Here is a 144,179-nt window from a genome sequence, read left to right on the forward strand (position 1 = left end):
ACAGGGAGATCGTTCCAGGTTTTGGCTGCGATGTAGAAGGCTCTCCCACCTGTTCTGTGTCTAGGGATACGGGGAACCTCTGCCAGGGCGAGGTCGGCGGAGCGGAGGGGCCTCTTGGGTACGTGGAAGGATACTCTCTCGTTGAGGTAGTTGGGTCCGATGTTGTGGAGGAATTTGTAGGCGTGGGTGAGGAGTTTTAAAGTGACTTTCTTCTCGACGGGAAGCCAGTGGAGGCCTCGTAAGTGTTGTGCCATGTGTTCATGGCGCGGTGTCCCGAGGACGAGTTTGGCTGTGGTGTTCTGGATGGTCTGAAGTCTATGCAGGAGAATTTTGTTGATTCCGGCGTAGAGGGCGTTGCTGTAATCCAGGCTGCTGGAAATGAGTGCGTGGGTGGCGGTCCGTCTGCTGTCGGAGGGGATCCACTTGAAGGTCTTACGGAGCATGAAAAGGCAGTTGAAACTAGTGGAGGCGACAGCATTGATCTGGACGTTCATGGAGAAGGAGTCGTCGTGGATGATACCCAGGTTCCAAGCATGGTCTGTAGGGGTGGGTGGGCTCCCCAGGGCTGAGGGCCACCAAGTGGTGTCCCAGGCAGAGGTGCAGGGACCGAGGAGGAGGACCTCAGTCTTATCTGAATTTAGCTTCAGGCAGCTGTCCCTCAGTCTGGCTGCCACGTTCCTCATGCCTTCCTGGTGTCTTCGGGATTCTTCGAGAGGGAGAGGATGAGCTGTGTGTCATTGGCTTAGGATACGACGCGGAGCCCGTGCTATCCGACGATGGCAGCGAGGGGGGGCCACGTAGATGTTGTAGAGCGTGGGGCTGAGTGAGGATCCCTGGGGTACTCCGCAGTTGATTTTCATGGGTTCGGAGAGGGAGGGAGGGAGTCGGACCCTTTGGGTTCTGCCGGAGAGGAAGGTTTGGATCCAGTCGCGGGCGGCTTCTTGGATTCCTGCGTCATGCAGTCTGGCTGCGAGAGTGCGATGTGAAACGGTGTCGAAGGCTGCGGAGAGGTCTAGAAGGATGAGGGCTGCGGTGTGTTCCGGGTCAAGTAGCATGCGGATGTCGTCAGTGGCGGCCAGGAGGGCGGTCTCGGTGCTGTGGTTGCTGCGGAATCCCAACTGGGAGGCATTCAGGATGGAGTTCTCTTCTATGAAAGTGGTCATCTGAGTGTTTACGAGTCTCTCAGTGACTTTGGCCGCAAAAGGGAGGAGAGCGAAGGGCCGGTAGTTTTTCAGGTCGGTTGTGTCGGCTGAAGGTTTCTCGAGGAGGGGTTTTACTTCCGCCCGTTTCCAGTCGTCTGGGTAGATGCTGGATCTGAGGGAGACGTTGATGGTGCGCCCTAGTTCGGGTGCAATGACAGTGGCGACCCTGTGGAAGATGTGCTGTGGGCAGGGGTCCGTCGGGGCTCCAGAGTAGGTTTTCTTCATGGTCTCTGTGATGTGCTAGACGGTCGTGGAGTCCCAGGACGTGATGGTCGGCTTATCGGCAGTAGGGGGTGGTGCTCGTTGTTGGTTCACTGAAGTTGTCGTAGAGGGCCTTTATCTTCAGATGGAAGTAGGTGCTGAGCTTGTCGCAGAGTACCTAGGAAGGTGTGATGCCCGTGGCTTTGCAGGTGGGTTTTGCGAGCTGCTGTATGACGTTCAACAGTTCCTTGGCATTGGTCTGGACCTTGTCTCTTATGAAGGTCTGTTTGGTGTCTCTTATGAACTGGTGGTATTCCTTCAGGACGCGGGCTTCCGTGGTTTTCAGGTTTCATCAGGTTTTCTCTAGGCACCTGCAGGAGCGTCTTGAAGTTCTGGGGTAAACCAGGCGGCTTTCGGCGGGCATTGTTTGGCAGGGTGGCACAGGGGCGCAAGCTTGTCGTCACAGCAAGCGATCCAGCGGTGAAATTCCTTGGCACCGGAGTTGGCGTCAGTGTTGGTGCTGGAGGGGTCTTGGAGGCGGGTGGTGTTTAGGAGTTCCTGGGTGACCGTGCTCCAGTTCCTTTGTGGCGGGCGTAGGGCAGGTTTGGGTGCTGTGGTGGTGTTGAAGGCAAAGTGGACGCATTGGTGGTCGGTCCAGAGGAGCCCGGTGGTGTGGCAGAAGCAGATGTTAGTTCCTCCCGCGAAGATGGGTCGAGGGTGAGGCCCACTCTGTGGGTGGGCGTGTTGACGATCTGTTTCAACCCTAGGTTGTAGAGGATGCCGAGGAGAGCAATGGAGTCGGGTCGTTGCAGAGGTGGAAGTTCAAGTCACCGAGTAGAATGTAGTCATGGTGTGGGGTGCGGTGAGCTCGGTGATGGTAGTCACGTGGTGAGTGTGCAGTCCTGGCGGTCCGTAAATGAGGGTGCCGCGCAACGTGGTCCTGGGGCTTGTCTAGAACTGGAAGTGGAGGTGTTCCGTGTTTGAGTGGGGGTCAGTCGTGCTGTATGTGGATAGATGGAGTGGGGTCTTGTGTGCGATGGCCAGTCCTCCTCCCAGGCGGTCCTTTCTCTGGATTTTGTAGCCGTTAGGGATGGCGGTGGCAATGTCGGGACCAGAGGTGGCGTTGGTCCAGGTTTCCGTGAAGGAGACGTCGAGCACGAGGGTGTCGAGCAGGTCCCAGATCTCGATGGCATGTCGGTGCAGGGAGCACACGTTGAGTAGAATGCAGGTCAGGGTTTCGGTGGTGCGTGCATCGGGCGTTCCTTCAGAGGTCACGGGGGCTCTGTCAATGGTGAAGGATTTGCGGCAGAGTCTGCACGAGAACTGCCCGTGGGTGTTGTTCGGCAAGGACCCTGCGCAATCGGTGTGTCTTCCGGAGTTGAGTGCGTGGAGGGTGGTCAAGTCGTAGCGGTGAGGCCTGGGAGAACCAGGGGTCCTGGCGCTGGTCAGGGACGGGCGCAGACAGGTTTGCCTTAAGCCTGACCATGCAGCGGCCGCCATTATGTAGGGAGGGACGAGTGGCTGAGAGGCTGACTGCGGATTCTTTTCTCCTTCAAGAGTTTTGAATAGAAGGTGTCTGGTATGTTACTCAGAATAAAGTACTGTGTATAGAAGATACACTAAATATTCAACAGACTGCAAACAGTTCCCTGAAGATGAGCAGTCCTAGAGATTGCAAATGACGATCCCTGGAGACAAGAGAATCCCAGCTACTGTGGTAAGAGAACTCTGGAGAAAAGAGGTGGCCTCAGAACAGGAAAGGAGTCTTGAAAAAGGGAAATTTTAATAACTTTTTTTAGGTGGAGCCTCTTCAAGGGCACAAGCTTTCTGGTTGCAAAAGACCTATTGTTAGCTTACCAAGATATTTCAATTGGCTTTTATCCCACCAATTGGGTGACTGTCACTCATTTGCTTGCTTTTCATTTTATGGCTTGCCTTGTCAATCTTGTGTTTGTTCCTTCCGTGGAACATAATCTCTTTCTGGGTTTCCTTCTACTGCTTACTTTTAGGTAACTGCTGGTTTCTTCCTGATTAAACATGCCATGCGTTTCCCAGCCGTCTCCCTCATGTGCTGCTCGCCACTATGTTGCTCTCACTAGTCTGTCTGCAATTTTTATCCCTGCACTGCTCTAGCTTGTATCTTTGTGCTTAAGAACTCCATGCAAGCATGTGTTTATCCAGCTGTCTCCTGTGTGCACTTCTCTACCCTCTACAGTTGAGTGTGGCTCTCTCAGGTAGATGTCCTATCTTCGCACCCCATATACTAAGTGTTGCTCTCTCACGATTTGCTTCTGTGGTGTTCTCTGCCTGGTCCTCCATTACACCCCAACCTCCACAGTTCTTTTTGTTCCATTTGTATTTCGCCCGTTTAAACAAATCAAAAAATCTTTTTTTTCTTTATTTACCAACTCAAGTGGCACCCCCCCACCTTGGATCGTTCAGTAAAATATCAAAGCGAATGGCATCCGAATCAGTCTGCTAGCGCAAGGATGTAAACATGTTAGACCTTGGATCTTTTGGCACGTTTCCCCTGGCTTTTTTTCCTTTCTGATCTTCCGGTTTTTACTCTGTTTTGATGGTTTAGTGTCTCTATGCACTTTTTCACTGCTGTTCAGTGATAAAGTGCAAGTGTTCCTATCGTAAATTGTGTTATGGGTTGGCGTTTCCATGATTGGTATATTTGATTTACTAGTAAGTCCCTAGTAATGTGCACTGAGGGTGCTAGGGCTTGTAAATCAAACTCTGCTAATGGGCCTGCAGCACTGGTTGTGCCACCCACACAAGCAGCCCTGTAAAGGGTTCTCAGACCTGCCACTGAAGTGTTTGCATGCAGTTTGTAACTGCCATGTCGACCTGGCAAGTGCACCAGGTCCTAAGATTTCCGTTTCTTATCTATAATTCACTCCTAGGGTAGGCCCAAGGTACCCCTGTGGGCAGGATGCTGTGTAAGATAAAGGTAGGACATATAATGTTGTGTGAGACACGTTCTGGTAGTGAATTACAGGAGTGCCGTGCGCCCGCACAAACTGATCGGAACTGCACATACTGCCAACAATGTGGCATTGTTGCGAAAGACCTTCAAGAAATCTGTATGGGAGACCAAGAGACTAAAAGAACACTCTTGAGTGGCTAAAAATATTCACCCTGCTCAAGGACAACAGCCAGTCCCAGTTTTGGAGTTATATGAATAAACTCCGTTCCACGAACAAGATGAGAGGAAACGCGGTTCGTGAAAAAGATTGGGCCTTGCACGTGTCCCAACTATATCGCAGTGACACCCCGGACCCCGTGGTGATCAAATTACGAGATCGTGTTGAATCCATCCAAACAGAAACTCATGAGTTGACCACTGCAGTCGAGGTCACCATGCACCTGTGAAGTATGAAAAATTACGCCGCTCCAGGGCCCAACGGTCTTCCGGCTGGGGTATTTAAATGTACCCTGGAAGAGTGGGCGGACCTCTTGACTCCCCTATATAACAACGTGTTCACGACATTCCAGCTACCACACTCATGGTTAGGTTCGATTCTATGCCCCATATTCAAGAAAGGAGACCCCCACACTCCTGGCAAATTACCGACTTATTGCACTACTAGATCTTGAGGCAAAGGCATATGCCCGGTGTCTTCTTAGGGTGCTTGAAAAATGTGTTGCGGACAATAATATAATACCATACTACCAAACTGGGTTTCGGGCATCGGCCTCCACAATAGACAATATCACCACTCTAGCCATTCTAAGTCAACAAGCAGCCCAAAAAAACCATCTCCCACTTTATTGACTACAGTGCGGCTTTCGATAAAGTGTCTCGGAATATCTTGTGGAGGAAACTGAACAAGTGGGGGATTCCGCAGAGCCTCCTAGGAGCACTCATCTCCCTGCACAAGAACACATGGGTGCAAATTAAAACCGGCCCAAAGACAGTTTCTTCAAGAATCACTGTTGAAGACGGGCTAAAGCAAGGCTGCGTTCTTGCCCCTCTCTTGTTCAATCTTTATAGAGCCGATCTCGGATCATTCCTAGAGAACAGCAATCTTCTCCCGCCAAAACTGGGCCCTGCTAAAAAGCCTTTGCACACATTACAATATGCGGATGACATTGTAATAATGGACCAAGCAAAATCGGGTCTCCAACGAGATTTAAGTACGCTCCATACATATAACATCGGCAATGCTCTGAAAATCAATCAGGCAAAGACCAAGGTACTGATATTTGGCAGATGTAAGAATAAGAAAAGTTTAAGGTGGAACATTGGGCCTGCCAGGATCAATACAACCGTAAAATATAATTATCTGGGTGTTAACGAGAAGTCTAGACCTGCAGCTCACCTAGCCGCCTTGCAAAAGAGAGCAGGAGCAATTACATACTCCCTGACCCGGTTGAACCAGTCCCTCAGCAGTCCCTCTGCTGAAGCCATTCTGAAGGTGATCAAAGCTACTCTTCTCCTGCCTTAACCTTCAGGCATCAGGCCTTCCCCGGCGCATGCTCTGCCAGTCCCGATCTCGCCCAAATCTCTACCTATAAAAAAATCTTTTATCTTCCAAGTTTCATTCAGCGGGCAAGACTACGTTTGGAGCTGGGCCTACAAAGAATCAATTTATTGCGAGGCTGACACCTTGAAATATTTTATAAGGACACTAAAAGCTGGAGACAACACCTTAAAATCCCAGCTAAAAGAAACTCTTTCCAGTCCTGGCAACCCTTGGAACACTCAGATTGCAAAGGCCATAAGAGTGCTAGAGATGGACAACGCATCTCTTTTTTTTAGACACCATCCCATACTCAGCCTGGAAAAATGCCATTAACAGGCAGGTCAAATTAATCTCCCATCGTACGGATCTGCACTCCGTAAAAACATCTACCATTTTGCTCCCCTTGAAATCTTCGTATCTCCCTGGGAAACCGCAAGCTTACTTCCAGGAAAATACCACTCTGAATCATGGCTGCATCTCCTGTGCTGTTGCCCAGCCCTAGCTGCCCCAAGAAAGTCTCTCTTAAAACCCTTGTATTTAAGACGGGGCATTACTACATGCTGGGAGGCTTCGGCTCTTTGTTTTACGTCTACTGACACAAGTGCTCACAAGGTCTGGAAAATGTGCGAGACTCTTGGACAATCTTCTGTCACCTCCTTCGGCTCCCGCTCTCCTACCCCTTCCCTCTCAAAAACTCATTACAGATTTTTTCACCCCTGTGGTTTAGCACCTTTTGTTTTAATCATCTTTCATTCTGGCCCAACTTAGCAAAATGTTAACATTGGCAACTATAAGACTGTTTTCCTTATAAGCATAATGGTCACTAACCCTGGAGAGCTGTTTCTCAGCTTTGTTTTTTAATATGACAAATGAGCTAATGCTGATTTTTATAAATGTGCTAATGCTGTCTTTTATAGCAATGGTTTTAAGTAACTGCGCTAAATTAATAAAAACTTCAAACTTCAGTGTATTTCGTTTTTCACTATGGAAAGCCTAAATGTCCCATAGGATAGAAGGGGAGTTTGCTTGTAACATCTTATAAGCATAATGTACCATTGGGGAAAGATAGGGAACTAGAGTTTAGTATGCCTAGACTCAGGAAGTAAAAATGCATCTTTTAGTAAAGATGATTTTTGTATTCTGTGTTTGAGAATGTTACTTTTAGGAAGTAGGTATTTTCTTGTTTAGTCATCCTGTGTGCCTCTGCTGGGTTTGTGGATTGACTGTCTATCTTTAGAGTAACAGGATGATGGGCATGTGCATCCTCTTCAGACAGCCAAAGGGGGGGGGGGGTTGAGGTGTGTCCTGCCATTTCTAGATGAGTCAGGGCTGGGCTGAATAGACCTGGGCTGCATTTAGAGTAGTGGGAGGAGATTTCCTGGAACCTGAATGGATCTGGTCTGCCTTGGACAATGCAGTCTCCACCTCCTGCCAGGAAGTTGGGCCAGAGAGGACAGAACAGTTTTTTGCTGAGCACAGACACACTCTGTCACAAGAATAGAATTTTGAGTATAAATATTGGGGGCCAGACCCCAAAACGTTAGATTCGCTGGAATAAAGGAATCTGCCAAGAAGAAGAGCTGCCAGGAGGAGTACTGCCCCTTTGCTGAGTTGTCGCTTTGGTGAGTTGGCCTGCAGTTGCTGCTTCAGCCTTGGGCAGCGAAAGGACAGGACTGGAGTGAATTTTCACCAACTTGTTTCCGAGTATCTCCAAGGGCTTGTAACCGAGCTTGCCTCCTGTTCACGAAGTCTCAGGGAAGCAAAGACTTCACTCACCTCTGGGAACAGTCTCTGGAACCGTGGGTTTGAGTTGCTGCAGACCCGCTCTGTCGCCCGCACTGCGATCTGTCAGAACCGCATCGAGTACCGCCACACTTCGCACTACAGCCCTGGTCTCCCTGACGTTGCTGGACAACCGTCACCGAGCCACTGCCTGCACCATGACCTGAGAATACCGTACAGCGTACTGCTATGCATCGCAACTGCGCCGGTTGCCACATTCGGCCGCAATGAAAAAGGTACTGTTTACAAGTCTGTCGACCCTACTGCTAACCCGCTCCGACGCGGTCTGGGCCAGGGACAGACTAATTTGCATATAGCCAGGTTCTGAGCTGGGATGGGGCAGTGAGCTAAATAACGGTGATGGATCAAGCCCTGATCTTTGGACTGGGTAAGAGTGGTCTGCTTAATTCAGACACTCTGTTCATCACCACCCCCTTTTCTGAATCGTTTTTGGCCACTATAGGTGTGGCAGGGTATGCTCAGACATGAGTCCCTTTCTCACTGCTCCATCAGGATTCAAGCAAGCCGGGCCGAAGAGGCTGAAATGCCAGAAACCGGTCCCCGGTAGCTTGTCTCCTTTCTGGTGAAGAATTGGCTTGGTAGTTTGGTCTGCCCTGTTCCCATGATGCACTGGGCCAGGGACAGACTAATTTGCATATAGCCAGGTTCTGAGCTGGGATGGGGCAGTGAGATAAATAACGGTGATGGATCAAGCCCTGATCTTTGGACTGGGTAAGAGTGGTCTGCTTAATTCAGACACTCTGTTCATCACCACCCCCTTTTCTGAATCGTTTTTGGCCACTATAGGTGTGGCAGGGTATGCTCAGACATGAGTCCCTTTCTCACTGCTCCATCAGGATTCAAGCAAGCCGGGCCGAAGAGGCTGAAATGCCAGAAACCGGTCCCCGGTAGCTTGTCTCCTTTCTGGTGAAGAATTGGCTTGGTAGTTTGGTCTGCCCTGTTCCCATGATGCACTGGGCCAGGGACAGACTAATTTGCATATAGCCAGGTTCTGAGCTGGGATGGGGCAGTGAGATAAATAACGGTGATGGATCAAGCCCTGATCTTTGGACTGGGTAAGAGTGGTCTGCTTAATTCAGACACTCTGTTCATCACCACCCCCTTTTCTGAATCGTTTTTGGCCACTATAGGTGTGGCAGGGTATGCTCAGACATGAGTCCCTTTCTCACTGCTCCATCAGGATTCAAGCAAGCCGGGCCGAAGAGGCTGAAATGCCAGAAACCGGTCCCCGGTAGCTTGTCTCCTTTCTGGTGAAGAATTGGCTTGGTAGTTTGGTCTGCCCTGTTCCCATGATGCACTGGGCCAGGGACAGACTAATTTGCATATAGCCAGGTTCTGAGCTGGGATGGGGCAGTGAGATAAATAACGGTGATGGATCAAGCCCTGATCTTTGGACTGGGTAAGAGTGGTCTGCTTAATTCAGACACTCTGTTCATCACCACCCCCTTTTCTGAACCGACGCGGTCAGCAGGAACTGTTGGATTCTGTCATTTTCAGTATCGCAGTAGAACTGGACTCAGCTACCGACTCAAAGGAACTGCATTTTTAAAGTTATTCTTGCAGAGTGCATATTTTTAAGTACTGTATGTTGGATTTTTGTTGTTTTGGATATATTAAAATATTGGATATTTTTCTAAACTGGTGTGGTGTCCTTTTGTCGTGTTTTCACTGTGTTACTGTTGGTTAGGTGCAAATGCTTTACACACTGCCTCTGAGATGAGCCGGACTGCTCGGACCAAGCTACAAAGGGGGTGAGCAGAGGTTATTTTAGGAGTGTAACTCCCTTACCCAGACTAAGAAAAAGGGTCCCTACTTGGACAAATGTGCAAGCCATTGCCAGTTAGAGACCCCCATTTCTAACAAAGCATCAATAGAATGACGCAACAGACATGCAACTTTTTAAAATCTTTGATGATGCTGTACAACAAAGCAGATAGGTTCCAATGGAAAGCCCTATAAACGTCGTCAATACTTGCTAATACAGACAATACATACAACAATAAATATATCATTGCAAGTTCCACTTTTACGTCCTGAGGAGTCATTTAGGATAGGTGTCCAAATACATAATGTGCTGTAATGCCAAAATAATGGTGGTGTGTGCTCTACTAAAGTAAAATAACAATGAAGATACAAGTCAAGGTCACATAGGAGCTGCAACAAAGAAATGTATTCCAGATGAACACCACAATTTACACAAAAGAAAATCCATGGCACACAGCAAGCACCTCCCCAACAATGTTGCAAGCTCCCAAATCACTTTCCAAACTTGACATTCTCATCTGACATTTCCATTCCATCCATCCATGCTTTGGTGCACGCATATGAAGAAGTTCAGACAGAATACAACTCATAATATTCAAGCACTGGGTTTAGTTTCAGAAATGTATCTCCAAAAATGTAAGGGGAAAAGAAGAATAAGCTGAAAGAAGAGTACAGACATTAAAAAAGACTACATCCCCAGATCAACGTGGGAAAGTACTACCTTTATGAACCTGCGGTCCACAGTTTTTTTGTTTTCCTTTCATACAAAATAAATCTTAGCTCTAAAATGTCACTGCTTCTGCTGGGAATGATTTTTGATTGCATTTTTTCATTAGAAACATTCACTTCTCTGACATCGACATCATAAACCGATGACTACATAAACAGCCTAACCCAGCACTGCTTTGTCAATCACCTCCACTTCTGAAAATCTTTTTTAAATCTGCCAAAAAACAAAGTTTAAAAAGAAAACAACAGCATACAACCAATAATTGTTTTAAAACAAAGATGAATCCACATGCATGGCATAGAATTGTTTAACAAAATTTACATCAACAAGAATGTTTTAAAGTAAAAGTAAGAGGCATGTTTTATTGTATACATTGTGTTACAACGTATGTACTGAAGTATTGGAAGTACACTTTGGATGTAGTAGACATCTTTGAAGTAATTTGTTTGAATCTCAAATGTTGATATTTTTATCAACTTACTTTGGAATACTTCAGTTGATATATATTCACAGGTTTAAAAAGCAGCACAACCCTGTAAACGATTACTCCCCCTTCATGAATGAGGTAATCAAACCATTATTTGGTGCTAGCGAAGCAAGGGGGGTACATTAAGCCACTTCAAACAGGTTAACCGTAGAACAGCATAACATTATATGCCAGGGGCTATTATGGTTGTCAAATGTCCTCTACCAGAGTTATAAGACTCAGCCACAAAAGCGGTCCAATTCCCTAAAAGATGGCCTTAAAAAACCAAGGTAGCCCAAGGCAAGGGTTCTAACACTATTCAAACATTGCACCCACTAAGTGTAGATTGTTCTAAGTCACACTGGGGAAAACAGAGATAAGCATTGGAATGTCTGAGCAGAAGGTATATACCACTCACTATTGGTACTTCAACAACACCACTGTCTATAAAGGAATGTTTGGCATTCCAAGGTTATAATTGACATCAATGCTTCCTTGTCCCACCCACTGTGCGGGCAAATTTGTGCTTTTCCAATCAAGGTTAAAATCCTTTATTCTCAGCCTTAGAATAATTTCCAATTGCTCCCAGTTTACTGTAGCAACAAGTTTGAAAATTCATCACAAAATCAAACCACCTCCCCACCCATAAAACATGTTTGGGGCAGAAAACAGCCCTTCTTCTGGGCTTCAGGATAGAATAGTGACAAACCAAGCCAGCCCCCTCATGAGAATTAATTACACTTTTAACACAAATAGTCGCGAAAGATAATAACTTATTCAATAGTCAAGATCATAACCATTGCGTTGAAAGTAAAGCAGCCATGAGGCTGGCTCTCATTGATCATTCCACCCTTGAATTAGGTCCTCATTTGCAAGACAAATCAATGTAGGTGCTGCTCCATGTTCATTAAAAATGTTCAGCTATGATTTAGGAGACAGTCATGGTACTACTTTGCAGTGTCATCTGTTGAACTTATTATTAAAACAGCCTTAGCATCACTCTTATCTATCCCATATATTCCAGTTAAGGCATCCTAGTACATATGTAAGAAACATTCTGGTGTTGACCAATATTTATATGTCCGAAGCAGTGTTGATATACATTCAAAAGAAAGAAAAGCATGGTCACAAGAAACTCAAAACTTGTAGTCATCTCTGTAACGATCTCTCGAATACCGATATAAAATATTTTGCCAGAGGCAGCACAAGCGAGCCTGTTCCTGAAATGAGCGTAGATTGCTGAAAAGGAAAAATCATTTGGACTACTGTTTGACAATAGTGCACTGTATAACGACTATATAAGATGTAGCTTTAATACACAAAAGCAATCTGGAGAACGACAGAATATTTGATGAGTGCACAATAAACAAAGTCTCAGACCTATTTTTACAACATTTTAAAAGATTTACCACCCGTGTTTGTTTTCGAGGCGCCAAATCTCTCAAGGTGTATACGTAGACACTGCTATACACATATTTGCATCTGCTGCAGACTATTTCACGGGGGTCCGAGTGTTACATGAGCTCAGGAAATGTTAACGATGGTTTAGTAGTTGGTGTGCATTTTAATTTTTTTAAATCACTATCTACATACTGATTTATGTATGGCACTTCTTCACGTTTACCAGAAAGCAGTCTTTGTAATGGCTTCCCAATCAGTAGAACAGAAAGCCAAAAAAAACGGTGTGGAGAGACTGTCTTCCTTTAAAGCTGCAAGCTTTAAAGGAACATTAGAAGAGGGATGGTGTACTTTTAGTTTATAAAAATATACAGTGGCTCTTGCAGCTCGTAAAACAACAAACTGTCCAAACTGCTCAAGGCATAGTTTTCAGGCATAGAGCATCAGAAGTCCATCACACTGTGCCAACTTAACTAGTTTGCTCAGTCTTTTTGGCTTTCTTCGGACTTGTCGCTTCTTCTGCCGACGTCTTTTCGCTTCGTCTTTTCTTAAGGCCTTTTACTTTTCTTGTCTGCAATTTATCCAGGTCTTGTTTCTGCATATGGATTCGTCCATAGGTTGTTCCGAATGTGTCACGAGATATATTTTTCTTCTTCTTGATCTGCAGCAAGAAAAGGAAAATGTATAAGTTGACTCAAGAGAAATTATATTTTCTGAAGAGTTAGCATAGGCTACACGCCTCACAGTGAAGCACATAAAACATGAAGATGTGTATAGCGGTTACGTTAAGGGAAATTTCGAATTGTTTGAAACATGTAACAGCCTAGAGAATGGAGGAATGTCATATGGGAAAATCATGAATGAAGCATGACTGCTAAAACACTTTACTGCCGACTGCTTGTGACACCGAGGAGCACTCTTTACACATTTTACAATTTACCAGCAAATTCCCTTTCAGAAATACACAGCGCCTTTCAGTAACATGCCTACAACTTTACATTACTTGACTGGCACTATCCATCCAGGAGACTTCCATTAATGAGAATTGTGCACCTTTTACTACTTTCGGACCAATTTATTTTTTCATATTGAGCAATGTTCTCTAGCGCTGATTGAGCTAAAGCAAAAAACTACATTCATCTAAATAAACTACGAGCTTGCACCTCCCGCAAGAGACACCAGCAACATTTTAGAACAAGCATTGGGTCAGGGCTTAATGTGCTAACACAGGGGCTTCAGCACATTACTTCGAGGCATACAGGATGAAGAAGGAAAGGGCATAGAGGGCTGCAGCTGTAGAGTAGTACATCATGCAGTTCACTTTCAGTGGAGGTTGCAGGCTACACAGTGAGATGAATACACCACTCGGCTGAACCAAGACGTTAAAGTCTCAAGCAAACAGCGGAAAGGGGCTGATCAAAGAAAACCGAAGAGTCAAAGGACAAAACCTCTACTCTATTTATACTGTTAGCAATAGGTAACCTTGACAACTGCACTAACAGAACCTAGACCCGAAAAAAGCTGCGCTGAAAACAAAAAAGTACATGTTCATTTTAGGTGTAAAAACACGAGTGCGTAATCATGCAATCAAAATGATGGCAGAATGTTTGTGATGGTCTGCAGTTTGTTATAGATGTAACAATTCAGCCTTAGCAAAAAGAGTCGATGTGGAAAAATCAGTAGTTTGAAAAGTAAGAGTGAGAAATGACACTGTTCTGCAGATTTTTTTAAAATATTTATAGTTTTCAATAAACAATTGGCGCGTTTAGTTTTAAGAAAACTTGGTTACCCGGAAGCCACTAGTCATGGTTCCTAATGCTATTCTGATTGCACGATTCTGTGGCTCATGGTGGTGTTATGAAGAGCAAAATCGAGAGGTAGGGCAATGGTTTGCCCTTTAAATAGTTTTAATTTGAACAGTTAATGTTACAGTAATAAATCGCAAAGATTTAGCATAGGTGGCTTTGGATGACGGAACATACTTTAGACAACTATTTGACACCATCTTCTCCCAATTGTTAAATTTGTTTTAAAATGTTAAATCTAGATATAAAAAAAAAAGAACTTTAGACCAGCTGGGTACGCTTCACTTCACAATTTATTTATTTGGAGCATTTGAAAAAGAGGGTTTCATTCCTTGTATATCCAACTGATACCCAAGATCATACAGTAAGCCATCCGTCACGGAGTCTAAAGCAAATTTGGGGTGCACTCAAACGCAGGCTATCCCATTAAGGTAATGCCAGTTTGACTGCCCACAAAATATAAATAAACAAGCTATGGCAGAGCCAATAGGTCCTACTTTGCTATTGGGTGCCAGTCTATTGGGTTTGCCAACGTAATGGAGGTTTTTTGACACACTTACAAGATAGCCGTCAAAATAAATGCAGCTATCTTGTATTGGAGTTTCTAATAAACATAAAAACGACATTACAGGATGGACGGTGTATATGTGCGTGATTGCACTGCAGCTATTTTGGAATGGGTTGTTTTTCCCAATCCTTGTCAACCATAGGAGGTTGGGAGAGGAGTGGGGTGGTGTCCCATTGTGCACTGTGGAGACTGAACAAAGACAGTGAGGATGGAAGGTGGCAGTGCAGAGGTTATCAGAGAGCACCATGTAACAGTCCACAAAATGCCCTGGCTTTAATGACAGCCCACCCAGCCAATGACAACTAAAAAAGAAATGCCAGCAGTCAATGGCGGAAGGGTGCTGACCTACAGTGTACACTTTTGTTTTGTATGTATGTGAAGGTGTACTGAGAACCTGAGGTCCCCAACAAAGAATTACAGTGGTCTGTGGACAAGACTTAGAAAGGGATGGCAGCCATTACTTACACCTTCTGCTAGCATCTTAGAGAGGTCCATGCAAAACTATCACACCTGGAGGAATCTGGTTGGAGCATAAAATTATGCAGGCTACATTTTTTCCTCAAACCAGCTCTTTGTCAGTGTCAGTGTCTTGTATGACATTTGCATTCGAGGTGTGTTTTTCATGAAATTTCGCAAAACAAAAGTTTACATGCAGCACAAAGGGCTAACCCAAGATTACGTATTTTCGCAGGTGAAGCGTACACTTGGCCTACCGGCGGTATCGGAGTACGATTCACCCTACCTTCGAATGGCATATTCCAGGGGAAAGATAGGGTCTGAGGACAGTCAGAGCAAAGGCATTTTTGTTCTACGCAGGTGGTGATGGAGAGGGTGTTCTGAAGTGTAGATGCTTGGACTAAAAGCGGTCATTTTCTACCTAGTCATCCTAAATGATTACACAGCGAGGTAACAGTTAAAGGATCTAACCAAGCTGGTGGCCTGGAATGTTTTACAGAAAGGTGTACCAAGGAACCATAGGCACAGTGCGCTTGATGAGAGGGTCACAATGACTGGTATTTTATGTGACTTTCACCAGGAGTCAGAGAGGAGTAGAAGAGGTGACAGGCAGCTGTATTTTGGACTTTGCTGCAGGTTGGACAGTAACTGAACTGAAGGGCAGAGGTAGACAATTTTGATACAAAAGAGGCCGTTACTGCCTTTATCAAATGGGAAAAACATTAAAGATCTGAAACAGAAAAACACCTTCCTAAACTGGTGCTCTAAGGACAAAAGAAAGTCCAGAAGACTTCCATGTTAATTTACAAAGCTAAAAGTTGTACATTCAGTGTAGCCTTCTTAACCTCCAATGTCACTTCAAAGGTGTGAGAACAGAGCAGTACAGTGCTTGCAATCTATACCTTAAGAGCTTTCGGGCGTTTCATTGCCAGTTTATAAAGATCATCTGAAGCCAAATGTGTTCTCCGCACAGTAAAATCAAAGGAAGGTCCAATTTCTTCAAGTTCAATCCTCGGAGTCTTACAGCCAGATTTCTTCAACAGCACTCTAGGAGAAATGTAGCAAAGAAGTTATAAACACACGAACAATGACTGTTTACAAAAGTAGACTATTGCCTTGTGTGTCCATTTCAGCCGGAGTCGTAAACTTCACTTTGCGATCATACACAAAACATATTGAAAGTTGGGTTGACAATGGTTATTGCAAAAACATACTACGAATCATTGCAACTTTCAGAAAAAGTGGTTGCTTTGTTATCATAGTACGTCGTAGGTGGCAAATAACCCACAGCTGTGGAAGACAACACACCACTTCAAAACACAATATTGGCCTCTTGGTCTAAAGATTCATTGATGGGTATTAAGTGTCCCTTTCTTAGGACAAATACCCTCACCCACCCAAAGGTGGCATGCTTCATCATAGGGGATCTCCGCGCACTACGAACCTAGCAGTAGTGTGGGTTGCAACCCCCTCTCTAAGAGGGAGGAGCTCAGGGATGTTTTGGTGGAGATATTGAGGTGTACTAAACCTCTAGATGAGCTGGATGTGGTGAGAAGGGTGTGAAAGAAATGTGAAAAAGTGATTAAACTGAATCAGTGGTATGCTGGGTAACTTTATTCTGGCATCCATGGTTCAGGATTAAAACAGAAGCTAAAACAGGGAGTGATTCAATCTGTCAAAGCAAAAAGATGGTCGACATATTTCTGTCTAATACTTCCAAAAGGGATGTAGCGGCTCTGGTGGTCTCTAAATTTCCTCTGGTCCTATTTCTGTGTTTATTATATTGAACAGCCACGGCTGTGGACCTTATCAGGCTTGACAACACCGACATATACAGTTGACTTTGCTCTTCTTTTATTTTTTTTCACCTGAGCCCTACCAGTTTACCTTTTATCCCTGTCACTCCAGGATAAGCTGCAGCAACAATGACTGAATTTATCAGTCTAGCTTTTGATGAATCGACCGTTCAAGACATTCTTAATGCTCCAAGACTTCTTACCCAGCATACCACTGATTCAGTTTTAATCACTTTTTCCCATTTATTTCACACCCTTCTCACCACATCCAGCTCATCTAGAGGTTTAGTACACCTCAATATCTCCACTACAACATCCCTGAACTACTTCCTCTTAGAGAGGGGGTTGTCGCCCGCACTATGACTAGGTTCGTAGTGCGAGGAGACCCCCTATGATGAAGTATGCCACCTTTGGGTGGGTGAGGGGATTCAACCTAAGAAAGGAACACTTCAATACCCGTCAATGAATCCTAAGACCAAGAGGCCCTTATTGTGTTTTTTCAGCTATACGAGTAGGGAATCGGCCTCTGGTGGTCTCTAAATTTTCTCTGGTCCTATTTCTATGTTTATTATAATATATTCAACTTACCTTTAGAAACAGATGAAAGATTCAAATGACCTGGAAATTGCACATTTAATGTGAGAAATTCCAATATTAGTATCACCTACACAATGTGAAATCAGAGGTTCTGATGCCTGCAATTCGGTAGACCCGCTTTCTTAAATTCTGACAAAACCAAGGTCATCTGAATACCCCTTCTCCTTTTCCATTTCAACAGTATCCTTAACCTACTGACATCAACTAACGATTAAGACAGAGTAAAGGTATATCATACTTGGCAAAGATGTACATTGAGAATCAATGGTGATAAAGGAGATGTGATCGACTCCTTGAATAAATATAAACAAAAACCCAGCAGAAAAAAAAGCTTCAACAATTATGGCATCCTGAATGTATTTATTAACCCGTTGGCTGCTTCCGCTTTTTTGCGGCAGTGCGGCCGTTTTAAAAAATGGGCGCGGTCGCGTCGGCCATTGGCCGACGGCAGCACCAGCGAGGTAGTGCTGCAGTCGGCCAATGGCCGACGGCAGCAGCCAACGGGTTAAATCTGGAGGACTGATAAATGATATTTACTTGTAGCTCCGCATAAAAATCTTGCCATCCATTGCTGTGAAATGTAGAACATGCTCCAAGCCAGCCAATCGAATATTTGGAACTGTTGGACCTCTGAAGAAATCTGAAAAGAAAATTATGTAACATTGATCTCACAAGTTCCTATGAAGGTCCAACAAAGTTCAACACTCCAAAGCTACGACCATGAATAACGGGTTAGAACTATGGGTTAGAATACTCAGAAAACACAATGTTAAAATCCTTAGGTAGCAGGTGTTCCCTTACAAGAGACAATAGGTGCAAAAGGCCATCAAAACGACAACTATCAAATCTTTCACCCCCCATGCGCACAACCCTTAGGAAAGAGTAAAATTGAAATGAATTCCAAGTTACCACAAAACTCTGAAAAATAGTAAATCACATCTTGTACTGATGGCTGAAAGTGCTGTCTTCTGTGCACAAACGTCAGCTAACTGGTGGCTTACCAATAAGAAGGCTTTTTAACCTTCTGTAGTCTTCTGTTACTTCAAACGTGTCTCCAGCAAATACCAGCATGGGCTTTGTACCTTCTGGACATTTACTGTTCTGGAAGAAAATAAAAAAGTATTGAAGTAAAAACTGATTTATGACCTTGCACCATTTTGTTCCCAAACCAGTCTGCGAAAGGTCATTCTTCTACACTGACCCCCCTTCCCCCAGTGTAGGGGTTCTACACAATATTAAGTTGCCATAAGAAGACACTTGGAAATATCTGGTGAAAAAGTGGCTTCTTGGCTATGCAAACAAAGAGATTGAGTGATAAAACAGGTGTCACTTACTCTTAAATGCCTAGCCTTTATCCAACCCAAGGGAACAGTGATGAAAAGTCATCCAATCGAGTAATTCAGTCACCAATGAGAAATGAACTATTGTATTCTTGGAATCAGTTAAAGCTACCTTTTCGTTTTCCCGATACTATCCAACAACAGTGACTTACTCTTCCAGAATTTGCAGTCTTTCTTGTGACCAATGATTTGATACCCGCTGAGTCTGAGCTGTAACTACACCAAGCTCCCTGATAGAGGCTTCCTAACCAACATCCATAGCTGGACATTTCAATATTGCTTTTGAGCGATAAGACCAAATGAAGGTAACCTGGACAAACAGCTGACGATAAAAAAATACTCAACTTGCTCTTTAACTTCTCAAGTGCATCAGAATTCGACTACCTAGTTAAATCGCTACAGGGGGCATCTTAGATGTAAAACCTAGGTTTGAGTTTCTTAATGTTTGTAAATGAAAACCAAAAAACACAAAGCTGTTGCTTCCTTTGCATGCATTTTATGACAGCAATGCAACTGCTTTGACTCTCCTGTCTCAGCTGCTTCAAAACTTAACATTTGCATTCTTCTGATCTCCAAATTCCTTACAGTGGTAGGAAATTTCAGGACAAGATTTTGATGCTGGCAAATTTCCTCCCCTAAACACAGCTTCACTAGATCACTACTTATCCATGGTCTGGTCACAAAACAGTGTACATGAAAAAAATAACCTTAAATAGCTAATAGAGGCAGTTCCGGCAGAAACAAAAAAGGTACAAGGCGGAAAACGCCATCTACTGTACTAACAATCCCTGCTCACGAATACAACTTTCAAAAGTTACTTCAACTTGCTGATGGAATTCACATAATGCTTAATTCATAACTAAATACTTTTTCTTAGAAGGCTCTTGCCCACTTGCGGTGCAACCACTACTTGCATGGGCATCACCCAAAGTCTTGAGCGCCTTCACTACTCTTGAGGCAACCTGATAGTGTTCAGTTGGTGGCAGGCTTGCGACTAGTCCTAGAGAACATCGGGATCACACAGAGGAAACAGGACATTTAAAATAAAAATCAGGACATTTTCCTCCCTCCTAGAGCCCCAATTGCTGAAACGATTTACACCAAATGTGGTATGAAAGAAGAACTTTATTCAGATAGCGTGCTTTTCTAGTTTTGTTGCATTTCTGTCCTGTAATTTTTTAAATATCAGCGTTTTAAACACTTGCAGAGCAAGCTTTAAAGCTGTAACTTTTTTTATATATATGCCGTTTAGGGCTCGCAAATACTTTGCTAGTCCAGAAATTGAAACAAATCCACACATAAATAAACTGACAAGACGATAGAGACTTTTCTCCTCCTTTTTGGATCCGGGGCATGAAGGATGCGATTGCGGATCCGAGAAATATTAATGGCTGCTGCCACATAAGAGAATTTTGCTTGCAGCAGCCATTACATATTGTGGGGCACAGTCCCCTGTCCAACCCACCCAAAAAGGGCAATCTACGAGGGAATAATAGGCACACAAGGGAATTATGAGTTGAGGTACGATTCAAAACTTAAACCTTGTCTATAATTCAAATTAAATTTAACCCTTTAGTAAAGCTGATGTTTCCTGAGCATAACGAGGCCAAGCCCTGCGCCCATCACCCAGGCGGGGTTGGAAATTAAGTACATTATGAAAGAAATGAAATTAGCTGGAAACAAATATTTAACAACAGAGTCATGGTTCTAGCTCGAATGTAAAAAACCACTGACATTCACCAGTCATGGTTATCAACACAAGCCATAACTTGCAGCGCCCGCCATGCTCAAAACACCAATTTGAAAAAGGCATAAAAACAAGCTATCAAGAAAGAGATGTGGTGGAAGGCATGTGTTATTTAGAACCATAAATGCTGAATTTCCATTTTTTCTTGCATTGGAGCCAGAAACTCACTTTTTAACTGAGGGAGATGAGAGGGGCGAGAGGGGGCACTGCGCACGCGGGATATGTATGTATGTATGTATGTATGTATGTATGTATGTATGTATGTATGTGTATGTATATATATATATATATATATATATATATATATATATATATATATCTCAATCAAAAGGTGTCCTGAGGCGAGAAGACGCACACAGTAGGATAACAAAAGTCATTTATTTGCGAAAACCAACTTGCCAGGTATCTGAGTCAAGGTCCATTCCTAACGCGTTTCAGAGCGGAGAGTGCTCCTTCATCAGATATATATATATATATATATAGTTAGTTTAGGGACCTAATGAGCAAGCATGAAGATACACCGGACGTTCCACAGAGCACAATGAATTCCACACAAGCAAAAACACTAACACGATACTGTTATACCCTATTCACAGAAGGGGACTCTGCATGCAGAAAGGTAAACATTTACTGTGGCGCTGGACAATGCTTTCTGAAATGTTAAAGAAGCAGCCTACAGTCCCGTCATTATGATAGCCAGGGCTGGCTCTGGGGCAGTGCAAATGGTGCAGTCGCACATGGTGCTGACCCAGGGTGCTGTGTTTGGAAATAATATAAATAACGAACGGGTTTAAAAACACCTGCTGCGGAGTCCTTTGTGTGTCCAATAGTTTTCAGGAAACAATACAAATTTCAAGATAATTGTGGGGATTAAGGTTCCCGCTAAAAAGAGATCAGGGTTTTAGCTAGTGGCAGTTCGGACTCGTCATAAAGCAACACAGAGAGTAAAGTGCTTTCTGCAAAGAAAGTGTACCATGCAGATCACAGAACTATATTTTACAAGGATAGCTCAGTGGGTTACTGCTTTTGTCACAGAGATCCTTTTGTTTCCTGCAGTTCATAAGTTACACTCCTGATATAGCATTATGACCTATGAACTGTCAAAGAACTGCAGGTAAACTGAAGAGTATAGGTAGCTGATTAGGATTTAATAGTTCCTATTATCCACCATCCGGTACGTGTCCAGTACATACACAAAACATGTTTGCAGCCCAGCCTTTTTAAAAATAAAGTTAAAACAATTGTTAACTTAATATATTGAACTTTTTTTCCATTTTTTAATCACAAGTTTTGAAAAACGGGCATAGGCCGTGTAGTGGCACCTGCTAAATTTGTTTTTATTAGAGTTAATGAAATTTCATTCAACAATTTATAGCTTTATATGTATGTAAAGTGGTAGCTGCCACTTGAATTCCCATTCAGAGTGTTGTGAATAAGACGGACTAAGTGTACATGTGGAAGAAAAAGGCGAAGGTTATGAAGACATGGAGTCAATTGACACCTGCCTACCCTTTTCTCAACACCGTCGATCTTTTTTAAAAAAAGGGGGGGTGGGGGTTAAGGCTACTTACATTTTTAGGCATTCATTTTGACATTGTAACCACTCGTTACTTGAGGCAGGCTTTAGAAGTCAAATCACATAAATCAAGGCAATAATTGCAAGTTTCAGCTTTTACTTTCAATAGCGTCTGTCCAATTTTCTTCAAGGAAATATTTAAATAATATTTACATTCCCCCCCCTTCCTTGTATCGGTGCAAATGGTAAGCAATATTTTGAAGTTGAATTTTGTTTAGTGACCAAAGACCAACTGAAATGAAAAAAGGTCACTCTGCATTTGTGGCATACATGATCCTTTTAATCTATTTTGCGTCAGTTTCGACCCAACTGCCCTGAACAAATATTTGAGTTATGGCAGGCTTTAATCACATTTTTAGTCTCAACGGACAGCAAATGCTGATGATGTTAAAATACCAAAACGTGGCCGCAACAATATCAACGTACTCAAGTTAACAAGTAGACCGCTGGGTGTCGCACCAACACCATAATTCGGGGAAACATGAACGACTATTCAAAGTATTACCTTAATTTCGCTTAAAGCCACAAACTTCTCAACACCAAGTTCAATCATGTCCAGGACGTGGTGGTCAAACATGCGGCCTGTTGAAGGAAATAACGCACTTTTCTTACTTAACACAAGGAAAGAATGCACTTCTCTTATTTAATACAACCAAATACAGGCAAGCAATTCATAGTTCTTGTTACCAACATGGCTTACCAAAAATGAAGTTGTTTGGCCGTTTTTTGTTGTGCGAACCGAACAAAAACAAGGAACAATCCGATTTCTTTGAAAAGAACTCCTACAGTAAGGGGGAAAAGGTAGAACTTTTTTTAATACAGACTAGAGCAACATTCTTCCCGGTGAAAAGTTTGTGTATTTTAATATGCCTTGCATCTCCTTGTCTTCCACATGGGTGCAAGTACACATTTGAAACACAAGAACTCAGCCCCGGTAAATAACATGTCCTAACAGTCATATTTACCAATACCATCCACAACTGGCAACAACGAGCTATTATGGAGCGGACGCATATAAAATTCAAGAAGGGCCTCAACAACCCAAATAGAATGTCTGACAAAAGATTAAATTCAACCTGGCCACAATCCTGAAAGATAAGAAATGGAGGTTTTTTGCCCGTCTACTTCATCCAGACCAGCACTGATGAGCTCTCAGTAGCTCTCCAAGGGTCATCTTCAGAAAGGAGTAGTTTCTGTCCTGTAACTCCAGTTCTGTAGTAGGGGTATCTCTGTTATAGTCATAATCTAGTGAATAGTCCCGCCCATGTGCGCGGACCCTGGAGCAATCAAAAATAATCTCTTTAAGTTGTCAAAACATGCAGAACTGCACAGACACTTAAGAGAGAATTTAAAGACCGATAATGCAGCCTATATCCACAGGCTACCCTGTCCAGTACTTCGACTAGAAATTCCACCAAAAATCCACAAATAGCACAGCCTGTCCAGGGTTTTCTTACAGAGAAAACCTTGCCTGTAACAACAAAACCCTCTGGAATGATAGAGAGGAAGAAGTGGACAGACAAGCCCCATAGGCAGCCATTATGTGGCTCAAAACAGGATACTGTGCCTTTAAGAGAACTTTCCAGAAGCCTCACAGTATCCCAGAATGCACTGCAGGTCCCCTTCACCTTCAATTCTTTTTGAAGGCGTAACACGCCAGACCTGTAGTATTTCTTACATGAATATCTCTCTCCACCGGGGAGGAGGGCGGGCGATTATGACTGTAACAGAGATACCCCTACTACAGAACTGGAGTTACAGGACAGAAACTACTCCTTCTGTAGTAGGGGATCTCTGTGTATAGTCATAATCTAGTGAATAGAATGGCAAGCCCATCCGCACACCAAAGCGGCGGTGGAGAAAAGAGAAATAACACCACTACTGTGCGAACACATTTCGTAGCGAAGCATGCCCAACCCAAGCATCTGCCCTGGTCTCAGTGTCCAGACAGTAATGCTTAATAAGGTATGGACCGACTTCCAAGTGGCTGCCTTGCAGATTTCTGCAATTGAAACACTACGGAGCAAAGCAGTCGTGGCAGCTTTGCCCCTGGTGGAATGAGCCTTAGGTTTACCCCCTAAGGTCTTACAAGCCTTTTGGTAACACAATTGTATACAGGACACAATCCACCTCGAGATGGACTGTTTAGAGGTAGCAAGACTGGTCCTGAATAATCCATAATTGATAAACAATTGGTCTGACCTACGAATATCTACGGTTTTATCCAGATAAAAGTTCAACACCCTCCTAACATCCAGGGAATGCAAAGACCTTTCCGCTGTAGATGAAGGATTCTCAAAAATCGTAGGCAAAGTTATAGTCTGGTTGCCATGGAAGTCAGATATAACTGTTGGAAGAACTTTAGGGTGAGTACGCATAACAACCTTAGCAGCATGAAAAAAAGTCTAAGGTTCTTGGCAACACAACGCCTGAATTTCCTCACCCTGCGGGCCGGTGTAATGGCCACGAGGAACGCCGTCTTCCAGGACAGGTGCTGCAATGAAGCCTTATGAATAGGTTCAAAAACCACCTTCATCAATCCGGACAGCACCACGTTCAATTCCCATGAAGGCGAAGGAAGCCGGACAGGAGGGAACACTTTCTTCGAGCCTTCCAAAAAAACAAAAACTTTTTAATCACAGGGATCCGAAAGAAGGAAGTCTGTGAAGACCATTTCCTGTAGGCAGTCAGCGCAGCACGATGAACCTTAATGAAATGGACATTAAGGCCAGACTGCTCCAGGTGTAGAAGATACGGAAGGATGACATCTTCCTTACACGTCGTTAGGCCATAGTCCTTGAACTTGCACCAGATGCAAAACCTCTTCCACTTGTAAGCACAAGTAGTCCTAGTGGAAGGTCGCCTAACCTTCTTCAGTATGTCCATACAAACTTCTGGTAGATTCAAATGGCCCTATTGCACTATCTCAGGAGCCATGTCGCCAAACTCAAAGTCGAGAGGTTGGGGTGCAACATCTGCCCCCCGAACTTCGTAAAAAGGTCCGGCCTGCACGGCAGCCGTATGTGAGGAAGGAGAGACCGGTGAAGCAGGTCCGTGAACCACCACTGCCTGGGCCATTCCAGGGCAATCAGGATCATCCGTGCCCTGGGACAGCTTAAAGAGTACCGCCGGAATCAGGGGAATGGATGGAAAGGCGCACAGAAAGCTGTTCGACCAGTTAATCCATAACGCATACCCCAGCGTCCCCTGCTGGTAGTACCTGGAGGAGAAGTCTCAGCATCTGCTGTTTTCGGCGGTGGAGAACAGAGCTACGTCTGGAGTCCCCCACCTTGCGAAGACTTCACCTAGTACTTCGTCGTTTATGACCCATTCGTGGCTTTCATGAATCAGACTGCTCAGTGCGTCTGCTTGAACAATCTGCACACCTAGCAGATGGATAGCCGTGATCGACAGTCCTCTGGCTAGAAGCCAGCGCCAGATCGCCAGCGCCTCCTGAGACAGAGTGCGCGATCTCGAACCCCCTTACTTGTTGAGGCAAGACATCGTGGTCGTATTGTCCGTCTGTACAAGCAGAGAGTTGGTCTGGAAGGACGTAACAAACGCATACAGTGCCAAGTGAACACCTCTGAGGTCCAGGAAATTGAAGCGATACGTGGACTCCATCGGGGACCACGTTCCTTGTATCTGTTAGTCTCCGGAATGCACCCCCCCAGCCGTGGAGAGACATATCCGTCACAATAGTCTGTGCGGGAATGTCCTCGTGAAAGGGAACCCCTCTGAGGAGATACTCCGCCGAACACCACCACTTCAGAGACTGAAGAACATGCAGAGACAGTCGTATCTTGTCGTCCCAAGATCCATTCCTCTGATCCCACTGATCCTCCACGCACTCCTGCAAAGATCTCACGGGCAGCCGTGCGTGTGGCGTGAGGAAGATACAAGAGGCCATCGACCCCAGTAGAGCAGACGCCGTCCCCACTGTTGTAGATGGAGGGATCATAAGAGCCTGAGCCTTCCGAAGGAGCGATAATTATCTCTCCTCCGAAGGAGACACGCTTGCTGACAGCGTATTGACGGAGGCTTCCCAAGTACTGTATGCACTGGACCGGGACAGCCTTGGGCAAGTTGATGTGCAACCCCAGCTCGTTCAAAAGAACGCACGTCTTCTGGAAGTGTGCTTGAGCTTTCGAGAAAGAGGAGGCCTTGATCAACCAATCGTCCAGGTACGGGTAGACAAACACCTCGTTTAACCTCAGGTGTGCAGCTACCACTGCCATGCACTTCAAGAATGTTCTGGGCGCCTACGTCAGCCCGACTGGCAGTACTGTGTACTGATAATGATTGACGTCGACTTGGAATCGCAGGAACTTCCTGTGTATGTGCGCAAAAGGGCACATGGAAGTACTCATCCTGTAGATCTATGGCACAGAGCCAAACTCCCTATTGCAGCTGAGGAAAAAACCTGACGCAACGATTCCTCTCTCTGCGAATCCACTCGTTTGCTTGTCGCAAATCCAGAATGGGCCTGAACTCGTTCTTGTCCTTCTTGCGAACCAGAAAGAACCGGGAGTACAGACCTCTTCACCTTTGAGACAGAGGCACGTCTCCTATCGCCCTTTTCCTTAACCGGGTATCGGCCTCCGCCTGGAGCTCGCGCAGCTGAAACCGCGAGCTGACCGGAGGAATTGCTATGAACCGAAGACTGGCTTAGACCCGGCCGGCCTTTGTTCGCTGAGGACAGAAATACACACTGATTTAGTATTTCAACGTTTCCTTTCTTAAGTCTCGTACCTAACCAGGATATCAAGACAGGTGTACTAATACATTCACAAACAAAACACACTGACCATAAAGAAAAATGAAAGCAAATTTTACTCAAATACTTTCACATGTGAAAGGGGCGGGTCATGTCAGCACGAACGGAAAGTGAAGGACGCGACCCACGGTGTTAGAAATAAAAAGGAGCAAGTTTACAACCATCTGTATAGACTAAATCAATACAGAGGTGCATTGAACGTCTAGCCGTCCTGATTAAGACGGACCGAAAATACGATTCAGGAAGAGACCAGGACTCCATGTGGAGCTAGGTCTGCAAGAGGCTGTCCCATATATATATATATATATATATATATATATATATATATATATATATATATATATATATATATATATATATATATATATATATATATATATATATATATATATATATATATATATATATATATATATAGTCCTGATGAAGACCCGCCTCTGATGCGTGAAAAAAATGCATCGCCCCCCCTAGGGTCGAAACGTCGACGCAATCCTCTACTTTGGCGTGAACAAACTATTCAAAATCCTGTAGGATCCAAGATTGAATTGATGTGTCTACAGGATGATTGTATATGTATAGTTGTTTAACCCAAAAGTATATGAAGTAACACATTTTACTTGTTGTTTTTAGTATTACTCTAGCACAAAGTTTTCGTGCCATATATGTTTTAAATGTTCGTTAGGGACAGTTATTGAAGTAATTTGTTTTCACATGTGAAAGTATTTGAGTAAAATTTGCTTTCATTTTTCTTTATGGTCAGTGTGTTTTGTTTGTGAATGTATTAGTACACCTGTCTTGATATCCTGGTTAGGTACGAGACTTAAGAAAAGAAACGTTGAAATACTAAATCAGTGTGTATTTCTGTCCGACAGAACCATTATTACTTTGTTTATTACCCACCCAGGTTCTGAGGGTTACAGGGTCACCCCATTACATGCATTGATTTGTTCGCTGAGGAGCATCAAGCTCTCCCGCGTACAATATACTTGTGAATTATTAAAGGCGGCCCGGGACCACAGACAAACCCTGGGAGGAAAAACGCCGCTAGAAAGGGAAGAAGGCCTAAAGACGTTCTCCACTCCCTAAACCTACAGCCTTCCAAAAGTCTCCGAGTCAGACTTATGCGGACCACTCACTACCCTCATGGTAACCCAAGGGTTGCCCAATGAACGGAAGAGTAGATGCACACTGCTGAGCCGTAGGCTGCAGGGACGCCCGACGAATACAAGTACGGCAACGTAGGACAAACCCACAATACCTGGGGGTCGGCAGGAGAGAAGAAACTCGGCTCCGACACCGATGCTTAGACCTGCAACCATCAGGTCCCTAGACTATCTCTTGTAAGGCTTCCCTCCTGTCTCTCGGCAGGGGAACCATTAATTCGTGAAGAAAACACCCCCACACAGGGATCCTACCACAACGGCCCAGCAACAGCGGGCCACCGCATGACGCCCACATGCCGCCACCCCTGCAACCAAGGCAGGAGTACGTACGACGCCAGAACCTCCTGGCAGGTGGTAGCGGACCAAAGCTAAGTACCGCCAACCAGTGAAGAGTAGGAGAGAGACTCCCCGTACTCATGGAAGACGCATCCTTGGCAACAAGGCACGGGGAATCGCAGACTGAGGGGCCAGAGACCCCTGGGGTGGTGGATGGGCGAGAGAACCAAGAGAAACTGAAACATCCCCGGTGGTCTCACCAGTAGTGGCAGAGCAGGAGGCAACCTAGCCGATGAGTGGGAATGCGAAAACTCAAAACTAAGCAAAAGGACCAACGTCCCTCGCTTACACGTGGTGAGTAGCCACAGACTCCCCATCAGAAGGGTTCCTCGACGCTGATCAGTTGCTCGGCATCGTGGGTGGACGGTGCTGGGAACACAAAGTCCCCTCCTACACAGAGGGGGCTCACCACGGAGCGAGGCCTGGAACAAGACCCAGGCCGCAAGCGCCGGCAAGTATACTGCGGCTGTAACCCATGACGTCGACCTCAGTACGACGTCACCATCACTAAGACAGTGACTGTCTCTACGACACCAACACTCCGACGTCAAAATGTCACTACGGTGTAAAACACCGAGACACCGAGCCATCCATAAAGGTGGCGTCTGTACCCAAAGGAAGATAGCGGAGCCCAAGCGACCAACGCCCCAAAAGGAGCATCACTGCTCCATGACGTCGAGCCACACCGCTCCATGACGTCGAGCCACACCGCTCCATGACGTCGAGCCACACCGCTCCATGACGTCGAGCATCCCCGCTCCATGACGTCGAGCATCACCGCTCCATGACGTCGAGCATCACCGCTTCATGACAATCTCCTCGACGTCGGGGCAGCTCCTCGACGTCGGGGCAGCTCCTCGACGTCGGGGCAGCTCCTCGACGTCGGGGCAGCTCCTCGACGTCGGGGCAGCTCCTCGACGTCGGGGCAGCTCCTCGACGTCGGGGCAGCTCCTCGACGTCGGGGCAGCTCCTCGACGTCGGGGCAGCTCCTCGACGTCGAGGCAGCTCCTCGACGTCGAGGCAGCTCCTCGACGTCGAGGCAGCTCCACGACGTCGAGGCATCTCCACGACGTCGAGGCATCTCCACGACGTCGAGGCATCTCCACGACGTCGAGGCATCTCCACGACGTCGAGGCATCTCCACGACGTCGAGGCACTCCACGACGTCGAGGCACTCCACGACGTCGAGGCACTCCACGACGTCGAGGCACTCCACGACGTCGAGGCACTCCACGACGTCGAGGCACCCCATGACGTCGAGGCACTCCATGACGTCGAGGCACTCCACGTCCTCGCCGCCGACCGACACCGCGTCATAGCTCAGACGTGCCCTTACCGGGGAGAACCCCAGAGGTAACAGCATGGGATTCGGTAGAGAACCCACCCTCTCCTCACCCAGAAACTGAAGATGCCTTCAAACTCCTCTGTTCTAAACCTGGGAGCCGAAGCTTCCCATCAAAGAAGCTACAGAGAAGACAGGTGTCCAAAGACACAGGCAAACACAGAATACAAACCTGTGAGCTTCAGCTTTGGTCTTTAGTACAGCTGCAGGCAAAGCACTTGTCAGACTAGAAGTAGTATAAGACAAGAATACTGCAGAAATTCTGCCAAAAAAACACAGCATAATGTAGATAAAGGCCAAAGACGTCGAGTGAAGCTGTAAAAATCCAAATTTATCACAAAAATAATATAGAAAAAGCTCAAAAAAGAAGAGCTAATGCTCCAGGGTCCTGCTAGCAGGAGCCAGAAAAAAGAACTGAAGGTGAAGGGGACCTGCAGTGCATTCTGGGATACTGTGAGGCTTCTGGAAAGTTCTCTTAAAGGCACAGTACCCTGTTTTGAGCCACATAATGGCAGCCTATGGGGCTTGTCTGTCCACTTCTTCCTCTCTATCATTCCAGAGGGTTTTGCTGTTACAGGCAAGGTTTTCTCTGTAAGAAAACCCTGGACAGGCTGTGCTGTTTGTGGATTTTTGGTGGAATTTCTAGTCGAAGTACTGGACAGGGTAGACTGTGAATATAGGCTGCATTATCTGTCTTTAAATTCGCTCTTAAGTGTCTGTGCAGTTCTGCATGTTTTGACAACGTAAGAGATTATTTTTTGATTGCTCCGGGGTCCGCGCACATGGGCGGGACTATTCACTAGATTATGACTATACACAGAGATCCCCTACTACAGAACCAGACTATTATTTGATACACCAAATCAAGGTCATTCTGGTTACAGCTTCTAGATTAAACCATGCGATCTTATAATGTTTACAAATTTTAGAGTAGTACGGAAAAACATGATAAACAAGATCATAGAATGATCTTAACTCAATAGCGCGGCGCCTGTAGAATAAACTCTTGGGCTCATAATCTAACCGCAAGACTTATTACAGGTCTGCAGCGCACAATTACACCGGAGAAGAGCTGGAGCACTGAAAGTGGGGGAGAGGACATGTTAGTTCTAGGCAATCTCCAGGTCATAACCCAAACAATAAGCTCCCTCTGGCTGTAAACCCGACCTTGTAGGCTAGTAGCTGATCCACAGCTCGAAACCAAGCATCACTAATTTTCCTAGCTGATGGCCTGCTCTAAACCAGATCTTGCCTAGCTCCTGGTTCTACCCATCAATCCACTGGGCTCCTTCGTTAACCCACACACCACTGAGAGTAAGGGCACGATTAGGATTGCCTGTCGGGAACAGGGATGGCCGACAGGTATTCGGCGGTCCACCAGACAGATTGCGGTCGGAAACATGCCTCGTAGCATGGAGGCTTGTGCTGCGGCCCGAAAAAGGGCTGCAGCACAAGCCTCAAAGCTACGAGGCATGATTCTAAACATCCCTGTACTGTGTGGCAGGCACGTGCCTGCCACTTGGTGCAGGGATCTTTAGGGGAGCACCCCTGGACCATGGCGAGAGGACCCTAAAGTCACTTTCCGCCAGCCTTTTCATGGTGGTTAACCGTCATGAAACGGCCGGCAGAAAGAGACATTATAATCCCTACAGCGGTGCCGGAGTAGGCACCGCCAATGTTGTAAGGACTGAACTCCATCCGACGATCTCCTTGAGCCCATCGGATACATGGCGGACGGTTTCTCCGCCCGCCTGCCCACCATCCGCCTGCCATCCTAATGCGGGGCGGGTCCTGCGTGGGCCGATGGTGGTGGGACCGCCACTGATGGCCGCGGGACTGCCACCATAGCCTGACAGTGGCGGTCTCACCGCCATCGTAATCGGGCCTTAAAATTCAAGCCCCCAATTGCTGAGCTGCGAACTCCAAACCTGAAACTTCAACTCTAATCCCGACATTGCCAGGCTCCCAAGCTCCAAACTAGACAGTGCTGAGAATCCCAGCTGTAAACCAGTGCATGCAAGGCTTGCTGGGACAATCCACACACTGAAGAGGATCCCAGATTCAAATCAGATGCTGAGATTCCAGTCTCCAAATAAGACATTGCCAGGCTCCCAAGCTCAAAACTAGACAGTGCTGAGAATCCCAGCTGTAAACCAGTGCATGCAAGGCTCTTAGCTGCAATCAACACACTGCAGAGCCGTTCAGCTTCTAATCAAACTATGTGGAGATTCCCATCTCCAAATAAGATGCATCTGCAGTTCCAAATCCAAATAAGGCAATGCTGAGATTCTCAGCACCACTCCAGACACTGCTGAGACTCCCACCTCCAAATTCAGACACTGTTAAACTCCCAGTTTCAATCCAGACATATGTTCAACTCTCTGCTTGACACAGCAGACCTTCGAGCTGATAATGCTAGATTATTTCCAGAAATTGTTTTTAAAACATTCCCGACTATTCAGTCGCCCAGTACACCAGGTGTAACAAAATTCCACTGTGGACAAAACACTCACAACTTACCATCGATGTTTGATCTTCAAAAGGTCTTGTGATGTTTTTTCTGATGGAAAAGAGAGAATTAAATGATATCCACCCGTAAGAACACAAAGAAGGCCATTAACAACAATCAGTTGAAAAACTAGTTTTACAAAATTATCTTCACCTAAAGAAAATGGCGCAAGCTACCAAGGAATATGGGGCAAAGACATCAAAATTCCTTAGCAGTAATCTGCTAAGAATCGATGTAATTTTAGAAAAAGAAATTATTGAATTTTTTTTTAGTTCTTTTAATATTCTTTTGTATAACAAAGATTGCGGTCTCTGAAAATATTAGTAAACAATTCAAAGAGTTGCTCATTATACCTAATAGGACACATTTTCTTACTTTTTTTGAGATGCACGACTTTAGAAAGTGTCAAACACAAATCTATCACTAGCAGTGTATATGAGAAGTGCATCACCATCATGATAACTGTTCATAGGTGATGAAAAAATGTAATTAGAAATATTTTAAACGAAGGAGACATCTCTTAAAGCAAGAAAACAACGCACTAAGCTTTATTTATTCAATAAAGACCTTTGAAGTTTAAATCGATTCAAACACCTCCATCAGCCACATATACCACGATATAAACACTATCTTGCGTGCAAAATGTTCTATAACTTGTTATCACTTAAACACTCTAAAGAATTCAAAAAGTATGCAAAATCATGCAAAACCATAATTTTGCACTATATTTCAGTGAGGACAAATTTCACAGTGAAAAAAGACAAGATAAATCTCAAAAGAAACCAGGTGCAACAAAGAGTAGCTGCTCACACTCTGGTTGTTACTGTGCTCCTGAGCTAAAATGGTGTCGCAAACAGAATGTAATTACACCACATGGAGAATTTCAGGAATTTCACAACCAAAAGAAAACCTTAATATCGCTTTTGTCTGGAACCATAAAAAGCAGGCCACATTTAGCTCGGTACAGAATATCTGCTACTGGCTCCATCTAAACAGCATTTCAATGTTTCTAAATAGCATTTCAGCATGTACAGACCAATCTTTCAAAGAATACAGTAATTGCGAATTACATGCAAACTATAAAAAGATTACAAGAGCGGGGACATGGAGTCCCGGATAACCACATGTTGATAGCCATAGTTTACTGCAAACATGTTTTAGATTTCCTCTAGACTTAAGCCACTCGTCCTCCCATTGCTCGCTCAAACGTGTATTTCACACACTTCCCCCAACCATTGAGATACTCGAAAAGGGTCTTGACATTTCCAGTCCTAGCCAGTACTAAGCAGGCGTTCATCATATCCAGAAATAAGCTCCATCTGAAGCTTAAGATTAACACAGTGATGGGGGGCGTGGCCAGCAGCATGGCCGACTAGACGTGCCGGCACTGAGCTCCTGCCGAGCCCACTGATTATCCGACTTTACCAATCCCCCAAGACCCAGAAACGCCACCGAAGCAGGGAGCTGAAGCCCGGGTACCTGTTACGGGCCACTGCGGAGCGGAGACGAAGTCGATTCCTGCCTGGGCACCGTGTGTAACGGTGGCTCTGCTGCCTCACGGTGATCGAGATGGCGGCCTCGGCGCTCGGATAGAGAGAGGCGCACAACGAGGACCGACGGACCCGCACCTCGCTGCCACCGATCCGTGGGGGCCCCGCTGGGTGCTCGGCAGCCGGGCGGACGGCTGCTTACCATCTCCGCCGAACATTGAGAGCGGGACAGCGGCGACCACCGACCGCCTCACCCAATATGGCGGCCGGCGTGGAGGCTCCAGGAGTGTGACGGCGGGGTCCCCCCCACTGCTATCACAGCCGGACAGAGTCTGTGTCCGGACACGGGCTCAGGGACGGAGCGAAACCGGGGCCTGCACCGAGGTGAGGAGCTCCGTATCTGCCCGGCGCGAGGACCAGGGTCAGCCCCTGAAGCGGCGCCCGCCTTTACCAACATGGCGGCCGCGCGCTAGCTGTGTACTCCGGGACGGCGCTTGACTCAAGGACAGACGCGGAGGCCTGCCGGGGGGGAAAGGGTCGGTCCCTGCCACCCTAGAACCCTGCGGCCCGCTCAGGAACAGGAGCGACGGGGCGTCACCACGAGCCCTCTGCCACCAGCGCCGCACCACTGCCCTTCTACCTGGCGCTCTGGGCCCGAGGCGGTGAGGAGCACGGGGAGGGCCCGCACGAGTCACAGGTGGAGATATACTTCCCCCCCCCCCCCCCCCCTTGGGGCCCCCATCATTTAGAGCCTGGCTCGGTCTGCCTGGCGCCGGGAACGGGGACCACCCTACACCAACGCGGAGGCACACAGTTGAAGACACTGGGGTGAAGGCGGTCGAGCCACAGAAGACCACTAGGGCCTGCCGGGGATGTGGTGACCGGGCCCTGTTGCCATTAAGCCCGGTGGCCCGCACGGGAAAGGGGGCGGTTGGACGACGCCGCTGGACCTCCACTTGCGGAGCTGCACCGCCTGTGCCCACGCCCTGAGACCCGCGCTTGAGACGGTAGGATCCTCGGGGAACAAAAACAAATCCACCCCGCGAGCCGCGAGCGGAGGATCGGCCCCCCCCCCCCGGCTATCCACATCAGGCCAGGGAGTGTACGCGGGCCCCGGCCCAGAGACTCTCAGGATCACAATTGGGGGCCGCCCGAGGGCATTGCGTGGTCGAGGAGCTACTTCACTCTGCCTCTGTTCCCGGCGCACGGCCGAGCCCAGCGACACCGCAGAGGGAGGCAGGTTCATCCCAGAAGCCCCTGGCCTCTAGACAACGCAGCTATGGGCAAGAATGCAACGACACCCAAGACCAAGAGGCAGGGCACGATGGACAATTTTGCTGCTCCGCGACCCACGGTGGAACAACGGCCCGTGCAATCAGGCGCACGCAATGACACGGACATGCTGCTGGAGGCCATACAGGCGTCTAGAACGGACATCCAAGCTTCACGAGCGGCCTTGGAAACCAAAATCGGGGAGGTAGGCTCCGAGGTTACGCTGCTACGCCAGGACTTTCGAAACTTGACCGACAGGGTCACGGTGACCGAGTCAAGATTGACGGACACTGAGAAGTCGGTCTCTGAGCTGAGGAAGGATATGGCAGAGCTCCAGGCCTCCCACCGTCAACTTCTGTGGAAGGTGGATGATGCCGAAAACAGGTCAAGGCGGAACAACCTGCGCTTCGTGGGCTTTAGAGAAGGGATTGAGGAAAGGAGTATGACCGCCTTCCTCCTCGACTGGCTCAAAAAGACCTTCCCTACGGCGCGGTTTTCCCCGTGTTTTATCATAGAGAGGGCGCACAGGGCGCTCCTGGCCAAACCACCGGAGGGTGCGAGACCACGACCGGTCATAGCCCGGTTTCTGAACTTTGCCGATCGAGATCTGATATTGCGAGAAGCCAGGACACTGGGTGAGATCCGCTTTGAAAACACCACCATAATGATCTTCCCGGACTACAGTCAGGAAGTTTCTAAACAACGCCGCTCCTTTGACGCCGTGAAAGCAAAGCTGAGGTCCCTCAACATCCAGTATATGCTCCTCTTCCCGGCCAAGTTAAAGGTCATCTATCAGGACAAATCCATCTTCTTTGCACACCCGGACGACGCGTGGCAATGGCTGGAGGAGCGACCTATCCTGAATAGTAGGGAGGCGGCGGGCCGGGCAGAGATGGACCGGTCACTGCGGGAACGACCGACATGGGAGAGGCCGAGGCCGCCAAGACGGAGACTGAGGAGGACACAGCACAAGACGCCGCAAACTCCATACAGGACAAGCACACGGCAGGACGGGAGGCGAGGCAGGTCCGCGTCACCGGGTACCGACTCCGTGGCAGGCTCGAGGGTTGGTAGCCTGAGAAATGGAATCCGCTCTGCAGACGAAGAAATGGAGGAATCGGAGGGCCGCGCATCCGGAGAGGAGGGGGATGATTCAAGGAGTGATTCGTTGCACCCTCTGGCTAAAGAAATCCGGCAGCTGGAGCAAGACTCTACAGGTCGTGAGGGACAGATGGACACACAAGACTCACACTCGTGAACAATGATGCACTGGGAAAGGGAAAAGATGACGGCTCGGCGATACAGAGCAAGCAAGTTGGCACCCCCCCTAGTACTGTTCTTTGTGTTTTTAGCACTGGTTGCGGTTTATTGAGGGTGGGATGTGTGGGAGGGCGACAGGCCTACTCCCGTGGATAGTTGAGACCCGGATGGGGATGCAACTGGAAGGGGAGGGAGGTGGGGTGGGGGGAGTGGGATGGGGTTCTGTTACCATGTTACCCCACGTTGGGGTTGTTGAGAGTGTTGGGGAGGGAGGGGGGAAGTTCGTCAAACCCCAGCAGCAGCGACTTCGGGAAAGTTTACCCTTGCTACCGTCCCGGCCCTGGGGCCCGGTGCTGGATAGTCCTCAGGTGAAACAATGGCGAGTACACTAGCTACACCTCACGGTGAAGGCGCTGGGGTTAAGGCGCTAACCTGGAACGTTAACGGACTGGGTTCCAAAATTAAGAGGAGCCTGGTTACCGCATATATTAAGCGAGTGGCACCTGACGTCATTTTCCTTCAGGAAACACATTTGAGGGGGACCCGCTGTGCATTTTTAGCGCGAGGGCAGTACACAGTTCTGGCACACGCGGGATACACCATGGACTCACGGGGCACGGCAATACTAGTTAGGAAAACGGCACCTTTCACAGTCACACGTACATGGTTGGACCCACAGGGCTCGTTTGCCGGGGTGCAGGGGACATGGAGGAGGCGCAGGTACACTCTACTGTCGGTATATGCCCCACCCAAATTACAAACACGAACAATGCAGGAGATCACGGCCATTCTGCTAGACACAGCGGACACGATACAGATTGTGGGGGGGGATTTCAATGACGTGATGTGCACGACGCGCGATAGATCTGGGAACCCCCTCACGGTGGCTACAGAGACGGCTTTGGCGCGCAGAATGGCCACGATCGGTCTTACTGACGTTTGGCGGTGGCTACATCCTACCCACGTGGCCTACTCATTTTACTCTGGGGCCCACAAGGTCTTCTCTAGGCTAGATTACATTTTCACATCGAGACAGGAGCTTTCGGCGGGAGACGAGGCAGACTATAGGGCGAGGGGTATCTCGGACCATTCTCCGCTGTTCGTACATATAGGTCGGGGTAGGGGGAGAGGTCAGGCACAGTGGCATATGTCGCCATGGGATTTACAGACTCCTGAAATTCTAGGGGGCATAAGAGCGGATATCAAAGTTTTTCTGGCCGAAAATGAGGGATCGGTACAGTCCGGGGTGACACTGTGGGAAGCCATGAAAACGGTGTTGAGGGATCGCTTCCAATCCAGGGTGGGGGAGGCCAGAAGGAAACGCACGGAAGCCATAGCGAAGGAGGAGGCAAACATCTTGACCCGAGAGGCTGAATATCACAGAACAAAGGAGGAGGTAGATCTCAGAATACTGCTAGACACTCAAAGGCGGTATAGAGAGCTAAGCACGGACGAGGCGCGTACACAGGCGCTGGCCACCCTGCACCGCTTATACGATGTTGGCGATAAATCTGGTAAACTCATGGCATGGTTGAGCAGGCGCGAGAGAGCTGCCAGGTGGGTGGATTGGGTTGAGCTCCCTAGTAAGGCGCGGGCGTCCACAGACGGCGCTATAGCAGAGGCCTTTGCGACCTATTTCGAAGACTTCTACAGGGCGAGGGACCTAGGGGACTGCGAGGTGGTGCAATCGTTCCTGGGTAGTGTGGAAGTTCCGCAGTTGACCCCTGAGGATAGCGAGGCCTTGGAAGCCGACCTGTCCCTAGATGAAATTGCAGAGGCGATGGCTGCCCTGAAACCGGGGAAGGCCCCGGGACCAAATGGTTTCCCGGCAGAGTTCTTCAAACGAACGGGGGACCTCCTTTCGCGCCACATGAAGTCGCTGTATGCAGGTGCGTTTGCCTCCGGAGACCTCCCGCCGGACCTGGCCCTAGCTACCATAATCCCGATTCACAAGGAAGGCAAGCCCCGTGGAGACTGTTCCTCCTATCGCCCAATCTCGTTGCTAAATATTGAGACTAAAATCCTGGCCACTATTCTTGCACGGCGCTTACGACAGGTAATTCCGGGCCTGATCCACCCGGACCAGTCCGGGTTCCTGCCGGACAGGGCCACCAAACTCAACCTGCGGCGCACCCACAACTGGCTCCAAGAGGTCTGTGACAGGAGGGAGCCACATTGGTTCCTCTCCTTGGACGCAGAGAAAGCGTTCGATGCGGTCCACTGGCCTTTCCTGATGGGGACCCTTGAACGGTTTGGGTTTGGGCCCAAGTTCCAGCGCTGGGTGAAACTTCTATACTCGAAACCTAGGGCTAGAGTGCGCATAAATGGGCGAATGTCGAGAGAGTTCGCGATAGAGCGGGGGACGCGACAGGGGTGTCCGCTGTCCCCACTCCTTTTTACCCTCACGATCGAGATCCTTGCGATCCGTATCCGGCTCAACCGAGATGTGACTGGCTTCCACTGGGGGGAATCGGCCACTGAACAGGAGAAGATCTCCCTTTACGCCGATGATGTGCTGTTGTACGTGACCGACCCGGCTAAGACGATACCGGCCTTATTCAGGGAACTGGACGACTTTGGGGCGGTAGCCGGACATACTATAAACTGGCATAAGTCGGTCCTATACGACCCACAAGGTGCCCCGCGAGGGGAGGAGTTGCCTGAGCTGCTCATTCACACCACGGCAGGCTTCCGGTACCTGGGGGTCTTTATCACCAGAGATAAGCGGCGCTCCTACACGGACAATGTCGATAGAGTTTTGGTGGCGGCAAAGGCGGAGATGGATAGGTGGAGGCCGCTCCCGCTCACCATTTTGGGCAGGGCTGCCCTGTATAAAATGATCCACACCCAAAGTTTTTATACGCCCTGCAAAATGAGTATTATCCCCTCCCGGCTCTGACATTGCGGAAAATCCACACCGATCTCCGCTCCTTCTTGTGGTTGGGGAAGCAGTCCCGGGTGGCACTCACGACTATGCAGCGCCACCAATATAGTGGGGGTCTCTCATTGCCTAATTTGGAGGCCTATTACTGGGCGGAACACCTCACCCCGATCAACGATTGGATACACGCCCCGGCTGACCACCCCACCTATGCACTAGAGAGATCTAAATGGGGCAATAAGACGGTGCTCCACTTTTTATATGGTGGGAGGGGAGGCCGCCGGCTTCTCCCCGCGACTAGGATTACCCTGACGGCGTGGCGCAGAGCGTCGGTTAGAATGGGTTGGCACGAAAGGCTCACCCGCCAAACCCCCCTGTGGGCATGTAGGTGGCTGACTGAACTGAACAAGTTGCGCGGGTTTCAAAGGTGGGATGACATTGGCATCTCCACAGTTGGGGATGTCATAGCAAAGGGGGAACTTAAAACCTTCCAAGCACTGCAGCAGGAATTTGGACTCCAGAGAACCCAATACTACAAATACATACAGCTGCGACATGCATGGGGAGCCCAACACATATCTCTCACTGACATTCCCCAATTTGCACCACTTGAGGGCCGCCTACTGCAAGAACAGATACAGAGGGGGGCGGTATCCATGACCTACAAAACACTGACAAATAACATGTTGGGTGATCTGCAGGCCCTTAGGGAGAGGTGGGAGGCAGATGTGGGCACGCTGGAGGACCTGGACTGGGAACTCATACTCATGCACCCCAGAGAGGTGGCCATAAAATCGAGGCTTCGCCTCATTCAGTTTAAGGTCCTCCATCGGGCATACTTTGACAGGGTGAGGCTTTTTCGGATGGGGAGGGTTAACAACACCACCTGTCTACGATGCCAGCACCAAACGGGCGACTTCTTCCACATCATCTGGGAATGCACAGTGATACAGGAATATTGGGACGAGGTTTTCAATGAATTGAGTGCGATACTGGAGGTGGAGATACCCAGGGACCCCAAACTGGCGCTCTTGGGAATGTCCACGGAGGTGGATATCACGAGATACTTGCTCATTTTTCTGCTGCTGGCCCTGGTGGTCGCAAAAAGGGACATTGCAAGATTGTGGGGGGCGCCTGGGAAACCAAATCTCGAGGAATGGAGAAGAGGTCTAGATATGTATATGGCTGCTGAACGAGTTACGTATAAAGCTAGGGGCTGCCCCCGAAAATTTAGAAAAATATGGGCCAAGTGGAGGCACTACCATGGACTAGAGTAGGTGGGCGGGACCTGGTGGGGGAAGTGGGCGGGTGGTAGGATGAAGCACGGAGATGGTGCGTATGTTGCTGATTCCAGTATGTGTACCCTTGAAGGCTACGGGCCATGGGGATTGCTTATACTCAATGTCACACGTCTTAGAGGACCGAGAGAGCCATGAGGGTCGGGGGGGGGGGGGGGGGGAGTGGTTGGAAGGGTTCATGCTGCTGGGGAGGGGGGGGAGGGCGGGTAGGGGGGGGGGCTTCGAGGAGAGGTCTCTCAGTTACTACCCTTACTTATAGTTGATGGGGGGGGAGGGGAGTTCGGGGTGAAAATGAAAAATAAGTTCGTCAGGATGAATGCAATGTAAATGACTATTTCAAAAGTTGCGTAAAGGCGGGTAGAGCGGAATGTTGACGCTCCCCCGCGATGTCTTGTTCCTGGTACCTATAATTCGCCTGATGCAACAATAAAAAGAATTAAAAAAAAAAAAAGATTAACACAGTGATGGCTCTGATGGATAAAGTCTGTAATGTAAAAATCCAGTCCGCTCGAAGACTGACTTACATAATTAGGGCATAAAGCAAACAAAGGTATTCAATCAGCTGCTTCTTGATTACTTGTAGGAATCCGTTAACTTTATAACACATTCCTATCCAATGACTGAATGTCTGCTGGAGGAATCTAAAAATCTAACAAAGTACAAGACTACTGTAGCATACACTGTTGCATCCTTCAAATAGTATATTGTTAGAGATGCCTTGCAAATCTCATCATCAACCCACACAATGAGCCATCCAGACCATTTCTCCAGCTACCTTGCATATCATACCTCAAAATCTATCTCAAGAACTCATACATTGTAGAAACACCCAATGTGAACTAACACGAATTCAAATATTTGTAGAATATCAAGCAGCCTTTCAAATCTTTGCAGAATCGAAGCCTGGCTCCTATTTAAATGTTATCCTCCACACAGGAGCTAACACTACATTAAAATTGCCACTAACAAGCATGCTGCACATCAAAAGGGGTACGTGCAAAGAACAACATTAAGGCTAGGTTAACACTAGTTACTATGTTGAAGGCAATTTAATTTAGAAGTTAAGGTCAGAATTGGAACAAGTCTAGCAATTGCATTACTTTACATATATTTGAGAGTGTTCAGATTATAATTGTGGCAAATATTTTTTAATACATTTTAAATTCACTTAAAGTTATGGGTAGCATATGGTTACATTTTGGTTACTCATTTAATTTAAACTAAGAGTTAAGGCTAAGACCGAAAGTATTAGGTAAGCTCCATTTTTATTCAACAAAATGTTAGTGTTAGCCTTGTGGTTAGGTCAATCTTAGTTATCGATTTTAATTCATTAAATTTAAAGCTAGAATTACCTTTAAAGTGTAGTTAAGGTGAATTATATATTTTTAATATATAATTTAATTAGTTCTACTTTAATGAATGGGTTAGTTCAGGGACAATACCTATTGCTACTAATTTAACATTTAATTCAATAATATGTTAGTCCATTTCGGATTAAGATTAGGTGAAGTTACTAATTTAATTGCCTTGTTCCTGCAATCTGAAAACTCAAAATTAAATTTACATTACAAATGTGGTAGTATATAATTGGTGACACTTAGAAATCTCCAGACTGATACAACATATGAAGTGGGAGTAGGAGTGAAACAGATAGTTCTGTGGAACAACCTTATTTTTGGAAGATAAATTCAAAAGCAGAACGAGGACAAACATTGATGAGGGAACAAGTCAGTTATAAATCAATGCTCCATGTTAATCATATGAGGTCTTTCAAACCCACATATTTAAATGAACTACCACAATACGCAGATCGTATTCAAGATGTAGTTCCATAACTAGTCAGAATAGGTGGAAGAAACTATAAAATTTTATTCTCATGGTTTCGTGGTACAAATAAAAACAGATTAAAACACACACACAAAGAAGAATGCAAGTTACTTCTCTTCTCGACTGTATGCCTAGTTGTACAGTCCATTAGTACTGTAATGCCTGAAGAAAGACTTTTTTTGTAAACCTTTTTATTAAAGTTTTCTGATGCAGACAGAGTATAAGAGCATAAAAACAACATTTGCAGTTTTTCATCAATCAGTTGCATTAAATTGCCAGTACGGTGAACAAGTGGGTCTATTAAGTGTTTGGGCATGTTTATTGTCTGCCATATATGGCTTGTGTGTGGTTGAATGTACTTGGTCTCTAGTGATGTGCTTGGTTGTTAGGATCTCGTCAGAGTAACTTCGCCGCAGTTGTGGGTAGTGTGCGAGTGTCGTTTTTAGCACATCAACTGGGGGAGTAACTTGGGGTGGTGGAATCAGGGAAGGGGTGCAGGGCTGTATCTTCGAGTGGCCTTTCTTGGTCTGTGGTTCACCAGTGGTCACTTCCTCAATGCAGCGCGTGTGGGCTGCGTGAGGGTGAGAGGGGGTTGGTTCCTCCCGGGCATTTGTACATTGGGTCCCTTCTAAACCTTTGCCGGATCGATTCCATCCTCCTGAATCAGTCCAAAGGGACAGCAACGCGCTTTTGCCATTATTAAGCTTCCGCCACCTCTGAGTAGTACGGGGGCCGAGACTACTACTCCCAGCATCCTCCTCGTGGCGCCAGTCACTGCGTCACCGAGAAAGCGCAGGAGGCGCTTAAAAACGCTCGAGGGCTCCTGCAGCGCGGGCACTGCCCGGGCCAAGGGCAGGCCCGTACGCGCCAGGAAGAGGCTGGGCCACCCCCCTTTCATTTGGATTTTAACTGCATAGCATACCATAGAGTCTTCTATGGTTTGAAATGCACTGTTGAGAAGCTAACCAGTTACAGCACAAGTTTTTAAATATAGCCTTGAGGAATATTTTATAATTTTGCACAGAAGTGTCTCATTTAACTTTTTCTTTTTACGCATATAGTTTAACACTGTGCTAGTCACTCTGATTGCTTACTTGTATTGTATTAAGGAGTTGACTTTTTGTTTCCTAATTACACACAATTTCCAAAAATAAAATGAGTAGGCAGAAATTAACTGCTGTGAAAGGCGTGGTTGGAACTTTCGACGCCTTTTTAACGAGGGCTGAATCGGTCCTCAATAATTAAATTATACTAACGGAGCTGAGGTTATCTCTGGAGCCTGGCAGGCTTTCTCTTCCCCCTGCTTTTCCTGATGTGTCGTTGGCCCCTAATCAGGAGATGCCGTTAGAACAGCAGAGCCAATCACTAATTATTGACACAACACAATCGAATGACTCAGTCTCCTCTATAATCTTGGAGCATGAGCCCAGCCCAGTTAAATCAAAACTGAGACCAAGAGTGCAGAAAGTGGGGAGGAGCCTAGCTCGCGACCGAGATGGCCGCGTTTTAGCTCGGCTCCGTCCGGCCGCCTGTTTATCTTCATTTATCCTGTATTCCTCTTGCCCCGGGAAGCCCTCCTTGCTGTGTTTCGGTACTCCAGTCACTTAGCGGACACTTACCCGTTGCTCCGGTGATCCTGAGTGCTGTCGATCCTGTGCAGTGATCCCGCTCGGAGCCTCCGGGGCGGTCTGGCCGGGCCTCCTTGCTACGCTGGGCCGTGACGGAACATGTTGGTCGGCCCTTGTTGGCGCTGTGGAGCTGGACGCGGAGGCTGATGTGTGGATTGACCGGCTGTGCCCCTTGACGGACCCGACTGGCCTGGGCCCAGAGGTACGAACGCTGCTCCTCGCGGGAGAGCCTACTCAATTGTCTGGCTGGGTCCCCCTTCTATTCCCCGGCCCGGCCATTTTGAATTTTTCCGCCCGGGCTCGGATAACGGGGCCGGCGGTACGGGGGGACCGACGGACATCCTTCTTCTGGTGGCTCTCCTTTCTGCCTTGGGGCGCCCTGCCGCAGTCTGGCTGACCTCCTTTTGCTCTGGTGTTACCCCGGCCGGGGTTCCCGACGACCGGGGACGTGCTGGGCTCTTAAGATGGCGGCCGGCCCTGGGAGTCTTTGCCGGGCCCGGGCGAGCACTGGGGGCCCGCCGCATGGCCCGGATGTCGGATCTTGTAAGGAGTTTCCTGCGCTTCGATTTGTCCTGGATGCACTGAACTCCTGGCGGACTACCGTGGCTGCGTCTGTCTCCACTGTGGAGGCGGACCCTCATTTTGAACACTGCGGGCCCCCGTCATCGGATTTGGCCTCCTCGTCGATGATCGCGACTGATGTGCTCCTTGACTCTGTGCCCCCGGCGGGGACCGCATCCTTGGCTCGGAGAGTCTCCGACGCCCCCCGTTGTCCTGTCTGGTTGCCTCGGCCACTGGGCTGCGGTCCGCTTGTATCCTGGCCTGGCGTCGACGATCCTTCCAGTCTCTCTTCGCGTCGACTCCCCGACCGAGAAGTATGTTCCGGCCCGGCTGGGCCTGCCTCGTTCGAACTGTCCTTGGAACTCTGTCTGCAATACGATTGTTGTACTGTGTCTTTCCTGGATCTTCAATATTTTCTTTCCAGTTTCTTCTTTGGACTGCCGCGAAATTTTCTCCTGAGCCCTGTGTCCCTCATCGTTTGCTCTTGGTTTGTTCGGATGGTTACAACCTTGGACAAAAGTGGACAGGGCTGAAACGACTTTTACATGCGGTAGTCTGGTTTCTTTGTTATGTGATTGACAAGTGCTGTTTTGATGTTCCTGTAATTTTATGGGACTCCTGAAACTTTTTCTAATATCGTTAACTTCCCGTGGGCTATACCCTTCCCTTGTAGCAGGTGGCGGGATGGAAGCAGATGATACTGATTTTTCGCCCTCCCTCGTGTGCGTTGTTCCTTCCCTTCCCCTGCCCCTTCCCTTTTGTCTTTGTTTCTACCCTGTACCTTTTCTCCTATATTTCGGGTTCTATTTAGGGCGACAGGCACGCTGCCGGGGGGTAGGCCATAGCCCTCTGCAGGGGTGTAGGGAGGGCTTGTGGGGTGGGTGGGAGGGTCTGTTGTTGTTTTTGGAGGGGTCTTTCTCTCCTCCTTTTTTCTCCCTACTTGGTTCTATGGCCCTTGTGTATCCCCTTTTTCGGGGCTCTGTATCGCCGTCTGTCCCCCGGGTGTCTTTCTGGTGTATTTTTCCGGTATTACAAAGATGGTGATTTGTTCTGTTTGTCTTCCTATTTTGTGGTCGATTTTGTACCGGAATTTTGTTTTTCCTGCTTTGTCACCTGGGGGCGGGTGGTTGGGTTGGGGTCCCTTCCTTTTCCTTTTTCCCCCTTTCCCTTCCCTCTCCCCCCCCTTTTTGTGGGGTTTTTTCTACTTGGGGGTACATTTCGTATCGTTTTGGTATTTGGGTCCTTTATTGTGCTGATCGGTGGGACAGGTGGTGGCTGCGGTGGGCGGGCAGTGGATTGTGTGCACAATTGCTTTTCTTTCTACCCGTTGTTTTGCCCGGTACTTACTGGTATACCTCTGTCGTATTTATTTCTCCTGTGTCTTTAAGATCGCTGCGTTGCTGCCTGCCGCGACCCCGCCCCTCTGGCTTGTGTTATGGCCCTAGTAGAAGAAGCTCTCCCGCCTAGGGAGAGAACAACCCAACGCACTACTTTCAAAGGACCAAAGGTCTGATTCATTACTTCAACTGTGAGGATATTCGTACTCAAGATGAAAGAATGTTCAAATGTGTGATTTATTCATATCCATATCAGGATTTCAATATAGATGGTACATGTCAATAATCTGTATTCCACACGTATGTTCGGGTGTGTTATCACATCACACAACCCAATGCATTTCGGGCATGGCCCGTCGTCAGGGGAATTACTCTACAAACAAAAACATACAAGAACCAAATGTAATACGCATGTAACAATATCAGCAAAAACCAAACTAGAATCCAATCCCAGTAAACGTGTGTTTGAAAAATGAGAAGTGCTCGACTACGTGAACGTGACAGAGAAGCGAGAGTATGTGACCCTGTAAATGAAATTATAGCCTTAGAACCAAAAGTCACAACCGAACCATAAACCATAGTGAAACGCTATATATAGTGACTACTTCAATCAAACGGGTGCACAAGATAGAATATATCTTCAGTAATCCAGTAACCACCACCAATCATGCAATAAGAAAACGAGTCCCCGATCGTGGGTACTTACTCGTGTGAATGTAACAGCGGGACTCCGAAGAGTTCCACGAGGTGAACGCGCAGTGAGAAAGCAGGAAGTCAGAATATACACGACAGTGAACATAGAGATAGGACTAAACGTAATGAATAGAGTGTGGGCGCCATCTTGAAAGGTGCAAACCAGTAAGGCAAAAGTAAAGTAGACAGATCATGTGTTATGGCCCGCCAGGTTCCTGACCTCCCAAACCCGTTCTTTAAAAAAAGAAAACTACCTTTCTATTTGTTTGCTCCTGAGATTGCTCTAAGATGCTTGCTCTTTCCCCTGATTTGTTGCCTTAGTATATTGTGACATCTGATATATGTCTCCTGCTGTTTTTGTTATGTGGTGGCCAGCCCTGGTGGGTTGTAGGCCCGTATTTGTGAGCTTTCTCTGTTCAATAAAGGTTTTCAAAAAAAAAAAAAAAAAAAAAAAAAAAAAAGAGTGCAGAAAGTAAAATCAAAATTTGCCCGCCCCAATAACCCTCCCGCTGCAACTAGAAAAAAACGGGGAGCTAGGCAATCAAAGAAACCCGTAATGGGCAGCCCGGGGAGGACTGAGTTCGATGTACCCACTATGGGTGTTATCAGTGAGGGAAACCCAACTACCCTGAATCAGAATAGACAGGGACACCATCTGTCGGTCTACTGGAGGGGGACTTTTGGGGGGGGAGATTAGAAACTATGCTGACTACCCTAATAGACCCCTATAAATCAAAAAATAAGTAAGGTTGAAGATAGGGCAACAGCAAGTTCATACAAGCCCAATACTCAAGTTACCATTGAAAGAGGAAGAGAGGGGTGGGACAGAGATGGGGGAGCCGCCACTGTGAGGGTAACATCTAATAGCAGGACACCAGTCAAGAGTTGTCCAAGTAGTCGCAAGCCCGCAAGTACAGATACTTTAGTCCCCAGACAGGGCACATCTATCAGAACAGGGCCACGTACGCTGCAGAAGGACAAGAGTCTAGAGGTTAGGTCTCCTCAGTCAACTAGCCTTCCTACTATTGCTCTCGCTCCCGAATCTACCCCCTATGTAGCGATCTTGGGGTATGTTCCTGCCCTTCCTCCAGGGAAGAGTGAAAAATATGGGCAGCTAATAAATAAATTAACCCATTGGTTCGCACAGAATACAACAATGGGTGCCAATATATCCAATAACATAATTATGGCACGTAGGGTCAACTGGATTGGGAGCTCCCGCAAACAGCGAATTGGTGACTGCATTATTATTAACTTTCACAACCCCTATACTGCAGGCCGTATTTTTTCCAAGGACTATAGTATTTCTACACTAGTGGGTTTTGTTATTAAAATACTACCTTTGGGCGTTTTCTATAGGCCGCCTAGCAGTAGGGAGACGGCAACAGTTGCCATTGGGGAATACCCTTTGGGGGTGCTCGAACAAGGTCATACCCTATTAATCATCTGTAGCGAGGTGGGGAGGGAGCATACCCAGACTGACTGGTGGGTCGCTGAATCTGCCCCCGCTGACTCTGCCTCCCCTCCTTCCCTTCAGAGAGACTGGGATACCGAGCCACTACTCCACGGCGGCATCGAAAATGAAGAGGGCGCCTTTAACTGGGCGTTTGATGAGTATAGCGAGACCACACCCCCATATGACGTCCATGGATCTGGAGTGGACAAAAAGCAGAAAGTTCTCTATACGGTGTGCAACGTCACCCCGGAGGAGAAAGGCGGAGAGAGAGGTGGTCAAAGAGAGGCGGCCGTGAGAGGAGGCGAAGTGTGTGGAGAGCGAGGAGCGAGGAAAACGAAGAAGTTAAGCCAGGAGGCAAACGTTCCTGCGAAGCGCCGTGCCACACTCCAGAGGGAGGAGTGTGGCTTTCACAGGTACGGCGACGGTTGTCGGCCTGGGTGGGGAGAAGGCGAGAAGGACCTCCTGTGTAAATAGACTGTATATAAATGCCTAGCCCTTCCTCAAACCTTTCCTTGCCTGTATACCTTCCCGGTCTCTCTACCTTTATCCCGTGCCCGACTCCCTTCCCCTGTTTTCCAACCCCGTGTTCCTTTCACCTTTTACCTCACACCCCGAAACTATATATTTTGTAAAGCACTACTCAGCGGTGTCCACTGCACTCCGGGCTTCCCCAAGAGCGTATATTGCTCTGACTGTGCATTGACGGCGTTCCCTTTGTTGGTTCTCTTTTGGGGCTGGACGACGTCGAGAATCCGAGGGAGGAAGCAGGACGTACCGTCGACAGCAGACAAGGGATCCCCGCACCAACATCTTATTTCTGGGCTGCAACCACAGACCAATCACGATTCGCCAGAGAAAGACTAACATCCCGCAGTAGAAGAGCTTTGTCAAAAATAAAACCTGCTTTACCCAAGAAAGGTCTCCAGTCTGTCACTAACCCCACGCTACATCATCCTATTTCCCTGGTGCAACCCCAACAAACTATGGACAGGCATTTTGGTATCGATCAATTTGGCTTTAAACAACAGATTTGATACTCTGACTGGTATGGAGGAATGCGACTGACTGCGGGGCCCTGTACTTGCAGGGTCTGAGCAGGCCGCGCTACCCCAGGATTCTAGGGCGGTTGTGGCAGGGCCTCCAAGGGTGAGTTCCAATAACTTTCTATCTTGGAACATAGCGGGTTTGGCTGTAAAGCTACAGAATCCTAGATGGATAGCCTATGTCAAGCATTTTTTGGTAATTAGCTTACAGGAAACGTGGTCAGTAGAATGTGACCTTTTCCTGGAAGGCTATAAGGCTTTTTTTGTCCCGGCTAGACCCTCTTTGAGGGGGGAGACCAAAGGGTGGCTTGGTTACTTATATATCTGTGGCTATTGCCTGCAAAATGCAGGTAATGCCTACTACACACCCAGGAATCTTAGCCTTAATGGCAGGAAAGGTGGCTATTAGCTGGGGACTTCTTCCCCGAATGAGCCCAGTAATTTAACTGCCCTGTAGCTATAAATCAAACCATGAGTCAAAGTTTACACAGTCTTGTGGTTGCCGGTGATCCTAATATACATCCCTGTGGTGAGCCGCTAACGTCCTGCATCTCTGACTGGGGCTGTCCTTGCATGTATGGTTTCCATTTTGAACATACAGCTCAGGGGGAGTTGTTAAAACGCTCTGACTAACAAATTAGATCTGGTGGCTACGATGGTTTTAACGGACCCGCGCACCAACTGCACGGTGCCCACGTTTAAGGGACACGGGAAAAGGTCATTTATTGAATTAATTTTAATTTCATCTTCTTTACAATCTTTAGTGAATACTTTTAAAATTACAGAGTGAATTTAGTGATCACAACCCCTTAACGCTTCACCCGACAGGTCCACTGGCAGAAAAAATAGGGGTTGCACCAAAGCTGGGCCTACTGCGACCAAATGATGGAATGCGCAGATTAAATGGTCGCAAGTACCCCAGAAATATTCTTTGATGGGATTAAAACAGTATGTGTCTATAAATTATCTCTGCACAATGGACCGGTCCTCGCTAAAAGCGATTTTAGGGGAGCCTTCAAGTCTATTACAGATAAGGTGGGGGGCGGTTATCTGCTCCAGCAAAAGGTCAAGCTTTGTCTGGCCCTAGGTGGTTTGATTCACATTGCTCTAAAGCAGCCAAGAGGCTGAGGGAAGCTTTGTCAATCAAACCTAGAATACAAGCCGATATCTCCACTTGTTGCAGAGAATATAAGATGGCCCTCGCCAAATGTATGGGAGTATTGAAGGATGAAGTATGGAGGGAGTTGCTTCATCCCAGCACTCCTAGAAACAGTTCGAAGTTTTGGAGTGCGCTTAATAAACCTCTGTTGGACCAGGAAGGGGGGGGGCCTTGATTCTCACATAACTGAGGAGAGTGGGAGTCACATTTCAAATCTATGTTTGACTGTTTGCCTGAGCAAAATCATAGGACGCCGCATGGAACTAAGGTGGTATCAATAAGATTTGAGAGAGGTGAGATACTGGAAGGTATAACAGGCTTAACTGCAGGAAAACCACCCGGCCCTGACGGGATTCCTCCAGATCTTTTTAAGTCAGACCTCTCCTTTTGGGCGCCGATATTGTATTGGAGTCCGTTTTTAACGCGGCGGCACAGAATGGCTGTCCTCAGTCTTGGGCAACCTCCACCATAGTTCCAGTTTTTAAAAAGGCGATAGAAGCAGCCCCCATTGCTATAGACCCATCTCGATTATAGACTCAGTGGTAAAAGTGGTGGGCCGGGTCCTCCTTCAGAGATTATCATCCTTGGCAGAGGACAATGATTCTTTCGGAAGTTCAGTATGGATTTCGACTGGGACGGTCTACTGTTGCTCAGTGTCTTAACTTATTTTTGATACTGAGCAAATACACTGTTGCTCGTCCTGGGACCATTCACCTTGCCTTTATGAACTTGTCATCGGCTTTTGATTGTGTCAACAGGAATAAGCTCTGGCAGTCCATGAGGGCAGTGGAGAACAGTGTTGTAAATTTCTTAAAAGACCTACATAAGTCCACCAAAGCCAATGTTAGGTTTTCCCAGGATTTGCCGGTTAAGAGGGATTTTAATATTAAGAAGGGAGTCCGGTAAGGTTGTATTCTGGCTCCCTTTTTATTTCATTTCAATATTAATGATTTGGACCGCTTACTAAGGGCAACAGGGGCTGATTGTCCCAGGGTAGGACGGCAAGGGATCCCTGTCCTGTTATATGCAGACAATGCCGTCCTCATGTCCAGAACTGAAAGAGTATTACAATCACTTTTATCCGCCTTCTCTGATTTTATGTCAGATAGGGATTTGGCAAGTAACAACTCCAAATCTTACGTCATGCAAGTGGGGCATTTTGCAAAGAAGAATTTCCAATTTAGAGTGGGAGATTCAAATATTCCCCATACAAAAACGTTTTCATATTTAGGGGTTCTCTTTGACGATAAGCTCAACTGGGGTTCCCTATTATTGAAAGGAAAAAAAAGGGGGACATTGCCAGGGTGAATGTAGCAACTTTTAACTTTGGTTCCAAATTAGGGAAGAAACCCACCGGAGCTATGTTGCAAGTGTATCAGACTAAAAGCCTGGCTATAGCTTCATATGGCAGCGAAATATGGGGATACAATGCGGGTGAATCCCTTCAAATAGTGGAAAATGACTTTCGGAAACGCCTACTATGTGTCCCACGCGGCACATCAAATCTAGCGGTTCATGAGGAGTTGGGGGTCCTTTACGTAAATGATGGACTTTCTTTGCGTCCATTGATGTGTTGGTTAAAATGTTGGTTGAATCCAAATCTCCCTCTGACCCACGTGATTATAAAAGATTGTATGTCCCTGGATAACTCACCGCGTATTCCATGGCTGAGGTACGTAAAGACAAGTTTTGGTAGGCTAGGGCGGGGGGACCTATTTACTAATCCCGAATGCATCACAAAGAGAGATGTGGAGGAAATTAAAACTACTTTCCTGGCAGAAAGGAATTTGAATAGAGAAGCCAAGTAGGTACTGAAACCAAGTGTGTGGACATACATAATGCTTAAAACAACCCCAAGAGCAGAGCCATATCTTTTGGGGTCATTGTCCATGCACAAGAAATTCATATTAACTAGGTTTGGTCTGAACCTTTTCCACCTTTTGCTTGCCAGACCCAAATGTTTTACTATAAGTAAAGTAGCAGCTCCCTGCGGCTGCGACGGAAAGTCTCCGCAGGATATGCTGCATTTTATGTTTTTATGTCAATTGTATGAATTTCCTCGTAAACGCTATCTGGTACCTCTTTTAAAAAGACTGAATTTTAGGCAGGCCCGTCCTGCATTGGTGTACCTTCAATTACTGAAAGAGGACTGTTTATTTTTTATAGTGGGATTTTTAAAAGCAACTGTTGATTCCAGAAATTACATGGTTTTGGAATGAGTTTTCCCAGGCTTTTTAATTATTTATTTAATTTTTTGGGGCTGTTATGGATATCATTCTAACAATGCACTGTCACTTATACTGTTTTTATGATGTGTAACTTTTACGGTTTGTATTGTAAACTGAATAAATCTATTGATTGATTGACTGACGTTGGGTGCGGGGGGGGTTAAGGGGCGTTGCGATATCTGAGTGGCTAACGGGGATACTGGGTCTTGCGTGTCTGCTTGAACTTGTGTAAGAGGGCTGCCCATTCCTTGGAAATAGGGTTGCGGCGGATTCCCTTTACCTCTTCTAGCCTGATCGTTTCTTCTTCTCCTGCGCCCCATTTTATGGTTGCCTCCCTCCATGCTTCTATTGGGGGACTGCTGGGAGAGTGCCAGTGCATTTTGATGCTGCATTTCGCTCGAAGAAGGGCTAACACTGCGAATCGTGTTTCTACTTTTTGCTTTTTTTGGGCGGTTAAATATTCCCAGGGCACATGCCTCCCATATATTGAGGTTAGTCAGGCCAGTGATTGTCTGTAACATGGTGTGTATTTCAGACCAGTAGTGCTGCATTTCGGGGCATGCCCAGAGCATACGCACGAATGTAGCGCTGGGCTGGCGGCAGAATTCAAATTGCTCTGCAGGATAAAAACTCTGAAGCTGCACAGGGGTGAGATATGCACAGTGTAGAATGTTAAATTGAATATTTTTGAAGCGCTGGTTGCGAGATACTTTCTTATGGTGCTCTAGGGCTGTGAGCCATTGCTTGTCATGAAGTGCATGGCTTGATTCTTCTTCCCATTTCTCTCTGAGTCGCGATAGCGGCGTGGACATGAGCGTTATGATGGATTTGTAAATCCATGTAATTAGGTATTGCCCTGTGCCCATGTTTAACATCGCATGTAGAGTGGGGTATGTCTGTGGCTCTCCATCCGTCAGATTCCATGTTTTCCTACAGTCGGAAATGAGCTGCCTGTGTAGGAGAAATTGCCCCGGGGGGAGCCAGCTTCCCTCTGTTAGACTCTCAAAAGGTGGCCAGTTGGCCCTCCGTAAATAATGACTCCACGTTTGTGATTGTATATTTTGCCCAGAAATGCATGCCTCGGGAGGTGTAATGGTCGTGCCCCTTGGGGAGCCCTGCTAGTGGCAATAGTGGGGAGTAGAGGGGCGTGACGCGGGAGAGGCAGTTAAGTCTGAGCATACAAGACTTCGCTATTTTCACCAGGATGGGATGAGCCGGATTCGGTTTAGTGCCCGGGAGTAGAAGTCTATGCACCGTGAGGATCGTTCGGGGTCCCGCCTGCGAGTCCATCTCTTCCATTTGGCGCCCCGCTGTCCAACGCAATAGCCTATTTCCTTGCAGTGCAATTACAATGGCTTCGAAGGATGAGGCTCCCAAACCACCCTGGTTGAATGGGAGTTGTAGAGTCGCCAGGGCAACCCTACGGCGGCCTCTCCCCCAAATCAATGATACCAGCAGGGAGTTGAACTCCCGGAAAAAAGATTGCAGGGGGGATCACTGGGACATTTGCTAAGTAATAGAGGAGGTGTGTTACCACCACCATCTTTGACAGGGCCACTTTCCCAATGGGGCTAGGGGTAGTGGGCGCCAGAAGTCAACCTGGGTTTTAATACTTCTTAGGGCTCTGTAGTGGTTGCCCTCCAGGAGATCACTCAGGGTGTGATACAGCCTGATGCCTAGGTATCTTGGGCGCCCCTGTTCCACGCCAGCCTGACCGTCCCGGCTCGTATTTCCTGGTGCGGAGCATCCAGGCAGAGGAGGTAGATAGGCGACTTTTCCCAGTTTACGTTCAGTCCCGCTGCCTTCCCGAACTCGTCCAGCGTGGGCCAGAGAGGAGAGAGGTCCATTGTTACGTCCCGGATATAGATAAGGAAGTTATCCGCGTATAGGGATACATTGTGAGTGTGTCCCTGCAGCAGTATCCCAAATGCACCCCTCCCTCTCACAGTCTGATCGCCAGTGGCTCCATCGCAAGAGCGAATAGGAGAGGCTACAATGGCCATTCCCAAAGCGTTCCGCGGGTCACGTGGAAAGAGGGCGACATATACCGGCCTCTGCGAACCCGGGTCGCGATGCCTGAAGGGGGACTAAATCACACTTCCTGAACACAAAGAAAAACATCTTTGAAAGTCAAGGAACAAGCACAGTGTCTATGCCCTTCAGGCCACATGCCCACCGGTTTCGGTTTGTGCAAGTTCATTTTCTCTATCGGCATAACAAGGATAAGGGCTGTTTAGATGAAGAGAGGTTGCAGGCTATATATAGAGAAAGGAGTGCAGATGCCACTTCAGCGAATAATGTGTGCTGAGATATTCCAATCCCACTTTGACTAAGATAAAAGAAAAAAAGTGAAACTTTTAGAAACGCCGATTGCAAAGGCAATGATTCATGACACTCCATGGAGCGTGCTAAAGATAATTTTCATCATAGCTCAACATCTTAAGAAGTAGACGTTTGATGCAGAATTTGCACCGAACACCTGTGCTGGCACTCACATGGCTGGTTTGTCGATCATACGTAGAGAAATGAATGTGGTGCTAAAAGGGCACACACTCTTGGTCAGCAATGCATCAGTATGACCAGCGTTAATTAGGATTCACATGTTACCTGAAGAACAACAAGGACGGCCTAACATTTAAAAAACATGGAGGCCAAACAGTCACAGTTAAGTCAGTCACAAGTAAACTGTACGGGTAAAATATGGCATTTCCATATACTTAGGAAAACCAAAAGAGGATCTTGGGTTTACGAACAAAAAGTAGATTAAGTAAAAAAAAAATTAAAAAAAATACACAAAAGGGAGGCCCTTGAGAAAGAATTTGAGTTGGCGGAACCAGCACACAAAGCCACCCCAAACCGAGCCCTCCAGAGACAACTAACCGCACTTATGGGTAATCTTAGGTCCATATATTCCATTCGGGCAGAATTCACACTGTTAAAGATTCGCCAATCCTCCTTTGCACAGGGAAATAAGGTGGGCTCTCATCTGGCACGCCAACTTAGGGTACAAGGGGAAAGGGACTTCATTGGGGGGGATCCTAGATCGCCAGGGGCAACTCACACACTCTGACTCCGCTAAAGCAAACATTTTTGGGGAATTTTACGGTCAGCTCTATCAAGGCACCATTCCAGGCACGGCAACAACAATTGTTAGATAAGGAGGGAGGCAAGATGGCCGCCGTAGCTCTGTAGAGGAAAGTCGCATTCTCCTCTCCCCTACCCTAGTATGATATTGGACTATTGAATACGGGGATGTGGGGCCCTGTTGCTCTCTTACACCGTATCTCTGCTGAAGCGCTTGAGTCTGGACATCTCAAAAGAATAATTGCTGCAACGAGAAAAGCTTGGTGGAGCTGCTGGAGGAACATAACTACCAGTGATAATATACTTCTCAATATGTAAGAAAACATCAGCAACTGGGTCGATCAAAGGCCCATCAGCGCGAGAAGAAAATCGCACAGGAACTATCCCAAAAGTCCTGGTGGCCGCTAAAAAGCAGACGGAAAATATTAGCCGCTCCTCAAAGGGAGCCCCGCAGAAGAAAACCGACAGACAAGAAAGAAAGGCTGAGACAAAACCAGAGACCAGATTAGCAGCGAGCAAAGGGGTAAAAGAGCCGACACAGCCGACACAGGAGCCTGAAGGGAGATCACACCGATCGCAAACGGCTACTGTAAAGGAGCAGATGCGGCAATCTACGTTACCTGAATCTTTTACATCTAAAGCGCCCCCAATGCTCCAGAAGCGTGCGGATGATGAGCTGCATGCTGGTGTGCCGAGCGAACCCCCGGAGGCATCACAGAATGAGGAAGGTGATCCGCGGCTTCCAGCCGCATTGAATGCGGGGGCCGAGGAAACGGAGGGGGCAGACCGCGAGGACGTAAGCGTTGAAGCTCCAGTTGCCGAGCAACCATCAGACGTTCCAGGAAGCAGCACGCATCGAGCGGAGCAGAGCGCCGGAGCAGAGAAGGTGAGCGAGGGGGCAAAGGAGAATGCTACTGCAGGTCAGAAAGCTCTGGAGGAGCTTGAAAGACACAACAATGTACAAATGCTGGACGCACTGCTAACTGTGGAAGCAGGGTTTAATAAAAAAACCTGGCAACATTCTGAGACGAGCTGGGGGAGCACACAGAGTATTGAAGGGCGACAAGAATTTGAGCAAGATCAGGCCAGTGTTAAGGATGGCAGGGAGGGCAGAGGCAACAGAGGAGGTTCCCCTGAATTTTTTTCAGTTAATGAGGGATCAGACACAACGGATATAAGCGACCCTGAAAATGAGGAGGGGAGTTACTCAGACCATACTACTGGCTCAGATACTAGCAAGGATTCCAGAGATCTAGCAACACAAAAAAGAAGGAAAGGCGGAATGAGAAGAGATGGGCGAGGGTCCAGAAGTAGTATGAACAAAAAACTATTGTGGGACTATTCTGCTACTTCAGAGACTTACCAAGAAAGCGGTCAGCGGGAGGGAGACAATGCCAAGCGACCAATATCACAGAACGTAACCTTGGAAATGCTGTTTGGTACATTGAAGCAGATGCAATCCGAAGCTAGGGCAGAAAGTCGGAGAGCAAAACGCGACACAAAAAAACTACAAGCCTTGCTGAGGAAGGTAAATAGAAAGTATGAAGAGGTGGAGGAAAGGGTAACTCAGGTTGAAGAAAGAACCAGCAGAGTGGAAGATGAAGTAACGGACTGGCAGACCTTCAAAGCTGAGCAAGGAAAGGCAGTGGAAGACCTGCAGTGGAAAGTCGAGGACTTTGAAAATCGCCAAAGGCGGAACAATGTAAGACTCTTGGGACTTGAAGAAGGGCGGGAGGGACAGAATCCGAGGGGATATGTGATCAAATTGTTAAAAGAGGCCTTTCCAGAATCACAATGGCAGTGGGAACTAGAAGTGCAAAGAGCCCACAGATATCCTCTATTTGTAAGGAAAAACCGTGGGGATCAGCAGAATGCACTACCAAGGGCAATGCTGGTCTTTCTAGGGAACTTCCTAGCGAGGCAAGAGATCATGGATAAGGCTAGACCAGAGTCCAGAAAGACAGCTGATGGAAATACATTCTTCGCCAGGCCTGATTTCTGCCATGTTACGGTCGAAAGAAGGTGGAAGCTAAGGCAGATGATAGGGCCCTTCCAGAAACAGGGTGCAGAAGCATACTTACTGTTTCCGGCAAGATTGAAAGTTATCAGTAAGGGGCATACTAGGATGTTCTTCTCTGAGATAAAAGCGGGGGATTTTTTGACGGAGATATCAGAGAAAAATAAGGGAAAGGAGAGCAGAGGAAAAACCCCACCAAAAAGCCCACCAAAAACTCCGTAGAGGAAATGTTATAAAGGAAAATACAGCTGTAACTGACTGATAGGAGAGCAGGGTAGGAGGGAGTAGCAACACTGCAGACTACAGGGGCTACACATAGGTCAAGATTGACCTATTTGCCTGTAGCTTGGGGGAGGTGGGATCCAAAAGGGAGGGGGGTCGGGGGGGAGGGCGGGGAAGGGTGAGGGGGAAAAAAGGATTTACGCTTAGGATATGGTTGTGGACACAGCACACGTGGGGATACAAAGCAAGAAATGCAGTACGCTATGTTAAGAAGAAGAGAAGGAGAGGGGGAAGTGAAGCTTATAGAAGCTAATTGGCACAGGTACAAGCAGGGAAGGGGGGGGGGAAATGAACAGGGATGACATGCAAGATAGCCTCGATAAATATCTGTGGACTAAATGAGTTAAATAAAAGACTTAAAGTGGCTGCCCTGTTAAAGTCATTACAGCTTGATCTAGTGTGTCTTCAGGAAACGCACATTGAAGGCACTAAGGCGTATCTGTTGGAGCAGCTTGGCTTTAAGGTATTAGCAAAGACTAATCAAGACACTAAGACAAGAGGAGTGGCGATCTTAGGTAGGGGGCAGGATGCTGTGGTTAGGAGGAAAAAGGAGGACCAGTGGGGGAGATGGGTTATAGCAGAATTAAGATTTAAGGAGGAAACTTTCACCGTTGTCTCTGTTTACGGTTCCACAGGGGATGACCCGGATATATTTCAATTTCTAGATATAGAATTGGCGCAGTGGCCAGAACCGATTATTTGTTGCGGTGATTTTAACCTCCATGACAGTGACAGCAGCTTTTTAGATCCTGGTAGAAAATATTCGGGAAGGAAGAGGAGGACATATAGGGCACTGGCAGATATGGCATCTCATAATTCTCTGGAAGATCCCTGGATAAAGTATCATCCAAATTTGGATGGGAGCACTTTTTTTTCAGCCCCCCATCAGGTATTGGTCAGGCTGGATTATTTTTGAATCTCAAGAGGGCTGATGGATAGGGTAAGAATAGATAGGGAACCCCGAATCATTTCAGACCATAGCCCGTTAGTTCTAACATTAAGAATTGGGCAAGGGAGGAAAAAAGAGATAAGACAATGGACATTTGAAAGAACACTCCTACAGGATCAGAGCTATATGGAAACTATGACAAATTGGATTAAGGATTTTTGGGAGATAAATAGAGGCACAGCAACCTCAGGGGTAGTGTGGGATGCTTTTAAAGCCGGAGTAAGAGGGGAGACCTTGAGCTATGTAATCAAGGATCAAAAGATAGAGAAGGTAAAAGCCGAACAGTCTAAGAGATTAATTATGGAAACGGAGGAAGAACTTGCTATAGCTATACAATTACGTTCTCCAATCGACCAGCTATTATTGAAAATAATTGCTCTTAAAGCAGAAGCTATGGACGGGATGGCTAAAAAGACAGTAGAGAGATATATAGTAAATAAAGAAAAAGTATATGAACTTAGTGAGAGAGTTGGCCATATATTGGCTATACGTGCTAGGCAAAGGGAAGGGATGGCTGATATCAAGGAGATCAAAAATGCCCAGGGCATTATGGTAACGGAAGCTGAACAGATTAGAGAGGTATTTAAACAATTCTATACAGAGCTTTATACAACAGATGGCCCAGGGAGAGAGGAGGACATAAGTAGGTATTTAAGAGAGATAGCGCCCCCAGAATTAATAGAGGAGGACAGGAATGGATTGGAAGAGATTTTCCGGTTAGATGAACTGGTCGCGGCTCTGAGAGATTTACCATCCGGGAAGGCAGCTGGCCCGGACCAGATTCCTGTTGAATTTTACAAAGCTTTTCAACCTATTCTCTTAAAAGAAATGTTCAATGTCATGTTATTAGCACAAAAGGGCGAGTTCGTCCCAGAATCATGGGGCGGAGCAGATATCATTGTAATACCTAAGAAAGGAAAACCTCCAAATGTCCCGGGGTCCTACCGCCCTATCACTTTGATGAACGCGGACGTCAAGGTATTCTCGAAAATTCTGACCAAAAGGTTATCAGGGGTAGTGGAATCATTGGTAACGTCCTCCCAACATGGATTCATCCCAGGTAGAGGAACGACTCAACAGACTAGGCAGGTAATTACGGCATTTGATGCAGCAAGTACTCTAGGAGACCCTATGGCAGCTTTGTTTTTAGATGCCGAAAATGCATTCGACAGGGTCTCCTGGAGGTACTTATGGGCAATATTGAGGTGGAATGGCATAGGGGCAGGATTTATTAAGGCTATGCAGACATTATATATAAACCCGGTGGCTAGGATAAGGGTTAATAGAGGGCAATCAACTGCAGTTAACATTAATAGAGGAACAAGGCAGGGGTGTCCATCTTCTCCCCTGCTCTTTGCACTGTACCTTGATCCATATCTACACAAATTGGAAAGTAATGATCAGATTCCACCGCTAGTTTTAAATGGATGTCGGTTCAAAACGCTGGCATATGCAGACGATGTGGCCATCTTGACTTCAAATCCTACAGACGCCATTAGGGCAATAGAAGAAGAAGCTACTCGATTTGGGCAATTTTCAGGGTACAGCCTGAATAATACAAAAACCCAGATAGTTAAAAACCGTTGGGCAGTATGTAATGATGACAGTTGTGGGGGCGGCAACCTATTTAGGGGTGCAAATTACAGCAGATGTAGATAAGATAGTAAAAAATAATATGTCACCTTTAATAGCCCAAGTCAAAACGGACCTAGAGAGGATGAACAATCTGCATCTGTCACTGGTAGGCTGTACTAACATCATTAAGATGATGGTGTTACCAAAATTCTTGTACTTCTTTAGGGCTATACCTCTCCTGTTTGAAGCCAGTTGGTTTAATGGCCTAGAGGCCATATGTAATAGGTTTATCTGGGCGCACGGTAAGACCCGGAGGGCCTACAGGTTTATGACACTTCCTAGGGATAAAGGGGGATGGGGTGCACCAGATTTTCGTTTATATTATATGGCAACTGTTTTACAATATATGCAGGGATTAATTGGAGGGAATAATGATGACGAAAGAGTACATGACATGTCTACTGGGGTTTATGCTGTTGTACTTGGGACAAATGCTCATAATTGTTTCTTAAATTGTACAGATTTTGGTTATTTTAAGAGAACTCGGTTCAAGACGGTTTTGGCGGCTGTAAGTGTGTGGAACGCATTTCTAAAGAAAACTAAGATGGGGAGGTATAATAGATATGTGTCTCTGATTAATAATAGATCATTCCCCACGGAAATCTTTGCTGATCAGACGATGGTAGAGTGGGCAGCAAGGGGTATCACGCAAATAGGGGACCTGTTTTCTCACGATGGATTTAAACAATTTTCAGACCTGCGGGATGCATATGGGCTGGACAATAGGTTTTTTTTTAAGTACCTACAGATTAGGAGTTTTCTTAAAAACAAAGTGGGAGGTCCCGCAGGTTTTGATAACATTGAAATAATGGAGAAAATTAAGCTGATGGGGGAACGCACAATCAGGTCCTTCTATGCAATATTGATAAAGGGGAAGACGGACGATTTGGAGAAATTTAGTACGAAATGGGCAGACAAACTGGGAGATGAAAGTACCCTGTTTTTTGAGTCCCTGAATTTAGGACGTACAATCTTGAGTGCAGCCCCTTTGCAATCTCAGCACTATAAGACACTATATTTTCTCTATTTTACTCCTGCGAGGATAGCAAAATGGGGCGGTAGCACAGGAATTAATTGCCCCCGATGTGATGCGTTGGAGGCAGATAGCATACATATCTTTGCAACCTGCCCTCATCTACATTCACTGATTAAAGCGATAGAGGGGTTTTTAGTAAGATCCTTGGGTATATTGATTACTCTTACACCATCCTGGATTATGCTAGGAGTGGCTAAGGGGGAGCAGGAACAGCAGGCGGAATTCTTATTTGTGGCAATGGCTGTTTACAGACTGACAATAGCCAGGGCCACATGCACAGCTAGTTTCTACTAGGGGTCACACAACATAATAGGCTGACACCTAGGCAACTAGCTTCACCTTTTAACTGTAGCCAGGGGACCCCCAGAATAAAGTCCATTCCGGTACCCCTTGTTACATTTTAGCCGTCTTATCATAGGAATACACTACCCTGCCCACATACCCCCACTTCACCAAAAGGCAGTTGGAAAAAGATCTCCGCCAAAGAGCCCCTCTCTGAGGTGTGCCCGTCGGGGATTGCACCGCCTCCCCGACGAGGAGCAACCGCCGATGATGAAGCATGACACTCCTCGGGGTGTGTGAGGCAAATACATCCAACATAATGGATGCCCCAGGGTATCATTTAATTCCCCTTCTTGGTCACGCCAGCTAACTATTTCCCTCCCTCCTTTTCCTTATGGAACAGTGCAGCAACCCCATTTTTTGATTTGCTTCTCTAGTACTCAGTACGGACACTAAGCTGCTACTGGACCTTCCACCATCTTGAGTGGTTAATAGTGTCCTCTCGCCTCCCCCCTTTTTTGAAACCCAATAGCCAGGGCTTGGCTTGATAAAAATCCCCCAAAATTTCAAACCTGGTTGTCAAATATGCTATATTCATACAATATGGAGAAAAACATCTATGCTCGGAATGGGAGGAGAGGAAGATGTTTGGGCAGAAGGATTTGGGAGCCCTTAAGTAAATGGAAGGAGACGCAAAGTTATGATGAATAGGAAAAAAAAACCCTCTCTGCTCTTTACCTTTATTGATTGAACGAAATGTTAAAAAACCCCGATTACCCTTTTTTCTTTTTCTCTTGGGGTTTTTTTTTCTTCTTCTTTTTGGAATGATAACTTACTGAATGCTGGATTGTATATGTACCTAGGATTGAATTTGTGCAATAGAAATTAAGGAAAAAGTAGCAGTTGTTAAAGTGTATTGTATACAGGATAAAGTGTGCTTTATGTGATGAATAATAAATAAAATAAAAAAAATAAAAAACAATTGTTAGATAACCTCACACTTCCGCGACTGTCACGTATGTCGGCTGAAGCACTGGACTCCCTCATAACTCAGGAGGAGGTACGGGAGGTTATTTCCAGACTCAAACTACATAAAGCTCCTGGGCCCGATGGCCTTACGGCTCACTTCAATAGGTGTTTTTCCATCGAGCTTGTTCCCCATCTCACAGCTCTATTTCAAGCTATTGCATCAGACGCATGGGTCTCGGGTTCTATGGCAGAAGCAATGATTTCGGTAATCCCCATACCTGGCAAAGACGCGCAGCTTTGCGGCTCCTATAGACCCATTGCGCTGCTTAATTTGGACGCAAAACGTTACTCCGCAATCTTAGCAGCGCGACTTGAAAATCTGATGCGGGGGATAATACATCCCAACCAATAGGGATTTATAAAAGGCAGGCAAACATATGACAACATCAGACACACCATACATTGGATTGAGAAGGCTTCTAAGTTTAAAATCCCTGCAGTTTTAGTGGTCCTAGATGCGGAGAAAGCCTTCGATAGAGTGGATTGGGTTTTCCTCTTTTTAACTATGCGGAAGTTTGGGTTTGGAGATACCTTCTTTAATATGGTGTGGGCTAACTATCACTTCCCCACCTCTCGAGTGATGGTCAACGGTTGCTCCTCCTACCCGTTTGCCCCGAGCAGAGGCACCCGACAGGGGTGTCCTCTCTTGCCCCTCCTGTTCGCTCTCAGTATCGAATCCTTGGCGGTCAGGATCAGATCCAATGATGAGATCCGAGGCGTACCCTTTAGTGGTGTTGAGCACAAGGTCTCTTTTTTTGCCGATGACATCCTGCTCACGCTTACGAATCCGGTAACTTTGCTGCAGGGAGAATTACGCCGCTTTGAGCAGGTGGTGGGGTTAAAGATAAACTTTACGAAATCCTCTACACCTAATCTTACCCTCCCTCCCGCGGAGGTACTTCGTTTGAAAACCCAGACATCCTTTCAATGGGCTCAACACTCCTTACTCTATCTGGGCGTACACCTCACGGCTAGTTTGAGTGATCTTTATAAAGCAAACTCCCCTTCCCCGCTGACACAACTACATAATGACCTCAAGCGGTGGTCGCCTCTTTACATTTTGTGGCTTGGGAGAATTAATGCAATTAAAATGACAGCTCTACCCACATTTTTATACTTATTCCAAGCGCTACCTATCGAACTTGAGCAAACTTTATTACCGAGCCTACGCACTCTGATCACTAAATTTATTTGGCAGGGGAGGGGGGCGCGTCTACCCTATCATGTGCTTCGACCTCCACGGGATAAGGGCGGCTTGGCCCTACCTGACTTCGCTTTATATTATCAGGCTGCTCAGTTACGGGTGACAGCAGAATGGTCAGCGAGGGAATCAGACAAGCACTGGCTCCATATGGATTGCTCCGTAGTGGGGCTATATATATGGGACGTCCTTTGGAAGCCCAGGAGAGATCGTTCTCCCAATACATATATTAGCACCCCCCACCCGCACGACCCTGACAGTCTGGGACAAAATTACACACAGGGAGGGTTGGACTTCATTCCCTTCCCCTCACACACCTATCCATTTTAATCCACCTTTTCCTCCGGCTCTACATGAGGGGTCCTTTGATTGTTGGAGGGAGGGGGGAATGCCTCAAATTATCTGATATGTTTCATAATGGCGAGGTCCTGACGTTTGACCGGTGTAAAAAGGAATCTGAAATCCCCCAGAGTGAACACTACCACTATCTCCAGCTTAAACACTGGGTCACAACACCTCACATTCGAGAGGTGGCTCTTAGGGATCTTACGGACATGGAAAAGTTGGTGATTTATAGGGCAGGCTCCATAAAAGGCATTATTTCTGCTCTCTATGGCATGCTGCTGCACACCCTGCATTCTCCACGGGCGAGGTATATGTCTTTTTGGGAGCGAGTTTTAGATAGGGATATATCCGAGATGGAATGGGGACACATCTGAAGGAAATGGAATCAAATAAATGAGGCAGGCAATGCACAGCTTGTGCTGGGGTAGAAATGTTTTTAAGTGGGAAATTTACGATGTATAGGTATTTTAAAGGTGCTCCAACTGGAGGCGTAACCGTCCGTTTACGCCAAGAGATAAACCAATAGATGTGTGAACACAGTCAGTGCGCACATCCCAGTAATTGGGCACTCCCTCTGGTTCAAAACAACAGACTCCGTTGAAGTTCCAGAATTTATTAAATTTAATCTGATATTTTCATAAAAGTTTCATTAATGGATTAGTAGCATCCAAGTCATATGGCTTTACACAAAGTCATCGTTGCTCCAATGCATTTCGGGTGCATTACCCTTTCTCAAGGAGCTCTGAAAGTGAAAACGAACTGCATTTATATCAGCATTACATTCACAAAACGTGAAAAGCAAATATGAACATTTCCCAGAAGTGAATTTAAAACAACAGGGGCGAGTGAAAAAAGTGACGGAAATAGAAAAAGTTGTGACTTGCTAGACAGGCGGTGGGGAGTGGTGAGTATGGATTAAAATGCCGGGGTACCACGGTGGTGTTGGAAAATTATGGGCTCACCCAGACGAAGTCAGAAGTGCCCAAGGGTGGATAACAGCTCGCGAAGGTTCAAGTCCACGTGAGCACACCTTAGACTTCTTTCACTTATCTTCACCTTCGCGAGCTGTTATCCACCCTTGGGCACTTCTGACTTCGTCTGGGTGAGCCCATAATTTTCCAACACCACCGTGGAGCAACGATGACTTTGTGTAAAGCCATATGACTTGGATGCTACTAATCCATTAATGAAACTTTTATGAAAATATCAGATTAAATTTAATAAATTCTGGAACTTCAACGGAGTCTGTTGTTTTGAACCAGAGGGAGTGCCCAATTACTGGGATGTGCGCACTGACTGTGTTCACACATCTATTGGTTTGACACATCTGAAGGGACATTGCAAAACATAAGTCCATGGCTCTTCGAGAGGCTCACTACAAAACACTACACGATTGGTACCTATACCCCACAAAGCTCCGACGAATCTTCCCTGGCACTTTGGATCTCTGCTGGCGGGGGTGTGGGCTTCAGGGGGGCTAAAGGCATATATGGTGGGACTGCCCAAAGATCCGGCCATTCTGGGACGAGATCCTATCTCATATCAAGGACATGCTTGGTTATACTCTCCCGACCTCCATAGACTTTGCACTCCTTGGAGTTAGAGATCAAACTTTGGACTTCCAAACCAAAGCCGACAAGGTGATTATGTGGACGTGTCTGGGGGCAGCCAAGCTTACCATAGCGGCTGCATGGAAGAAGACGGAAACTCAGGCGACATCACTGTGGCATGCCCGACTGCAGAGAATACTTTCCATGGAACGTCTTGCACTCATTTCGGGACAATTACAAGGACTTAGAGCTCAGTTGGGGTCCACTGGTTGCCTTCTCGTCTCAGGGTCTACCTACTGCTGTATGCCCTCCGACTGTGCGGGCCATGCACCTTTTCCAAATATAGGTTTTCCCTTGGTCACTTTGAACTAATGCCACCCCTAGGTATCTTTCTTAATACAGTCTACTCACCACCGGGAAAGGGGGTGGGGGGGTGTTTAGAGGTCTGGTGTTGGGTTGCCAAACCTCTCCAAGTTTTGTTTTCTTTAAATTAGCATCACTCATTTCGAGAGAGGGGGTGGGGGGGGTGGTAGGATCTGGGGTCATGTGAAGCTGAACCCACCATAGCGGACTGTTTTGCAACCCCGGAGCCTGCGCGCCCTCGGTTAGCTTTGAGGTCAACGACCTTTTTGTTATGCTCCGTTTGATGCTCAATAAAAGATTTTTGACAACAACAAAAAAACACAATCTCTACAATAAAAAGTAGCTCTGATGCAACTCAAATGACAAACATCGTCTCCCACATCACCAATTTAACATTACTTAATGGCATAGTTGAAAACTGCTTATTAGCCCATTAACACTAAAGGCCTACAAGGCAAAATAAATGACAATCTCTCCCAGAACGGGGTCTCCCATTAAGGTGATGAAAGTAGTTAAAACCAGTGAAATTAAATTAAACAGCACTCATTTAAGAACCAAGCATTCTGAATTGCTACATGCTTCAATTGATAATATATAAGATGTGCAAATGCCTGACCCATATCTAATTAATAACAAATAAAAGACAGAACTTCAGTATTATCCTGCAATAACCCAAGATTAACTACAGGTAAGCTCCCCAGTAGCCAAGCTCAGTAATGTTTAGCTTTAAGCCCTTCAACCGGTACGGAGAACTGTGCCTTCGTGAGGTTGCAGAAACAGGAAAGGGACAGTTATCCGGTACCAGACAAGCTCCACAAACGGCAATATGTTAGGCAAACATGGAAATACCAAGACTGCATTTTACCAAATCATTTTGGAGGTTAAAAGGCATTAGCAGCAAATCAATAATTACTGTAAGTAAACTTTATTATTCAGTTAATTAAAACTTACAATATTATAACCAAATGGAGCATCATCGGTAAATAACATCATAAAAACCATATTTAATCAGATTAAAATCCCCAAGGTTAATTTAATTGACCTCAGGATAAGCAATGATTTCTGTTACCGCGCATGATACAGAAACTACTACCAGTTACCAGATGGATGAGCTTGAAACTGCCCGTGTATTAGCCTCAGTATGACTGATTAACTTCAGGGGCTTTTCAGAGCCACCAAGAAAAGCCATGTTATCTTTTCTGCATCGACCCCACCTAATTCACTCAGGCTGAGATTACCAGTGGATAAATACCCACAGAGATAGTTCAACAGAAAAAATAAGATTCCACAAAGTCCAAACTCAGAAAAAGAAAACTGACTTTTTACACCTGGTATTCCCTGAGCTTCGGGCCACAAGTACACACAATCAGGAGAGTTCACATAAGTGAACTGGACTGAACTCAGACCAGACATAAGTGGATTAGTCTGATGACATCCCTTACAGTCTTGGTTCATTAGATTTCTGGTTTCTATGATGAGAACATTCCTTTTATATCATTCAAAAGTTCAGTTTGGAACATATCAAACTGGGGACACAAAAATGTGCAGTTACAATTAGAAAATTTTATCTGCAGCCCCTTAAGGAATAGGCCTAAGCAGAATGAGCTTCCCCTTGGTATAAAAACCAATGTCAAAGACCGTGGAGAAATAATTTTGCCGAAAGGAATGAGCCAGCGTGCCTTCGCAATTAAAGTATTACTCAAATATGTAAAAAGTCAACAGTTTCCAAATAAATAGATTTCCACACTTGGAAGTTAACCTAAGAAACACTAACACTTTGCTGCCACTCATACCTAACTGGATATCCAGCTGTCCGAGCGAGAAAAGGAAACATTTAAATAAAAACAAAGTCTGCTCAGTGTAGTGCCAGTTTGTAAAAGCCAGGGCCAAAGTATCTGCCACAGCCCTAGAGAAGAGCTATAAAAATATTAAGAATCACTCAGGAGGGATCACAGTCATGTGCATAATACAATGCCCGTAAATGTTTTCCTTGGATGATCTCACTATACAAATTAAGAAGGAGACAATTACATACATTTACAGGGTTTCCAACTGGAATCAACATGAAAAGCTGAGCTCTATAAATGCAAACTGTCCACAGTAGCAAGTGTGTCATGTGATTAACAACAGGGCTGGAAGGACCAAATTCTATCTATTGCAAGTCTTAATGAGGATAATAACCTCAAAGTGAAGACGCATTGCTGTAAGAAGATAACAAAGTGAGACCACAAAATAAATCAAAGGTTCTCTATGTACATGAGTCTTTGTATGTATAGAACATGTGGTGTATATTGAACAAAATATGGAGCACTGAACAGTGGCCGCCTTTATCAGCTCTTCTTACTATAGAAAGTAGAGCTGTAAACACAGAAAGGGGAGGTGGAACACCAAGAGAAAGTCATTTCGGTGGAGAGGGGAAGGGTGTTGTGGAGGGGCTCTCGTAGAGGCTAGAGCAGTGAGGGGGGGACTAGTAGAACTGAGAGAGATGGTGATAAGAGGTAGGAATGGAACCCTATAAACAAAAGCCATCAGCTACTACTCACAAGAATTCCTTTCACAAATTTTACTAATGTATTACAGCTCCCACATGCAGTACACACAGCTCTAAAATTAGGAAGAATTACTTACTTTTTATAAAGAACAGCATTGGGTTTTTTCAATGCGTACTGTAAAACAGAAATGTAGGTGTTGGTTAAAAAAAGGATGGTAACATTTCATCAATTCAAATAATTTGAGATCCTCTCCAAGTTTACCAGTAATATGACACCTTGTATTCTAGCATGCAGATAATCAGCAGTTTTGCTACAGCCAATGCTTCCGCTCTCCCAATTAGTTTAGCACATGGCATTGATGTTCTGTTTCTTCCAAGCTCTGGTTGCCCCTACGTTAGATTATTTTATCCTCAATTGGTTTATCGTGAGGGCAAATCGATCTACTAAGTGTGGTGGTGACCCCGTCGTAATTATCAAGAAAGTCTGTAGTTGCATCCTAACAAAGTGCCTCTTAATGCATCCATCAGTAGAACTACACATATCTAATACATACACACTGCACAGAAACCTTATTTATACTTGCCCCTCTAACAATAGGCTGTTCAGGCACTTTCCAAACTTGAAGCATCATTTCCCGCATAAACACATTCAACTCCTCTTTCGGGTAAACTGTTTAGTCTTAGAATACTTCCTTAATTTTGTGGGATATGCACTCATTTGCTGACACACCTACATAATCATTGTAGCATGATGGTTTTGGAATAACACCTCCATTGACAGTCAGTTGGACCAGGTCCTCCTACAGCTGTCCTTACCTTCTAATACTAGATATCAATGTTATAACAATACAACTATTGCCTCAATGGGTGACATCCGACCAACTATCCTAATCCTCTTTCACACATCATTTATGATCAGATCAGGCGATTTCCGATGCCGATGCTTGCCTCGGCAATTTCATTCAACAGCCCAAGCCATTGCAGAAGATGGCTTGATAACTATTTAAGTCCATCATATCCATGGTCACAACATTGTTAAGGCGTGAACCTTAGCCAGCCGCAGGTAGAAGCCATGGCAAAAAGCATCTGATCTCAATGCTCATTCTATGCCAACATGCAAAATTTTTAATATGGCCCAGAAGTCAACCCTGTGGCCTTACTTCAGGTAGATGTTGAACACTTCACTGGTGTAAGGTGTTCTTGTCTTGTGATATCTCGCTGAGCACCTTCTCCTCCAATCACTAGCTTTGCCATCATGCACACTAACATCTCAGTGTAAAATTTAACTCATCACCCGTCTGAGTGGATTGACGAGATGCTAGGCAAACAAACAAATTGAATCTGGAACAATTTCATCCTCAATTTTATCTCGTCATTCTTTCTCTCACCTCTATTGTCCTACTAACTTGCTTGTTCAGCCAAGAGATGAGCTATACAACACTGTATAAGTAAGCAGCTTTTGAAAAGAGATAGCACCTGAACCACATTTATTTTAAAGCTCACAAGAAAATTCTGGCATTTGCTGATCAATCTTTATGTGATAAAAGATGATCTTGACTGAGAGGTTTTCACCGCCAAATATATATGCGTTATGTTTTTATTTTACATGTGTTCGTTTTGTACTGCTAGAGGTTATAGGCTAGGTCTAGCTAACCTTTAGTTTTAATGGAATTGCTGTAAGGTCTCTGCAGCAGGGAAATGACCAAGGAGTTCCATGAATATATAGTACATTTTCATTTGCTGCTATCTTGGATACCAACGTTCTTACCTTTTTAAGCTTCAAAAGAAGTTAGACTAAAGATTATTTCAAATGCAGAATCATTATCTACACCAGCTTTTGCCTTAGTCAAATTAAAAAAAATTAAACAGCTTATCAGATTGAAGTGCTGGCTGTATAGGTTATTCTAATCACCTGACATACTTACAATGTCTTTCAGAGCTTGAGTCACTGTTGAGTTTGCATTTCCACCTTTGATGAGCATGGCATTCTTGATGTTTTCTACGAGTTTGGGCTCCCTCTTCTCCAGGAATCTTTTGGCCCTTTTGGTTTTAGGTTTCCTATGTAAAAAAAAATAAAAAAGACCCATTAGCAGAAACTTAAGGTCCCCCATAAATCCTTCTTGCCACCACTACTATACTCTCGCAGGGATGGTAAAGGTACAAAGTTTTCAAGTTACAGAGAAGTGGCCTCAAGGTGCCTAAAGTCCTCCATGTTTTTAGGATTTGAAAAATGGAATGAACAACTAAATCAAGTGCTTATGAGAAGACTGGAGCAAGAACCATTTTCCATTTCAATCAAATGTATAACAAACCTTAGGAGTATTGTCAGGGTAAGCAAAAACAAGGGTTTTACCTCCAACAAGTCAGAGGGAGGCGCAACGTGCGTAGAAAAACTGATATGTGGATCACCATAAGTAACTGCAATAAAAAAAAACATTCAAAACCAATAGTTTATTTAGTTTACTTTGTGGGATTACCTGATCAAACATACATACAAATTAAGTTAATTACTTACAAATTCCATATTAAACATCATAAACTGGAATAAAATCTATAAAATAAATGGGAAAATTCTGTTTTGAAGTTGTGCATCTGCATTCTATAGTCAACCACTGGTGTATCGAGTTCTTTGTAGAGCCGTCAGGATAGCAAATCCCCATTTTAATCTTAAAGTCAATCAATCGGCATTGTAAAGCAAGGCTTTACAACACAGGCTATGAGTCTTGCTGTGGAGGCTAAGTCAAACAGCCAGGTCTGGAGTCCTTTCCTGAATCCTAGCAGGGAGTGATTTGATTGATTAATTGATTTGAAAATAATTTATATCGCGCAACTAAAACCCTAAGGTATCAAGGAGTGAGGTCGGAGGTGAAGAGGGAGGTTGTTCCAGGATCTGGCCACCGGGTAGAAGGAATAAACTCTGCTGTAGCTATAGCGTATTAGAGTGGTGTGAGCTAGGGGAAGGGAGGAGGAGCGAAGGTGTCTGGTGGGTTGGTGGAAGTTCAGGCAGGAGTTGATGTATGCTGGTCCTTGGTTGTGCAGGGCCTTGTACGTGTGGATCAGCATCTTGAAGTGACATCTCTTACGGATGGGGAGCAAATGGAGTTTTCGCGAGGTGGGAGGTGATATTGGTCCACTTGGGAAGGAAGAGTCTGGCTGGAGAATTCTGTATGATCTGTAATCTCTTCAGGAGATTTAACACGATTCCTGCATAGAATGCTTTGTAGTAGTCGAGTCTGCTGGTGATTGGGACTTGGGTGACTGTTGACTGGGATCCATTTGAAGATCTCACAGAGCATGCGTAGGATGAGGAAGCATGCAGAGGAGACAGGGTTAATCTGCCTTTTCATGGTGAGCTTGCTGTCAAGGATTAAGCAGAAGTTGCGGGCATGATCTATTGGCGTGGGTGAGGGTCCTAGTTCGGAGGGCCACCAGAAGTTGTTCCAGGAGGAGGTGCAGTTTCTGGTTGGTGCTGAATCCAGGCTGGGGACTGTCCAGGATGCTGCTGTTCTACAGTTGTTCCACAAGTTGAGAGTTGATGGCTTGAATCGTGGACCTTGGCGGAAAAGGGGAGCAGAAAGTTGGGCTGGAAATTCTTAATTTTGCTAGGGTCGGCGGGCGCTTTCTTGAAACAATGTTTGACTTTAGCGTGTTTTTATTCATCAGGGAAGATGGCTGTGGCGATTGATGCATTGAGGATAGTGGTGTGTGCTTTCCTGATCACCTGGTTTCCCCGAGTTGAAAATCCTGAGTGGACAGAGTTCATGGTGTCTGTGGTATTTAGAGTGGCGAGTAGGTCCCATGTGGTTAGCAGATGGTCGGGTTTATATCAGTAGGAGCAACAAGGCTTAGGATGTCGATGGGTTGGGGCTCAGTTTTTGAAGATGTCAGAGTCTGTCATGGAAGACGTCTGCCAGGGTGTCGCAGAGTTTCTGGGAGGGGATGATGAGATTGTCAGAGGATGGGGGGCTGGAGAACTTTGTGACGATGTTGAATATCTCTTTTGTGGTTAGAGTTAACCTCAATGCGGGTGGCAAGTGTCTTCCTTTTAGTTCTCTTCAGGAGTTGGTGGTATTTGTTGAGTGAAGTCTTGAACAAGGCCCAGTCTGTGGTGTACTTGGTGGTGCGCTATCTTCTTTCGAGTTGCTTGCCGTTGCGTTTTGTAGCTCTTAGTTCCGTGGTGTACCAGTTAGCCTTTTTGGAGGGTCTCTTTCGTTTTGCAGGCTTGACGGGGGTGACTGTGCATTTGGTGATCCAGGGGGAAGAGTTCTTGACAGCCTGTTCTAGTTGGTTGCGGTACTCGGGTGATAAGAGTTAAATTTTCCATTGGCTCTCTGAAACTTTCTCCACCTATGGTGAGGGCTGCAGTGAACCCTTCATCAGGGGTGGATGTTCTAAACCCATTGAAGCTCAAATTGTACAGCTGCGTCCTCCGCAGGAAGCCTGCAACACAATAGATTTCAATGTAACCGGCATAATGCTGTATTACAATAAAGAAAAATAAAATTTGCACTCTAGGAAATTAGAATTATAAAAAAGGTAAGGGAGAAATATTGTGCAGCTAGATAGAATTCCAACATGTGAAAGTGTGATTCAAAGCCTGTATCTGGTGACTGACATGTAAAGTTCAAAAGCGACAGCTTGCCATATGTGCGTTACGCTTTCTGAGGTGCACTCAAAAAATCATTAGTGACCCATCACAGCCTCACGGTGTGTTTAAGGTAAATTAAAAGTAGAAACAGTTTTCTAACAGAAGAGGGATTATTACCCTCCGGACAAGCTGCCGAGTATATGGCTGCAAACAGATGATTCTAAACTTTAGTACCTAGCTTTCCACAACGTCATGAGTGGTGTAAGAAGTTAATGAAAGTCGAAATGATTCTTACCAGTCTATACGAGGTGAACGAACTGCTTCAGTATGTGCCTTTAAATGACTAACGTGATGTCTATCCTGTGTACAAAATAATGTAGAAACATGACCTTGAAAACAACGCAGGTAAAAAAAACAATTATCCCAAAAGTAAGGAATGAACAGATCCTCACCGTGTTTCTATGTAATCTCCGAGCTCAAAAAAAAGTGCTCACCAACCGTCTTTTATTTACTGGTGTATCAATGCTCTACAATAGTTAACGAAACACCGCGTTATAAAAACGCTTTATACTTATGCAGAACTCAACAAAAACACGGTGTAGAATGCTATAAATGTAACCGTCCTCACCATGTGAGTTAAACCTCTCTAAGCGCCGCCGCGTTCCAAGCTGCCTCTCACTAACTGATCCTTCCGAAACTCGCGTAAACACCCATGTGGAATTTCCTTTGTCCCGACATACTTATCGACCAATCTAGAAACGGAAGTCGCATTATTCAAGTTTATGCGGAAACTGCGTTTAAGATGGTTCTTTTCTACATTACCTATTAGCGATGAGCCAAATCAAGAATCAAAGTTGTTTTGTCCAAAGAGTAAATTTGTGTCGCCCATCACACACAAATCCCTTGACACCTTTGAACATTTGGTGAAGAAGGATCTCCAAGAGATCGGCTACAACAAAGCAACACGGTCTAATATGACACCAAAGCAACACCAGATTCTGAATTCTCTTAGACAAGACATGTCGATTGTTTTTCAACCCGCTGATAAGGGTGGAGCCCTGGTGGTTCTCGACAAGGATTTTTACAACTTGAACATAGATCAACATGTACACGACCAGGAAACTTATATTCTACTGGATCAGGATCCTACTAACGAATTAATCACCATGTTAACTAACATTTTGACGCTGGCAAATTTTTGATTATCCAAACACCTAGGATTCCGCATATTTATATGCTTCCTAAAATGCATAAGGATAGTTTAAAACCACCATTCCGACCGATTGTGGCCAGATGCAACTCCATTCATGAGGACGTAGGATATTACTTAGATCATTATCTACAACCTCTAGTTCAAACTTCGACAACCTACCTAAAGGATACAAATGACTGCTTATTGAAACTGGAAGCTGTTCGAGAAGTATTTGATTACATTCTCTTGTGCACTATAGATGTAGCTGCCTTGTATACATCAATAGCCCACAATGAAGGCTTAGAAGCAGTAGAATGGAGGTTGCTGGGTTCTCCTCTATCGACAGAACAAGTTATTTTTTACTTAAACTGTTACATTTTTCTCTATATCACAGTTATTTCATTTGGCAGAACAAATTTTATTTACAGAAGACCGAAACATCCCTGGGCTTTCCCGGAGCCCCCTCGTATGCGAAAACATTCATTGCCTACTTCGAGCACAATCACATCCTCACTAACCCTGAATGGAAAGAAAAAGCGGTAGTGTTTTTACGCTACATTGACGACATACTAGTTATTTGGAAGGGCCCAAAATCAATGTTGGAAGATTGTATTGGTAAATTGAATAGCCACAATCCAAGAATTCAATTCACGTATGATATCCAATGTGAAAAAATCAATTTTCTTGACATAGAAATAACTAAAACATCTAATGGTTTGGCAACATCAGTTTAAAGGAAACCCACCGATGTTAATAATGCATTGCACTTTTCCAGTGCTCACCTTGTCTCACTCAAACAACATCTGCCGGTTTCTCAAATCACGCGAATAAAAAGGATTACATCGGATGCCACTACGTGCACCCATCAAATTCAAGACCAGATGATGAGATATAAAGCAAGGGGTTATCCACCTGAAATACTGATGAAAGCTGAACAAAAGGTTGCTTTAAAACAAAGGGAAGAACTCTTAAAACCTGGCCAAAAAAAAGCGCAAAAACGAGAAGTCTTCGTATTGAAATATTCAACACAAGCATCCCAGATTAAAGCAATCATAAGAAAACGTTGGGAAATTATTGATCATAAACCTGATTTTGCTAACCTCTTCCGAGGTCCAACATTATTTGCCCACAATCGATCTAGAAATGTACGTGAACTTTTGAAATCCAAAAACACTATTGAAAAAGAGACATACAGAGGTATGAGAAAATGTCACAATGGTGGTCAGTGCAGTAATGTAATTCTGGGTGACGTGTTTATGCATCCGCATACAGGCAAGCAAATCAAACTACAACACACGTCCGATTGCAATACAGAGAAAGTCGTTTACGCCATTAAATGCCCATGTGGCTTGGTCTATGTAGGGAGGACAATCCGAAAAATTAAAACGCGGATAATAGAGCATAAAAGTAGGATTCGAAACCAAAACACCAAATCTCCCCTTGTTTCACATTGGTTACAGGCCGCACACTCCATACCGCAACTACATTTTACCATTTTAGAACAAATTAAGATCAGTTCAGGAACAGATATCAACACAGCATTAGCTCGCAGGGAAACCCACTGGATAAAAATGCTAGGGACTGTGACTTCAGGTGGGCTGAATGATCATTATGAAATGTTATGCTTTCCTTAATAAAAATCTCACATCCATTTATATCACAATCTGTACAGAATGTGCACTCTTTCTTTATCTTCTTGTATTTCTGTTCATTGCTTTAGTGCTAACTTCGTCACACTTATCCCTCAGATTTTAGACTGTGTGGATTTTTGAGGTATGACATTCTGCCAGGCTTCACATGAGGTGTACACACAGTGCACAGATTAGGTTGTCATACGGTCTTAACTCATCCTTATACAGCATGTTCGCGCTCCTTATTTAGGAGGCTTGAACATTTTAACATGAGCTTTATCCCAGTATAATAAGGGATTTTGTGCGAGAGTGCGCGGATAGACTTGACTCATGTCGGTATATGCATATGAAGCTTGAAACCTAATGATGGTTCCACGGAATTTGAGATTAGTACTTGGTGTGATGTCAAAGAGATGGTTTCTATTTATTGTTCTCTTTCTCACAACTTAAGCCTGCATTTGAGCCACATCGCAATCAATAAAGTTTTTCAGTGCCAAGTAGACGCTGTAAAAACGATGTGGTCATTTTAAAGCCGCACGGCATGACTGGTGTTTACGCGAGTTTCGGAAGAATCGGTTAGTGAGAGGCAGCTTGGAACGCGGCGGCGCTTAGAGAGGTTTAACTCACATGGTGAGGACGGTTACATTTATAGCATTCTACACTGCATTTTTGTTGAGTTCTGCATAAGTATAAGGCGTTTTTATAACATTGATACACCAGTAAATAGAAGACGATTGGTGATCACTTTTTTGAGCTCAGATATTACATAGAAACACGGTGAGGATTTGTTCCTTCCTTACTTTTGGGATAAGTGTTTATTTTACTCGCGTTGTTTTCAAGGTCATGTTTATACATTATTTTGTACACAGGATAGACATCACGTTACAGTCATTTAAAGGCACATACTGAAGCAGTTCGTTCACATCGTATAGACGGGTAAGAATCACTACGACTTTCATTAACTTCTTACACCACTCATGACGTTGTGGCAGCTAGGTACTAAAGTTTTGAATCATCTGTTTACAGCCATATACTCGGCAGCTTGTCCGGAGGGTAAGAATCCCTCTTCTGTTTGAATATGGTTTCTACTTTTAATTTACCATAAACACACCGGGAGGCTGTGATGGGTCACTAATGATTTTTTGAGTGCACCTCAGAAAGTGTAACGCACATATGGCTAGCTGTCACTTTTGAACTCAGTCACCAGATACAGGCTTTGAATCACACTTTCACATGTTGGAGTTCTATCTAGCAGCACAATATTTCTCCCTTACCTTTTTTTTAATAATTTTAATTTCCTAGAGTGCAAATTCTATTTTTCTTTATTGTAATACAGCATTATGCCGGTTCATTGAAATCTATTGTGTTGCAGGCTTCCTGCGGAGGACGCAGCTGTACAATTTGAGCTTCAATGGGTTTATAACATCCATCCCCTGATGAAGGGTTCAGATTGGAACCCGAAATGCATTGGGATTGTTCCTTTTTAAACTGCTGAATGTATTACATAATTTCTGTGGGGTTTGATGTCGGATACTGAATTAATTTTGTATAGTTAAAAGATGCATTGTAATCAAGTGCACATCTTTGAACATTGTTGATTTATTTTCACTGATTGCAAATGCAAAATATGATGCATGACGATTTGATAAATGTATATTCCTTAGAGCTTTTTTGAGTCCTTTTTGATTACCTTTGTTAAGCTTATTGAGACAATTCCTTGTCTATTGCTGTGCTCCACTTAGGTTGTGCTTATTCACAGCCCCCTTTTGATCTTCAGTACACAGAGATTGGTGGGTCATATCTCTCCTTCAGGTAGATGCACGCAAATTTGGTTTCAAATTGATTAACTTGTTTGGATTATTAGGTCTATCTTACTTAAAATTAGGTGTGCAGTGACACTGTCCAATTGTGTATTTTGTTCTTAAGGGCATAGCTGGAGGCAGGAAGCTCAGGCAAAATATCAGCAGCAAGACCGGGCAGCCAGCGGGGGAGCGATGGAAAAACAATACCTAATCCTGTCTACATAGGCACCCCCAAAAAAGAAATACAGAAACTACAAATGAAGATGCCAAGGTCTGCCTGATCCTGAACAGACCCAACTACACTGCCAAGATCAGAAACACAACAAAATAACAATTGATGGACAGAATGCAGAACAATGTCATATATTCACCCCAGTACAGAGATACGGGCATAAATCGATCATTTCTTGCCTCCCCATGCCATTCCAGTTTAGACTAAGTCATATGCAAATCAGTCTTTACCCTGTTCCCCATGGGAACAGTCCATCCCGAACTGACAAGCCAGGTCCTTCCTTGACTGGAAACAAGCATCCTTGGACCGGTTTCGGGGTTTCACCCCTCATCAGCCATGCTAGGTTGACTCCAGTGGCATGGAGAGCACGGTACCCACGTCTGGCCATACCTGTCCCACGTCTGGCTATACCAGTCCCACGTCTGGCTATACCCGTCCCACGTCTGGCCATACCCGTCCCACGTCTGGCCATACCCGTCCCACTCAAGATGACAAATGCAAAAAGAAAGATTGATGGACAGAATGCTGAACAATGTCATACATTCACCCCAGTACAGAGATCTGGGCCTAAATCTATCGTCTTTTTGCTCCTCATGCCATTCCAGTTTAGACCCAGCCATATGCAAATCAGTCTTGACCCGGTTATTCAGGCTCAGAAACGCAGCAGTGTTTCCGGGTGTAGAAGCCAAGAATCAAATTCAATACACTGTGCATTATCTACAATGCACAGATGGACTCATATCAGTAATACCTGATACAACCTAATCTACTTTCCCTCTTTACCTGCCTGTAAGTAAATACAAGTAATTGTGCTACAGAAATAACATTGGTATGAAATTACATTTATGCATCTCACTTTGGGATATTTATTTCCAATGGATTGACTCTAATGATTCTAAAACCAATATCAACCTGCTTTCCAGCCTCATCGACATCTCCTTCCACACCGTTTTGCTTTGAATAAAGCGATTCCCCCCTTAAAGGTGTATCTGAACAGTCTTTTATGACCCACAACCAGAATCGAACCCGACTCAAGAATCACCCAAAACTCCCAGGGTGTTGCAGGTCAATTTAAAAAAAGAGGCACTCAGACCTACGTTCCCAGTGAAAGTGATGTTTAGAAATCCAAACAAGAATGAAATAGCTAGCTATCACATCACGGTCATTAAGGACGCCATATTTCAATACAGTTTTCTTATTAAAACTACAAGTTATCATTTTAGGTCAAATGAAATGAACATGGATGCATTGGGTTAAAATAAAATCTCACACCCTGAAGACTAGTCTCTGGTAAATTTATAGCATTGAAAAGCTACTGGCTGAACAGCATAAAAAATAACTTGTTCTATAATGCAATTGCAGAAAAAATACTTTCCAGGGCTCGAAAATTCCACTCGACCGCTCACATAGTCGAGCTAAATTTAACAAGGTCAAGCTGATTTTAGGTCCTACTCGCCCTTTCTGGCAAGTAGGAAAACAAACCAACTTTTGTCCTCCGTCTGTGAAAACGGAGCAAATGTGACAAGATAACAAGATTTAAAGGCATTTTTATTGCTCACAAAGTTAATGAGCAATAAAGATGCCTTTAAATCTTGTTATCTTGTCACATTTGCTCTGCTTTCAGAGACAGAGGTCAAGTAGGTTGCAGTTAGGTCGAGGACACTTTTTAAGGTACTAGTCCTGCAGACTAATAGTAGGACTAGACAAGAGATGTCCCACAGTAGTACGCCGCGGCTAGATCATTAACAGATTACAAAGATATAGAAGTGAAACACATTTACTTAAAATGAATGTAGATTTAAACACTAAGAAAAAAACATTTAATAAACATCTGGTTTGGATCAGCCTTTGTGGAACAACATTTATATATCTGGACCAAATAATAATGGAAAATAGGATTGAAAAATTCGGACCATGCAAATTTTCTTTAACCAGTCACATAGCCATCCCTAATGACATATGCAACATTATCTCTCAAAGCCAACTCGTATCCACAGAGAGGCGTAAAGAGAGTTCTGCCACCTTGGTCCTGCATCCAACTCATCTACTTAACAGGTTGTATTAAAATATATAAACAAAAATTTTGCAGCCCTAAACAAACGCATTATGCTCACAAACCCATGCTTGACAAACGTGGCAATCACCAACTACAGACCAACCATTTTCCATACCCATACATGAAAATGAAAAGAGAGGGGCAGGTCCAAACACCAAATACATGTAGCCTAGAAATTCATCAATTGCTACAAGTCGATTCCCATGCTAGGCAAGGCAATTAATTCCTCTCACAAACTAGGAGGCTGCCATCAAGAAGCCAATGAAGGACAGCTGTATACGCTAGTATAACGTGACCTCCAAGTGACAGGCCAGAAGATAGAGAGAGGTCTCATTATGCATAAAGAAAGAGTAGTCAAATGCTTTCCTATCCATTGTTCACATTCAGCCAATCTATAAAACAAAGGCCGTTTCAGAGTATGTCGGAATCCAGGTGCTTTTTAGGACGAGCCTAGCAGCGCGCATGCGCTGCTCTGCGACTCATGTGGTATCATGATATGGGCTTGAAGCACCACCCAGGTTTTCTATTGCCTCCGGTTAGTGCCCTTCATGAAGGTTTTGTGGATCTGTTTAGTTAGTCCCATATTTTGCCCTTCCAGGCAACTGCCTCCGCTACTGTGGTCTTACTCTTTTTTTTTTATTTATGGTCCTTTGTGCAGTCTTTTCTTGTTTGCCTCAGCTGAGTAGAAGCACAGCGCCCGCTTCAGGGACACCGCGCTTTCGAATGTGCAATTATATGGTCTTACTAGAGTTAGTCACATAGCATGGCCGTGCCCTTTATTTATGCATGCTGCTTTCTTTTTCACTTTCACTGTTGATCCACCATTTGGTTTCTAACTACCGACTCACTCTCGTTCTCTTCACCAAAGCCTGCCTCCTTAACTCCTCCCCATTGCAGCCCAGCTGCCTCATTTACCATTGAGTCAAGCTTCTCCTCACTACTGACTCCCTCCTACTTGAGTCTTGAAGTGGCTTCTCCCCAGCCCCGACAGTCTCCTCCCGCCTTTAGCAGCTCTCCCTTCTACCTACTACAGAGCCTCTTCCTCCCTGCCCAGGGCACGTCCTCTCTCCAGCTGTGAGCAGACTGCCTTGCTTTTCAAGTCATGGAAGAGAAGAGTATTTCTGCAGGGAGCAGCCATGAACGTGGACAACAAGGATGTCCTGCTGGAACTGGAAGAGGTGTCCGAGGACGAGGCGATTGATGAGTTAGCGTTAACTACACTGGTGTCTTCAACGATGCACTTTTGCTAAAGAGGGGCGTGAAAAGTCTGTGTACTGTAGCACATTGGTCGTTCAGCCCCAGTGGATTCAATTGAAAGTAGTAGACTGCAGTGTTTGGATTTCTATAGTGACACTTACAGTGCAACAAACTTTTCTGTGGATAGCTGACACTGGCACTTTGAATGTTCCACACCAAACTTTTTTCGTTTTGTTTCTGCTGTATGGTGAAAACGCCCAATGAGTTACTGTGCCCTGCGCTTCCAGAACACTCATTATGGGAGCTATGTCTTCCAAGGAAAAGCCATGGTTTTCACATTTTATCTGAAATGTTCCTCGGGGAAAAAACTGTGTGGTAGATCGCGGCGTGATATGCCCATTGCAGAGACCTGTTTGTAGTCAAAGCTGCAGGCTCCAATCCCAGTAAAATACATGTGGATCTGTGTGCATGTTAAAAATGTCTTTAAGGCTTTCTGCCACAGGTTCCAACGTAGGTAAAACATCGGAGTGGGTAACTCCCCAAACTGTGTGCACTAATAGCATGTTACAACCCTGGTTACCTTGCTCAGACTTTCATATTTTATCAATTGATAAAAATGAGCACGACCAAGCTGATTAGAAGGACCGGTGGGTATTTACGAAGGTACGAAAGGGCAAAATCTGCTGCAGTGGCACGCACCTACCCAGTTATTGAGGTGTATTTATATTCTTTTTTTTTGTTTAAATGTTTTTATTAGTTACAAGAAATCATGTGCATAAGAGGACAGTATTTACAACTTACACAAGTTTCCAAATCCGGACAGTTAGCAAACAGCATTTATACATTACATATTCTCTGCACTTTCTGTACATTTATACATTTCCAATTCCACTGTTGGGGATACCACAGGATCTCCACAATATTTATTCCAGTTCGACCATTTCCGGTCCCATTTTTTGGGGCACCCCCTCTTTCACCCACATGTGGATGCTTGGTATGGTTGCTCTTCCCCACCCTCTCACTAGCTCTCGTTTAACCAGCGTATTTATATATTTTGATAACTTTTGCTGATTTAAAAATTAAACATTTATTCCTATGAGTGCATTTCTACCTAGAAGCATGCCGCTGTTTTTTTTTATTTTTAAATCGATCCATAGCAGCATCTAAGTCAGCAAACTGGACTACCATTGCGCTTCTTGTTTTTTTGCTAAACTCTGCCTAACATCAGCAAAAAATATTTTTTCTCTTGTTGCCAATGTTGGTTAAAACAAGCATGTAGAGTCTGTCTGAGGCCTGTTCAACGGGTACCCTTTATATCCTTCTCAGACAGCCACCAATACTGGCCGGGGGCAACTCCTGTCACATTATCCTTCTTTATAAATCTCTGTCATGTTTTTTGACACCTTAACCCACGAATGCCTTAAACATTCTGCAGACCTGCATAGGCTTTAATGACTATCTCAGGATAGTTCATCTTATTCGTAATAGCGGTGGGTGATTAACAGTGAGAGTTGAGTCAGAGACATGCCAAGGATCTTGCTTTGCTCTTAGAACCTGTGCGCGAACCAAGCCCTGACAATGTTTGTTGTGTAAATCATACAAATATCACATAAAATATAACTTTCCATCAAAATAAAAAATAAAAAAAATAAAAAAAAAAATTATATATATATATATATATATATATATATATATATATATATATATTACCTACTGGCGGTCGCCAGTAGGTATATATAGTTAGGATTTTTTCTCTATGGGATTTTTGAAAATTCTATGTCTAATAACTTTGGCGTTTGTGGACGGAATTGGCTGAAATTTTCAGGAAAATGGCACATTTTGTTTCTGAGCAGCCCTTGAAAATTGGGGGGGGGGTTCGTCAAGGGGGGGCCGAGAAAAAAGGGGGGTCCCAAAACGTGTTTTTAACATTGAGTTTTCCATAGGGCGGTTGGCCTCACTTTTAGCCCGAACGGCTGAATGGATTTGCACGAAACTTGGCAAAATTGTAGGGACTGGTAGCCCGATGTGCCTTTTGTAGGTCTCAATATATGTGCTACAGTGGATTTTGAGAAATTAACGTTTAAAAAAAGATATATATCTGTAAGCGCGCTCTGGGCAGCGCTCCAGGACGCGTACTTTTCGCACAACGGAGCTTTGTGAAGCGAAGCTGATTGGTTCTCCGGCGTCTGTCAACATTCCAAACAGTCCGTAGCGGCCGCCATCTTGTCTCTCGGTAGGATCGAGAGACAAGAGGAGGCGAAAGCGAAGGGGCAAATGACCATAAGGGGGAATAGTAGATCCTCGCTGACCCCCTAGGTTTGATGTGGAGGTTTTAAAAGGGCCCCGCGGGGCAAAAAAAAAAAATAATAATAATAAAACGGCTGAATGGATTTGCACGAAACTTGGTAAAATATTAGGGACTGGTAGCCGGATGTGCCTTTGCTAGGTCTCAATATATGTGCTCCAGTGGATTTTGAGAAATTAACGTTCAAAAAAAGATATATATCTGTAACAGTGCTCCGCTTCGCGTAACGGAGGTTTGCGAAGCTGATTGGTCATTCTGTCACTGGGCTATAGTTGGGCTACATCTGGCTGATATTTGGGCTACATTTGTTTTTTTTCGTCTCTGGCGGCCATCTTTGGGCTACATTGGGCTACATTGGGCTTCATTGGGCTTCATTGGGCTACATTTGGGCTCCAACATATATATAGGCCAATGTAGCCCAATATATATTTTTCAAAGTTAATTTTCGTAAAAACCACTGGAGCATATATCTTGAGACATAGCAAAGGCACATCGGGCTACCAGTCCCTACAATTTTGCCAAGTTTTGTGGAAATCCATTCAGCCGTTCGAGCTAAAAGTGAGTCCAACCGCCCTATGGAAATGAAGGAAATGAATGGGTAATTTGTAATTAGCAAATAGCTCATCGCAAACTAGGAATGGTAAAGAATCGCTATTTATTCCTTAAAGTTCGCTATTTAGGAAATGCAAAAAACTTTGATGATACATATGGCGGTTCATCTCTAACAAGATAAGAAGCATAGGGATAGATTTATGATGACTGGCGCATCACCAGGGATGTGTTAGTCATTCTGTGCCGCTGTTCCGTCACCTATGGTGTGCTGCATTTACAATGCTGCGCATCATGGGGCAAAAACAGCACAGATGCGTGATGTATCTGTGCCGTAAAGGTGGCGCATTGCTGGAGTTGTATCGCAAGTGTGATGAAGCTCCAGCAAGGGTCGGGGGTGCCCCTGTCGCAGGGTTTCTGTTCTCACACAGAACTGTGGACAGAGGATTGGAACCTCGGCGAATTAGGGTGTCCCAAAACTCACCTTAGTAATCAAAAACCCCTTAGCAAGCTAGGTACAGTGTCACATTGGATATAACAAACTCTCAATGTTTAGACAATCCAGAATATGAACGTATAGTACCTCAGGATACGTGGAACTCATGAACAGTCGGTCGTTATATATTTCTTAGAAACCAGAACATGGAGTTAAGAAGAACACATGTGTATTTGAAATGTTTATTTACTAATGCCGTCTTCTCAGGCGTAGTATCTTAGATAATACAAGTACACATATTATCAGTAGCAAAATTACCAGCATAGTTACTAGTACATAAAAAGCGAATGGTGACAGTATGTTAACATGCTGTAAATGAATAAGAGTTAGCAACACTTATAAGCAGCCGCGGGCCGTGGAGGGAGTTACGGTGGGGCAGGGAGGCGGGGAGGGGGAGGGGCAGGGTGGAGAGGGCTCCACCCTGCTTCTCCCCCTCCCCGCCTCCCTGCCTCACCGTAACTCCCTCCACGGCCCGCGGCTGCTTATATCTCACCCTCCCTAATACACATATTATATTATTTGCTAAGAAGGTCTCTTTGTGTTGGTTTAGGGCGTGCCCATACTTTAGTGTCTTAGATTTGAAGGAATCACATCAGCATACACCAGCTCTCTCTTCATGTGAACCGCATCAAGTGTTGTGTATGTGTGTTCGGCAAAGCAATATAAAACCCGCCTCATGCCCAGAATTGGCAGAAGTTGCACTTATGTTATGAGTATGAAGTCGTGGAGATCAGACCTCATAACAATTCTGTATCGTGTTGTTCTTGAAACTTTAGCACTCGCTGTACAGATATAGTTTAACAAGCAAAGCAGATAGTAGAGCAATAACATATTATTCTCATGTAAACCACGATGAACTACTAGGTTGAAAGCTAAAGCAACAACTAAGTGTCGTGTGCAGAAGTTGCAAAAAAGGAAAAATGGCGTTTAAACCGGTAATGAGCCCATGCTAACTTAACACGGTGTAAAGATATCCAGGACCTAGATGACACCTCCCCATGATCCGGAAACGAACTGAATAAGATAATAGAAGGGCCATCTCATGAGAGCAGATTGCAAGTGTATATGTGGACGGTCCGCAAGGTAAAGCATTAAAAACTAGGAAAATTTAATGCTAAAGAAAAATAAAACAGCCAAGTACTTTATCGAGTCTTAAGCCAATAGGCAAGGTAAATAATAAAAACTTGACAAATAAGTCAATGAATTGTCAATGAAATGCTAGTACTCAGCATATCAAACATGAAAAAGGTCTATGACATAACTGTGTATGCAAAATAAGCTGCAACAGCCTCCAATAGGAAGTCACCGTCTTCATCCGAAAACAGTTCAGCCATCCAATTTAAAAGCGGAAAAGAACATACGTGCTCTCCCAGCACCGGATCCTCTATCACCATCAGAGGACAGCTCGGTGGGTTTTCAAGAAAGCTCTGTTCCAAGAAAGACTGTGTTGCCGCCAGTAAATTCCAGGGACCAATTAGTCCATGCATCAATGCCACAGCCATAATCCTTTCGCCAGGACAAACCAACTCGTGAGTAATGATAGGAGTCATCAGCTGATTAAAGTCGACATCAGGAGAAACCGGTCCGCAGAGACACAAATCAATGGCCCAATCGAAATCACAGGTCAGGCAGTGAAATACAGGCTGGACACAGGTGAAGTAGGAGAATCGAAAAGATAATCCATATGCCGTGCTTAATATCGCCAACGGCATTGTGCCATAATATTCTAGCATGCGATTGCGGAACAGTGTCAGCAGCTGCAGGGCGGGAGGTTGCATAGGAGGGACATCCATATTTAAAAATGTAAAAAAGCACAAGAGCGTCCGCTGGTAATGCAAGTAAAAATGGCAATCCACGAAGCAGAGTGGAAAAAATAGAATGAAAGAAAGCAGGGATGACTCCAAAGATTTTCTCAAATGAAGTCACGAGACCACTGGTAACAACTTTAAAAAAGTGCGCCAGGGCCTTTGTGGAGGATGCGTTAAAGATAGTCCGAACCATCTTGCTGAAATGGAAAGGCAAATCTGAATTGAAAAGGGTCTGCACCTCTGTACGGGTGTTCGCTATGTGAAGCACGAAAGTTTCACGGGCCGAACTCAAGGCCACCTCTCTCTGAGACAAAAGAGCTCTTATTCTTGCCATGCCGTTGAAATCTGCTCCCAAGGTTGGTATTTGTGGCGAGATTGAAAACTCCCTATGTTCATGTGTGGGAGGAAATAGAACATTTCTGCAGCAAATAACCCGTTCACTTACTGTTACGATAAAAGGAATACTTTTAATTAACCCAGAACAATCTTCATTATTGAGCATCAAATAACTACCATTTTCCAACAACTTGAACGTGGGGATGATAGCAGGAACTGGCGTGCCTTGCAACACGCAAGCCATATTTGGTCGGTGTTTGTTGCATGAACCGTGTAACTGTATGTGCCTACACATTAGTGAATGATCTGGCGTCTCAGTGCATTCCTCTCCATTCAGATAAACTTCTTGATCATCTTTGAAACATCTGTATGTGTATGGAAGCGACCAGACCTCATGAAGAAAAGCACTACCTAAAGGTTCATAACGACCTATTGGTATATATTTCATACAATTTGAAAACTTATATAAAGCAAAAGGCAGCGTTATTAAACCGTGGATAAGGCACATTGCCAAAAAACCCGCAATCCTCTGCTGATGATGTCACTGAGCATGTCATGAATGATGTAATATGTGACATCATCAGCAGTGGATTACGGGTAATAGTATCTCTAGTTTACTCCCCTATAGCTGTCTTTCTTTTAACATAAGTGTCTGTTTCCTTCCCTTATACTTACTGTTTTTGGTTCGCGTACCGGCGAGCGAACTGGGAAGCGAACTAAGAGAAATAGAGGTTGGCACAGTTCCAAATATTGTACCAATTTTTTAATAACGGGGAGGTAGTTCTGAAAAGAACTTTTTTTTTTATTGTTTTTGTTGTTTTATTTTTTTTTTATTATTTTTCGGAACATTTTTTTTACTTTTTTTGAATTTTTCTGAACAGTTTTATATTTTTTGGGGTTTTTCTTGGAGGGGGCAATGAAAACGATTCATTGTAAAGGGCTCAACAGGAGCAACAAAACAAAAAAAAAGCATTTATTATTTTGGGCGTTTCGTACAAACTTGCATATGATAGTCAATAGCTCTGTTGATCAGAGTGATGCTTCTTTCTCCGTAGCAAATGAATCCATCGCAAAATACGCAGATGTGTTTTACTTCACCAAATCTCATTTGTATATTTGGCACCATCTCCCTGCCCTCTGGTCCCGTTACTTCCGGTACAACAGATCTTCTGGCCATAATAGGGAGATTATCTAGGTCGTTCCGAAACTGTGCAGCACTGTAGTTGTTAGGATGCCACCTAGTCATATGGCGATGCATTGTGTAGTTTCCGAAACTGTATTTTTTCTCGGTTCCTCTGGACAGTCTATCTTGACATATAAGGCAAGTTACGTATCTTGCATTTACTTTTTTCTGACCTTTGGGAATTTTAAAAAATTGCCAAATGAAGTTTTCTTTCCGGTGAGACGTCCTGGGCTCCTCAGGCAAAAACTGCCTCTCTTCGTGCTCGTCGTTCTGTTCCTCTTCTTCCTCTTCTTGTTGAATTATAACTTGAGCAGGTGGTCCACTCTTCCTTGGATGTGGTGGAGGTGGTGGGGAAGCACCAGCTGAAGCTACTAAAGAAGCCATTGCTCAGTGATCACAAAGGGTCTTTCTCTCACAATGATGAAAGTCAGAGTGAGGAAAGAAGGAGGGATTTTCATCATTTGGGAAAAACAAGAGTTCTCAACCAATGAAAAGTGTTCATTTTAGATTATATGACCTAGTCTTACATCATTAGGAAACCAAAAGTGAAATGAACCAATGAAAAGTGTTATTACCAAGTCACATGACCTGCTGTGTTTACGTTAAGCGCTTTGCAGGGCCTCCCGGTTTGCTTCCAGAAACCTGCGCTTTGCGACTCGCTTCGCGTACCAGTTCGCTAACGTAGCACGTCATATGACGTATCACGCGACAACGTGAAACGTCATGCGGACGGGAGGCGTCACGATGTTGTTTTCTAACGCGGCAGTTGCGGTAAAGAAACGTTTACCGGCTCGCGGTCTATTTCGCGGCATCAAGGTCAGCTAACGGGAAGCTTCCCGATTCGCGAAGCGGGAACGAAGAAAAAAAAATATTTTAAAAAAAAATTATTCATAAACATATAAAATATATTTTGGGATTTAAAGAAGAATACATTTTACAGCTACAGATATTAGCTGTTAAAAAACCAATGAAATTCACTGAAAAAACCATAGGTTATAGACCATATATAGTTAGGAATTAGCATTTACAAAACCTTGAAAATTCACTGAAAAAACCATAGGTTATAGACCATATATAGTTAGGAATTAGCATTTACAAAACCTTATTTTACTCACACAAAACCATTGAAATTCCATATATAGTTAGTTGCACTAACTATATATCGCGCACCCGCAATCCACTGCTGATGATGTCACATATTACATCATTCATGACATGGTCAGTGACATCACTGATGACATCACTGATGACATCTCAAATGACATCACTGATGACATCACTGATGACATCATGACACACCAATACCAGTTACTACATACGCACTCACTGATTCCTACGTCTACACACACATTCACTCATTCACCCATACAATCACTCATACATACAGTCACTCATTATTACAACACTATCATATTCACTCATACACCTATGCAGACACTCACACACTGCCACTCATCCATGGAGTTACTCACACACCTAGTCAGTCCTGTAAAGAATCAATCACACTTCCATTTCCTCATCTATACAGTTAAACACAGAACACCATACTTCAGTGACATCACTGATGACATCACTGATGACACCTCAAATGACATCACTGATGACATCTCAAATGACATCATGACACACCAATACCAGTTACTACATACGCACTCACTGATTCCTACGTCTACACACACATTCACTCATTCACCCATACAGTCACTCATACATACAGTCACTCATTATTACAACACTATCATATGCACTCATACACCTAGTCAGTCCTGTGAAGAATCAATCACACTTCGATTTCCTCATCTATACAGTTAAACACAGAACACCATACTTTTTCACACATATACTAACACATACTTACTCTCTTATACAATCACTGATACAAGTACACATTGATATGCACAGAGTCACACACCTCCCAGCCAGCCACACACACACTCAGTCTTCCATACATCCACTCATTCTTCAATATGTAAAACATATTTAAACTTTACAAAAACACACAGACACTAGATGATGTCATTTGAGATGTCATCAGTGATGTCATTTGAGATGTCATCAGTGATGTCATCAGTGATGTCACTGACCATGTCATGAATGATGTAATATGTGACATCATCAGCAGTGGATTGCGGGTGCGCGATATATAGTTAGTGCAACTAACTATATATGGAATTTCAATGGTTTTGTGTGAGTAAAATAAGGTTTTGTAAATGCTAATTCCTAACTATATATGGTCTATAACCTATGGTTTTTTTCAGTGAATTTTCAAGGTTTTGTAAATGCTAATTCCTAACTATATATGGTCTATAACCTATGGTTTTTTCAGTGAATATATATATATATATATATATATATTTTTTTTTTTTTTTTTTTTTTTAAAACAACAACTACGTTCCTCAACGAAATCAGACAGCACTCCAAGGTCGTGTTCAGAAAAGATTTATTGGCAGACCCCCTGCCCCCTCTGACAGACGCGTTTCACCTTTCGGCTTCGTCAGTGTCAGCGTGTGTGTTGAAAGGAAACCATTATATCGTCCACAGCATTTTTAGAGAGTGAAAATGGACTGTCCCAACCTGTATTGTACGGTGGCCATCTTTCAGTGGACTCGTGAAATAGATTTTTTAAGTTGTATTCTTGTTAAAAATAATGGTTTCAAAGGTGCAAGTGTGATATTAAAAACAGTTACCGTTGCACAATTCATAATCGAGCTGATACTTCTACACATACCACATAGGTTATTTCAGGCAAAGTCAATTTTGTTAAAAACACACAGAAAACATATTCGTATTTTAATGCTCATGGCTGGAAAAATATATATCTTTAACATATGGAAGCTTTGACCTTTATATGTCACATTACAGCACTGCACTGAGAAGTACTCATTAAAAGTTATGGTTTTGAAACATGAACTTAGAACCTTTCCTGCCCCCCCTCCATCCCCACCCTTGTAACAGTGTCATTAGTAAACTAAGAGGCAATAATTGTCATGTTTCCCTGTTGGTGGTCCAGGTTCTTATAGAAAGAGTGACATTATAGTCTATTAAATCAAACTCAATAGATTTTTAGCTACATGATGGATTCACTGCAAACAGATGTTTGGTATCAAACATCTAGTATTAATAAGCCTACACCGATTCGTGTTGGATTTATTTATAGAGAGCACCTTAGAGAAAACCTACCAACTACTAGTGTGCTAGCTGACTGGTCTTAGCCAACCTGCTGTCAGAGATAAGTTTGTGACCCCCAAGGGTATGGGCCTTTGCTCTCAGGAGGTCAGAAACAGTCTTCTCGGGCAGAGGGTTTTTACACCCCCTCACACAGGACGACCGGTGAATTAGCATTCCAAGGCAGGGAGACTCAAATAGGCCGCTACCTTTGATATGAAAATATAGTATTTAGGGGAGCCCTTGGCACGAGGAACTCGGATCGTGTCAATCTGAAAGAAGGTGGGCATCAAGAGTTGCAAGAGGCAAGGAAAGACAATCCAGCCACTGTCTTGGCACCAAACCTGGAGGCCTCTCGGCTGACCGAAAATTGTGCCAAAAGACGACTTGTCCTGCAACTGCTGTGTCTCCAAAGCCTGGGTGAACTGCCAGTACTTTGCCAACTAACCAGGAACTCCTGTGGAACGGCGGAGCTGCTCCCCAGCACCTTGTAGGTACCAAGAAAGAACTTTGAGGATCCAAGGCCGCGGAAATCTAATGCTGGAAAGCACCACTGCACCTGAGCTACCTAGTCCGAGCTGAAGTGGGCCAACGGTGCCAACATGGTCCCCTGACCCTCCGGACTCGAAACCCAGTTTGGGTTTAGGCTAGGGATTTCGACGCTGCCTGCAGCCTCTGTTGGCAGGTCTCCTCTATCGCTCCCAGATAGAATAAGCCAACCTCTAAAGACACCCCTAAAGACACCCCTGCACCCATCATCCCTGGCCCATGGAGAATCAGGAGGCCCGAGCTCCCCTGTTCGTTCAGCCAAAATGGCCTCCCTATCCAACCCTTCAGCCTCTTTCACGAAGACTGATCCCTATAGACTAACCCGACACTGTATTGCAGCACTGCACCCAGCCACCCTAATGCCGCTGCAGGGGACATGCTGGTGCTGACTTGGAACCTGCCCCATACTCACCTTAAGTCCAGGATCTTGGTCTTGTAAGTCCCTGTATCTAACTGCATGCCGTATTTGTTTTTCCTCCCATAAGATAACACTGTAGCCTCTGAAAAATGCACAGCCGACTTTTTAAAACTTAAAAGAAATCTCTATCTCGAAACGTACTTACCTGATCATGTTGATTCTGGTGGATATATGCGTGTGATTTTTATAAATTGGTGTGGCTCTCCTTATTGAGTAGTGTGCATCATTTATTGAACTTGTTTGTATCTTGCAGATGTCCAACACTCCTCTCTGATAAACCTAAGGCTGCTCGACCACACTATACCCTAGAAAACCCCCTTGGGATAGCTAGAGCTTGTCCACTCAAATGGGAATACCTGGACTCTTTGCACAGTATACCTTTTTTCAGTATACCATATAAAGAGCCAGCTTCCTACACAAAGGTAAGGAGCAATGGTGAGAGGCAGAAACCACTTGAAATCTCAGCTTATTATGGGTTTGAGATTCCAACAGAACCTCGAGCCGAGTCAGAGCCAGGGTTCAGGCTCGAGCCTGGTCTGAGCTTTCAGTGGTTCAGCCACCTCTAATTCTTGACACTCTCTAACACCTTGTTATGCTGGGAGTGAACTGCTTCATTACAGCACTGGACGCAAGTTGATCCCTCCAGGTCTCAATCAAGAGACAAAATTGACGGTGAAGTTTGTGAGAGCTACATCGTTCTCACTTTAAAAGACTTAAATCACTTCTAAAATTATCAGATTTTAAACAAGTAGTCCGAGCAATTCAGGTCTACTGAATCAACTTACAATTAAATAATCTAAATATGATCTGGCTTTTTCGACAGTTGACCTCACCAAACTGACTTCCCGCTCCAATAAATTTGGCCACATAACCCCAGAGCTAAGAGCCCTACACGGACCTCCTCTCAAGGCAAAAACCAAGTTCCAACTCATCCAATAAGCTTCGAAGTCCACCAATAGCAAAGACTTCCCCATCTTCACTCTTTCTCTGCTGCCATGAAAACCTCGGAAGCAAAATAAATGTTACAGCCACATCAAGGTGAACCAGAGCAGCCCCTTCATTATAGAACTAGCACTCTCACGAACAAGCAAACCAGGAAAACCTATTAGAGCTCTGCAAACAATCTATAACCATTGCTGTTCCACTTTCTTTGCATTTCATAATCCTCCCCATTGTTAATTCTCTTTTCCACTTCATTCCATAGGAAACTTTGAAGCAACAAGGTTATAATTGCTGTGTTATTTACTACTGCTTCTTAACATACTTTCTCACCTCAATTTTATTTTTTTGTATTGCGGTTCAGTTTTAATCTTGCACTCACCCTCTGTACTTAAGACAAGTGATGTAAAGAACAAAATAACAATATAACAATAAACTAAAAACCCAGTAAAGACTCCGAGCATTCTTGACGCTAAAAAAAAATACATATACAGACAGAACTTTGTAGCAGATTAAGCTGAGGCTGCCAGACAGATATTACTGTAATTTCACTTAACCTCAAACTACCAAAGTAACTCTAAATGATGAATGTATGAATTGTCCCGTTACTGCACAGCAACTACCATTGATCTAATATCCACCCAAACCTGCTAATGGGTTACAGGGGTGTGGAATTTAATAAAATATCTACTTGTCCATGGGGGCAGGTTAATTCATAAATCTACTTGTCCTGTAACAAAATCCACTTGACCCTTTTGTGCCATGTAATGTGGTGAAAATGATGGCAGCAATCTCATTATATAAGAGCTCTGAAATTGCCTCTCTGATTATGCCAGGGTTCCTACCATAGTAGGGTTTGAATACTAGCAATTCCCGTATGTTGCGAAGTTTCCGCAGATCTACATACTGGCGCTGAAGGTAAGCATCAGTTCCACGGTTGGAATGCCCTTTTGAGTCTGTGCAAACCTACTAACTTGAATGCTTTAAGGGTATTCACCAACTCTTCCCTACACTTTTCCTATACTGAGAAAGGTTGGAAATTTACTCCTCACAATGGCAGATATAAAACTTCTTACAGGGTTGGGAAAAAAGTGGTTGGAGGAAAAGTGAACTTGCAAACACTCAGATTTTCGCATGAGCAAAATATTTTCTAAGAGTACTCTTACTTGGCCGACTTCTTTAAAGTCTTGTGAATTCACGAAAGTCAGATATCTGTCCTTAATGCAAGGACATGAGTGCACTTTGGAGACTTTATTTAATAATTGGGACCCCTAATTAGGTCTGGCGATAAACCCTGATATGTTGTGTTTATTAAAATTCTGCCGCTCTCTGTCAGCTAGCTTCACTGTGAGTGACAGCATTCTGTTCTTTCACAACAAGCATAATCAACACAGTCGTTTTGTTAAATGCCAGGAACTACTGTGACAATGTGCCCTTTTGAGATCAAAACAATTTTTGCTTTTGCCAATGCTAGTAATAATGATGAGGGCCTGGCAGCTCCCACACCAATAAGGTTTTACAAAAAACGTGCCAAAACAACTCAAGCATTGACAAAACCAAAAGACTGCCCAACAATTTCAGCCCTATTGGCTTTACCAATGCTTGTTAATTTTTATGTTTCCCATAATCTTATTAAAACTGGTTACACTGATTTTCCATTATGAATATTTTTGGGAAATACTAGCATACAACAACACATTTTACTAAACGTTACTGCAGGAAAACAGTACCTAAAATGTTACAGTAGTTTAGCTAAATGTTTTTGCATTTTTTTGTGAACACTATTTTGAAAGCAAAGAATAATCAATCTTGCTTTCAAGCTTCTGCATATATTTGCATCTAATCAGAGAGCATTCTGGGAGCAGTATGCATAGCCTCATATACACATTGAAAACGTGTGTACACATTTTTATAATGGAATCAGTCTGTAGTACAGTCTGAGCTTACAACGCGTACTTTGATAGCTCACCCTAATAATAAAGGTTTTGCATTAATTAACCATAAATACAAGTTTAAACAGCTGTTAACAATTGAACACAAATATTACCTTAACTGCAGGCAATCTTCCCCCAAAAAAACAAGCTTCATGGTCTAACCTCAAAGTCTATGATGAACACTCGATCTCTAAAACTCTTTCCTCCCTAAGCCCCAACAATCACTTCAACGACCCCCTCCCTTCAAATTGTCTTGCCTCTGTCTCTCAGGCTATCATCCCATCCTGGACGACCATAATCAACTCCTCTCTCCCTACAGGGATCTATTCCCGACTCTCTCAAAGCCGGCCAGGTGGTCCCCATTCTTAAAAAACCCACTTTAGATCCTGCCTCTCCTGACAATTACAGACCCATCTCTAACATCCCTCTTCTAGCTAAAGTGCTGTAAAAATGTGTTCAGCAACAGTTAAGCCAACACATCTCTAACTTCCACCTTCTAGACGACCTGCAATCTGGTTTCAGACCTGGGCACAGCACGGAAACCACACCCCTCCACATTGTCGATGACGCCCTTCAAGCCCTTGACCACGGCAAAACCTGTCTCTTGATCCTCCTTGACCTATCCTCGGCTTTTGACACTGTTAACCACGAAATTCTCCTGAATCGCCTCAATCTTAGGATGGGTCTGGATGGCACGGTGCTGGTCTGGTTCCTCCAGAACCGCTCGCAAAGAATCCTGATCAACGGCAACCTATCCGCCCCATCTCCGGTCACAGTTGGAGTCCCACAAGGATCAACCTTATCCCCTACCCTTTTCAATCTGTACCTCAAACCGCTCTCCGAGGTGCTGTGCACTGCCAATATCTCCTACCACATGTATGCCGATGACACACAGCTCTACATCAATATCTCTTCTCCAGAGGATATCCGCTCCCTGAATGCGGCCCTAAAACTAACTGCCCACTGGCTCACATCCAATCAGCTCAAACTCAACGCCAAAAAAACAGAGTTTCCCTTAATCTCGCCACCTAACGCCAATACAGACATTCAAGTTTGGACCAAGGCTATCACAGCGCTAAACTGTTCTCCCACCATCGTGGACTCCGCTAAATCCCTGGGAATTACCTTAGACGGCAACCTGAACATGTGGGGCCAAAACCACCAGATTTCACCTAAACCACCTACGAAACTTGAAACCTTTCCTCGACCCTCCTGATCTAAAAGCAGCTATCCAGGCCTTAATCATCTCTCAACTAGAATATGGTTGCTCCACTCTCGCAGGCCTACCCAAGACCTCTCTGGCACCCTTGAAAGCCTGCCTCAATGCCGCCACCAGACTCCTAACTGGCTCTAAGAAGTTTGACCACATCTCGCCCCACCTTAAAGCTCTAAACTGGCTTCCTCTCGAGGCCAGAATACAATTCAAACTAGCTTGCATTACCCACAAGGCCCTCTACTCCAAGTAACCTGCTTTTCTCGCACAGAAACTTGTATTATCTGGAGGAAGCAGAAACTCCCGGTCCGCTAGTGCCCTTTTGCTCCAACCCGCACGCTCCGAGAGAAAAAGAACATACATTCGGGCTTTCTCTGGGGCCGCTCCAAGAATATGGAACTCACTCCCACCCGCCACTAGAAGGATACCGCCTGTAGCCCACTTCAAACAAGCATTAGGAATGCATTAGGGCTCGGGTTTGTTTTAAGTTAGAGATAATGGCATTGTAAATGGCAATGTGTTTTAGGCATTCTGCACTGGCATTCTGCACTGCCACTCTGCACTGCCACTCTGCCCTCTGCACTACCACTCTGCACTGCCACTCTGCCCTCTGCACTACCACTCTGCACTGCCACTCTGCCCTCTGCACTACCACTCTGCACTGCCACAGTACCACTCTGCACTGCCACAGTACCACTCTGCACTGCCACAGTACCACTCTGCACTGCCACAGTACCACTCTGCACTGCCACAGTACCACTCTGCACTGCCACAGTACCACTCTGCACTGCCACAGTACCACTCTGCACTGCCACAGTACCACTCTGCACTACCACAGTACCACTCTGCACTACCACAGTACCACTCTGCACTACCACAGTACCACAGTACCACTCTGCACTACCACAGTACCACAGTGCCACTCTGCACTACCACAGTGCCACACTGCCGCACTGCCGCACTGCCACTCTGCACTGCCACTCTGCACTGCCACTCTGCACTGCCACTCTGCACTGCCACTCTGCACTGCCACTCTGCACTACGCACTACCACTCTGCACTGCCACTCTGCACTACGCACTACCACTCTGCACTGCCACTCTGCACTACGCACTACCACTCTGCCCTGCCACTCTGCACTACGCACTACCACTCTGCACTGCCACTCTGCACTACCACTCTGCACTACGCACTACCACTCTGCACTACGCACTGCCACTACGCACTGCCACTCTGCACTGCCACTCTGCACTGCCACTCTGCACTGCCACTCTGCACTGCCACTCTGCACTGCCACTCTGCACTACGCACTGCCACTCTGCACTGCCACTCTGCACTACGCACTACCACTCTGCACTGCCACTCTGCACTACGCACTACCACTCTGCCCTGCCACTCTGCACTACGCACTACCACTCTGCACTACGCACTGCCACTACGCACTGCCACTCTGCACTGCCACTCTGCACTGCCACTCTGCACTGCCACTCTGCACTGCCACTCTGCACTGCCACTCTGCACTGCCACTCTGCACTGCCACTCTGCACTGCCACTCTGCACTACGCACTACCACTCTGCACTGCCACTCTGCACTACGCACTACCACTCTGCACTGCCCCTCTGCACTACGCACTACCACTCTGCACTACGCACTGCCACTCTGCACTGCCACTCTGCACTGCCACTCTGCACTGCCACTCTGCACTGCCACTCTGCACTACGCACTGCCACTCTGCACTACGCACTGCCACTCTGCACTACGCACTGCCACTCTGCACTACGCACTGCCACTCTGCACTACGCACTGCCACTCTGCACTGCCACTCTGCACTGCCACTCTGCACTGCCACTCTGCACTGCCACTCTGCACTGCCACTCTGCACTGCCACTCTGCACTGCCACTCTGCACTGCCACTCTGCACTGCCACTCTGCACTGCCACTCTGCACTGCCACTCTGCACTGCCACTCTGCACTGCCACTCTGCACTACGCACTACCACTCTGCACTACGCACTACCACTCTGCACTACGCACTACCACTCTGCACTACGCACTACCACTCTGCACTACCACTCTGCACTACGCACTACCACTCTGCACTACGCACTACCACTCTGCACTACGCAGTACGCCTCTGCACTACGCAGTACGCCTCTGCACTACGCAGTACGCCTCTGCACTACGCACTACCACTCTGCACTACGCACTACCACTCTGCACTACGCACTACCACTCTGCACTAAGCACTACCACTACGCACTACGCACTCTGCACTACGCACTCTGCACTACGCACTCTGCACTACGCACTCTGCACTACGCACTCTGCACTACGCACTCTGCACTACGCACTCTGCACTACGCACTCTGCACTACGCACTCTGCACTACGCACTACAATGCCGGAAGGGGCAGGGGCGGATTCCATAAACCCGCAAACACACACACGCGTCTTAATACACTCACAGGTAGACACAGACTCACGTGCAAATACAAACACACAGAACAGACCGCCAAATGAATGGACTGCCTTGCGCGAAAGGTAAATGTTAAACGTGCGCATGATACATGCAATGCAATGGTGAACGCGCTCGCACCATCTGGATTGCATTACACGGGCACTCTGACAGATCCTAATTAAGATTAATCACTCGGCCGTGCTCGTTCGCGCACAGAAAATGCCATACAACTGCAATAAATGACAGACGAATAGTAAATATACCCTATCACGTCAAGGCTACTAAATAGACAGCACAGCCAAAACGAATCACTAGGCAGATGCCAGAAAAAACGCCGACGCGCACTAAAGAATCTAAAGAATGTGCCAGCCGGAGCCCTTTCAGAACTTTTTTTTCTTCTAAATGCATAAGACCTCGGAAGCTCCGCCCCACGCTTCGTGGAGGCGTAGGCCCGAGCACTAAAAAGAGACCAAATCTTTCCTAATGGGCAAATTCCTCTCCTAAAGCTCACACTACCATCACCCCATCAACCTGACTTTACCCATCATCATTGCACTTTACTGCGGCTGCCTTCTTTATGTTACCCTCCCTGCACTTAGAACTACCCCTCAGGGGGATGAGACTGCTTTTCTAGTTTATCTCATTGTTTTTTCCCCTTTCCAGTATAGTAGTTCATTATTATGATTGTTTTGTTTTACCATATACTGTTTCTATATGTTCCTTTATCCCTGGACTCCCCTTCCCCCTTGTTATATATTCCCCTGATTCTACTGGAAAGCGCTCTGCTACCCTCACGGGTCTGGTTCGCGCTCTATAAAACATAAAATAAATAAATAAAAATGTCTTTCCCTGATCCATAATGTGGTACTGTAAACTGGTATCCAAAGGATTTGTGCTGTAGGGGGTTGGGCCTACTTGTCCCAAGGACAAAATACACATGAAAACTTGTTGACCTTGACCCCAAATAATATGTCCCGGGTGTGGCCCTAATGTACAATGCAATACTGTTGACTTGTACAGAATTTTGTGGATACATTCTTTATTAGTGGTGAAGCAACTGGGTCTTGTTTGCAAAGGGAAGACAAATTAATAACTAGGAGTCTGAAAGGATCCAACTAAAGGAACTGGCACATGTAGGAATTCAAGTCAAGGTCTGAATCAGTGGTGAAAGTGGGCAGGATCAGCAGCGCTAGGCGTGCCCTTACTTCTTTATTTTAATAGAAACAGTTCCCCAACTCCTATTTTAAAAATGCGTCCCAGAATGGCAGATATAACTAAAGATAAGGCTCAGCATTTGTAGCTGTTCGGTGACTGCTGGGGTGGCCAGAAAAGGACTCTGTCTTTTCCTTCTTGCCCAGAAAAGAACATGACTGTGTCCACTTCTCCTGCTCTACCGCGGGCAGACATCCCCTCTCACTTTAATCCTCTTCTCTTTCTACTTCGCTCCTGCTCACTTGCTGACAACCGTGACTTCAAGAAACTGTTCTCACCCTCTCTTTCCTCTCCTTTTGTTTATTTGTTCCCCTGTGAAATGGATCAAAAAACAGAACAAAAAAAATTGCTGGAAACGTCGTCTTTTTCTGACATTTTTCTATTCCATAGGGCAGACTCGATATGGAGATAAACAAAAGGTTCAACATATGAAAAATAAATAACTAAATAAAGCAAGAGAGTGGTACCAAAGTGGCCAGATTGGTTTTAGTCACACCCAAACACATTAGCACCACTTTACAGAGTTTGCCAGTGAAGTGCTACTTTGTTTCTTGTCTTCATTTTAACAACATTGTTTTCTCCGGGTGCGGAAGTGCACCATTCTTGGAGATACTGCAATAACTGGTTGATGGGTGGATTGGAAAACAAAATGTGTACCTTGCCTCGGTGTTCACGGATGTGGTCTTTTTAGACCATATTGCTTACATTTTTGTAAGGATATGAGCAATGGACATTGAAACAGATCCCTTCTGGTCTCTGTAGACATGTCCTTAACCTTTCAGGCAATAGCACTCATTGATATCTGAATAATGAGTGTAAAAACGTTACAGTAACCATGTTATTTGTTGTTCCTGCTTACATTTCACATACTTTATTTAATCTTGCATTCCCTATGAGTGTTTGCTTTTTCCAGGATGTTGCTTTTTTTCCCCCAGGCAGCATATTACTCGTCTGGTGCATAATTTGAATTGAGTCGCATTCAGGTGTTTGTAGCGGGCACAGTCGGGTGGTAGCTGATCTGAAGGCAGTGCGAGTTTTTCCCAGTAGGGCAGTAACATGTTCAGTTGGAGTTAGGATGTGGCACTATGGCCAGATCTGCCAAATTTGGAACTGTACCAGGTTCAGCCTTCATGACCAGTCCACTTTCCTGAGGGAGCACATTCCCATGCTAGACCTTAGAAGGCCCTGCTAGATCTTAGAAGCCCTGGGGCTGTAGCACCATTAGGGGGACCCTAGTGGTAGCAAGTGTGGGTTAACCTTGAAGGCCTGTCCACCCCAATCCATACTGAAGTTCACCTCCAGTCCTGCAGGCAAGCCTATGAAGCAGCACAGCCTAGAGCAACAGTGACTCGGTCACAGGACCCTTGAAGCCAGTCCACCTCGCCCATTGGTACCTCCATTGGCCTGGTTTCAGCAGTAGTAGCAGTAACTCACTAGGTATCAACAATGCAGGATTTGCACGCACACCAAAAATAACTTCACAGACTTCACAGTCTCTCTGCTTCATACACAGGCACTTTTAACAAGTGCTGCCTGCTTTGGGGCCACTGGAATTATGCCGTGATGGAGGACAAAATTATGCTGCAAAAAAAAAAAAAAGCTGCAGCCTAATGCAGTATATTTTTTGAAACTTTATCATTTTAGCATTTTTACACTTACTAACAGTCTCTGCAAAGATTTTGCCTTATTAGTACACGTGTAACATACAAACGCAGCAGCGAGAAGAAAGGTGACCATCCTTTGCAAAGAGCCCTCCACTTCGCAGCAACATAAGTCACTTTTTTTGTAACTTTTGGCCCGTTTGAACTACAAACAATTTATTAGTTAAAATCATCAGATTATGCAGCAGATGATGTATTATGTGGCAAATATGGCAAAGCCATAATTATGTGGAAAACATTTGCAAACCATGATATTTTTCCATTCATGTTTGAACTGCTCTTATGGAAAAAGGGGGAAGTGCTGATGACAGAATGGCTCTGAGACAAATGGCTTGTGATTCCACTTTTAAGCGTATTCAGGACATTCTGTGATTGGAAACGTAGAATTGAATAACGTAATAAGCAGTAATCTGTCAGTGAAATGCCAAACAAATACTAAAAATTGATATGTTTTGCTTTTTCTGGCCACACCTCCGATTCCGCCCACTGACCCAGCCCTTGGGTTATTCCTAGGGGTGGGCGGAATTTGCGTAATCGCGTTAAGCAAATCTCCGCGAAACGGTAAAAAATCTCCGCGAACACGCAGAAATTTCGCGAACATGAGGAATTGCTTGTTCGCGATGCTTTTTTACTGTTCGCAATCGCTGTTTGCGTGCTCGGGGGAAATATCTCGAGAACACGAATTTGAGAACGCGAACAAGCAAAAAATTTCACAAAGTCGCGGAACGCAGAATTTTGGGCGATTTCGCGTTCTCCGCGGAACGCGAACTTACCCAAATTCCGCAAGCGGAACGGAATTTACCGCCCAGGCCTAGTTATTCCTGCTCTCTGATCCTCCGCCCACAGTTCCCCGATTTGTTTCCCCCCCACTTCGACCACTGGTCTGAATCACCTTGAAGACTCTCACACATGTGCACAAACCCAAAAGCGTGCAGAAACCCAAAAGCATGCAGAAACCCAAAAGCATGCACAGCAGGGGTCACCTAACAAACGCTTACTTCAGTTACTTCATACAATGTGCAGCTTCACAGGAAGTCACCCAGTAAAAAGAACAAAAACAACTTACTCGAGGGTACCAACATTAGAATTAAGACTTCTTACACAACTACATTCAGCAACACGGGTACTAAGAAAAACAAATCTTCCGGGGAGGAGGGGTTCGGGGATTTTAGAATAACAAAAAAGGACATGAACTGATACAGAAAAATATTCGTGATAAAACGTAGTCTTTCTGAAATAAGCGGACTTAACCATTCCCCAAAAATGGTCCATCTCAGACCTAAGTAACGCAGCAATTCTTCGGGTTTTCATTTAATTTGGGAATTGTAGTTCTGCATTTAAGAACAAAGAGCAAGTCCCAGAATACAAAAAAATAGACCAGGAGTGCTTCAGGTACACATATCAAAATCGGATACATTAAATGGTCTAGGTTACTCCGATAACATGGCAAATTAAAGGCAGTGCTACTCCCAGAGAACATGGCACACTGAAGAGCCAGACCTCCAAAATACAAGGTATGTAAAATGCCAGAAAGGGCGCGACTGAGTTTTCCCCACACCGGACCACCTCAAAGGGTGAGGGGTCATTGTTTTCAGTGTCCATAGTACTTACACTACACGGTCCAGTGCCGAGGGCATGGTGACAGTTTAGCTTCCGTCTCGGTAGTTACTGGAGACTACGCACGTGTAGGAAAGCCAAGACAGTAGTAAAACCTACGCCGTCGCAGCAAAATGACGTAACGAACTCTTAAACGAGTGATTTCTCTGAGACGGAGAATCCACAGCTGCCAATAACGGCAAACCCGTTTAAAGATGGCAGAACTACGTGGCAGCCGTTTGAGACTGCGCCTGCTTATCAACATTAAGCTCTCTACGTTTTATATTCAAAAACACTATTGTTGTGCCGATTGATTTATCAACGCCGTTGCTAAAAGAACATTAGTCTTTCTGCAAGCAAACATTTGTAAACAAAGTAAGCTGGGTTGAGTTTACAATACTTGGGAGTTCTCGTTGGTTAATACAAAATCAGATTTATTTTGAATTTCTTCATAATTTCACTTGGTTTTGTTAGAAATAAACAGGTATTTACAAGTTAGAAAGGCATGCTGATTCCATGCCTCTAGGGCGTTATTTTTGTTACGTACCTTCTCTGATTTCGCAGGTCTACCCTTCCAAGATGGCTGCCAAAACGATACACAATAACTGGAGAGTTACGGTACGGAACCTGGAATTAAGCATCCCCTCGCCTGGCCCTACACACAAGCCAGACTCTGCCTTCTAGAACAAGCATTTGCAATGCGAACAGTCGCGCTTTTGGGACCTTAAGGTTTTGGCTATGCAGCACCATTCTGGGTACTAAGAAACGTAAGAAAGAAATCGACAGTACTAGACTGCAACCGCAGAACACAAAGTTCGAGAACCATAGATGCCAATATACCCTTTTCAAGCCTAAAATTGCTTTATTTTAGGTGTCTCCTGCCTGAAATTGCATTTTCTACGATAGAAGTTAATGGGGAATTTTAATTATTGTTCTGTCATGTTCTGATTTCTATTTGGAACAAACGTGCCTAACTGCTAGCAGATGTGTGTAGAAAGAAACTTGGAGTTGTAACTCTTTGCTGTGCCCCCGGCATATTTCGCTACACACGTGTCTGTTTGTGCCGTATATACACCTAAGAGCCGGTAGTCTGACTAGCATGTTGTTTATTTCAAAATTATGGAATACGATTGTAATGTGTGATGTTTTCAAAGGAGAAATAATCCACAGGGAGCAAAAATGATGAAAATGTAGATTTATTCCAGGTAAGTTGTATGAACATGTTATGTTGCTGTTCGCATGAAAGAAGGCGAGGACAAGTACGTAAGTTTCCTCTTATCTTTATTCAAACCCGGAGCGCCGGGAATCCGTGTATTTCACGGAGCCGGCTGGCGCCAAACAACATGGCCGCCTTCCGGTTCCGGCCTCGGAACTTCCTGTTCGTGCACCGGCCAAAACAACTAGACCGATGCTACATATCTCCCTCCTTTATTGCATTTGTAAACCCACAATAAAACAATCTTACTTATAGTCCATATCGTAGTTCTGGAATCGCTTGGGTGTTCTCACGATTCTTCCTGCTGTCGTTCTCACCCTTCCTTCATCCTGCTCGCTCTCCAGTGCTGCCAGTCTTTCGCTTGTTCCTTCCAAACTTTCCTCTTTGTCTCCCTTCTTGCTCACGAACCTTCCTGTGCCTTTCGCTCTATTACTCCCTTCCTGTTCGCCCTCTGGCACTTCCTCTATTTGAGTCCCTTCTTCAACTTGCTCTTGTCTCTCTTCGCAACATCCCTCATCCATCATTTCCACATTTCTTCCTTCACTCTCGTCCTCTTCCTTATTCCACTGCAGGATCTTGCTGCACCTCGCCATTCTATCCTGCGACCATACTTTCCCATCACTAAGTAATGCTGACCTGGTGTATGGTTCGATGACCTTCAGCGGTGGTGTGAACTTGCTCTCCCCTTTCCTTTTCAGGGTGGCCACCTTCACCCTCACCCAGTCTCCTTTCTCTACTGACACTCCTTGAACGTTCCGCTTCTTGTTGAAGTGTTTAGTGTATGTTTCTTGCGCTTTTTCTAGATTCCTCCTTACCACTGCTGGTGACCACTTGGTCTGTATGACCATCTGTCTCCACGCGGTGTTGTCTTTGGTGAACGGCTCTCTGCCTCTCAGTATCTTAAAGGGGCTGTAACCCGTGCTTCCTGGAGTGATACGGTAGGCCCATAGCACCTTGGGTAACTCCTTCTCCCAATCTTGCCCATCGTTTATGGCCGCTTGGATGGTGCCCATGATCACCCTATTAAAACGTTCCACTTGACCGTTTCCCGCCGGGTGGTATACAGGAGTGTGCTTGACCTCAATTCCATTCCTGGCGGTGTATGCCTCCCATTTGGTGGAGACAAATTGTGGGCCATTGTCGCATGTTATGGTCTTGGGGATGCCCTCCTTTGTGAATACTGTGTTTAGGAACGAGATCACTGCCTCCGTGTCTACTGTGTCTGTTATTTCCACTTCTGGCCACTTGGAGTATCTGTCAATCATTACTATTGCATATTTTTGTATTCCTTCCATGTTGAGGACGGGCCCTAAGATGTCGATGGACACCATTTCCCAAGGTCCTCCCGGCAAAGGAAACTTCCCCAACTGTGGTCTCAGCATCACGTGGGATTTGTCCGCCTTGGAGCACGAGTCGCACTGCCTCACGTACCTCTCCACCTGGGCGTCGATGGCTGGCCACCAGTATGCCTGTCTGGCTAAGGCTTTAGTTTTCGTGATCCCTTGGTGCCCTTCGTGTAGCAGAGTGATGAGGTGTTCAATGAGCCCTTGTGGAGGGATGATTTTATCGCCTCTGAGTAAGTACATGGGGTTTTCTCCCAGCGACAGTTCGTCTCTTACCTCCCAGTACCTTCTCAATGTCTCTTTACGGTGTCTCTTCTCGGGCCAGCCGTGCATGACGTACCCCTTGACTACTTCTAACTCTTCATCCTGTGTGTAGGCCTCTGCCCATTCTTGCGCACTGATCACTCCTTCCATGTCCTGTATCGTCGCTACAACATAGCCTTCCCATCCTGGTGCCTTCTGCTCATGCGGCTCTTCCATGGCTGCCGCCCTACTAAAAAATCAGCTACTTTGTTCTGAGGACCAGGTATATATTCCACCTCGTACACAAAGTCCAATAGTCTCAGTGTCATCTTGGCTATCCTTGGTGTTGCATGCGCATGGCCATTGGACGTTAAGACTTTTATCAGGGGTTTGTGGTCGGTGCGGACCAGGAATTTTGCACCCCACAGGTACTGCCTGAAACGCTCCATCGCCCATACCACCGCCAACATCTCTTTCCCAATGATGCTGAAACGTTCTTCAGTGGGAGCCAAGGCCCTGGACGCGAAGCAGACCGTGGATAGTTCTCCATTGTCGGCTCGCTGCATTAACACCGCTCCAAGTCCCTTGTCACTGGCATCGGTGGTGAGTACGGATTCTGCCGCTGTGTCGAAACCTTTGAGAGGAATAGCTCTACTCATCTCCTCCTTCAAGGCATCGAACTCCTCTTGTTCGTCCTTACTCCATTTGAATCCGATCTTCTCCTTCAGCAGTTGGCGAAGACAGTGCGTCTTGGTGGCGAAATTGGGGATGAATTTGCTATAAAATTCGGCCATGCCCAGGAATGACCGTACTTGTTCCTTTTTTTCTGGGCAAGGGGCATTTTGTATGGCTTCCATGTTGGATCTCTTCGGTTTTATGCCCCCTTCGCTGACTTCATGGCCCAAGTAGGTAACTGAGGAAACGCTGAATTTGCATTTGGACCACTCTGCCGTGAGCCCACTGTCTTGTAACGTGCGCAACACCACATGTAGTTTCTCATTGTGTTCTCGCTTAGTCTTCCCCATCACCAGGATATCGTCCTGGAAAAATTGGACTCCTTCCACCTTGCGAAACAGTTTATGCATCAGGTTTTGGAATACGGCAGCCGCCGAGGCGAGGCCAAAGGGCATTCTGACAAACTTGTAGCATCTGAACGGTGTTATGAAGGAGGTAAGATGGCTACTCGAGGGGTGGAGTTTTACTTGATGATAGGCCGATGACAAGTCCACAGTCGAGAACCACTGGGCTCCTTTGGTTTTGGCAAGCATTTCACTTACGCGAGGAAGTGGAAATTTGTCGATGAGAATGTTTTTATTCAGTTCCCTGAGGTCTACACACAACCTCACTTTTCCGTTCGGCTTTTGGGCGACCACTAAGGGTGATAGCCATTCCGCACTCTCTATGGCTTTGATGACACCACTCCTTTCTAATCAGTCGAGGTACTCCTGTACCGCTTCTCTGCAGCGAAATGGGATGTTTCGAACCTTGTGAATGACGGGCCGTGCTCCATCCTTCAACCTGATGACTTGTTTGAACTTGGCCAATTCTCCGATTCGTCCACTGAATACCTCGGGGTAGTTTCTTTGCCACATTTCCTCCTCTTGCTCCTCATTCATCTCCATTAGCAACACTTTCTCAACGCCTCCTGGGTTTAGCATGATCCCCAATGCTCCTTGGTCTTTCCAGCTGAGTACTGAGGGACCTTTCTCGGCCACGTAGAGTTTGCAGGTGGCTTGGCGCCCCTTGAATTCAAAGAGCAACGGGCAGTATCCTACCATGGGTATCTTCTGTTTGGTGTAGGTGACAGGCCTCACATCCATGGGGCGTAGCTCCTCCCTCACCTCTGGCTTGAAGTTGGTCTCCCATATCTGTCGTTGGACAATCTTTATGGGGGCACCTGAGTCTGCTATCATCTCGATCGGGATTCCTCCTATATGCATGTCGAGCCTCGGTTTGTCGGAATCTTTGCCACCAACTTCCAGGACTTGGGCGTCGATGTAAAGGAGGTCGTCACCGTCCTCTTCCTCCGTCCTTGTCTCATCCTCTTCTCGCTGCTCTTGGTCAATGTATTTGACAATGGACCCTTTTTGCTTCCGACGGCACACGGGAGTGCGTCCTTCCTTCCTCTCCGGAGCATGAACGGCAACTGACAAGTACAACCGTCCATGCCAGAGAGTCAGGCTGCCCTCACAAGAATGCATGTTTAAAGCATAACAATAACACAAAGAAACTAACATTAGACTTCATGCGCACCTAACAGAAAGTGTGCGCATGAAGTCGGTGATCCAGCGCCCCTATAGAAAATATGCCATAAGCTACACTAACCAACTCTACAATACTCACCATTAATCATAAAACATTCACAAGGCCCATAAACTAATATGACCTATTTTGAGCAACTGAATCATGTGACCTAATTAATAAACCTATTCACACAATATGCACATTTATATACATCTGCAGAAAAACGACTTCATCACACTTAATAAACCCTATGATTAATTAAGCCACTGAGGCAAATAGATCTGCTAATGGTAACCTAAACACATGAAATAACAAGTCCAGCTTGTTTTTCAAATATATTATTTATTAACTATTTATTCAAAGAAAGTGCATTAAAAATCTTTTTATTCAAGCATTATTATTAAGAATTTAGCAACAAGTAATGACAGTTTCAAGCAAAATCAAATAGCATAATTCAAAATAGAAATAATAGTTTGGCATCACCTAAACTCTAAGCCCCTAGCTACACTTGCCCCATTAAAGAATAAGGGAAAAAAGTCATTAAGTCCTAAAGGATTCTTACGTGCTCCAAGTAAAGTCCAACAGCACGACACGTCCAACTGGTAAATAGCAAGCAGCAGCAGCAGTTTCCCTCCCAGGGGGACAGTTTTTATACCTTTCTAACTAGCTTAATCTAAGAAAAATTAAATACTTTTCTGCCATTCAGAACTCTGATTGGCTGTCAAACGACGGACCATAATGTCATCACATTCTTTAGAGCCCAGTTCCGACTCTTTCTTAGAGCCTATTGTCCTTTATTTTCAAGTCACGAAGCTTCCTCCAGTTTGCAACATTTAAATAAATTGTCTGTGACTTCCTTAGCTTGACAATCTTTCTGCCGGTTCCTGGCCTTGGCCACGCTGACCAAAAGTACAGTCAGTTCATTTGTACAATCACGTTTATATTTTCTCCTTTTAGAAACTTGGCAGGAACTTTCCACACCAGGCTCTTGCTTTCACTGAGCAGAATTCTGCCAACTGCACATTTAGATGCACTAGGCCTCAAACCTCTTTTTCGTTAACTAGTGTATAAACAAACACAAAAGAATAATTAATGCAAGAAATAAAGTTTGTTCTGTTACCCACCCACCTTTGCTAATTATTAACCCATTAATCTATATTACCTAGCATAAGCAAATAAAGCAACAAACAGATTCGTGCAACATTTAAGACAGGAAAACAAAACATGAGCACACAGAAAAAAGCACATGCCATTAATAAACGGCCGCATTTAGTTCTGACATGACAATAGACAGGATTAATTCATTATTATACTCACACATGCAAATGCAACATAATGCATGTTTATGAGCACACATTTTAGTTTCCCACGTGTTCATGTAAATGCAACTTTTACTCTAGGTTGGTTAGTAATTTCCACCACACTCTTTATTAATAGTATTAATTTATTATGGAAGTTTAACTTCACGAGCTGAAATAAATGTATTTCTAAATCTCGCTCCATCAACTCCCTCATCTGGTGATTTCTAAATCACCAAACCATACCCAAATTTTAGCAAAATTTTATCTTAAGATAAACATGATTTGATTTCACTATATTAGTATTTCTAAAGAGTTGTCTCAGCTGTCTGTCTGCAACTTTCATATTGAGCTTTACGAAACTCCTCCAGCTCTATCTCTCTCTCCTGTTCCTTTTTGATTTTGTAAATTCTCTTCTTTTCTCTCAGATATTTCTTTCTCTTGTGTAACATGCAACTAATCTTCAACAAAAGTATCACAAAAATTATTACAAATAAAGGTGTTAGAATCTTGCCAAGAACTGAACCACCAATTTCTTGAAACCAGGTTTTGATTGCCTGAATTCTTTTGGAAAGACGTTCTGAAAAATCATCCTTTTCTAAAGGAACAATCTCTGAGTGCATTTCTGTAATATTTTTGATGTACATCTCAATATTTTTACTCTCATCGGGGATATACGTACAACAGTGTTGGACATGTAGAATGCCACAGACTCCTCCCTCTTTAGCTAGGAGTATGTCTAAAGCAAGACAGTTTTGCATTACCATAGATCTGATTGCAATAACTTCAGTATCCACTAATTGGAAACCACCAGCTGTGTCAGTTGACAATCTGTCAACAATTGTGGACAATTTTCTGATTCTTCCTGCATTCAGGGTTATTCCTACCAAAGGTATCACTGCCTCAAAAATATCTCCCAAAATTTCTGTGAAACTTTCTCTTTTGTACCTATTTACATGATTACTGATTTCAAATGAGCCTTCTGCGTTTCTGTCAACATGAAATATTTTTGGAAAAACAAGACCAACAAAACACGTCCCATACCAATGATCTGGGAGGTTATAGTAGACTTTGTCTCCACAAACAAAATAAATTCCAGGAAAAATCGGATCTTTGCCACCTTTAAATCCCCAACCCCCCATAATTTGGTAAGTGTCCTCACAATTGCTAGCTCCAACAAAATAGCTGTCAAACAACGTATTATCTCTCCTGATGCAAAATTTGCCACTAAATAGTTTGTCTATGTGAATTGCTACATTATCAAAAGATTTGCCATTAATTTTCTCATCTTCTTTCTGCCAAAAACTTGATTTAGTCTGCTTGATCATCTCATTTCTTTTGTAGATTGCCCTTCTTTCCTCAACAAGGTTCAGGAAAGTCTTTTCTTCAGTTCTCAATTTGCATGTTAAATTATTTCTGAAAGCATACTCATAGGTGAGTTCATTAGTGACAATAAAAAATTCCCTCATCTGTTTAGCTTGCTTATGTTTATTTAAGCTTTTCTCAATTTTCAGGTTTGCAAAAATGTCGTCATAATTAGAGTAATAATACTCCAAACGACCAGTCTGATAAAATAAGCTAGCTATTACACTACAAGTTATGCCGTAAGTAAGAGGAAGCATATTGTATGTCACTCCCTCCGAAACAGAAGCAGGCAACTTCACACAGATGTAGCAATCTTTGACCTCCATGACTTTAATATACTCAGCCAAGAGTCTCGAAAAAGTATTGCTAGAAAAGTCACTAACAGACCTATCTTGATGAATCTCTGGTCTATGATCAATAACTTTGTTAGTTTTGCCATTTGCACTATGTTTGTCTTGTTTAACTGAAGCTTTGCCTGTCATATTGATCTTGTACATTTCCTTATCGACCCCGAAAGGAAAAATGACAGCTAAAACTAACCAGAGCAGAATTATTAAGAACACACAAATCAGAGACATCTTACAGCATCTCTTTAAGATGGAGCATCTTCAGCTGTTATTTACAAAAACATGGCATTTTCACAAAAACATTTTTTTTAAAATATCTAAATATCTAAATTGAAAATTGAAATTTTCTAACACCCCCCTTTTTCAAAGTTTATTTTTTTATTTTTTATAACCCTCAACCCTCTAACAGCTTTTCTTCGACCTTACGTCACAATTTGTTTTCCAGCTAACACAATTTCTTCGACCTTATGACAAAAACCCAAAAATTTAACAGAAAAATGCCTCAATCATTGTCACTATTGTCTTCAATCTCTTCCTGACGGCTACTGTTCACTTCTACTACAGGTGGTATAATTATATAAGTCCACTCAGGAGACTTATACTTTTGATTAGGCCTAAGAACTCTTTTTGTTTTTCTACTAATAACTTCTATTTTCTTTCCAGCCTCACTTTTCTTTTCAGGATCCTTTTGACTTGATATTTCATTGATCTGTTCCTTTCTGTGTACCAATTTGAATTTCAGACCTTCATTTTCTTCTGGCCAATTATCACCTTTTCTTGGCAATTTCTTCTTTGGCTCAGTCACATTACACTCTATTCTCCAAGCTCTTTTTCTGAATTTTCTTATTTGAGAATCTTCATCACTCTCATCAGTTTCACTGTCAGATATTTGGATTCTTGACTCAGGTTCTTCTCTACTCGGCAGCCTCACTCCGTTAGGAACATAATCTTTGTAACTGGTACTTGGCAATTCGTCTTCTTCTTCTTCTTCTTCAATTACGTTCAACTTCCCAGTTTCAGATTTCTTGTTCCTGCATTCAGAGCTTCTTTTCTACTTTTCAATACTCTCCTGGTCTTGAATCACAATTTGATCAGACTCATCCTTTGATTCTGCTTCCTTTTCTAGCAGATCTCCATCATTCTCAGAGTCAGCAACTATGATATCCAAATCTTTTTCACTCAATTCTCCATTCACTGTTGAATTTTCCAGATGTCGACCTGCCTGTTGATCTTCAGGATCTGGATTTCTTTCAAGTTCTTCTTCTGAATCTGAATCAGCTGTGGTATCACTTTCTTCATCAGAGTTTTCAGGTGTAGGTACACGAATAGTATGACTTGGATGGATCCCCCTCTTTAGACCCCTGCACTTTATCGCATTTGTTGTAACAAGAATGACTTGTCTTGGTTTCTGCCACCTTGGTACCAGACAATTTCTTCTTCGATGAATTTTTGTTCTCACCCAGTCACCAGGTAACAGATCATGTGCTTGTTCTTTTTCCCTTGACTGCACTTCAGTTCCCACCTGATTGGACACAGAAGTCCCGACATCAGATAGTTTCCTACAGTACTCCAAAATGACGCTATCATTAATAGCTATCAATTTTCCTACTGGAATGAAAGCCTGTCTCATGACTCTACCCATAAGAATATCATGTGGGCTTAAACCTGTCTTTTTATCAGGTGTACTTCTTAGAGTCATCAAAACAAGTGGAAGAGCATCTGTCCACTTTATGCCTGTAGCTAAACACATTTTTGCAATCCTGTTCTTAATTGTTCCATTTATTTGCTCAACAACTCCAGATGCCTCTGGTCTGTATGCACAATGCAACTTCTGCTCAATATGTAAAGCCTCACAAATTAATTGTAACAGTCTGTTTTCAAAATGTCTTCCACGATCACTCTCCACAGTCACCGGGAAAACCATACCTAGGTATAATCTCCCTCAAAAGCAATTTTGCAACCGTAATTGCATCATTGTGACGTGTGGGAAAAGCTTCAACCCATCTTGAAAACAAACAGACAAACACCAAAACGTAACGCAATTTATGTTGTGGCGTTTCAATGAAATCCATCTGTAATCTGGTGAATGGACCACCTTCCCGTCCTATGGTTCCCATTCCCACAACAGTTTTCCTGACTGGGTTCATTTGCTGGCAAGTCAGACACCTTTGACAAAGCGACTCTGCAATCGTTCTGAATTTTGAATTAAACCAAGTCTCTCTAAAAAGCCTAATCATAGAATCTCTTCCAATGTGTCCCAGACCATGATACATCCTGGCCATGTCAGCAATCATGCAATTTGGTAAAACTACTCTGCCATCTTTGTAAGTCCAAATTCCATCCTCATCTCGCTGTCTACATTCTGCTCTCAACCATGTGTTTTTCTCCTCATCATCAGCTTCATCTTGTAAATCTTTGACTTCTTGCCATGTCTCAACTATTGATGTTAACATTAATTAACTCAAAGCATGCTCATCATTCCTTTCCCGATTAATTGCAAAATTGTTTCTTGCGCAGTACTTTGCAATTTCGTCTGCGTAAGCATTTCCTTTGGTTATGAAATCGTCTCCTTTCTTGTGCGCTGCACATTTTACAACAGCAATTTTCTCTGGTAACTGAATGCCATCAATTCATCTTTTTATTAATTTTGCATTTCTGATTGGTGATCCTGCAGATGTCAAGTAGCCTCTCTGAGACCAGAGCTGTCCATAATCATGCACAACTCCGTACCCATACTGGCTATCAGTTATTATGGTAATTTTCAAATTTATTGCTCTTTCACATGCACGAATTAAAGCAATCAATTCTGCTACTTGAGCTGAACGAATTCCTTCAAGACATGATGCTTCCACAACATCAGCAACTGTGCAGACAGAATATGCTGCTCTCAAAAACCCTTCCTCTGTTCTTAAACAAGAACCATCAACAAAGTAAACATAGTCTGATTCAGGCAGAGGAACATCTTTAATGTCCTGCTTTGGCTTGGTGCAATATTCCAAAACATTCATGATCAACATCATTCTCATTTCTGATTTCTGTAACAACACCATCAGGCAATAATGTGGAAGGATTTAAGTTCACACATCTTGCTATCGAGACATTATCTGATCCCAGAATAATTTTCTCGTATTTGGTAAGTCTGTTACTTGTCAAGTGTTGCGTTTTGCTTCTAGTGAGAAGAATTTCAACGGAATGGGGAACATAAACTTTTACAGGAAACCCCATTATAATTCCCTCACTTTGCTCAAGACTCACACTGGTTGCAGCTACTGCTTTTAAACAGCCTGGTAATGCTTTTGCAACTGGATCAAGTACTGCTGAAAAATATGCTATTGGTTTTCTCAATTTTCCATGTCTCTGTATTAACACAGACAATGCACACTCTTCTCTCTCACTACAGTACAGCTCAAAATCTTTTTCGTAATCTGGCATGCCCAAGGCTGGAGCTTCGCACAGACTCTTTTTCAATTTTCCAAAAGCTTCCATCTCAGATTCTGTAAGGACAATTGGGTCTTTTATATCTGACTTTGTCAGTCTCTGCAGTGGTTTTGCAATTATTGAAAATCCACTAATCCACTGACGACAATAGCCAACCATTCCTAGAAACATTCTGACCTGTCTCTGTGTTTTTGGAGGCTGCATTCCTTGAATCATTTTAATTCTCTCAATTGTCACTTGTCTAATTCCTTTTGCAATTCTATGACCAAGATATTTGACTTCTTGTTTGCAAAACTGTAATTTTGCTGGTGACACTTTGTCCTTCATCTGCCAAATGATTCAAAAGAGTAATTGTATCTGTGACACAGTTATCTCGTGTTTTTGCTGCAACAAGCAAGTCGTCAATGTACTGGACTAATGTTGACCTTCCTGGTAAATTTAAATTCTCCAATGATTTCTTTAATAATTCATTAAAGATAGAAGGACTCTCTGTATACCCTTGAGGAATACGACACCATGCTAGTGTACGACCTTGGAATCTGAACGCAAAGATTTCGTGGCTTTCTGGATGCAATGGAACAGTAAAGAACGCATTGCAAAGGTCAATGACAGTATACCATTCTGCATCATGTGGGATTTGGTAAAGAATCACTGCTGGATTTGGAACAACTGGACAACATGGAACAACTATCTGGTTAACCTTTCTCAAATCTTGAACAATTCTGTATGTTCCATTTGGCTTTTTGATCCCCATGATCGGTGAATTACAAGGGCTACTCTCAATCTCTTTTAAAACACTTTGCTTAATGAATTTCTCAATTACAGGAATGACACCTTCAATTGTTTCTGCCTTCATCTTGTACTGAGGAATGTTTGGAAATTCTATTCCCTGTTTCACTGTAATTTTCACAGGATCAACATGTTTCATCAAGCCCATCTCATTTCCTGTCAGATCCCAAATTTCAGTTTTGACTGTCTTTTTCAATTCTTCTGGGAGGTTGTCTTTTTCAAATACAGGAAACAATTTTGTTTTCTCTGCTTCAACCATTAACATTGTTAATTTATAAAGCCCTTCCTCTTCAAATGTCTGCAACTCAATAGCTTCCGGTGAGCAATACATTTTGCAATTTATTTTACAGAGGATGTCCCTCCCTAACAGATTCACAGGACTGCTGTCACAAACTACAAATCTGTGTTTATCTTTGAATTTGCCAATTTCAATATCAACAGGCTCAGTTAAACTTGTTTTAATCTGTTGATTTGCTACACCAACTACTTGGATGGAATCCCCAGAGAGAGGGAGGTTTTCTATTTCCACTGATCTAACAGTAGAACGGGTAGCACCAGTGTCCACAAGAAAAGTGATATCTACATCATTCACTTTGCCATTAATAAATGGACCAGACTGGTCAACCTCAAGAGTGGCTCCAATCACACACTCTTCCCCCTCTCTCGGGCACAGTCATAAGTAATCCTCAGAATCACTTCCTTGATTTTCTGTCATCAAAAATTGTCCAGACAAATTTGGCACATTTGTTCTTTGTGTTCTTATTACCTGATCAGCTCCACTGAATCCTGACTCCAAATTAAATCTTTGAGCACCTCTACTGTTTGGAAGAGGAGGCTGTGGAATTAAATTCTGCTGATTCGCTAACTGTCGCTGTTGCTGCAGATTCAACTCATTTAATTGTCGCTGTAGCTGTTGCTGCAGATTCAACTCATTCTGCATCTGTGGATTCAATGATGCATTTTTAAAATTTCTGGGCGGATTTTTACACTCGCGCTTCCAGTGTCCAATTTCTCCGCAATTAAAACAAGGCAATTTTTGTTTCAGCTCCTCAACATTAACATTAAATTTGGGCTTGTTATAATTCCCTTTAAACTTTCCTTGACCCTGATTCTGATTAAAATTTACAATTTTATTCTCAAGGTTCGCAATCTGTTGTTCAGCAACTTTCACTTGTGCCCACATTGCCTTTTCCTTTAATTTCTTTTGTCTGGATTCAATCTCATCACTGCAATATTTTGCTTTTCTCAATATATCATCAACCGAGTTAGATTGCCAGCCAACAATATTATTCCTGATCATTTCACCTATTTCAGGTCTAAGACCATAAACGAATCTGTAAATAAAGTGGCTCATATCCTTTTCATTTAATTTTTCATAGCCACTGTACTGTTTGAAAACCAACAATAATCTTTCATAAAATGATTGAACAGATTCCTTTGGCTCCTGGTTTGTCCTGTCAATTTTAACCCAATCAACTTCTTTTGGAGGAATCTTTTCTTTCAACCAGTAAATTACTTTGTCATATAATCCCCATGACTTCTGATGATGGAGCACCTGTCACTTTATCTTGGGCTGGTTCAACCTTTGGCCAACTTACAGCAATTTTACATTCTGTCCAAAGATCTGATGGGACAACAATGTCAAAGAATCCATCAAGATCAGTCCACAGAACATTTGACACTTTAATGAACCTTTCCACCTGTCGATACCATTCCACAGGCTTTTCTCTCAGCCGAGGAAAATCATTTGTAAACAACAGAATGTCCTGTCTAGACCAGGGAACATGCACATAGCCACCACCTGCAATTTCTCTCATTGGGTACTGATTAGCCAATTTTTCTCTTCTTTCTTCCTCCTTCTTTTTAGTCCACTTCACCCTCCATTTACTCAAGTCACCCAATTTTTTTATGTACACAATCAAATCTTTTATATGCATAATTCTTCCCATCATATTGAAATTATTATTGTCATTTTCAGTGAAATCCAATCTGTAATGTTTTCCCAAATTCTTTTGTCTACTCAAATCAATTTCTAATTCTGCAGCCAATTCTTCTAATTGATCATATTTGTTTTTCGTTTTCCACTGTATGCTTTTACATATAAACAACAGTTCATCATCTTGATAATGCTTCAAACTGTCAGGACCAATTGTGCCAATTATTAATTCCTCTAAATCTGCTTTCAATCTAGCAACATCAAGTTTTGAGGATAAATCCGATTTATCAACACTTTTTTCTGGAGATTCAATGTCTGATTCTGCACCCATTGGTGTTCTGCATGATGAATTTGGATTAAAAGTTAAATCAGGCATCTTTGTTTTCTCTCGATGTAATTCAGATAATTCTGAGTAAAATTTTTCAGCTATCTTTTGAATCTCTGCATTTAATGGATTGTTAAACCTGTCTGTTTAATTTCTCCTTGATCAAAAACAGGCTGAACAGGACCAATAGTTACTGGAACTGTCAGTGCTTCCATGCCTTTTGTTAACTGTCAAATTAATTCTTCTTTTGATCGTAAACATTCTGAAGTATTTGGAACTTCCTCATCTATGCCAGCACCCATGAAACTTCTGGAAGGAACCTCATTTCTCGAATCTGGAGTTTCAGGAAAAATTCGACTTTCATCAAATATTCCTGAATTATTTCTCGTCTCTACCCTTATAGGAGTTTTAAAAGAATCAGAATTATTCGGATATAATTTGGGCGTTTCTTCATTTAATGGAGGTGCACTTGGTGTGGTTCTTGTAGAAACCATCGGAGTAGACCATGAACAAGCTGGTTTTAAAGGAGTCTGTTTTTTATTAGTTATATACATTTCTTCTAAAACTTGATCTTCTGATTCACTGTCTAAAACTGTATTATTTTTTCTTTTAATTTTTCTTTTGACCTGGAATTTCTGTAATCATTTCCATTACTGTATAAAGACCATCACACATATCTGCTTGTCTCCACCTACGCATTCTATCCTCATGAGTCTCATGTTTAAAATGTGATGATTTCGGAGGTCTAATTATACCACTTGCTTCCCGCTGAAGCTGGAACATTTCATCCTCCCATTCAACTAAAGCTTCAAATTCTGTTCGTCTAGGCTTTGGCACAAGAGCTGTCATTTTTTCTCTTAAGTTTTTTTCAAAATTCTCATATTAAATGAACCATCTTCCGGCCAGGCTAAAACACCATCGTTTTTAGTATATTGCATCCAAGCATCAAACCAAAGGCAAGTATGATAACCATATTCACCTTCCATATATGCTGCAGGTGTTTTGTACTTATGAAGTAATTTTCCACCTCGCGTTTCAATTTTCTTATCGGGTGAAATAAAAAAAAATAATTTTTGAAGCCATGTAAGCTTTTTCTCTTCTACTTGTGAAAAAACAGGGGCCCCTGCCTTAAAGGATAAACCCTAGCAAGGAAACTAAACTTATTTAGAAAGAGAAAAATTAGCACCGGGTTATGTGCACATATTTACATCATACTAGTGAACGCTAAAAAATAAAGTCAATGCCTAATTGAATTTAGTATGAAAATATTTTTCTTTTATTTTATTATAATTATAAACTGTATTCCCATATTTGAACCAATTGATATCAGGTTGAAAGGTTATTTACATGTGTATAATACAGATTAGTGCTTTACAATTCAAAACAAATTTCAGATAAACTATTTCAAATAATACAGAATTAATTCCCCTTCAACGCGTTTCGGCGGTTGGCCTTCCTCAGGAATTCTGTATGTACAGGTTGATACTACAAAAAGAAAATCATATTTACAATTAATTTTATACACTTTGACCTTAAAATATCAGCGTTCATATAGTTATGTTGTTATAACGACTACAAGTCTGTAATTCAGTCTTAGTGTAGAGGGACCACTTAGTCACTATTAGGTTGTTGCTCAGTCTGACGGATCCTTTTAATACATAATACTTTCTATGTAGCCCCTTTCTGTACATTTATATACATTACTTCTCCCATTACATTATATGCAAATTTACACTATATACAATATTTAAAACAAAATCACAGTTGAACAAAAATACGAATGTAGTGATTCTAAAGTAGGATCTGGAATACACTTCTGCAGATGACAAGACTGTTAGAACGAATCAAAAAATGGGGGCCCCTCTATGATTTTAAGGTGAGGAGAAGGCAGGCCGAATTGTTACCAAACCCTGGGCCGAGTGATGGCAACATGTCCAAATCTAAACTAGACCTAAGCACTATTTGCAAAAATGTAACTATCTACATGAATCTGTACCTTATGGCAAGGCCGAAGAAAGCCTTGATTAATGTCTTTTCCCGGAGACTTTCGATTAACTTCTATTTTGTTGGTGTTTCTTAACGAATACTAGATAATATACAAGAAACAGAAAATTGTATGTGACAACCGAGTCAGAACGACTAAATAACATGTCCTAATCATCTAGAGACAATTGCAGAGGATCTTTGCATACCTGTGGCCACCTGGATCTATGCCCAGTTGGTTAGTGAGACGTGGTTGCGGTCCCAAGTTGATTATATGACCGGTATCACGCTGTTAAGAATCGCAGGGAAGATGTTAATTCCCAGCTAGATAAGCGGGGCTGCAGTAATCTATAAACCCAAAAAAATGCAATTTTTTTAGTCGATGATAGACATACCAATGTGATGTTCTATCGCTTGGCGGTGGTGTTAATTGAGAGACAAAGATGCTTGAATTTGTGGGCTATATCTTAAGTGTATGCCGGGTGAGGATCGATTCTTATGCGTGTACTAAGCCCCCACTGTTCTTTAGCCTAGCGGAGATGTTTAAAAGTAAAGCAATGTCGTGATAATAAGGTGGACTCTAACTTAGAGTTGTGCCCATTTAGAATAAGTTATTTATACGTTTGTAAAACTTCAGTTGTTGCATGTGTTCCCCGCTGCGCGGTTCAAGCGATGCTGAACAAAAGTGCCTGTGCTTAATTATGTGCAGCCAAGCGATGGTGACAGACCACACAGTCCTTACACATTTGTGCCATTTAAATGCGTGAGTTCTAACTAGAAATACTTCCGGTCGGAGTTAAGCTCTTGTCCGTGTAATCAAGGCACGATATTTACCAGCGTCCCCACCCCAACGATCTATACCTAAATGTGTGTGGCGTCTGTACTTACTGTTGATCCCGATGTGGCCCGTCCGCGCGATAATCTCCTAGATAGTGATAACCGGCTCTCTGGTTCAAGGTCTCCTTAAATGTAGCCATACATGACGAGCCTAACAAGCAATCTCGCGATATGTTGTGAGACGGAATTCCCCATAAAATGTAAAGGTGGAACTGTGTGAATATAGACGCCATCTTAAGATGGTCAAAAGGCCATTCAATGTTGCTCAACCTATGCCGTCGTCAAGTACACCGGTATGGAGGCGAGTATTTTTTTGTTCTAACCGAGCTACAACTAGTGATATCAATAAATCTCCTCTATCTCTCAAATTTAAATTACCTATATTTTGAAAGAAATGCCTCTACATTTTGGTTGTGCGCTGTATATCAAAAAGGGCGGTAACTATGAAGCTCGATGCCAGTTTATCAATATATCTAAGCTAGATAGGGATAATTCCTGCATATTAAGTGCGAGCCTATTTTTAACTTAGCGTTATGTATCGCGTGTACAGACAGGTTGTATTACATGTATCGAGACCCAGGACCTAAAGGGGCTCGGTGGAAAGTACACCGCATGGGCGAGCGCCATCTTAAGACGGGGTTTTTTTGGCAAAATGTGTTGGTGGGGACTACTTACTACTAGGGGTCTAGCTCGAAGGGCTCAGCCAATTGGTGTCTCCGTATAGGGGTTGAACCGGGGTGGCGTAATTTTGTATATTGTGGACCCAAAAATGAAACAGTCGAATATATGCAAAAATGTAATGATCCCATGTTAGAATGACTGTACATAGTTCAAGATATAACTACTCTTTTACATCGCCTGGACTTACTGGAACTCATTATATTATTGCTTGTTCCCACGGAATATCCATATTCAATCCATTGGTGGCTGTCCCCAAAATAAAAATCCAGTATACCTCTCTCATTTTTCTGATTTTATCTATATCAGATCCTGTTTTGTGATGTATTCTTTCTAAAATGTACCAAGACATGTTGTCATGAGTGTGGTTATTCTCTACATAATGAGATACCATCGGTGCTGTCAATTTTTTGGTACGGATCGCTGACCTGTGTTCTGTTAATCTGACATTCAATGCTCGGCCTGTTTGTCCAACATACCCCTTCTGACAAGGGCAGATTATTAAATAAATTACGTTGGTACTTTTGCAATTATTAAGATCTGCCGGTCTAATTAAATGTTTGTTGAACTTCAAAGTGGGGCCTTGAATCACTGTGGTACAGGATTTACAGTTTAGACAGCCATACGTGCCTTGCACTGGTTCTAGATTCACCAATGATTGTTGATTACTTGATGTTTTCGATGTCATACGTGATCTAACAATATGGTCTTTCAAGGATTTGTTTCGTTTGTAAGCGAACATGGGTTTTGGTAAATGGTCTTCTTTTTCCACATTCACATTCAGAATATGCCAATTGGCACATATGGTCTGTCGAATCCTTTCATTGAGCATTGAATGTTTAGTAATGAACACTAGGTTAGGGGTATCTTTGTTCACCTTAGGTTCCAAGAGGTGCTGTCTATCATAAAAGCGCGCCCGCTTATATGAATCCCGTATGATTTTTTTGGGGTAACCTCGGGCTGAAAATTTGGATTTCATCTTGACTGAATTGTTATCATAGTCTAAGATACTGGTGCAATTGCGTCTTAGACGTAAAAATTCCCCAAATGGGACGCTGTTCTTTTGGATTGCGGGATGGTAACTATCGTAATGTAGTAATGTATTCCTGGCCGTGGGTTTAACAAATAGATCCACGGCCAGGGTTCCATCACGATGTTTGATCAAAACATCTAGATATTCCACTTGGGAATTATCCACATGGTGAGTGAATCTGATATTCCGATCACAAAGGTTTATCCATTGGAGAAACTGTTCCAGATTGTCTTCATTATCTATCCAAATGAAGAAGACGTCGTCTATGTACCGTGACCAAGAGGTCATGGATTCATAGAACGGCGCTGCTTCATTGAATATGTTTTGTTCTTCGAACCTGGCCATGTATATATTGGCGATTGTTGGGGCGCAAGAAGCTCCCATACTGACGCCTTGTTGTTGTATATACAGATTCCCATTGAATTCAAATATATTGTCCGTGAGGACAATCTTCAAACATTCCAATATGAATATGGTAGGCCCAATAACTTTGTACTTATTCATGAACCAATGGGTGGCATCTAGAGCTCCCATTATGGGAATGTTGCTGTAAAGAGCTTCTATGTCCATCGTGACTAACCAGTGGGAAGTGTTACAAAATTTTACATTTTCCACTAGATTAATAATCTGTCTTGTTTCTTGCACATGACCTGGGATCTTGGAGACATATGGACATAGGATAGCATCTATATATTTCGCAAGAGGCTCTGTCACTGAACCAATGGTCGTGACTATGGGCCTAAGGGGCGGATCTGTTACATTTTTGTGCACCTTAGGAATGCCATAGATGCTGGCAAGTCTCGGATTCTTTACATTTAAGTATTCCCACTCCTTTTTGCAGATTTCTTCTTCCCTCAGGGCCTTGTCTGTCAATTTCTTTATATTATTTTTAGTTTGGGCGGTCTTATCTCTTGTTATGGGGGCATAAAATCTTATATCATTTAGCATTTCCTCCATTTTAGCAATGTAGCCCGATGTATCGTATACGACGATCCCTCCCCCCTTATCACATGCCTTCACTGTGATGTTGTTGTCTTGTTTGATATCTGTCATGGCTTTGTATTGCTCAGATGTCAAATTAAATTGTGTTTTGGGGGTGAAGTTAGTTATATTCGTGAGTTTATCACTTATAACTTTTTCAAAGATGGCAACCTGGGGTGGCAACTGATCAACAGATGGTGTGAATTGTGATTTAGGTTTTAACCCAGATAGATTCACTTCGTCCATGATACATTCTTGCCCTGAAAAGAAGAATTTTAATCTGATCTTGCGCAAGAAACTTTGTAAGTCTCTAAATAGGTCAAATTTGTTCAACCCAGAATGGGGAGCAAAAGTAAGACCTTTAGATAGCACTGAGATGGTGTCTGTTGTTAAGTTTTTCTTGCTCAGATTAAATATAGGTAATAGTTCTAGTTTCTCCAATACCGGTTGTTTCTCGTTTCTAGATATTGGTTGGGCATCATGGGCTGCTGTCCCGGGAATTGACTGAAATCCTGTTGTGGAGCATGCTGGAAGCGCGGTTGATAATGTGGCCTCCAGTTGCCTCTCCTCTGGCGCTGTCCTAAAAAAGATGGCCTATTTTGGTACCTCGCATTTGGTCTAGTTGGCTGATGGCTGCTATCAAAATAGGTGCCTTCTCCATCTGAACCTGATGATTCTGAGAAGGTGTTTATTCTCTTTCCATATTGATTTGGTCTATTCCCCCAACTATCTGTTGGACCTTCAGTGTTTGAGAAGAAATTGTCTGACAAGTAGGGATATACAGTTTCTTTTTTGAAGAATTTTATATCTTTTTGTAATTTATCTGTTTTTCTTTTTATTAGATAGTCCGAATAGGAGTTCAGATCTTTTTCTATCTCATCTAATTTCTGTTTTACATTTTCTACTATCCCTGAACTTTTGATTTTTTCTTCCAAATCAGCTATTTCTTTTGCCAATTGCTCTAAGATGCCCTTTGATGTTTCAACAATTAACATCATATAGTCTCTGGAGCATCGGTTAGAAATGAGAGCCCAACGCTCCAGAAACTCCTTGATTTTCTGATTTTTTTTTGGGTTTATAGATTACTGCAGCCCCGCTTATCTAGCTGGGAATTAACATCTTCCCTGCGATTCTTAACAGCGTGATACCGGTCATATAATCAACTTGGGACCGCAACCACGTCTCACTAACCAACTGGGCATAGATCCAGGTGGCCACAGGTATGCAAAGATCCTCTGCAATTGTCTCTAGATGATTAGGACATGTTATTTAGTCGTTCTGACTCGGTTGTCACATACAATTTTCTGTTTCTTGTATATTATCTAGTATTCGTTAAGAAACACCAACAAAATAGAAGTTAATCGAAAGTCTCCGGGAAAAGACATTAATCAAGGCTTTCTTCGGCCTTGCCATAAGGTACAGATTCATGTAGATAGTTACATTTTTGCAAATAGTGCTTAGGTCTAGTTTAGATTTGGACATGTTGCCATCACTCGGCCCAGGGTTTGGTAACAATTCGGCCTGCCTTCTCCTCACCTTAAAATCATAGAGGGGCCCCCATTTTTTGATTCGTTCTAACAGTCTTGTCATCTGCAGAAGTGTATTCCAGATCCTACTTTAGAATCACTACATTCGTATTTTTGTTCAACTGTGATTTTGTTTTAAATATTGTATATAGTGTAAATTTGCATATAATGTAATGGGAGAAGTAATGTATATAAATGTACAGAAAGGGGCTACATAGAAAGTATTATGTATTAAAAGGATCCGTCAGACTGAGCAACAACCTAATAGTGACTAAGTGGTCCCTCTACACTAAGACTGAATTACAGACTTGTAGTCGTTATAACAACATAACTATATGAACGCTGATATTTTAAGGTCAAAGTGTATAAAATTAATTGTAAATATGATTTTCTTTTTGTAGTATCAACCTGTACATACAGAATTCCTGAGGAAGGCCAACCGCCGAAACGCGTTGAAGGGGAATTAATTCTGTATTATTTGAAATAGTTTATCTGAAATTTGTTTTGAATTGTAAAGCACTAATCTGTATTATACACATGTAAATAACCTTTCAACCTGATATCAATTGGTTCAAATATGGGAATACAGTTTATAATTATAATAAAATAAAAGAAAAATATTTTCATACTAAATTCAATTAGGCATTGACTTTATTTTTTAGCGTTCACTAGTATGATGTAAATATGTGCACATAACCCGGTGCTAATTTTTCTCTTTCTAAATAAGCTTTTTCTCTTCTTTCTTTTAATAATAACTCATGTTTTAATCAAATCTGCTTAATTGGAAATGATCGTGAATATTGTTCTGGTTGTTCCGCCAAATTAGCCAATCCGTGCGCAAAACACACCAACAAACCAATCAGGTTAAGCCACGTCACTACCTTGCTCAACCAATTGAAATGGAGCCTTCTAAAAGAGCTAATCAGCCTATTGTTTGACTTAGTCACATGAGCCAATCAGTGCTCTAGCTGTGACGTATGTTAGCCAATCACAGCACGGACCCTGTGACGTACACAGCCGCTGCGGCTTCTCGTGTCTCAATCTGAGCTCACCCCTCCTTCACAAAAACTTTTCACAGCGCCATTTTAAGAACATCTTTTCATTGAAATTCAATTAATAACGACAAAAAGAACAAACCATTTGTCTGTTTCACTAAAATAAAGTGACAGTTTTTACAATCATGCAAGTATTCTTTTGTGTGGAATAGACGACGCTATTCTCACAGAATATACATTCGTTGATAAAGTAAACCTTTACTCTACCCTTCTAACGAGTAATAATGATCTTGTTTCCCTCTGAATTCACATAAAGTAGTAATTCAAAGTTTGACTCGAACGTGATTACAAAATCATTTTCGCACTTTTAAACGGAAAGTTTCCCTAATCATACATACATGAAATCCTGGCAGGACTTTAACTAACCATAGAAATCCAGAATCGCCAGTAAAATAAACGACGTTACTTTACCCTTCACTCAAGTTTGAATTTATTCTATTACTCTTTTTGCAGTGAGTTTTAGAACGGGCTCTTTGTCCCTATACCCAAAGCTACGATTTCATAGACAATCCTCACTATACATTCTACCTAACACACCTATATCCCTAACACGTGTTGTACGACCACAACACTAGAGATATAATAATACCACTATTCTGAAACAGATCAAATGTACTGTGTAACTTCACTCGTGTCACACCACTCTGTACCGGTACAACTAGGATTTTTCACACTGCTGGAAAAAACCTTTCGACTACATATAACAATTGAACAAAACTCAACGTATGTTAAAAATTGATCCTATGTAACTACCATGTCGGTTACCATAGCAACCATCCTCTGCTACCAGGGAATTGATCCAGCGCCCCTATAGAAAATATGCCATAAGCTACGCTAACCAACTCTACAATACTCACCATGAATCATAAAACATTCACAAGGCCCATAAACTAATATGACATATTTTGAGCAACTGAATCATGTGACCTAATTAATAAACCTATTCACAAAATATATACATTTATATACATCTGCGGAAAAACGACTTCATCACACTTAATAAACCCTATGATTAATTAAGCAACTGAGGCAAATAGATCTGCTAATGGTAACCTAAACACATGAAATAACAAGTCCAGCTTGTTTTTCAAATATATTATTTATTAACTATTTATTCAAAGAAAGTGCATTAAAAATCCTTTTATTCAAGCATTATTATTAAGAATTTAGCAAAAAGTAATGACAGTTTAAAGCAAAATCAAATAGCATAATTCAAAATAGAAATAATAGTTTGGCATCACCTAAACTCTAAGTCCCTAGCTACACTTGCCTCATTAAAGAATAAGGGAAAAAAGTCATTAAGTCCTAAAGGATTGTTACGTGCTCCAAGTAAAGTCCAACAGCACGACACGTCCAACTGGTAAATAGCAAGCAGCAGCAGTTTCCCTCCCAGGGGGACAGTTTTTATACCTTTCTAACTAGCTTAATCTAATAAAAATTAAATACTTTTCTGCCATTCAGAACTCTGATTGGCTGTCAAACGACGGACCATAATGTCATCACATTCTTTAGAGCCCAGTTCCGACTCTTTCTTAGAGCCTATTGTCCTTTATTTTCAAGTCACGAAGCTTCCTCCAGTTTGCAACATTTAAATAAATTGTCTGTGACTTCCTTAGCTTGACAATCTTTCTGCCGGTTCCTGGCCTTGGCCACGCTGACCAAAAGTACAGTCAGTTCATTTGTACAATCACATTTATATTTTCTCCTTTTAGAAACTTGGCAGGAACTTTCCACACCGGGCTCTTGCTTTCACTGAGCAGAATTCTGCCAACTGCACATTTAGATGCACTAGGCCTCAAACCTCTTTTTCGTTAACTAGTGTATAAACAAACACAAAAGAATAATTAATGCAAGAAATAAAGTTTGTTCTGTTACCCACCCACCTTTGCTAATTATTAACCCATTAATCTATATTACCTAGCATAAGCAAATAAAGCAACAAACAGATTCGTGCAACATTTAAGACAGGAAAACAAAACATGAGCACACAGAAAAAAGCACATGCCATTAATAAAGGGCCGCATTTAGTTCTGACAGAACAATAGACAGGATTAATTCATTATTATACTCACACATGCACATGCAACATAATGCACGTTTATGAGCACACATTTTAGTTTCCCACGTGTTATGTAAATGCAACTTTTACTCTAGGTTGGTTAGTAATTTCCACCATGCTCTTTATTAATAGTATTAATTTATTATGGAAGTTTAACTTCACGAGCTGAAATAAATGTATTTCTAAATCTCGCTCCATCATCGGAATCATAAGAAAACATGCGCGCGTGTATGAGCACGTGTACATGAACATGAGCACATATTACATCACCCTTCCCCTTTCATAAACAAATAAACAAAGTTAAGATAAATAAAAATCTTTGTACTTTGAAGGAAAAGAGCAATTACGTGTTGGTCTTATTTGTTCAGTACATGCAACATCATTACATAAAGAATCACTTGAAAGCATAGTATTAACCAAAGAGTTTCCTAACTCCTGATATTGTTCACCTTGATCTTGACAAACCAGACTATTTTGTACCCTTGGGTTTTGAAGATCCGGTTCAATGGGAAACTCATTTTGTACACCTGAATCCTCCCAAAAATTTGAAAAGTGTAAATTATCTTGCAACACTTCTTTTTTATCAATAATCTTTCTAGCTTGATCTGGTGTTAATTTCACCAACACCCTTTTACTCCACCAACCTCTTTGACCAAGAAATAAAGATCCTTTTGAAGTTTTCAGTACCTGTACAGGAAGAGAAAACCTAGATAAACCTTTCTTAACCTTCATTGGAGACTTAATCAAGACCCAATCTCCAATTTCAAAATCAGAATCACTTTTGCATTTCTTACCATCATAATATTTTTTTTTAACAGCTTGCTTGAAAGAAACACTCTTGAGCATTCTTTCTTTATCTTTACAAACTAAACATGAGTTGTCACCTTTCCTCAAATCCTTAATCCATGAAGGACACCGAGTACCATTAGGTTCCCTTTTCCTCAAAAGCCTAAAGGGAGAAACTCCAGATGTCGTGTGTGGGGTAATGAGATATGCCCAAAGTTTTTTTTTAGAAAAATATCCACAGGAACTCTCTCAGCTAAAGCTGTCTGTATTCCCTCTTTTATGACTCTATTCATACGTTCAACTAAACCGTTGGCTGCCGGAGAATATAAAGCAACCTTTAAATGTTTGCTATCATGAGACAACAAAAATGTCTCCATACTAGTTGAAGTAAAATGTGAACCATTGTCTGTGACCAACTCTTTAGGAAAACTCTCAGTCATAAAAATTCTTGTCAAAAAGTTAATCACAGAAGTAGAAGAGGCTGAAGAACAAAACTCAAATTCCACCCATTTTGAGTACTAATCTACTAACACCAAAATGTATTTTTTATCATTGGGAAGTAGATCAAACGGGCCTGCAAAATCTAGTGCCAATTTCACCCATGCTTCTTCAGGTGTTGGTACATTGTATAAAGGGAGTTTCACAATTTTCCAGTGCTTGTCTGAGACAAGACATGTACTACAGGCATTTATCCAATTGGTAACATTAGACTCTAAAGCAGGCCACCAAAAACTTTCTTTTAACCTTCTAGCCATCGCACCTATGCCTAAATGGCCTTCATGCGCTATGTCAAAAATCCTTTTTCGTAAAGATAAAGAAGGTACTGCCAAATCTCCACGCATAACTAAACCCCCTACTATAGAAAGTTCTTCACTGACTTGTGCAAAAGATTCCAAAGGGGATGGTAAAGACCTTTCTCTAGGCCAGCCAGTCACAATCATGTTCTTAACAGCCTGAAGAGTAGAATCCTCTACAAAAGCTTTTAACCAATCATCCTTTGTTACATGAGGTAGATTGGTAATAACATCCTCAATAGTGGCAACCACACATTCTACATCATCAAATCTTGAGGGCAAGTAGTTATCCTTTAATGATAATCTTGATAAACAGTCTGCTCTACCATTGCGACCACCTGGTATATACTTAATAATAAAATTATATTCATGCAAGCGTGACAATAATCTTACCAACCTTGATGACGCTTTACCTGTCCCATTACCTGATAATAAATGGATTAACGGTTTGTGGTCTGAGAAAATTTCAAATTGTGTTCCCCAAATGAAAGTCCTACATTTTTCAACAGCCCAGGTACAAGCCAAAGCCTCTCTCTCTATTGTACTGTAGTTAGATTCTGCAATAGAGAGAGATCTGGAAGAGAAACCCACTGTGTTCTCTTTCCCATTTACCCATTGAGATAAGACTGCCCCTAATCCTTTTTGGCTTGCATCCACTGATAATATACACTTGTAACCAGGTGAAAATGGTGATAAAGCAGGAGCCTGAAGAATTAACTTTTTTACTAACTCAAACGCTTTCTGTGCATCATCATTCCATGTAAAATGAATATTTTTCTTCAACAAAAGGCGTAGTGGTTGAACAACCTGTGCATAGTTTGATATGAATCTAGAATAGTATTCCGTCATACCCAGAAATGACCTAAGTAGATCTTTGGTATGAGGAACTACCACTTCATCAATAGCCTTTGTAAGAGAAAATGTAGGACTGATTCCAGAAGCTGAAATGGTGTGCCCTAAATAATCTAGTGATTGAACCATAAATTTGCACTTATCTGCACCCAGTGTAACTCCAAATTCTTTAAACTTCTCAAGAACTTTTCATAAAGTAATATTGTGTTCATTCTTGTTCTTTGAGTAAATCAGGACATCATCCTGGTAAGCCTGAACTGAAGCAATACCTGCCAACATGTGATCCATGAACCTCTGGAAGACGCTTGCCGCAGAGGCTAGACCAAAGGGTAACCTAAGGTACTTATATGCACCAAAGGGTGTTATGAAGGTCGTAAGGTCAGTGGAAGGAGTGGACAGAGGAATTTGATGATAAGCCGACTTTAAATCTAAGATGGAAAAACAAGTGGCACCAGAAATATTTGATAACAGATCCTGAATGTTCGGTAATGGGTGGCAATCTACTAGTATGTTTTTATTCAGTGAGCGTAAATCAGCACACATTCGAATTATCTTTTTTCCGCACAATAACAATAAGACTCACCCATTCAGAGGAGTCTGTAGGAGTTATGATCCATTCTTCCACTAATTTATCAAGTAAGATCTTCAAATCAGGCCTGGCCTTATGTACAATGGGAATAGCATTGTCTTTTAACTTTATAAAATGCTCTACCTTTGTAATCTTACCAATGCGTGTTGTAAAAACATCTGAAAATTCATTTAAAATCTTTGTTGTGAAAGATGAAACATCATTCCCTTCAGAATTATCTATAACATCAATAGAAACATCATTATTGATTTGAATGGGATTTTCAGCACCAGGAACTAACTTTAACCCCATCTTAGCTAGATCTTGCCATCCAATAATGTGCTTACCTTGAAGGGCCACATACACTTTTGTAGACATTTTTCTCCCCAAACAAGACACAAATTCAATGAAATAGCCATGCATTTCAATGTTCTGACCCCCATAACCTTTAGGAATAATATCTAATTTTTCTAACTCTTTGCCAGGCCAGTGTTTCTCAAATAGTATGTCTGAAATGATCGTAACTGGTGCTCCAGAATCACCCATCATTTCTATTTTTAAATCACCAATTATAAATTCACCTAAAGGTTCCTTGACCTTTTTCTCAGAAGTACTCAAATTTACAGTATCGATATCAACACAAAGCATCATTCTTTCCATACTATTAGAAAGAATGAGACTATGTTCAGGAGAGTCTTCATTTGAAATATCTCTAGTATCCAGAGAACTCACTCTAACAATTCATTTGCTTTTACAAACACTATACAAATGACCAGTTTTTCCACATTTTGTGCATTTTCTACCTAAAGCTGGGCAAATGGGACTATCACCTAAGCGCGATCTCGCTCCACACCTGTAACAGTATGATGAACCTTTGTTTTGTCTTGCTTGAAAAGGCTTAGTAAACCGTGACCTGTAAGAAATATTGTTAACAGAAGAATCATATTCAACAACATTAATAGGAGAAACATTTTCTTGATTCAGGCAAGTAGACGTGATGATGGATCTTTCTATTCCCTTTGCTATAATAATAACCTCAGTCAATGTTGGGTCTCTGCAACTAAGAATTCTTTCTTGTATCTTTTTATGAAAACAAGAATAAACAAATTGATCTCTGATATGATAGTCTAGTTCTGCTCCAAAGTTACATTCAGATGCCAAATTTCTGAGAACCGATATATAGTCTTCAACAGATTCATCTGAACTCTGTTTCTTCTTTCTAAAGTTAAATCTTTCTAGCATTGCACTTGGTTGTTCCAAGAATTTCTTATTTAATCTCTGAACAGCATCTGTATAGACATTCCATCCTTCACCGCCATCTGGAGGAGGAATAGTGACTGGTAAATTATTGAAATGGCTCACGTCCAACTCTCCCTAAGAAATTGTACAAAATGGCAAGTTTGCGTTTAGCTGAATAATCCTCTGCGTCTATGGCTACTAAATAGTTTTCAAAAGATTTAATCCAGAGTTTCCAGGGTTCTTTAGGTTTACCTTGATGAGGTAAAAAATGTTCCAATTGAAATATTTCTTGCTTTGCCATTAGAAATAAAAGCTTTGCTTTATAAAAATAAAGTTTGATCCGTTCCTTTATTTTAAAATGTCAATTATAAATTTGTAATTCACTTTTCTTTAAATGTAAGTATTTTTTTTTAAAAGAATGTATGTCTTTAAATGACTCTGAAATACTCTTCCAAGAAAATATAGAAATGAAAGTCTTAATAAAGAAGAAAGAAAGAAAATTATGTTTTCTTTTCCAACTTACAGTTCCTTTTTAGTCATAAATTGTGCTCCGGTTTGCTTAAAAAGCCAGTAAAGTCGTTTTTCACACCACGATCATGCTCCAGTTCCCTAAATAACTAGGAACAAGTGACAAGCCAATCATTTCATTTGGGGGCGTGGTCGCCCGAGAGAAAACAAATTAAAAGAGGTCTTGCAAGAACGCGCAGTCCCCTTTTTGAGAAACGAAACTCAGAGGCCTGGAGGCTGAATCACGTATCTCCTCTCCGGTTACAATCCCTTTACGAGTTGAGGGAGCAGGCAAAAGGAGCAGATCGATTGAGGCTTGAGAGGCACAAATGAATGGTGATGTTTTACAAAATCGCCGAAAATCGTCGACAATTGTAATGTGTGATGTTTTCAAAGGAGAAATAATCCACAGGGAGCAAAAATGATGAAAATGTAGATTTATTCCAGGTAAGTTGTATGAACACCACGGGAATGCGTCTTTCCTCTCCGGAGCATGAACGGCAACTGACAAGTACAACTGTCCATGCCAGAGAGTCAGGCTGCCCTCACGAGAATGCATGTTTAAAGCATAACAATAACACAAAGAAACTAACATTAGACTTCATGCGCACCTAACAGAAAGTGTGCGCATGAAGTCGGAATCATTAAAAAACATGCGCGCGTGTATGAGCACGTGTACATGAACATGAGCACATATTACAACGATTTGGTCTGATCAATTTCCATAGCAACAAAATTATAAAATGAATGTCTGCCACGCAAATAAAGCCCCTGCTGTGTTTGCCTCTGGGAAAAAACATTTATTTCACTCTCTAAAGAGTCATCACTAAGCATGCAGGGAGGTTTAAAAGTATAAATACAGGTACAGTTATACAAGCCCAGCACTTAGGCTTGTTGGCTGAAAAATCAAGGCTAAAAAACCACACAAGCCTTGGGGCGATTGGTCTGCAAAACCAAGTTTTAAGAATCTATAAATTATTTAGCTGTTTGTAACTGCCACAAACAAACTGTTTTCTTTTGGCATAACAAATAAAGGTCACACATTCACAGTGAGTCTCACTGGAAAGTTATGCTTAATCAATATTAACCCACATGTAGCCACCTCTGACCATTATATCAGCGGTGACACCATTGATGTTTTTAATTGGGACTAGTGGGCTTGCAGATAAAATGTATTTTGTAGCACCACTGTGCCTTATTATATCCCTCCACACACTATTTCACCACACCCCTTGTCTACATCTGCACCACAAGACCCCACACCCGCACCACACCTAAAGGCTTGGGAAAAAGATCTCTGACAAAGAGCCCCTCCTAAGGTGCCCATCAGGCTTTGTAGCGCTGGCCTGACGAGGAGCAAGCCCTATGATGAAGCATGACACCCAACCAGGTGTGTGAGGGCCCCACTTCCCAAATTGGGAGACACCCCGTCTCTACCTTAGGGTAAGGGTGTTGACCGACCCAGCCTCCTCCTCCCTCCACCACAGAAACTGCATACCTCTTCTTATCATTAATAAATATTAAACCTTATTGAAAAACAACCTAGATGCATTTTTAAGACTGTCATACCTTAAACTGTTTGTTGAGAAGATGTTGTGATGTTAGTCTTCTAATACTAATCGGCTACATGTTGTACAGATCAGACAGACCCGGAAGTACTCTGCCAATTTCACTTAAGGAAAGTGGACATTTGCCTGAGTGGAGAAAGGTTGTTTGCTGAGCAAAGCAGCCATATTCAAATCCCATTTTTATGTGAAAAATGTCACTGCTTGTGAGAGCCGTGTGAACACCTGTCAGAGAAAATGCATTACTGTAGTACTAAAAATATGTAGCAATGATGTTTAGTGATTTCTTTCTCATGTGTTAACCCTAACACCATTCATGTTCCTCCATTGACTGTTACATAATTAAAGACATAAGCGGCTAAACACGCAGTTACCGGCAATCTACAACTCGAAGTATATTTCGCCTATCTATGACAACTCATCTTCATAATGACCGTATACTTCAAATATATAACTAGAGTGATGACTAAACCTAAGCTGGCTTCCTCTGGAAAGATGGTATCCAGTGCCGAGGATTAGCTAGCACCACAACAGTGTTATGTCAGTGTTGACACAGAGCCCGGTGAAAGGTGTCCTTTTCTCATGTCTATATGTTTGTCACAGTCTGTGGAAATAAGCCTTTTTAGGGGCTCACTGGTGCAGGGCTGCACCCTTATCTGAACACTGGTCCTTAAACCAACAAAATAGAGATTGGCACGTAAGCTGGAATATCAAATAACAAGTTTATTAATCACACATGAGTGGGACTACATCAATACAACACCCTCGGGCACTGTATGAGATAGTACCTGGAATACAGAAACCAAGGGCCTTTTATACACACATTGCTGCACAGTAAGCATGGAGACTCAAATAGAAGATACAGGTCTACACAGGAACATATTGGGCCACATGCATCATTGTTGGTATTTGCGATTCCTAAATTGCGAAAATTAAGGAATCGCAATTTAGAAATCGCAAATACCTATGCATTAATAATTCGCATTTTTTTTTGCGTTTTCTTATTTTTCCTTATTTGCGATTCTCAATTTTGCGAATCGCAAATAAGGAATCCCTTTACATTGATTCCTATGGGCCTAGAGGCCCATAGGAATCAATGGGAAGGCATTCTCATTTTGCGAATCGCAATTAAGGAATCGCAAAATGAGAATGCAATTTCAAGTGTGCAGGGGGGTCCAAAGGACCCCCCTGCACCCCTGAAATGTAACATAAAGTCCATTTTTCACACATACATGCCCCAAGGGCGAGGCAATGCAAGGGCAATGCAATGCAATGCAATGCAAGGGCGATGCGATGTAGTGTTTTCATTGGGTAGAAGGCTCTCTTGTTAGCATGCGGTATCAAGGGTAAGTCTTAATGCATGGTCACTCCTAGGTTTCTAACTTCTCTTGATGTTGTTGGAAGGGCTTCAGATTCCATAGGCCAGTTAATCGTAGGCTTGTTGTTTTGCCATTGTCCGCTAGTAATAATCCCTGTCTTTGCGGTATTTAGGTTTAGATCGTTATTCATCATCTATGTGTTTATGGTTATGGCATGAAGGCAGCCATTGAGTTTTGACTTGTAGGATTTCGGGGCTATCCATTTGAAAAAGTAACTTGAGTGCCATCTGCCAACGTTTTTAATGCAGCCGTATGTTCAGACGCCCCAAATACCTGGGGGGATGTATGACGTTACAACGCAGGCTATTACAACGCCTGCCTTTACAACGCGGTTTTTACATCGCATACCATTACAACGCATAGCGCTTTTGGGTGTTGGATAGTGAATAGTTTCATTTACTATTCCAACTCCAGTCCCCGTGGACACTAGGGGAGGTTATTGGATAGTAAATTAACCTATTCCCTATCCTAGAGCGCCTCCCAGCGCAATGCGTTGTAATAGTTTGCGTTGTAATGACCGCGTTGTAATGGTAGTGCGTTGTAAAAGTTTCGTTGTAAGTGATGTTTACCACCTGGGGGGAATCTATTATCATCCCAATCTTCAAGAAGGGTAATAGGTCTGAAGTAAAAAATTATCGCCCCATTTCCCTCCTGGACTCCTCTGTAAAGGTTATGAGCCAAGTCATGTTAGCCAGGCTCGAGGAGTGGGTTGAAAAAAAGGGAATTCTGGCGAAAAGCCAGTTTGGATTTAGGAAAGGTAGGGGCACATTAGATCAATGTTTAAATCTTGACCTCATAATTGAGAAATATGTTGAAGCTAAAGGTGGCGCATTATATTTATGTTTTGCTGTTCTAAGCAGCGCCTTCGACATGGTTGACCATGTAATTTTATGGCCCATTTTGTTGCAGATGGGAGCCCCTGAGGGTATCATTTTCTTCTTTGCCAGGCTGTACCAAAAATTGCAAACCTGTGTGCGCTTTGGAATTAAGGGAGAATGCACCCCCAAATTTAGCGTCCGACGCGGCATAAGACAAGGTTGTGTTTTAGCCCCGTTATTGTTTATTTTATTTATCAATGAAATTGATGAAATTTTAAAAAGTGTCCAAGCCGATGCACCCAGGTTAAAAGGCGTATCCCTGCCGGTGTTATTATATGCTGATGACGCCCTGCTTCTTTCCAGAACCCCTCTGGGTTTACATCGTTTGATGGATAGATTTTCTCTGTTCATTAAGTACAGGAAACTACTCATCAATAAGGAAAAGACGCATACTATGACCTATGGGGTGAAAAATAATAATTCCAAAGCCTTTTTTAATGATGGTAACAAGGTGCAACCAGTTGATTCATTTAGTTATCTCGGAATTACTTTTTCCCATGATAGAAAATGGACCAACAAATTTAATAACATCAGTAATAAAATGGCAAAAAGTGCCCATGGTATCTTCAAATTTGCAGCACAGCAGTCATTATTCCTGGTAGAGTCTCCACAGGTTCACAAGTGTACAGAAGAGTTGATGTCTGAGGTCCAATAGTTATACCAGATGCCTCCTTTAAAGTGGGAGAAGCTTTTAGAGGTTTCCCTTTGAAGTGCATAGGTTCCCTGCCCTGGCTCTAGACTAAATATATATATATATATTAGGGCAAGTGGCAGGCAGCCGCCAAGGACCGGACCCTGGCTTGGCCCCCAGCAACCTGAAAGTGGCATGCTAGGGGATTCACGTAATTTTAAAATACAGCAATAATGAAAGGCATCACCCACATGAGGGTAACACCATCACGGCAACCAGCACACTACAAGACCCAGCATACCGTTAAGCACAGTCAGCCCGAGGGGATGGCCACTAGATGGCGAAACATCTTAAAGGAGTCAAGCTGATGAGTGGACTGGTCAGCCTGTGCGATGCCTGGTCTCTTTCCCTGACGAAGGTCGAAGTTATGACCGAAATGCATTGGAACCCGGCCGTGCTGCAACATTGAAATAAATGGTTTTAAAAGGACTGAATCGTGTGCGGCTCAACTTCCTTTCTACCTGAGAGGTTCTTGTTTGATATATATATATATTTTATTTTTTTGGGAAAAGTTTTATAGCGAGCGAACAAGACCCAAATGGGTATCAGAGCTCTGTACAGAGTAGTCTTCAGCCATTAAACAAAACAAAAAGGAGGTAAGTGAGAGTACAAACTGTGGGAGAACATTCAAGAGTAACGAGTAGGGTGTAGCAGAGGCGCCATGTATCGCTCAGAGTAAAACATCATACAATAGAAGGAAGTAAGATGTGCGATCGAGGAATATTAACAAAAGGGGATCAAGCAAATCAACAAATGAAGCAGTTAAAGGAGCTATCGAAGGACTGGGACAAAACGAATGCAAAAAGAAGGTAAAGACATATAGAACATCAGTGAGACTACGTCAAGAATTTGCAGCCCTTTGTGTGAAAGCAAGGCACAGCCTATTCAAATGAAAGTATGGTTGTGCCCAGCTCCGCCCTTCCAACCTGCCAGTGATGACTCATTCAGGCACATCTAAACTTTCTATTGTGTGGGGCTGTCTAGGAGGAATACACAAAACCCAACTGTCAGCTACACCCAGTCACATGACTCAGAGACAGGCTGCAGGCGTTTGAGCGAGGTGGTGGCAGCGCCTTGTGACAGCGCTTGGGAAAAATACAAGGCGTGCAGACTGCGAGCTAATCTCTTCTGCCCTCCTTCTCTGCACTGGACGAACGCAGCAGGCGCTTTTAAACGTCGTTTTTTAATCTTTTTAAAATGACTGTGACCCAATTGATTAACTAATTGTGGAATGCTGATATTAACTGCTCGTTTTTTATAAACTTACTTAACTGCTGTTGCTTGATCCCCCTGCTCCCCGGTCCACCGCGGCTTGTCTGTGCCGATTGTGTGGAGGGACAGGTCGGGCGCCATCTTGGTAGTCCCGGACCCCTACTGGACCGGAGTTAGCGCTCCAGCTCGGGGAGGGGCTTGTGTGTCAAATAAAGATGCCTCCTAGGACGCGCAGCGGTCACGCGCAGCGGGCGCGCCGTCTGCGCGCCGAAGGAACGCCAAAGGAGGGCCCGTCCGTGTCCCGGACGGGCCCAGGGCCTTCCACTCTGCTCGGCGACCCCCGGGGAGGGTCTTATCAGAGACACGCAAGTATTCGCGCCGCGATCTCTGGAAACTTGCCCCCCCCCCACCAAGGGTTCGCTGTGTATACGTGCGGGTCCTGACTGCGCCCTGGCCATTTGCCCTACCTGTGGTTTCTCTCCTCAACCATTCCCCCCCCCCCCACGCTTAAACTATAACGCCACGGTTACCAATATTAGGGCGGGTCTGATAAATGCTAGGTCTGCGGTGAAGCATGCCGCTGAGATCTTTGAACTTCTGGTGGACGGTCAGTTGGAGCTGTTGTTCCTCACGGAGACATGGATGAACGGCACCTCCGCTCCCAGTGTGGAATTGGCTGTCCCCAGGGGGTTTAAGATCGCTAGAGTAGATCGACCCTCAGGTAGAGGAGGTGGACTTGCAGTTGTTTTTAAAGAGGGGTGGAGCTTTGCCTCTGAGCCTCCGGTTGTGGGTGCAGGGGGTGAGGTTCTTCACTTCTCTATTGTAACTTCCCCCCATTTTACCTTGGGCGGATCCTTGATTTACAGGCCCCCGGGCCAGGCCTCGCACTTTCTGGATGCCCTAGAAGAATATATAGTTATATATATATATAGCCTAAGGCCCGCGGGCCTTAGGCTTTCCTAAGTTTCTTTTGGTCGGCGACCTAAATATTCATATGGATGTTCCCGACTCGCCTGACGCCCGCAGGCTTGGTGAAATGTTCGAGCTCGCTCAGCTTAAACAATGGGTGACCGCTCCGACGCATTCGGGTGGTCATCTGCTTGATCTGGTGTGCTCCAATTTCCCTATTCAGTCTGTGGTCACTGAAAAAACAGCCTGGTCCGACCATGATCTGGTCAGATTTATGTGGGAGATGGAAGAGTCTAGTCCTCCACCTCTTATATGTTATTCCCAAAAAATTAACCTGCCCGTGTTCAGACAGGCTCTGGTTAAAACCCGTCCAAATTCTAAGATAATTCTGGACGATGCGGTTGGTGAGTTTAATGAGTGGATACGGCAGGCGGCTGCGGCCTCCACTAAGCAAACCACCCTGGCCAGAGCTAGACGCGCTCCTTCTCAACCTTGGTTCTCCCCTGAACTGAGGGGAATGAAGCTGGGGTGCAAAAAACTTGAACGAGCGTGGAGACGCGCATATAGCACTGAGGCTAAATCCGTCTTACGGCTTGCCCAAAAAGATTATTATGCAGCCATCAAGGTAGCTAAGGGGAACTATTATGCGGGACGAATTGCCAAGGCAGATAACAATGGCAGGGAGATCTTTGCCATTGTTAAAAGCTTTGTTGCACCTGTCGCTGAGGCTGTTTCTCTTTTGCCCTCGGCACAATGGTGCGAAGAGCTGTCAACTTTTTTTTCTACTAAAATAGCAAGGATCCAGAAGGACCTGCTAGCTGCTCTTCCCAGTGACAGCCCGGCAGATGCCCCGCACCCCTCTCTCTGCCCAGGCTCTGGACAGCAACTTACTAACTTTGTGCTGATTGCGGAGGATGCTGTTCTCCCCCTCCTTCAGTCCCTAAAATCTGGCTCTCCAACTGACCCGTGTCCGGCCCGGGTGCTTTCGGAAGTGGCAGATATAGTCAGTGCTGAGACCACGAAGATAGTGAACCTCTCCCTGGTTGCGGGCGAGGTTCCTTCTGTCTGGAAACGGGCCAAACTTCTGCCGCTCTTGAAGAAACCTGGACTGGACGTGGCTACTCCTGGGAATTATCGCCCGATTTCCCTTCTTCCGGCACTTACTAAAATCTGTGAGAAGGTAGTATTTCAACAATTGGAGAGCTTTGTTGAAACTTCTAACGCCCTCCATCCTGCCCAATCGGGCTTCAGGGCTGCTTACAGCACCGAGACGGCCCTGGTGGAGATGACCGAGGCTATCCGGGACTGTTTAGACGGAGGTGGCAGAGCGGTCCTAATTTTATTGGACCTCTCTGCCGCGTTCGATACGGTCCCTCATGAGCTCCTCCTCGGCCGGCTGTCGGCTATAGGCATTGGGGGGGTTGTCCTAGATTGGCTGTCCTCTTTTTTATCGGATAGGACCCAGCAGGTCTGGCTGCCGCCCCATGCCTCTGAGCCCAAATCTCTGCTTACAGGTGTCCCGCAGGGGTCAACTCTTAGCCCCTTACTGTTCAATGTTTACATCACTCCCCTGGTTTACCTAGCGGAACAGTTTGGGGCTAAGATCATAGGGTACGCTGACGATACCCAACTGCTGTTCACCTGGCCTGATGCCGACCTGGATACATCTACGGTCCATTTGTGTTTGTCCTCGGTATTTCGCTGGTTAACGCAGGCCCAGCTGAAATGTAACGAGGACAAGTCAGAGGTGCTCTTTTATGGCTCTTTTCCCCCCTCGTTCAGGAGCTCACTGTGGCCCTCTAACATTCCTGGCCTGAAGGAGATGGGGAGACCTGCCAAAAATCTTGGCATCTGGTTCGCGGAGGACCTTAAATTTGAGCATCATATTAAAAAGCTTACAGGTACCTGCTTCGCCACTTTGAGAATGCTTCGCAAATTCTTCCCCCTGCTCCCCAGGGATGCGAGGGAATCGGTTGCTCGGGCGCTCATACTGGCTAGGTTGGATTATGCCAATGCACTGTTTAGTGGCATTCCAGCCTATCTGGTGCAGCGCCTGCAAATTATTCAGAATGCGGCTGTCCGTCTACTATTTAACATACCTAGATGGAAGAGCGTTCGCGCGGAGATGCGCATGCTCCATTGGCTTCCTGTTAGACAGCGCATTGTGTTTAAATCTCTGGTGTTGGCGTTTCGGGCAACTCATGATCAAGGCCCCCTGTATTTGAGAAAGAGATTTATCAGCTATGCCCCTGCACGTACCCTGAGATCTTCTACTCTGTTTAAATTGTCCCTTCCACGTTTCAAACGTGCCAGACTTGGTGGCCAGTCGATTTCTGTGATTGTGGCCCGGGCCTGGAACGCTCTCCCTTTCCATCTGCGTTCCATGCCAACAGTGGCTGCATTCAAAAAACACCTGAAAACTCACCTCTTCAAGAGTACAATATGATGTGTTTTTTTTATTTCTTGCTCTGTGCTCTGCTGTCTGTTCTTTTTCCCTCTGTCGCGCCAGGATACTCCCCAGTAATGGAGCGCGTTATAAAATGGTTTAATAATAATAATAAATAATAAATGGCCAGGGCAGGGAAAGACCAACTTTCTAAAAGAGGCATTTTCAAAATTGTAATTTAAAGCCCGACTTTACCATAAGAAAGGATTTTTCATTCCAATTTCTAAAGACACCAAACATGAATAGTTTACCAATTTCCATGTGGAAGTGTAGGTAACTCCAATACTATCGTATGGGAGAAGTAGGCCTTGCAATAATTAAGAGTTTTTCACTATCAGGACATGTAATACTTGTCCTACTTTATAAATACATTGCACCCTCCCCTTTGGGTTTTCCAGGGCTATCTTAGGGGTGACCTTTATTTATTAAAAAATACCTTTTGGGCCTGGCAAAAGGTTTATTTTGCCAGGTTGAAATGGCAATTGAAAACTGCACACACAGGCTGCAATTGCAGGCCTGAGACAGGTTTAAAGGGACACTCAAGTGGGTGGCACAATCAGTGCTGCAGGGTCACTAGTAGCATTTGATTTACAGGCCTTGGGCACACATAGTGCCACTTTACAAGTAAATTAAATATGGCAATTGGGTGTAAGCCAATTCTACAGTGTTTTAAGGAGAGTACAATAACTTTAGCAGTGGTTCACAGTGGTAAAGTGCACAGAGTCCCAAAAGCCAGCAAACATGGGTTTGGAAAGCAGGAGGGTGAAGGCAAAGTGTTTGGGGATGACCCTGCAGAAAGGCCCATGTCCAACAGTATGTATGCAAGTGTAACTCATTGGTTTGTTTAATGATATCCAAATTGGTCTTGGCGCTATTAGGGTTTGGTGGGGCGCGAGTACCTTAAGAGTGTTTATAACGGTAATAGAATGCAGCTGGCTGCGACTATCTCTGTGGAGATCCCAGGGATTGGCTAGTGACTAGTCCAGTTGTATGGATGGTGAGACTCCTGTGCTGTGTATTGCCTGTTCCCCCGCAGTGTGGACTAGGGATGTGGGCTACAGGTAACTCAGTGATAAGTGCTGTCCTTATTTGAGGCTAATGACACCAGGGTCAGCTGCAGTCCCCATCGCAGTACTAGAGCAGCGTTGTTAGACTTAGCCCTTTTTGCAGGGTCATCGCAGAACTTTTTGCCTTATTCCTGTATTTATATCTGACCTTTTGTTGGTGGTTTAAGGACTCTGGGCACTTTATCTCTGCTGTTCAGTGTTAAAGTTCATGTGCTCTCTATGGTAAACCTGGTAAGATTGGTCTACACCTGTTAGGCGTATTTAATTTACCTATCAGTCCCTTGTAAATTGGTATCTTATATACCCAGGGCCAGTAAATTAGATGCTACTGGCGGGCTTGCAGCCCTGCTTGCACCACCCACCAAAGTAGCCTTTCAAACCTGTCTCAGGCCTCTGCCATTGCAGGGCCTGCGCATGTAATTTACTGCCGCTTTGACATGGCACATAAAGAGGTCCACACGCCCGTGAATCCCCTTTTACTACATATCAGTCACCCCTAAGGTAGGCCCTAGCTAGCCCTATGGGTAGGGTGCGGTGTAGGTAAAAGGTAGGACAGATGCCTTAACTGTGTGGCAAGTTCTGGTAGTGACAAACAGACTATTTGGTTTCTCACTGCTGTGAGGCTGCCCTCTAATCGGAATGCATTGGGTATTCCCTAATATGTGCTTCAGTGGTAATTCCTGACATGAGAGGAGTAGCGTGATCAAGTTTGGTATGTTCGGAATAGTGGCGATAAATGCTGCATAATGGTGTTCCCAGATTCATTATCACTATTTTAGAAATGCCACTTTTAGAAGTGAGCCTTTCTGTGTGCTATGTGTTTTTGTGCCTGCCTGTTGTGTATTGCATGTCTGGCTCTGGGTGACAGGGGCTGGGGAGTTGCAGGGGCTCCAGAGGGCCTGGGTGAGTGAGCACTAGGCTTAATAGGCCTGATCTGCATTTGGAGTAGTGGGAGGAGTAGCACCTGAACCTGAATAGGGCTGTGTCTGCCTTCTACAATGCTGGCTCCGCCCCTCTGTGGTGTGTCTGGGGCCAGAGCCTACACTGACAATGGGAAGTTTTGTGCACTTTAGAAATGCCCCCAGAACTGGTTTGGACTGGGTCCAGGGTCCTGTACCAGGGCAGAACAAAGACTGTGTACTATAAATATTGGGGCTGTGACCCCATGTCTGATGTGCTTACTTGAAACTTGTGGCGGCAGGCGGCTGAACTGCCAGGAGGAACCAGTGCTGGGATCTACCTGCTTCCTGCTAGGTAGCTGAAGAAGTGCCCTCTGCAAAGGGGCCCTGCGTGTTGGCCTGCCTGTGCCTTTATTTTGGCTCCTGGGGACTGCTCCGTGCTTGGAAGCACTTCACGTCCCCTCTCTGGGTCTCCCTCCTAGAGACAGGTGAAGCTCTCTGTCCTTATGGCCTGGAGCACATGAGGAGCATTGAGATCCTTGGAGAAGAGGGAGCAGCTGGTGTGTGTGTCAGCACCCCCCTTGACAAGTGTGGTGGGCACTCTCACCCCTTTTTTTAGGCTAAAAGTTGTGTCAGCGCAGAGCCAAAATCGACGGAGATTTCGCACCAAGGTCACCGGAAGTCAGGCAAAGCCAGACTGACTGTGAGCGGAGCTTCCCCCTGGGAGA

The 144,179-nt window shown here is 44.1% G+C and overlaps 1 protein-coding gene across 1 annotated transcript; it reads right to left on the reverse strand.

The window, feature by feature from the left end:
* Nucleotides 1-10,506: 10,506 nt before the first annotated feature.
* Nucleotides 10,507-103,102, reverse strand: RPF2 (ribosome production factor 2 homolog). The gene is made up of 10 exons (XM_078649161.1): nt 102,979-103,102; nt 70,371-70,503; nt 68,583-68,620; nt 32,060-32,099; nt 22,622-22,703; nt 22,427-22,503; nt 18,260-18,359; nt 17,796-17,898; nt 15,768-15,912; nt 10,507-12,697 (listed from the first exon to the last, which is right to left on the reverse strand). The coding sequence occupies exons 1-10, from the start codon at nt 103,002-103,004 to the stop codon at nt 12,506-12,508; spliced, it is 936 nt and encodes a 311-aa protein (XP_078505287.1). The 5' UTR covers nt 103,005-103,102; the 3' UTR covers nt 10,507-12,505.
* Between the last annotated feature and the right edge of the window lie 41,077 nt (nt 103,103-144,179).

Source organism: Lissotriton helveticus, chromosome 6 (assembly GCF_964261635.1).
Source record: "Lissotriton helveticus chromosome 6, aLisHel1.1, whole genome shotgun sequence".
In the NCBI taxonomy this organism is placed as follows: Eukaryota; Metazoa; Chordata; class Amphibia; order Caudata; family Salamandridae; genus Lissotriton; species Lissotriton helveticus.

What these genes read in the sequence shown, in the direction of transcription:
- RPF2 (XM_078649161.1), bottom strand. Translation starts at nt 103,004, where the DNA reads ATGCCCTCGGCACTGGACCGTGTAGT. An exon ending in AATGCTGTTCTTTATAAAAA is followed by an intron (nt 32,100 to 68,582) that starts GTAAGTAATTCT and finishes CTTTTCCATCAG; the next exon opens with AAAAAACATCACAAGACCTT. An exon ending in ATTTTTATGCGGAGCTACAA is followed by an intron (nt 15,913 to 17,795) that starts GTAAATATCATT and finishes CATTTCTCCTAG; the next exon opens with AGTGCTGTTGAAGAAATCTG.